At 33.3% G+C, this 140,385-nt stretch overlaps 3 protein-coding genes across 6 annotated transcripts; 1 reads left to right on the top strand and 2 right to left on the bottom strand.

The window, feature by feature from the left end:
* Positions 1–3,297: 3,297 nt before the first annotated feature.
* LOC136987557 (uncharacterized) lies at positions 3,298–4,071 on the top strand. Its single transcript, XM_067285301.1, has one exon. It carries the CDS (start codon positions 3,298–3,300, stop codon positions 4,069–4,071), a length of 774 nt encoding a protein of 257 aa, XP_067141402.1.
* Positions 4,072–27,656: 23,585 nt separating this feature from the next.
* LOC136987556 (uncharacterized) lies at positions 27,657–33,950 on the bottom strand. The gene is made up of 3 exons (XM_067285300.1): positions 33,702–33,950; positions 30,302–30,496; positions 27,657–29,046 (listed from the first exon to the last, which is right to left on the bottom strand). The coding sequence occupies exons 1-3, from the start codon at positions 33,881–33,883 to the stop codon at positions 27,657–27,659; spliced, it is 1,767 nt and encodes a 588-aa protein (XP_067141401.1). The 5' UTR covers positions 33,884–33,950.
* Positions 33,951–39,655: 5,705 nt separating this feature from the next.
* Positions 39,656–137,401, bottom strand: LOC136987560 (palmitoyltransferase ZDHHC15B-like). 4 transcript variants are annotated; one of them, XM_067285306.1, is made up of 13 exons: positions 137,152–137,401; positions 114,408–114,434; positions 110,533–110,627; positions 105,503–105,623; positions 98,135–98,204; positions 88,364–88,396; positions 86,539–86,659; positions 86,314–86,443; positions 82,154–82,280; positions 56,583–56,663; positions 52,635–52,768; positions 48,460–48,546; positions 39,656–41,993 (listed from the first exon to the last, which is right to left on the bottom strand). In XM_067285306.1, exons 1-12 carry the CDS (start codon positions 137,282–137,284, stop codon positions 48,500–48,502), a joined length of 1,119 nt encoding a protein of 372 aa, XP_067141407.1. In that variant the 5' UTR covers positions 137,285–137,401; the 3' UTR covers positions 39,656–41,993; positions 48,460–48,499. The 4 variants fall into 4 exon arrangements, with proteins under 4 accessions (XP_067141407.1, XP_067141408.1, XP_067141409.1 ...); XM_067285307.1 differs by having other exon boundaries at positions 39,656–39,945; XM_067285308.1 differs by lacking the exon at positions 48,460–48,546.
* Between the last annotated feature and the right edge of the window lie 2,984 nt (positions 137,402–140,385).

Here is a 140,385-nt window from a genome sequence, read left to right as displayed (position 1 = left end):
GTAGGGGTAACCCGGTAGGCCTGTACCTAAAAAAAAAGTCAACGGCTCGCCTCCCATGACAGTTTCTTCGCTATGAGGAGACGCCACGAGAGCTCGCACCAGCTGAAAATCTTACTGTGATTTATTCTATAAATCTAAACTCATACGTCGCGACATCGCATATTCGATATAGCGTTCAAGTTGCTCGAGTGCGAAGATATTACAATTCAACAGTGTTTTATAAAAGAGTTAAAAAGGGTGACACTACGATATCTGCACCGGGTATCACCCATGCTAGCTACGCCACTGGTTTTAGGGTAGGACAACAGAAGCTAAGGCCGCGACTCCACTAGCCGTAAAAGGGCCGTAAAACCCCTCGCCGTAAAAACTTTTAATCACGTGACCATGATATTTTACGCCCGAGCAGGTCGTAAAACCAACGTAAAAGCGAGTCGAGCAGTGTTCAACTTTCGAAGCGAATACGACCTTAAACCGGTACCATCCACCAATCAGAAGTCAGTTAAATCTAGGTCATCGTGACACGGTGCAAAAATGGCGGAAAACGAGCTTTTGTGTACGTTCTCTGGTGGCTACTCTAGAAGATCTGGAAAGATTTATCGAAAACATCCGAAAGTATTCGTGTATCTACGACGAGAGGTATCCCGATTATAATAATGGATGCCTAAAACACGCGATATGAACGGCCAGAGGAAAATCCTTCAATTTAGAGGAGTATATAATAAAAAAGCTAAGCTTATAAATGCTGTATATTATCTTAATAATATAATAATAAAAGTCAATATATGAAAGTAAAGATATTACTTTTACTATATTTGTAATTATAGTACAGAGAAAACTCGTAGAATATAATTGTCGTCTTTATATCGATATATCGCGTATACACCGTAATAGTACCGTCGCCGTAAAAAGCTTCGCTAGCCGGACCTCCACCGCAATCCGAGCGCAAAGGCAAATAAGTCACGTAATTAAAAGCTTTTACGGCGAGGGGTTTTACGGCCGTTTTACGGCTAGTGGAGTCGCGGCCTAAGAAATAATGCAGATTGATGCTAGGTACAGTACATGGGTGTACACTGTACAGTGATACCTCGGTTTTCGTCGATAGTCCGTTCGAAAACAATCGGCGAAAATAACTCCGCAACATTCTCGATTCTCATAAAAATGACTGATTTATTAATAAAAGTTCCGGACAAAGTACAGTAATTATTTTCAGTAAATTAGTTGTTAGAAAACGTTGACATATCGAGCACCGCAAAAGATTTTCCCGAATGATTAAATCTTGTAAAGTAATCGAGTTAAATTTCTGTGTATGGTAAATAATTTTGTTACCTGCGTATATAAGATGATCGAAGATAAATAAATCATAATAAAAAAGAAAGTTTTATTTTCTTATCATCACCTGGTTATTAGTTAACATCCGGAACATGTAGTGGCTTTTGACCTTAATAAATCCGTCGCAAAATGGTTTTTAACTTTAGCAGCTGATATTTATTTCATCGTGTATAGTATATCAAGCACCTACAAGTAGTTAGACCTTTAGCGCTGTTTTAGCAAAACGAAACAAACAAATGTGTATTTTTCTCCATACATTTTTCCTTGAAATTTTTTTAAGTATAAAAATTAAATTTCTAGGAAAACTTGTAGAACTAATGTTGTTCGGCATTAAAGATTGTAAATAAAAATGATTCGAGTCTAGAATCCATATTTTAAAGTTACAAACCACTGTGTGTCCTATGATTCTCTATCGTGGTTGCATCGGCAAGGCTTTTCTTAATCACCACAACACGTAGTGGTCAAATATCGAATTTCGCTTTGTGATCGTTTTGAGTTAGCCACAACGCGTTGTGGCTGTTTATTTATTTTTTTTTTTTGTTCCATGAGCGATTTCGATCTTTGAGCCTAACATATACACGTCGAGAGTTTGGCACGGCCTGCCATTAAAAGAGGAGCTTATATTTCAGTGGCGTGCCGTGACATTTGATGATAGGGAAGCCGTGTTTCTGTAAGAAGCCGACTTACAGGGGCAATTGCGCGTCAGGGCCCGTTCGTATTCGTTTGTTCGATAAGCCAGTGAAAACCGTATACATCTTTAAATGTATTTTTAATAGATTATCCGACGTACTTAATAAATAAGAAAGTTCAATATAATTACCTCCGTTATTAGATTCAATAAATTCCCTACGCCCTCTAAATGCCAATTCTCGCTTTGAGAAAAAACATATAACGTCTATTAATTTAGATATACCTATTAATCGTAATTATCTCGCTATAATTTTCAATATTTATTTTACATCGTCTACCAATGTTAAATTCTATTCTATTTTGATTTCCAAATTGCTTCAATTTTACGAAAGAATCGTCGTTCGTCATAAATTTTATCGTCAAAATGTCGAAATTTTTTTGTCCACGTATTTATATTTAATTTAGGCATCGGTCTTTCTCTTTTAATAACGTTTTCTTTTTCATTACATGGTCTCGAGCCAAAACCTTTTTAAAATAAATTTTTGAATCACTAGCCACGATATAAGGGCTAAAATTAAAATTATAAAAAAAAAACACTTGGTAAAACAAAATGTGTGATGAATATACATGCCTGGTACAAAAAATTCTTCAATTGTATGAATATACTTATAAAGAAACTTATAATCTATATATATAATCGAGACGTGTTAATAATAATAATAATAATAATAATAATAACTCTCCCGTGGTCACCACCTGGTCGTGGTGGGAGAGCCCAGTAATTTTACTGATCCATAGGGCAATGCAGGCTGGAGCACAAGCTCCTGGTAGGGACACCCATGCCAGTAAGGTCTATGGGGAGAAATGAAGCTAAGAGTGACCACACCCACATTCTGTGGAGATATTTATTATGGTGATAACTAGATCAAAGTGTGATACCGGCTCGGACGTCGCCCGGGTTAACGAGGTCCGCGTTCGTGGGTTAGGCAGAGGCTCATGTTCGAAAAATAGGCCGCAGTCTCTCCTGGTTACCGGTGGCGAAAGCAGCACCGGCCCAAGCGTGGCTACTGCAATGCCCAACAGATGTGAGGAACTGTGGCCAACCTGGCAACACTTACTGTTACCCTAGATTTTGCCCTTTGTCTCCCGGTCAGCCTTTCTGACCACGTGCATGGTACTGCTGACACTCTCTGTACTAGAGCTCCAAATAAATTTGTTTTATCCGTTAAGTTCTGTAGTTATTTCATCAAGAACCCCAAAGTGGTGACCCGAACGTGATCACAAGAACTTATTTACCCAATTCTGTGAGTAGTTAATTAGTTATATATTTCCGTCACGATGAAAAGCGAAGACCCCGTTGAGGTAGCACGTGTATCGGTGAAAATTCCACCATTTTGGAGAAAGAACGCTAGAGTATGGTTCACACAGGTGGAATCACAATTTGCTGTCTCTAATATCACAACAGAGGTTACGAAATACCATCATGTACTAGGATCGCTCGACTGTGAAATAGCCGAATTGGTCGCCGATCTTATATCCCAACCGTTGACGAGCACGCCCTACACGGACCTAAAGTCGCGATTAATCGACGAGTTCGAAGAATCTGAAAGTAGGAAGGCAAAAAAATTACTTTTAGAAATCGAGCTAGGAGACAAAAAGCCCTCTGCACTACTAAGAAAAATGCGAGCACTGGCCGGTACGCAAGTAACGGACAAATTTCTTAGAACGCTCTTTCTACAGAGGTTGCCTAACAACGTGCGTTCAGTTTTAGTGACCAAACAAGACAGTCTCCATACCTTGGCCGCTATGGCTGATAAAATTATGGAGATAACCAGTCCCAATTCAGACATATGTTCCACCAGTGATGCAACCGCACACCAGACAGATCGGCTCTCTCGCTTGGAGAAAGCTGTGTCAGAACTTGCCATGTCGATCCACGAATTACGAGCACGTTCCCCCTCACGCTCAGAGAGACGACGACGTTCTCCCAGTCCGAATCTACCGGGTTATAATGTTTGTTGGTATCACTTAAAATTCAAAGCTAATGCCAAGAAGTGCACACCACCTTGTTCTTTTAGACGTGTCATCAAGGAAGCTTCGGGAAACGACTAAGCCCCGCTCTCTTTGCGACCCAGAAGAGCGGGGAGAAAACATCCAATCGCTTATTTATTTTTGATACTACCACTGGTCGCAGATTCCTGGTAGACTCGGGGGCAGACATCTCTGTCTTACCTCCCACAACTCTAGAAAAACGACATATCAGTAATCGCCAACTGTACGCAGCTAATGGCTCCGTGATACCTACATATGGGGAGCGCCTCCTTAAACTTGATATTGGACTCCGACGAACGTTTTGCTGGCCATTTACATTAGCAGATGTACAGCACCCTATTATAGGAGCAGACTTTCTAAGCCACTTCGGCATTCTTGTGGATTTAAAGAATAGGTGCTTAAGAGATAATCTCACTCACCTGGCAACCCCAGGAACTACCACCACCACAAATCAGCAGACAGTGCTAATGGTATCACCTCAACAGAAGTATTCCAAGCTTCTCTTAGAGTTTCCTAACCTCCTGAAGGAACAACCCACATATCAGCAAGTTAGTGACCATAATGTCTACCATACAATCGTCACGACAGGAGCTCCAGTCACCGCTAAGCCAAGACGACTTTCTCCTGATAAGCTCGCACAGGCAAAGCTGGAATTCCAACAGATGATAGACATGGGAATATGCAGGCCCTCCAAAAGTTGCTGGTCCAGCCCTTTACATTTTGTTCCAAAGAAGGACGGTTCATGGCGTCCTTGTGGGGACTATCGGGCCTTGAACGCTATCACTATACCAGACAGGTACCCGATACTCCACCTTCAAAATTTCAATTGCCAACTCAGAGGCAAATCCATCTTTTCTAAAATAGACCTGGTGCGGGCATTTCACCACATACCTGTGGCACCAGAGGACGTTCCAAAAACGGCTGTGATCACAACCTTTGGCTTATTTGAATTTCTAAAATTGCCATTTGGACTACGCAACGCTGCCCAGTCATTTCAAAGATATATCCACAATATTTTACGTGAATTAGACTTTGTCTACTCGTACCTTGATGACCTCCTCGTCGCATCTCGTTCAGAGGAGGAGCACGTATCCCATTTAAGAACACTGTTCACTAGACTCCACAGGCATGACATCAACATCAACCTGTCGAAGTGTGTTTTTGGTGTGCAGGAGGTTTCTTTCCTGGGCTACAATGTCTCCCAAGCAGGAATTGTTCCCCTGCCCGAACGAGTTCAAACCATCCGAAACTTTCCACGCCCGGATACTATAGAACAGCTCCGAAAATTATTAGGACTGGTCAACTTTTATAGACGCTCACTTCCCAACACGGCACGCACGCAACAAGCTCTTTTTGATTTGTGCAAAGACACCAGGAAAAGAGATAAACGAAAAGTGCAATGGACCCCAGAGTCAATCGCAGCCTATGAACGACTTAAAGAGGAATTAGCAGGTGCTTGCCTCTTGGCCCATCCCTCCACTGATCTTCCAATGATGTTGATGGTGGATGCATCAGATTTCGCAATAGGCGCAGCTCTTCAACAAAAGAACAGGTCCATTGTCGAACCTCTAGGCTTCTTTTCTAAAGCGCTAACCAAACCACAAGTCAACTATAGCACATATGACCGTGAACTTTTAGCGGCATATTCAGCAGTGAGATACTTCCGCCACATTTTAGAAGGCAGAAATTTCACGATATATACTGATCATAAGCCCCTAACCTACGCATTCCAGCAACGTTCAGATAAGGCCCCTCGCCAACTCCGTCATTTAGACTACATTGGCCAATTTACCACAGATATCAGGTACATACCAGGGAAGGATAACGTAGCTGCAGATGTCTGCTCAAGAATTAGCTCCATTTTTCTCCCAACAGGAAGACCCCTGGAAGATATTGCCACTGCACAAGCTGTGGACCAAGAGCTGGCTCAACTTCAACAATCACAAACATGTTCGCTGAAATTTCAAAAGGTTTGCCTCGATAACGGCATTGAAGTGACATGCGATATCTCAACAGGCAAATACAGGCCTTATGTACCTGAACAGTACCGCCGGCTAGTTTTCGACTCCCTACATGGGTTAGCACATCCGGGAATGAGAGGTTCAGTGGACCTGGTCAGCAAACGCTTTATTTGGCCATCAATAAGGAAAGATGTCAGATTGTGGGCTAAAACCTGCATTCCTTGTCAGAGAGTCAAAGTAGGAAGACATACTAACAGTGCAGTGGGGACCTACAGCCAAGTCGATCGCCGTTTTTTCACATCAATGTGGATATAGTGGGTCCCTTGCCATTTTGCCAAGGCTTTACCTATCTAGTCACAATCATAGACAGATTTTCACGTTGGCCAGAAGCCATACCGGTGGCAGACATCTCAGCTGAGACTATAGCCAATGTAATCCTTTCTACATGGATCGCACGGTTTGGCATACCACGCATTATAACCACTGACAGGGGTCGCCAGTTTGAATGCCAACTTTTTGCTGATCTCACCAAAGCCCTGGGAATTAGCCACATTAAAACAACGGCATACCACCCAGCTGCAAATGGGAAAATTGAACGGTGGCATCGTCAGCTAAAGTCCTCGCTGAGAGCTCAACTGACTGATAACTGGGTTGCTAAACTCCCAACCATCCTCTTGGGGCTAAGATCCTATGTCATCCCCAACTACAACACTACAGCAGCAGAGATCACATATGGCGAACCCATTGCACTGCCTTCGGACCTCCTCGTCCACCATGAGACTACTTCCACCGACAACTTTCCTACCTTGATCCGCAGGTTAAAGGATCATATGAGGTCAATCCGCCCGGTCAGAGATGTCCACCACTCATCTAAGAATATATTTTTACACCCCGAGTTGATGAATGCCTCGCACGTCTTCGTGCGCCATGATGCATCACGAAAACCACTACAACCAATCTACGACGGCCCTTTCCATGTCCTACGACACTCAGAAAAACACTTCGACTTAGACACACCTCGTGGGAAACAAACTGTTTCAATCGACCGTCTCAAACCCGCCTTCTTTCTTAAAGATACAACCACTTCTCCGCCATCCTCCAACAATGACAATGGACCTGTGAATAGAAATGACCACCCGCCAAATGAGACCACACAAATCAAGGCACCTTGCCCACGGACAACTCGTTCTGGACGAACTGTACGTTTTCCTTCAAAGTTCCTGAGCGTTGTCACTGGGGAGGGAGTATGTGGCCAACCTGGCAACACTTACTGTTACCCTAGATTTTGCCCTTTGTCTCCCGGTTAGCCTTTCTGACCACGTGCATGGTACTGCTGACACTCTCTGTACTAGAGCTCCAAATAAATTTGTTTTATCCGTTAAGTTCTGTGGTAATTTCATCAAGAACCCTAAAGAACCAACCCAGCCTTGGTGTTTCTGTGGCAATGCATCCACAGACCACAAAGGCTGGAAAACCACGCCAACGGATGAAATGGACAGTAGAAATGAACGAGTTTATCATTCGTACTTATTACACAATCACAAAACTTGAAACAAACATGACAGCATACAGACAACAACTACACCATAAATTCACACAACAATATCCTCACCTCACTGTCACCGAACAAAGGGTTGTTGATCAAAAAACAACAATTATACACAACAACCTTATTCCACAAACAACACTTGAAATTATCAAACAACAGGTTGCTGATCAAATACATCAACAGACAGAAACATCTAACATTAATGAAGATCATGTAACCTGTTAGGATAATCCAGCAACAAGCATTGATAATAACACACATACAACAATTACCACTAATGATACTACAGACACTTCCTCGTCCATCACTGATAACGTAGACATGAATTTAGTTAATACGCTCTTACTTTTATTTCAGGAAACACTCACTAAATATACAGGCACAGATCCCACACAACGACCACGAATACCAAAAATCAACACGTCAAAGGAAGTAGGAAAAACACTAAATTATGTAAACACTCACTTAATACCACACTACATTCATTCAATTTCTACACTCGCAGACATTCATACATTAGTTTATGCTGGGGCAGTCACAGTAGTGACACACCATGGACTGAAAGTACAGTAACAGACAAATACACAGAAAACACAATACTATCATAAGCCTGCCTGGCAGAGAAGAATAGAAATACAAATAAATGACATTAGACAGCAATTAGGCAGGCTGACACAATACACTAAAAGCAACATAACACTCAAATTAAGGAAACAGCTCAAAAACATTTTCAAGAAAATAAAAACACATAAAAAACACAAACATCACAACACACACATTACAGAATACATTGATACACTAAAACAAAAACTTGCTGCCAAAGCACGAAGACTCAAACGTTACAAAACATGTACACTACGAAAACAACAAAATAAATTATTTACAAACAATGAAAAACTCTTTTAAAGACAAATTAATAACAAAGCAAACACTGATACACAGCACAGTGGCACACCAACAGAAGAAGAACTCACAACATATTGGTCTTCTCTTTGGTCCAGTGCTGTCACGCACAATGCCGATGCAGGCTGGATCGAGGAAGAGAACAGAAACTTGCACAACAAACTATGCCCTGTGCTGAAATAAACGTACACGACATCCGCTACTCTGTTAACAGAACGCACAACACCTGGAAGACACCTGGTGTAGACAACATTCACAATTTCTGGTACAAAAAGTTTACATCACTGCACCAGGAACTAGCTGAACACCTAACACACATCATCATCAATCCACAAGACATGCCAAATTTTCTTACTCAGGGCATCACCTACATGAAACCTAAAAACAACAATATCACAGACCCCACACAATACAGACCAATTACATGTCTTCCAACACTCTACAAATTATTGACATCATGTATCGCAAACAAAATATACAAACATGTTGAAGAATACGACATTCTAACGGAACAACAAAAAGGTTGCCGTAGAAATCACAAGGGATTCAAAGAACAGTTACTCATAGATTCAGTCATTCTACGGCAAGCACACAAACAACACAGAAACATACACATGGCATATATAGACTACAGAAAAGCATTCGACCGTGTTCCACACAGTTGGCTGCTACATATTCTACACATGTACAAAATACATCCATCACTCATTACATTCTTCCAAAACACTATGCAGCACTGGAGAACAACACTACATATCAGGGTTCATAACACTTCCATACAAACAAACCAAATCTTTATTAGGCGAGGAAATTTTCAAGGAGATTCCTTGAGTCCTCTCTGGTTCTGCCTAGCCTTGAATCCATTATCCAACATGTTAAACAACACACAATATGGCTACAATATCAGGCATGAAAAAACAACACAGTATACACTGTCACATCTCATGTACATGGATGACATAAAACTTTATGCATCCACACAAAAACAACTTCATCAACTCCTACAAATCACACATTCATACACCAAGGACATACAAATGGAATTTGGCCTAGATAAATGCAAAACAGTTCACATAGAAAAAGGAATCCTGAAGAAAGAAGATTTTGCACTTGGAAATGGAGACGTTATCGAATCCATGGAAGAGGGCGAGTTCTACAAGTATTTAGGATTCCAACAAGCCAAACTAACAGAACATGCACAAATAAAGCAAAGATTAATTAAAGAATACCAAAGTAGGTTAAATGCTATTCTCAGAACACAGTTAAAGCAATAAACACATATGTCATCCCAGTACTCACATATTCTTTTGGAGTTATACATTGGACTCACACAGATCTCGAGCAACTCCAAAGGAAAACAAGAACAACACTTACTAAGCATAAACAACATCATCCTAAATCCGCCACAGAAAGATTAACCCTTCCACGTAAAGATGGCGGACGTGGCCTGATTGACATAGTTAATCTTCACTACAAACAAATACAGTCACTGCGAGAGTTTTTCTACAAAAAACAAGAAACATCACAATTACATAAAGCAGTAACTCTAGCAGACTCGAATAACACACCATTAAACTTACACTCACATCATATGGACACAACACAACATATAAAAAGCATAGACACCATTAAGCAATCGTGGGCTCGAAAGGCACTCCATGGCAGGCATCCGTATGATCTGGCCCAGGATTTTGTTGACAAAACTGCGTCAAACAGCCGGTTAGCTCGGGAATGCCTCTTTGGGGAGACGGAAGGATTCATGATCGCCATACAGGATCAGGTCATAAATACTAAAAACTACAGAAAACACATACTCAAAGATGCAACACTCACAAATGACACATGCAGAAAATGTCATGTCATGCCAGAAACTATACAACACATCACATCTGGTTGCAAGCTCCTGGCACAGACAGATTATCTACACAGACATAATCAAGTAACAAATATAATACACCAAGAGCTTGTAAAGAAACACAAATTAGTAGACATCCACGAACCATACTACAAATATCGTAAAACAAATATTGACAGTATTGGAAAACAACACGCACAAAATGTACTACGACAGAGCCATAATCACAAATAAAGCAATTTACCACAACAGACCAGACATCACACTCATTGACAAACACAATAAAATCACATACATTATAGACATATCCATTCCAAACACTCACAATATACAAAATGCATGTGCTGAAAAAATTAGCAAGTACACAGAACTCGCCCAAGAAATAAGACATCTGTGGAGGATGGATAGGGTGCTTATTGTACCTGTCGTTCTCTACTCTACAGGTGTCATACCACACACACTGCACAAAAGCCTGGGCACATTACTATTGAATAGAAACACATACATCACACTACAGAAGGCCACTGTATTGAATATATGTCATATTGTGAGACACACACACTGATACACTTCTTTAATTTCTGTTTTGGTTACTATGCCTTGACTTTGGTCCGGCATAGTACACAGCCACCGGTGTTAACCGAGTATATCTCACTTAACCCAACACAATAATAATAATCAGCGCAGAGCCCAAACGGTTAGGAGTTGAAAGTTGAAATTTGGTACACAGAATACCAAATTTAAGTACCAAAGTGTTAATAACAATGGAAGTGTTAAATAACAATGGAGAACAAGAGAAAGCGACGTGCAAGATTTACGGGCGCTGGAGGAAAAAAAAAGAAAAAGAGTACTATGTTAGAACATATTCGATTTTCAAATTTAAACAGATTAGTTCGGTTCTTCTCGACTTTTCTTCTTTAGAACATTCGATTTTCAAATTCGACATTTCTTTAGAAATACTTAGTTCGTTGATGAAATTACTCTTTTTCTTTTGTGACTATAACGTAATAAACTCAATCTCAACGCTATCGTTACTTTTGCCCGAGCAACGCCGGGCCTACCTGCTAGTTAAATATAACTTTGTGAAGAAACGTACATAAAAATAACGAAATATTCTTTACTTTTTAAATCTTAAAACAATCCACTTAGTGAAATAGCTCCCTACCAGTGGCTAATGAATGGAATCGGAGATGGTCCAGGTAGGTGTGCCGTGTGTGCGTGCCAAATCCCGAGGGTGCTGATACCGGTCAATGTCAAATGCTTCTTTTGTCGCATCACTAGTATACCTCAAAGAACGCGACAGGGTTGTTGTAAATTTTACACGTTTCTCACCATATTTAGATTTTTACAGCTATGTTAAACTTAACAGATTGTCCGTCGTTCGTTTTCTAACTAATTCGATTTAGGACCAAGTGTCCACGGAAATTTCCAAAATTTACAACTTTTCGGTCACTCTCATCAGTGGCGTAGCGTAGTGGGGGCGGCAAGGGCGGCGCGCCCCGGGCGGCACTTTTAGGGGCGGCAAAATTTCACAATAAATCATAATAATATCTTGTAAAAATTTGAACCATTTTATTTTATATTTTTGTCGCACCTTCGATTCGGACCGATTGAAATGAGCACGGAATTTTTCATTACTTATACCTAAATAAGGGGGGCGGCAAAATTTTTCTCCGCCCCAGGCGGCTGACACCCACGCTACGCCACCGACTCTCATTGAACTGGAAAAATTTCTGTCTTTATTACATCTAATATTATGAAGAGATCAGTCTCCACTGAACTCGGCAAGAGATTCGTTCGGTTAAGCTTCTGTTTAAGTAACATTTCGGCTCTATCATTTACGTCCCTAATTCCCTAATCGCTTAATTATTTAACTACTTCTTAAGTAGAAATAAGTCGAAACCGGTTACTTTGTACTCGAATATTTGTAGTCTTGGGAAAAAAGCGGAAAGACAAATTTCTGTGACAACCGATACATAAATCGTAAATTTAAGGAAAATAAATTCTAGAGCTTTTTTGTATCTTGTACGTCTTATTCATTAAATTTTGGTTGTAAATGATGCTCCCAAAGTAACGGTTAATTTTTTTAACATTATACAAGAATTGCACACGTTTTTTCTGCATCCCCTTGCAGATGGGACGTACTAAATCGTAATATCACCGGTTTAACATTGAAATCCGTAAGTAATGTAAGATGGGAGAGCGGAATAAAAATATCAAATATTTTAACGGATTTTTTTTAACTCCTGTCAACTATGCAGAACTATCATAAAAACATGCCAGTAAACTCCTATCGGTTGGTGAAGTTATAAATCTAGTCTACTCGTGATTCACATAATGGGGTGAGGGCGGCCGAATATCTAGCAGGCAGGCAGCTAACAGCCCGGAACCGGTCCTGGATAGAAACATTCGAAGCGTTATACGTGTGTAGCATCCAGTGACGTGCGTGTGAGGTTGGTGCTCTGTAAAGCGCATGCGCCAATGCCTATAATCTGCTGCTTGGAAGCTGACCCAGTTTCTAGCAGGCAGGTGGCTAACAGCCCTGAACCTGTCTGTTGGAAACGTTATACGTGTGTAGCGTCCACCAGCTAAACCGTGTGAGATTGATGCTCTGTAAAGCGCATGCGATAATCTGGCTGCTTGGAAGCTGACCTGTTTCGACATTCCAGCGCTTTCATTACGCCACTGATATTCAAATATACAATAGCAATCTTATCGTTTTTTTCACATATAGTATAGAATTTTTTAATAAGATACATAATGCAGTTATAATAAAATATTAATTTTAATTAATTCAAAGTACGTTAAAATATAAAAATTTATATTTTAGAAAATACAAGTTAAGCGGCGCTTCCACTGCTTCTAATGACGGCACGCCACTGTTATATTTAAAATACCCTTTAGCTCCGCAATATCACTATAGAATATATTACAGCCTAACATAAAATGTTGGAGGGTGTTGATGGCACAGCGCTCACAATGGTCATCCTCGACCAGGTGGAATGACCTCGGTTTACTTTTGAGGTCACCATGTCCACTTACAATTTATGTGGAATACTAATTTGGCTCAAACCATTTAGCCTTTAATCTTTTATTAATACTAGGGAAGGACCCGTAGGTAACTCTCCCTTTATCTGATCTGTTCCACCGGTCTTGCCACATACCATTTAAGACCTTTAACACCTCATTTTTCTTTATTACTAATGCTAGTTGCAGTGCCGTCATACACCACACCACCAAAATTAAAAGCCATGCATTTATTAATAAGGGTACTATAATACCTACAATCTATTTCTAAATCGATAGGTAAAAGCCCTGCAATCATCTGAAGGGTACAGTAGAAACCGTGTTATAACCCTTTGTTAAAATCAATAAGACATTCCTTTGGCCCCTTTCTAATTTAACTTTGGGAAGTCATGCCATCTAATTTAACCCTTAAGGAGGTCATGCCATGCTAAAATACCATAAAGTAGGCTATTTAAAAATAAACCTTTATATAAAACACACAGAGTTGTGAAACTGGAGCGCCATTCCTTCCTAATGCTTTGCTTCAACATACCAAACACCTTAAGGACTATCTGTCACGTAGAGAGGTGGTGTACGAGGAAGCCAACCTAAAGGTGATAAAGAAGGTGAATAGGGGTTGTCCTCAGGAGTCGGTTCTCAAATCTGTCCTCTGGAACTTAGTATTTGATGGTGTCCTAAGGATTTTTAATGAGCATCGCGTTGAGTATATTGCTTACGCGGATGATTTGGTTTTAATTATATCCGGTAAATCGAGGAGTGAGCTGAAGTCCCATAGTCAAAATTGGGTTGAGATGCTTCAAAAATGGCTTGTGGTAAATAAGTTAGAGCTGTTGGTTGATAAGACGGTGGCGATTTTGCTGAAAGGCAAAATGAGCAAGAAACGGCCGCCAAGGGTCAGGCTTAATAACAAGGTTATAAAGGTTGCCGACTCTGTTAAGTATTTAGATATTTATATTGGGGTATGAGCATTATGCCACATGTCACGTCTATCTCCGAACGGTGTATTAAGTAACTTTTATAAATCATTAGGACACTACATATACCTCAATTCGCTCATTATCGAGGGCCACCATAGGTGGTCAAAAGCACCTTTAATATCAAAAAATATACCAAGTACGTATTTGCTACAAGGCTTTTCAACCAGGTCGCGGAGACGCGTCAACGCATCCTCTGTCGAACAACCTTTCTTAAAACCATATTGATACTTATTATCATATACCTTAATTACAGACTCTGGTCTGTTTTTAATTATACGCTCAAATATTTTGCCCAGTAAAGGAATTAAACATATGGGCCTATATGACCTCGGATTAGTCTTATCTTTGTCACCACCTTTATAAATAATTACCACCTTCCCCTGTTTCCAACAATTAGGGAAGACACCATACACTAGGCATGCCTGATACAGGCACCTCATACGAGCCTTTAAAATATCATAACCCTCTTTTATAGCCTCGTACGTAATACCATCGGCACCGGAGGCCTTGCGCCCCTGCGAAGCCTTGGTAGCTAAGTCAACATCGTTATCACTGATATCGTCGACATGCCCAGCACCATTATAATCATGCACCATTAACCTTTGTACACTATGTGTACTATCATCCTCCTGCTCGTTATCGTTTGGAAACAGGGAGCCCAACAAGAACTCGATTACCTCGGTCCAATTGAGTAACTCCCTATCACCATACCCCATATTAATCAATACCTGATTAGTCTTGAGCTTTTCGTTAATATCTTATATGGGGTGCCCTAGGGGTCACCTTTAGTCTTAGTGTTAACATACCTTGTCCAGCTCCTCTCTCTTATGGCTTTCAACCTATCTGTATAGATCTTTCTCGTTGCCATATACACACCATTTAGGCCATTCCGTCTCTCAAGATCAGAACACCTTTGAAATGCCCTCCTACTTTTATTCACTTGCCTTTTTAGGCTATCAAGCTCATCACATCACCACTTAGGAGTTTTGTGCTTCCTATCTACCTTTGGGATAGCACATACCATAGCATCTTTGATACTACACTGTATATGGGTGCAGTACCTTATCACCTCATACTTGTCATCTATAATTTCGAAATTTTTTGATAATAAATTTTGCCTCAGCTTTTGCCGAAACTTGTGCCAATTCGCACAACCAAAGCCAAACGTGCCTAAAGAAGAACACTGAGGTCTAAGAACTTTACCTATATTGTACTCATAAATAATTAAGCCATGCTCACTAGTGGTTTAATGCACCATAGACCAGTTTTCGATAACTACACCATGTGTAGTGAGGGTCAAATCAATATAAGAATTACCCCTACTGGACATAAAAGTCGGACCTGCCTCTGTATCATTAACACAGACCAAGTCCCATTTTAGGATTGTCTCCAATAGGAGATTACCCCTATCATCGGTAGTCTCACCGCCCCAGAGAGTAGCTTTCGCATCCATACTTATAATAATGTTCTCACCGTGCAGCTTCCCCAGGATACCTTCTAACTCTCTTATACTATTGTTAATTTCAACACTTGGTGGACAATACTGATTCACCACATACACCTTCAAACCATCTCCCATGACCTGTGCCACAGCCAGGGTTGGCATGATTTAAAAATTTGTTTTAAAACATTTAAAACATGGTTTTTTGGGGGGAATAAAACACTGGGATCTATGAGTAGTAAAATATAAAAATAAATCAGAAAAACTTCAGTGTAAGACTCAAAAATGTACAGAATGTTTTATTTAATATAAAATACAGCATTTTTAAATGTTTCTTTACGAAATGGCATTTTTAAGATTTGCATGTACAGTACAAAACCAAAACAGGATTGACAACAACGGCTTCTTCAGCTTGAAGAATTTCTTATTTTCAGAAATGTGTAACGCTCAGTAGTGTTGTTTAGGTGAATGAAAACTTTAACTTCTTTAATGTTGATATCTTGAGCCAGTAAGTTTAAAATATGAGCGGAGCATCCATAAGTGACAATATCTAAATTTTCTGTCATTGCTAATGTTTCTCTCATTTTTTTCATATTGCTCGCATCGTCACTTACCAGGCTTCTTACAGCCATACTTTTGATTGCATTTTTTTATTGCCGCAGTTGCAATAATTTCTAAGTGGTTTGATGCGTGCCTTTCTGCGCCTGTATCAACCGAGTCAATCAAATGAACTGTTCTATTAGGATCAGTCATACAGACACGAAACACTGGTTCATTATGGATATTACTCCACCCATCAATAGCCATACAGACTGTAATATCCTTTAACTCATCAGCCGATTCATTCTCAATGGAATTGTGTACAGTGTCCAGCAAGGGTCCCCCAATTTCCTTTCTGTGTGGAGGGTCATATCCAGGTAGCAACATCTGACAAAATTTTATAAATTTGAGGTGTTCTACACGAGTAAAGGCCGAATTGGTGGCATATATAAATTTTGCGCATTGGAGATCCAATTGCATTTTTTGATTAGTTGACGTTTTCACAATAAGTGAATCAATGCGTTCCAATTTTACTTTGCTTTGGGATGCAGTGCCAGTGCCACTAGTGGAGCCAGAAGTGGTGGCAGAGTGCTTCCCACTAGTCTCAGACTCGGGCTCCCGACTTTCTGACTCCTGCTAATCTAATTAATAAATATAGAAACAATAAATTAATTACTAATTAGGTGTATGTTTTTAAAATTACTACTGCATACAGACGTATGAAAATTATTAGACTCGAGTCCGACAAGTGCAATATAAAATGATACATTTTAGGATAAGAACCAAAAATAATACACTTTATCACGAGTCTAATAATTTACACACTTCTGTATGTTCGGTTCACAATGACTACGATATGTAATTGTATACTATTGACTTTAGTTTCCGAGGCCTAATTAATTTCTGCTCGGAAAATTTTTAATCTATTGACTTTTTAAATTAAATAATTATTTCCACGTAAAAGCGAATCTGACAGCCGAAATAATTGCCGGGGAATCCTCAAAAAACGAGTTTTTATAGAAAAACTATATGAAAAATTTAAAATAACCAAAAAAATGCTTCTATTTGATAAATATAGCTGCAGGGATTGTTATTTTTTTCATTTGACAGGCGTGAAAATTCACACGTGCAGTCTACATTGTTTACAAACCAGTGGACAGTATAACACAAAATTTCTGATTTTTATGCTATTAAAATAGGGAAGAAACTGAAAAAATATATATATATATATATATATATAAAATTCTACTAAATAAAAAACAAAAAACACCTGCTGATGTCATAAAAATCATCCAATGGTATTTTTAAAAAATTTTTATCCAAGTCGAAATGGTCCTGTAAAAGTTTAGAACGATTTAATTAATTTGATTTAAAAAAAACTCTCATAAAAACAATGAGGCAATTAATATGCTAATTAAGAAAACGTTATAAAAAACTTTCGCGGCAAAAGTAATTAATAAAATTTTCATAGGTCATAGATAACGATGTATATGTACTAGCCCATACATTTTTGGAAAAGGACCGTTTTTTTCGTAACGCTATGTAAACTGCCCGAGAGGGCAGAACTATGTAACTCGGGCGAAGAACTTAAGAATATCTATATAGGTACGAATTGAATTATGACCCAGATAAAACTATAGCAAGCTATAGAAAAAATTAAAATTTATAATGGTTCAAAATACTCACCCAGCTGTTGCAATTCCTGTATATCATCCTGTAGGTGGTTATCTTCAATATGTTTTCTCATACGAGCGACTAATCCAGCCATTTCTTTCCTACATATTTTTCATTGCACCCTATATGCCGGTTTTCCACAAACTAGTCTGTACTTCTTTTTTAACTCTTTCCGTCCTGTGGGCACTAAGAGGGCCTCCTTTAGAAGGCCCATTATGGGTTCGGCCAGGCCCACAATGGAGCGACCGGGTGGTGAGGGACAGGGCCCGGCATATCCGAACGGACCACCCCCCGAAAAATTCCTGGGGATTATTCGACCCGTTCGGATTCGATCCCGGGTCCCCCAGAGCGGTAGGCTGTCACCTTGATCGCTCGGCCATCCGGCCGTAATTAGTTTGTACTGGTTCCAGATATTATCGAGCCTTCTTCCTGCACTCATTTTTTCTTAACAAGTAACAACAACAATAATAATGTCTTTTACCATCCAAGTAATATTACAATACATTTATTGTTAACAGTCCTGGCATGTGGTCAGGAAATCTTAGTGATAAAAGTCGGCGTGTCACGTGCATTTATGACCCATGACAGTGAAAAAATTTCACATCCCCACGTTCATATTTAGCTCATAAGTCAGAAAAAGTTTATTTACTAAAGTTATGTAATAAAACATTTTTTTAAAAATTTAAAACATTGTTTTAAAACAGTATTTTATAACGTAATATAAAACTGTTTTAAAACAAAAGAAAACAAAGGTTTCTAAATAAAACGTGTATTATTGTTTTATTTAAAAAAAAACATAAATTTGCCAACCCTGGCCACAGCACAGGTTGGGGATGAGAGGCTTTGAATATCCAAAACCGCCCACTTTTTGTTATATAAAATAACAGCCACCCAAGGCTGCGTCTGGGCGCACTGGAAGTGGACGGCCCTCACCTTAGTATCAAACCCAAGTACACGTCTTGGAGCTGCATACGATTCTTGAACAAGGGCAATATCAACCCCCTTGCATGCTACCACCTTGCTTAGCTCTCCTGGGACAGATCGACACCGATCCATATAAATTTGAGCCATTTTTATTATATTAGTTTTTGGACTACTGTCCATAATCAATTTTAGAAAGATACCTTTCCAAGGCCATCTTTCCCTTAATTTATGTTTTTGGGGTTTACCCATTTGCTTGCATATTATACACGCTTTCTCAGACACCTCTGCTTTACAGTCAGGGCCTTTATGGCCAGACTTACCACACACACTACACATTATATCAGTAGCATTGCAATACTTAGCTACGTGACCAAACTTTTGGCATTTATAACATAAGATTACCTCATAGTAATCCCTTACCACACAGCTTCTATAACTCTACCGGATTGCAATAGCTTTGATCTGAGACTGGGTGCAACTTCAGCTACCCAATCTGTAAGGCCGCCCCTCTTACGACCTGTTCTATATACTAACCTGAAGTCTTTTTCAAAGTCCTCCAAAGGAGTATCTTCCCCGTACAAATTTTCACAGTTCAATTCACTTATGTGAACCATTACCTCATCAGTAGACATACTGTTAGGTACATCTTTTATCACCATCCTGGGCCGTCTCGGCTGTTCAATTTTAAGATTGGAGTCCTGCAATTTAGTATTATTTAAGACCTTATCAAGGTCTATCTTAGAAGCCATAGTAACAACAATACCCGAACTTCTCATTTTACGAATACTGTTTATTCTTACCTTATCTTTCCTTGGATCTATATTTTTTAATAAGTTATCCTTTATTACATCACTGTTCATTTCGTTTTTATTATCTTTGACGAGCAACACAGCTTCGTCTTTTTTACTACCACCTCTGATATGTCCCAGAACCTTAAACTGTACTTGGGACATGAGCACTAGCAACCTGACAGAAACTAGGCTTAGACTTATATACCTTATCCACTCATTCTTTACCTCGTCAACCGTTCTTATTTGCACCTTAAGTGCTTCTTTTTCTATTACCTACCTTAAATCATTTTTTGTGCTTCAGTCATGAATTTCATTATCTTGTTAGCCATAATAAAGACATAATAGCCATTATACAACTACTCTTATCATAGCAAAGTTTACTACATTCCAGCATCATTTGATGCATTTTATCTAACTCATTAGTCACTTTACCGGATACACTTAAATTACCACCACTATTTTCCAACTCTTCAATGACCGAGTCCGAAGACCTACGGCCAGTTAACTTTCCTCCGTCTATTCCTGTCACCACCTTACCTTTAATTTTAGTTTTGTTTAAATCCATGCTTTAAGATGTACTGGGGAAGAAACGGTCGACCATGGCGTAGCCCCCTGCGCCGTGGCAAGGCAAATTACAACGGGGATTCGCCAGGTCACCCGAGGGGAATCGTTAACCACACCAAGATTTGTTAGTCGCTTAAGTGCCATCCAGCATTGCACGACATGATTTAAGTTGGAAGTATTTGAACGTAACTACTGAGTTTCGTAGCAATTGGTCGAATGGCCTAGGCGTGTATAGCGAACAAACAAGCATCCTCATTTACATATACAGTAGACCCCCTATGTGAGGACTCGAACGGGGGTCGACTGGGAGGTCCGAATGGAGGTGTTAACAAGATCTTAAAAATCTCCCTTTACAACGCAAAGGGACGAAATTAAAGATCTAAATTACACAATGGAAGTTTTTTTTGAAATATTTAAAACAATGGAAAGGAATAAAGTCGAGGAACACGCGACGAGAGAGCAATCATATTCAGTCGCGACGTTGACCTCTCCCGCGCCCTCCGTCGGGTTTCGAATTGGCACCAGGTGACAATGAGAAACCAACGGAGAGGCGACTCGGGGGAAACACATTATAAAACCATCGTTTTCAAGGACATTTTTGGTTCTTGGATGCGTGAGTTTCCTCTCTTGGTCGTGTGTGCTCCCGAAACATTGGAAAAAGGGAACCCTTTCGGACCCGGAGGAAGCATCGTCAATTGCTGTCTTCTAGCTATCTCCAGAACGTCGGTTCGCCCGGAGAGAAGCAGCCGAAGGACGTGCTATACGCCCCGGGGCCCACGGATATTTCGCCGTCCACGTCGAACTACAAGTCACGTAGACACGAACTTTTGTCGAACTCTTTTTTTGGACAATTATTCTCGCGCTTTGTGTGGTTCTACCTCATCAAACAAGAGCAAATTGTAAGGAAATTTCTATGTTTATTAAACGGTTTTTGATGGTAACCTGTCTCAGTGAGTCCGTCCACTCCCACAAGACCGTTTGACCGCTCGACCGCCGTAACATTCTTTCACTCCAATCGGCTAACCTCACATCTATAACACAGTAGATACGTTCCGTGTTATATGAATTCCGTGTTGTACGAGTCACTTAGATTTTACAAGTATATGAGCCGTTCACAGCCCAGCACTTGTGCAGTTTAGGGGGTACGGCTGTTTGAAAGGTTTTCTTCCATAAAATTAATCGATTCCAGACTAATTTGACTCGAACATTTCCAAAACACGTATAATTTTTTCGGGAATAATCCATAAAACTATGCTATAAACAAAAAATTGTAGGAATACTTACCGAGTGCGGTGCGTTCGAAGACGCCATTGCTTAAGCTTGTTTTCGTCGCGGAGCGGCTCATCGAACGGCGGACGCGTTTCCCGATAAGTTATTCTTTCTGCGAAAAATTCGCTGAACTTTGGAGACATCATTAACAGAAATATAACTTTTATAGCCGTTGAATAATAAATGTTTTTAGTAGGTCCGCTGCTCGTTTAAACCCGACGGTTTGTGGAATGTCCACTATTGGTCCAGATTCGACCAATCCTGTCGAGACACGAGTCGGCCGTGACAATCTGTCTCATTCTTTTACCGTGTTATACGAACACGATGGCAATTTTCCCGCCGTGTTATAGGGGGGTCTACTGTATATAATTTTATTATACGTAGATAATTAGCCTTATATAACAGAAGAATTTCATAATGCCGGAATGCTATGTATGCACCGAACGCAAATAGTTTGATTTTCTGTAACTAACCCCTAACTCTCTTGATCCTTAATCGTCCAATAGCCACAACGTTAAAACTTCAGCTGTGCTCTGAGGATTTCGGTTAAAGTCCATTTGGGAAATCTCGTTTGCGATCGCTTCGGGACACGTCGCGACTTGTCCATCATTCGGTTACCTTAATATTGATTTTAATGTGGTCTGCACCAATTTGGTGGCCACCAAGAATACTTATAATTGTGCGTATAAGGTTTTAAAGGGTATGCTTAGCAAGCGTATGGTTTTTAGGGTTAGTGTTTGACCTATGTTTTTATTTATATTGATTTTATGGTTTTAATGGTGCATTTATATTTTTGTGTTATTTGATTATAGGGTTGTATTGTACTGTACTTTATATTGATGTACAGTACGGTCCCTAGGTTTTTAATACTAACTGGGGCGTCTACTATACCTTATTGTATAGTTTTTACTGGGGCGGTATATATTTTTTATTGTATGGCACATATGGTTTTTTATATTTTTACACGGTTTTTTATATTATATTAGTAGTTTATATTATATAGTTATATATGGTTTTAATGGGGTTATATACATGGTTTTCAAGGTATTTTATTATTTAGTGTTTTATTTTTGGTATTTGGTTTGTGTGCACGCACTGGTTTCGGTGTTAGGTTTTATATATTGTTATATATAAGGTTTTATTATATATATTTTTATTTATATTGTTTTTATGGTTTTAATTATATTTCTTATTGCAAGTTTATTTGTTCCCCTCCTGCTCGGGGAAGACACGGTGTGTCACCGGTTGCAGTGGTGACCATAAACGTCCCGCTGCGTTTTTATTATACGGTGCATAGGTCTAGTAGATAGCAGATGTGGTACTAAGTCTAAGGGGCTTGCTGGTACGCTCACGCAGGTACAGCAAGGGGTGGTGGTGGAACCTTTGGGACGCGATGTATATATAAATCAGGATGTTTGTTTGTTCGCTGTACATACCTGGGCCATTCGACCAATTGCTACGATACTCGGTAGTTACATCGAAATACTTCCAACTTAAATCATGTTGCGCAATCCACTCCAAAATATCGATCGCATTTCTAAAAATCAATTAATTTTTATTTACAACCGATTTTCAGTTACGCGTAGCGCCATCTATTGGCAAAAAGTTAACAAAATAATTAACTAAATATAATTCTTACGAAAATAGGATATAATTTTTGAAAATATATATTATATTTACCGAATTACTTCGACAATGATACAGCGCGAAATAGATATGCCATCACGCCGTTGCTGCGACAGGTAGCAGATAGCCCTTGCCTGCGTGGAGTGTAGTAGCGTATTGCCCCCGTACATCATACTTTCCCAGTTAGCGATAGAGTTGTACCGGTTATGCGTCTCTGTTCCGGGAAAATTTTTTTTATTAAGTGACTCGCGATACAAATCGGAAGTTCGTATACAGTCAAACCTGTTTTTGTGCGGTCTTTTTCTGTGCGATTTTTTTTGTGCGGTATATGAAAATTTCAATCAAATTGGAACATAATTGAGTCCTGTAAAATTTTTAAAAACTCTATTGGTTGTTTTCTATGACATCAGCAGGTTTTTTCATTTTTTATTCAGTAAAATTTTTTTCTCATACGTTTATTTCGGTCCCCTCTTATTTTAATAGCATAAAAACCATAAATATTATGTTATATTTGAACAGATGCGGTAAGTTAGCTCCCCTCCAGCTTTAGACTGGGGGTGTAAAATTTCACGCCTCGTTAAATGAAATAACACTTCCTGCAGCTATATTTATCAAATAAAATCATTATTTAATGATTATTTTTAACTTTTTAATGTTAGATTCGTATTTAAGTGGAAATAATTGATTAATATAAAAATTAAAATTCTTAGAGGATTTTTTCCCCATTAGGTGTTGCAGAAAAAGGCCCAAGTAGTTAAAAAAGCAATTCCTAGTTATTTCGTACGGTTTCGAGTTATTTTCTACGTGAAACTTTTTTTTATGCGGTCCCTATTCACCGCATAAAAAAATATTTTTTAAATTGTGTTGCGAAAACTATTTTTTATAGCCACTCGTAAAGTTTCGCGCGATTTTTTTTAATGCATTTTCTTTTATGCAGTCCCTATCCCCCGCATAAAAACAGGTTTGACTGTATAGGTAATCTGGTACTTTTCTCTTACGATTTCCACGTGTGGTCTCGACTTTCACCTAAATCCGTTCTCGAGATTAAGGAAGGACAGACAGATAAGGGAAGGCAGTGGGAATTTATAGCTCTACAGTTTTTTTTAAATTACAGCCCAATAATTTTTCCATAAACGCAATATTTACCAGAACAACACTTCCCGCATAGTTTATACAATCTGTTGCCAACATTTTAAAAAAATTATCAGATAAAAGCAATTATTATATTGATAGCATTTTTACAGTTTTTTAAAATTTAAACCAGTCATATACGAAGTCTTTCGGACGTTAAGGTTAGCAACTTCGATCACGTGCGGGGCATCATAACCCATCCAACACGTCCAGTTTTCAAATATTAATAGTAGACCAGTATTATTAGTGGTTAACCATCCTCTCTTCCACATCAACGACTACTTTTGCTCGAATTACTCCAAACCCCTTTCGCAACAGAATCTTTTTTCTATCGGGCTGAATTCGAATAGGAAAATGACGTAACACGAAGTTACCAGCCTGCACAAAATATGTTTTAAGCGGTTCTCGAGGGTGCCGAATTTAAATATTTGGTCCGTTTTTCGCCAATTTGATCGGTCGACAGATTAGCGTTTGATATTCGGCCGCGAATGGCACAATTTCTTAGAGTTAACATTAGGAAAAAGTATGATATTTAAAAAAATTTAAAATAACATATTTTCAATCGGTGTCTACTCGACCGACGAAATCGTACCATCCGAGTATCGCAATAAACGTGACGATGGTAGACTGAGGTAACCAAACTCTTTATATGGTTTTCATTTTAATGTTTGTTATATTGTAGTATTTGATTTATATAACTACAAAGGTTACGTTACGTAAGGTTTATCCGAGTGACCAATCTAACCCATTTTAAAATTCTTTATTCCTCTAGCGTACACAATTTAAAAATTTTTTAGATTGGTCACTAAGTGTGATAAACTCTTACGTAAGATAACCTTCGTAATTATAAATCAAATACTATAATATAATAGAAGGGTTAGAATACGAAATAATCCAATAATTTTAATCTTTCCTGTTATTTTTTGTCCGGGCAACGCCGGCTCATCCGTTAGTATTATAATAATTAATAATATAAGAAGTTTTTAAATAAAATCTCGTAACATTTGGCGCCGCAAGCAATTTTAAATATTTTTGCCAAGAAATTTACTCAACTCGTTGCTGTATTTTTTAAAACTAGAAATGCAATTTTTACACGTTTGAAACAAAAATATTTGAGGTAGACTCCGTTAATGTTTTAATCGTTCCCGTAGTTACGAAAGATGTATAAGCGGACGAAAAACTTTTATCTTCAATTATAATACTTTTTATACGTAATATTTAAAACAATAAAATGAAAATTTATAATATTAGATATAAATTCAATGTTTCTTCAACGAATTTTATTGATCGTATAACAAAAAGTGACAATTATATATAGAAATATTGTTTTATACGTCACAAGTAGAATTTTTTAAAATTATTTTTTAAAACGTTTATATTTTTCATAAATATTTTTGAAAAGTTCATATAGAAAGAGTAGATACCTTTGAAGACGTATCGTTTTAGTTCCCGGTTAGGTATCGAACAATTCACATAATAATCCTTGTCCGTAAAATTTTGATTTCTGAAATTATATAAAATTTCATTTAAAATGCAATTTCTAACAAATAAAAATATTTGTTAGAAATATATATTTAATATATATATATTTTTTAAACAAATAATACGGAAAATACTATTAATGTAGAGATATTTTTCATTAATAAATGCTCGTACGATACAGTTAGACGCATTAAATTTTAGTGAAAAGATCTGTGTACGTTCCATCTGTTTTATAGAGAAATAGGCATACGGGGTACTCAAAAACAAGAGCAACTCCCAGCTTCTACTATTTGAAAACTTTTCCTAAAGTTTAAATTAAATTTAAATCGCTTACACGCGACACGATATTACTATACGCGCCCCGTAATTAATGTTATAGCAATTCCTTCACCCGGCTTTTGCCTAAGCAGTTTCTTCCCTACAAAACGTACGGAATATATCCGCAAAAAATCATTAAACATCGTTCGTGTATAAACGAAATAAATAAATTTGATATTTTCTACCTGATTTTCGTCGTAACTGTCTACCAGATTAAGAGGATCTTCGTCGTCGGAAGAGAGGGAAAATGCATCGTCTAGAGAAAAATCCAATTGAAATTTTATATTTAGAGGCTCGAGTTTTGCGCCAGTCGAAGTAAAAATGGAATTTCCTCGGTGCAAATTTGGCTTAGCTTTAGAATCGCTTTCTTCTTTTTCGAAATCAAAATTCTTAGATAATGCTTTGTCGTCGTCCAAATTTTTTGTAATTTTAGGTTTCAATAAACCTTTCGATCTATCGGATTGCTTATTAGAATGCTTTTTAAAATCGGGTCGAATTTTAATTTTATTTTTTAATAACAGATTCGAATTTGGTAATTTAGATTTTAGGTTTTTTGGTGTTTCGTTTTCAAAACTATTTTTCGACGAATTCCGATTTTCTTTGTTTTCTGACTCCAGAATTAATTCGTTTTCTTCGACTTCTTTCGAATATACATCTTCTTCGTAATTTAACTAAAAAAATTATATCGAAAATAAAAAAGTATTCTGTTTATTAAATAAAATATACAGTAAAACATACGTAAACCGAACCGGTACGGTGCCGGATACTTTTTCCGGTTTGGCAGATTTTTTTTAACACAGAAAATCTCTGTTCCTAAATATTTTACCCGTTTTGGACAGTTTTAACTTATATAAAGTGTAATAGAATTCGGTGTCGACATTAGTACGATCGTATCTAGAAAGACGAAGACGTAACTCGACCAACGCTAGCCCCGTATTAAGGCGTACGTAAATAATTCGTAAAAAAGTAAGTTCTTACAGATGTCAATTTTTACTTCCCGAGTCAAAATAATAAGATTGTTACCGTTTACGCGTTATTTATCAAAAAAAGCTGGTTTGGTCACGAAATATATTAACTAACCAAGTATTATCGGCGTACGACCAGTCGTTAAAGTATCGATAATATTTATGAAAAATATATTACTTATTACCGCTCGGAATTTCCCCGAGCGTTAAGCCAGGAAAGGCCGTATCGGTTGTCTGGCCCGAAATACGAACCGAGAGACAGTAAATAAAATTTTAAACTTAATCCAAATTAATATTCGACATTAAGTTAGAATCTTTTAAAGATTATGTAAGAAATATATATTTTTTCTTAATTTTAAAGATTATATTGGTTTCTCGAATGTAGAGAAAGTATTAAAGGTGGAAAAAACATTAGACCTACGAATCAAATTACGATAATTTCGGAGCAATATCCAAAGATTTAAATATATACATCGTTATTGGTCGCGACGTGTATCCTTACAGCGAATACACTCAATTTTTAAAAGATTCTATCTTCGTGTAGAATGTTTCGATCGAAATAATATGTATTTGAAATTAATCCGTGTTCCAAATGTGTCGCCGCTTTCTCGTACATTCTAATACTATGTTAAATTTTTAATAAAGATATTACAAACCTCGTCTTCGGATATGTTCGAAAGAGAACCGGATCCTAAAAACAGACCCAATTTCTTTCATCGATTCGACGAAACGATCGACGACGTCTTCCGAATGTTCTCGCTTACTGTTTGAACGAGGAAATAAAGTTTTAAGAGAAGAAATATTTGATCCAAATTCGGTTTCGGGAACAAATGGCTGCTTCGTTTTAACATTTAACTCGTCGACGGTAAACAGATTTCGACTAAAATCGTAAATCTCGTCGATTTTCTGCTTTTCTGGCTCTTTCTCATTTACTAACCAACGATTTACTTTAGTTTCTGGATTATTATTAAATTCTTTTTCTTCCGTTATTACGTCGACATTCTCAACAGTTTCTAAAAATAGTTTATCGTCGAAGAGAGATTTTGATTTCGATTTTTCTTTACTTTTACTTTTTAATACTTTTGAATTTTTATCGTTTTCCGCGGGAAAAAACGAAAGATCGCTTCTCGGAGTACGAGTTTTGCGTATTTTTTCGTCAGATTTCGTATTCGAACAAGAATGATCTTCTTTCACAAATTTCTTTTTTTGACTCGAATTAATTTTCGGTTTCCCGGGAATTTTTCCCGTTTCGACAATATTAAAAGTCCGAGACTTAAAACTTGTTTCCGGTTTATCTTCCAAACTATGTTCGTCATCGTTGCCGAATTTTTCCCAAGTATTTATTACGTTATCGATCCCGGAATCTACAACATCGCACTTTACATTTTCGTATTTAATCTGTGGATCGTCTTCGAATGGTTTCTTATTTTTTATCTCTCGCGTTTTCAATTCTTCCAATTCGCTATTTTCGGCAGAACTTAAAAATAATTCGCTATCCGATATATTTATTATAGCGGTATTAAGTTTATCGCTGTTGCGGGACAAGATTTCGTCGGCAAAAAGTGAAATATTCTTTGTTGGAGATTGAAAATCCGTTTTTAAATTAGATTTTATACGCTTTTCGCTTTCGTTTCTTCCGTTAATATTTTTTTCGTCGGTATTTCCGATGGTCGGAAAAGCGGGATTTAACATTTCGAACTGTTTATCGTTGTTTTTGTACTTAAATCTTTCTAGAGAAAACATTGTCTGAAGAACATCGTAATCGGATTCCGATTCGAGCGATTTTTGATTTTCGGGTGAGCTTTCACAATTTGTATCGAATTCGTTGTCGTTTGCAAAATTCGAATTTAAACGAGTATTATCACCTGCAAAATTATCTTTCGTGTCGTCGATTCCTATGTCGTTGGTGGCAAATTTTGTTAAAAAGTCCAAATTTGCCGAAGGAAACGGTTCGAATCGATTTTCATTTCGAAGATTACTTTTACATTCTCGGACAAATGTAACTCTGAATTCCTTGGACGTTTTATTTTCTCCTTTTCTGAAAATATATTATATAAAAATTAATTATCGAGGTACAAAATATCAAAGACAGTTTTACGCTATCACCGATACCCATTAAATTAATTTAATTTCAAATATTAAATTTTATAGAATAATTTGTGAAAAGTTATAAAAAATAAGACAAGTTCGGCATTTTAAATTAGATTTAATAATTGTTATATAGTAACTGATTTACTTGTAATATTATATTTTGTAAAACAAATTTTAAAAATTTAATATATTGATATCAATTTCGCGGAGAAATTTTCCCTTTCTACCATAGTGTAATCCTTTATAAGTGTCAAATTATTATTTCGGCAACCCAAATAATGCTGTTTTTCCAAACTTATCGCAACGAATGATAAGTGGGAAAAACAGTATTACTATTATAAGTGTATTGTTCGTCGTCACTGAATTTACACTAATAACGTTTCGTTTGATTCCGGCACCTTAGGGTGTAATGTTGTCTGGCGGTGTTTTAAACGTCACTATCTCTCGAACGTTTTTATGTTGGAAACTGCTTTAAAAGTTATTAAAAATACAATAATTCGTTAGAAAATATGAAAATTCGTTTAGAAAATTATTCTAGCATATTCGAGCGTAATAGATTATTTTAATATATAACGAATCTGAAATTTAACTGCCCGTTCTAAAAAAATAAATAAAAATCGACGTACCTAAATGTTTACATACGCGAGCAATTATTTACTGCGACATCGTCACAATGTCCGGACTGCAATTTTTAATTATATTTTTAAAAATTTGTTTAATTTAAAATATATGCTCTCCGTCTCAAATTAGTAGCGTCTTTCCCTTGTACAGTACTGTACATCGTACTTTTCCTATTAGCGACAGTGATGCCGTCGTCTATTAACTGCTTTTGGGAGAAACGTTTTAAATCGAAATAATGTGACTTCCGGTTTACATCGAAAGTTCGTATACAGTTAATGGAATCTCCCGTCCCTAAGGTTTCCATATCCGGTCTCGCCTTTCGTCTATCTCACTCCATTCTCGAGATTAAGGAAAGAAACGGACGGACGACAGTGGGAATTTATAGGTGTACAATTGTTTCAAATTGCAGCCCAAAACAGGAAGAAAATTAATATTTTCTATATTTTTCGAAAAATGTTTTATATAATTGTACCATTATAATCTAAATCGTCAATCTTAACCCGAAAATCGTGTGTATTTCTTGTGGAAGGCGAGTCTACATTATATTGTAAAATTCATTTTAAGTTATAAGACAAACTTACTTTCTTAATATTCCAAACATTTTCTTTTGAATATTTTCGGCAGTCGAAAGTTTCTCTTTGCCAAGATATTTCGTAGAATTTTGTGTAGAATATGTAATCATAGATTCCTTCTTATAAGAATTAGTTAGGTTAGGCAAAACTTTTTGATTTTTTTTACACGAATTTCTGCTTGATTTAGAATTAATAGTTTCTCGCCTAAACAAAACAAAATAAATAAATAAATAAATGATATTGATAATTTAACCGATGTGTTAAAAGTAATCCGGAATGATTCGGTATCGCTTTACAACTTCGAAAGCGTATAGAATTTTAATCGAAAGACTTACAAGATCGATTTAGACTCGAATTAATTTGCGGCGACCAGTTAATTTATCTCAAACGCACGAGATGGCGCCACTCCTCTAGAGGCCCCGTAGCCTCGTACACGAGAACTCAATTATTCCCGTGGTATTCTGGGATACCAGTTTTTGTCGGAGGTTAGCAGCTAGAACACGTGTAGCTCTAACGTGTACTGTACAGTACTTGTACCGAATATTCGTGAATAAACATTGTTAGTGTTTAAAAGGTAGATGTGGATTTCACGAGAATCTTTTTACCGCACCCCGAAAAACACAAGTTTTAGTAATGATCGAAATGGATGGGTGATGGACTAGCCATTTCTTCTGATTCCACGTGCGGCCCTCCATTACCCTCAAATTAAAAAAACACCAGATTTATATACACTATTAATTTTTGAAAATCCTTTGTTTCTTGAAAACTGATGGACATCAGTATTTATAATGATATGATTTCGATTATCAGTATTTATAGATGTGATATATGATTCGGGTAGTTCAAACGGGGATTCGATGTAATATAGAGATTTTATAGAAATCTTGGTGAAGACAAGCAAATTTTTGTAAATATTTGTGTCATATTAGATTTACTTTTTATTTCTAAATTTCCAGCTTAGCATTGCCTAGCAATTTATTAAAGTGATGAAATGGGTTTAATTTATTTGGCGAAAATATTCTTATAAATTTTGTTGGCTATAAAGTAAGTTTTCGTCTATACAAAGATATCTTCAAAAATATCTACAATATATCTGAAGATATCGTAGGAAAATTCGGTTTATATATTATTATTACAATATACAATACGTTAATTTACATTTTAAAGATATAACAAATTATTTTAGCGAGGTTGAGGCCGAAGTTTTAAACGCGAAAACGTGTACGTCGAACGTTCGGCGCCGCTTTCCTACAAGCCTAGAAGTTTGACAATGCCGTTTGGAATGTCGAGCGCGATTCCTCTGACTTTCCAAATACCATTGTCAAACTTCTAGGCTTATAGGAAAGCGGCGCCGAACGTTCGACGTACACGTTTTCGCGTTTAAAACTTCGGCCTCAACTTCGCTTTTATTAACTGAGCTTATTCGTGAAATATCAAATTTGATAAAAAATAATACCATTTCGAATATTTTTCGATTTAAAATTCACGCACTTAACAAAACTTTCAGAATTTTCCATTAATTTTAAATCCAATATTAAAGCGTAACTCGGAGATGGGTCATTGTGGTATGCAAATTTTTCTTACAAGTTCAAATTTCGAACTTGAAACGTCTCAGAATTTTTAAGTCAAGCTTTTTACCATAATTCGAAATACCTATACACGTGTTTAAAAAAAAAGAGTAACCAATGACAGAGTTCGTTTTATTTGAAAGAATCTCTGTCATTAATTTGCTCGCTTCGTCCTTTCGTCTTCAAACATCGCTTCCGGCATTAGCCGGAACCGGAAGTGACGTTTCGAAAAATATTTGATAACAAAGTCTATAAACACAATGATACGATCAATATATACCAGACTGAATGTCGATGTCGACGTGTCCCGCGCTCCGAAAAGTTTCTAATTGTTGCCCAAAGACGAGGGAAGACCAATCGGTATTCATTATTTTACGTCGCTTCTTGTGTTTGTTCTGTGAGGTGTTCGTTGTCAGAACATAAAAATCTTTCACGAAAGTGTTCGTTATCCAATTTGTTCGTTAACCTTAGATCGTGCACTGTACTGTCATTCGGTGTAAACGTGTTGCATTTTCTGAAGTAACAGTTTTAATGAAACTGGAAAATACACTATTGGGTTACTAATTGAGATTTCTTTTAAATATTTTAATTTGTTAGATGAAAACAAAAATCCAATATAAAAACTGCTTTAATATTTAACACGTGAAAAGTTTGAAGTATGCATCATTAAAGTGTTTAAATTACATTAAAACACGGCTCTCACGTCGGTACTAGTCTATAGACTGTGGTAAAGTTTTAGTTTTCTGACAAGTTGTATAACATTATGTAACTTATTAAACAGAATCAATGTTATAATATGTTGTTTGTGGACAGAAACCACACTTTAAAATTTAAAATAGAATATAGTAATTGAAATGAAAACTTTCAGTCATTTAAATTAATATTTCATAATTGAGAGTAACGTAACATAGTACTGTACAAACTGCACATTCTGATAACTAATTATGTTGTTTAATAATCATTTTATTATAAAATAATAAAGTTGAAGTAGATATTTCTATTTTTTGTTATTATCTACTGTTTAATAAATTTTTATAAATATATTTATTTAATTCTCTATAAAATAAATTAAATTTAGTTTATATGCAAAAAATGTCTCTAAATAAAAGAAGTTATTATCTCTTGCAAATACTTTTGAAGGTTTACTTTATATGATATATAAAGTTTGTGAGAATGGTTTTCTTTTCTCGGTATAATTTTAATTTATAAAAACGTTTGCTCTAAGCTCCTGTTTGAAGTTTCTGTAATGTAAAAGTGCGTGTGAATATAGAAAACTAAATATATTTTTATTTTAACAAGTATCTCCAAACTTCTCTAATTTTGCATTTCAAAACTAAATAATTTTATTCTCGTACTTTATTATGCGAACCATTAGCGAGGTTGTGGCCGAAGTTTTCGTGAACGTCGATCACGTTTTAGAGATGAAAACTTCGGTCGCAGCCTTTTATTGCTTTTTATTTTGAAACCTACTTAGCTAAAGCATTTAATTATGTCAGTGTAACCTCTAAATGAAAAGATACTCTATTTAAAATTATAAACGGAATTCCGTGGTTCGAACTCGAAGGAACGTGCAGTTTACAGCACGTAGACAACACGAAATCTATACCGTGACCTTGGAACTACCGACCTAATCTGGCGGCTCCATAATGAACATTGGTGTCCCGACCTTGTGTTTATAGACCTTATTTGAAAACATCTATACCAATGCCATCTGCTGACAAATTTTTACAAATGTACAATTTTATCTTGTTTTTTACAATAAATCATTTAAAATATTATTAAATAAACATATAAAATAAAAATTTAATTCGAATTTAAAATAATTCGAAATTTTGACCTACTCCAAACAATTTTTATGCCATAGTTCTTTGGCCTTCTCTTTAATTTGTCTCCTTGTAAGAAACGGATATTTACACGACAAAATCTTACTCTGTTGATCCAAAAACTGTGAAAATGGCAACCGCCTTTTCTTTCTCGGTGCAATTTCCGGATAATCTGACGAATTAAATTCGAAAACGTCCATTTTATCAAACCGAATGGAAGGGCAAATGTTCGTTCGAAATGATGACGTCACGTATCAAAACACGTGATCGACACGATTATCGTCTGCTTTTATTTATTTTTAAATTTAGAATATCTTTCTTTTTATAAATTTAAAGAAATTTCCAATTATTATTATTACTGATTTTGAATTTATATAATTAATTTAATTATTAAAGCGCAAAAAATTTATAATTGAAAAAACTAAAACACGTGACCGCCATCATGTCGTCAGCTTTTCTTATAAATTTAAAATAAATTCCGAATTATTATTATTATTATTATTATTATTAATTTTTAATTTATATTATTATTAATTTCTCTTTAATTATAAAAGCGTAAAATATTTATAATTGGCTGCAATTTTCAAACATTGCAAACCTATAAATTTTGGTGGTTAAAGGTGGAGGGGTTGAAGAGTTAAATGGGTGTCACATATCATATCTCGAGAGGGACAGGACTTAAAAAAAGATTTTTTCATTATTAACATTTAAATTTTCTTATAAAACCCATTCCTACCCTCAAAACTAAGCTTTTTGCTATTTTATAGTAATTAAAAATATAAAAAGATTTTATAACAAAATCTCATAACAGATGGCGCCACACGCAATTTTATTTATTTCTATAAATAATATAAAAGTTATTTTTTAAAATAAAATAGCTTTTTTATTATTAACTCATTACAGCCGGGAAAGTTATGCAACTCTCGTTGCTGGATGTTTTCACTCCCGTTTTATTTCAATTTATGCACAGTGAGACTGCTAATTTATATTTAATTATCGAGCGGAAAATTGAAGGATAAAAAGAGGTTTTTTTTCTTGGTTAAAGTTTAATATTCGTTTCTTAGTAAAAAGTATTTTTTTTTTTCATCATGACAGCCACACAACCGGTTTGCCATTTTGATTTACAGAATGAGGCGCTAAGCATTCGATCATATTTCATCCGATAAACTTGATGAATAAGTGTAATTTTGGTAAAAGTAAATCGATCACACTTATTTACTATAATTACAGTAGTCTCTCTCTAGTCTGTCACTCGCCAGTCTGGCAGTTCGGTAATCCGACACTCTACCATAGGGCGGCGAAAATGAAATTTTCGTGTTACCACTTGATGTATGCGACAGAAGGAGAGACTGGTGTACTGTACGGTACACGTATACTGTCATTCGCTAATTGTTGCACGTGCTGTCAACAAAAAGGACTTAACTCTCTAAATAGCGCTACCTGCTGGCGAAATCGTAATTAAAGACATTCCTAAACAATTTAACTACAGTAGAGCATCGATTATCCGACTTAATTGGGAACTGGGGTTGGTCGGATAACTGAAAAGTCGGATAACCGAAAAGTATGAAAAAATACATTATTAGTATAGTGTATTAGGCCTGGTTTAAATACTAGCCTCCCTTTCATGGTCGAGCCAGTGCTGCCAGCTAAAACATGCAAAAATTTAACAAAAATAATATTAAAGTAGCCAAGACATAACCAAATATCGTAGCGCCACATCACTAGCGGTCATTTGAATTTGCCGACTAGAATGCGGTCGGTTAACCGATAAATCGGTTAATCGGGGGTCGGATAATCGATGCTCTACTGTATTTGATTCACTAATTCAATGTTTATAAAAGAATTTTCGCGAGGATAATTCGAAAAAGCCAGTTTCACAAGTAATGCCACTAGTGTGGCTGTTGTGGGAATCCCGATTAAGGGTCGATTTACACACAACATACGTGATCTGTATTCTGTCAATCATACAAGTGTCGTAGATGAAACTCTGATTGGCTGTGTGTGATATTTATCGATGCTTACTGCACCAAACGGTCACTGTGCCAGCACGTCACTGTTGTGTGTAAATCGACCCTAAAGATGATTCAGGACCATGTACTCGTGTCTATTGTTAACGATGTTATGCCACATTTTAATTTAGCCCAATTCAATAATATGAATATAATTATTCGGATGAAATTCGTGTGCAAAATGAACTTTATTCTAGAGGCTCCCAAACTCGATCACTGCGCCCATCTGTAGTCGAGTGTATAACAAGGCCGTAATACTAGCTGTGTGACATCAGTTTAGTTTAAAACGTACTCCATTTACAATTATAATAATACACCATATTTTGCTGTAAATCTGAGTTTATTTAATGTTATATTGTTCAATCCGATAATTTTCTATTTTATAAATTATAATTATTTGTAAATGTCGGATGGAAGGACACACGTGAGAGTTGACATCAGTAGCGTAGCGTAGTGGGGGCGGCGGGAGCGGCATTTTTTCACAATAAATAATAATATCTCGTAAAAATTTGAACCATTTCATTTCATATTTTTATCGCACCTACGATTCGGACCGATTGAAATGAGCACGGAATTTTTCATTACTTATTCTGTGACGAAACTGGGGAATCCCCTTTCTTTAAATGAATGTATAATAATAACATCTTGCTCATTGTAGCGACTGACAACACAGACCGTCTGTACTGACTTGTAGGGATTCCCCGTATTTTATTTAAAAGGGGGGCGAAATTTTCCTCCGCCCCGGGCGGCTGACACCCACGCTACGCCACTGGTTGACACACGGATCCGATCTCTTGAAGCTGCTTTGTTTTGTTTTTTTTTTAATTTTAACACATTTTTATAATATTTTTATTACAAATAATTTTAATATTTTACTTTTTATTACAAATTTGATTACTGTGATCCACGTGTCAACCAACTCCAAAGTATCCTTCCCTCTCTCTCGTCTGAAATAGATCCTTCCAGATCAGACTGGCTTGTGTCTACTCTTTCGCAGCACGGACTATAATCAGTATTAAGTTTACTTTTTAACTTCATAATAGAATAGTTTTCATGATTTTATGTTTTATGTTCTATAGTTGGCCACATGGTTAAATCGTTGGATGAAAAATCCATTTGTTTCATTTCGTATGGATCTCATCCAATAAAATAAGTTCTCTCTTTACATTTTATCAAATCATTACCTTTCAATCGTCTGCAGCCTGGTAAAATTCTTTTCTTTCACGTTGACAATAGTGATGGTTAATGTTACCTATGGCTCCAAGATGGCGGCTCGTCTGATTCCAGCAAGGAAACAGTGGGGACACACGTTCCAACCTAACCTAACCTATTCTAATGATTTTGTTGGTAATAATTACGGTAATTTATTAGAATAGGTTAGGTTAGAACGTGTGTCCCTACTGTTTCCCTTCTATTTGCTGGAATCAGAGACGAGCCGCCATCTTGGAAACTATAGGTAACATTAACAATAGTGATCAAGCAAGGTAACGTGAAATCAGCAACCAATATGGCGCGCGCGCTTCTTTGCGCAGTCTGTTTATGTGAGCGGAGTCATGTGACGTCACGTGCACCCCTACCGTGTGACCTTAGATGGAAACTTGGCCGATTTTCTAACATATTCGGATTTAAATTCCTCACTTTTTAGGCGATGAGTACGCACTCCTTTATCATCAAAGGTTACACAAAAAGCACTTTCGTTACAAAAGTCTTCGGCCACGCGATTATAGTACACATTCTTGCCACGTTACGAGACTATTTCAGAGCTAAACTCGATGCCGAGATGAATATATTGCTATGCAAAATTCATTTAAGTAAAACAATATCACGAGCAGCACTAATTTTGGCCCGGCCGGAACGTTTTCTTGGAATTCTAATGGCTCTCCTCTAATTCGCTTTAAACATTTACTTATTACAGATTCCTTTCGTGTTTTCTTTCCAGTGTGTCAATTTGAATTTTTTCTGCACCAGTTGATTGCCTTCCAGATCCCATTTTCACACAAACGATAACAAATACTTAGTCAAATGCCAGTGTTCTAGAACGTTCTATCAATTCAATCGTATCGCGTTGCCTGGAATTATACAAATTCCAAATTTTCGAAATGAATTCTGCAAGTTTCCAAACACTTGAAAGAAGTTAAAATAATTGATATTTATTCAATTGTATGTTGAATGATTAATATATTGTTTAATATTGCTCTTTCATATTTTAAAATGACGTCGATTTGACGCCATTTTGCTGCAAGCTAGACGCTACGCGCAGGAACTTAAACCCAGCTTTACGCATATTTGCGGATCTTAATCGTTCGGGAATCGCCCGACTGTGCTTGCGCGTAACCATGTTTAATATAAATATACGGATTAACATGCGAAGTTTTATAAATGAATCAATTATAAAAATGGGATAGGAATATACATTTGTCTATTCGAATCAATCTTTTTTTGCCGGTTGGCCGAGCGGTCGAGATTCAGCCTATGGCATAGGGGTTAGATCTGCATGATGTATTAATGATATTGCAATTTTATTACCATACCGGAAATGATCATGCAATTTAGTTCCACGTGCAAAAGCATATACTTTTCAGAACAAGAGAGTTCTCTATCTGCAACAGCCAATAGCATGCTTTAAATTATGTGAAGGCCTTTCATGTGTGCAAGCGAAAACTGAAGGGAAGTTTCCCGCACTGCAGAGTTACTTAGTGTATCTGATCTGACTATCACGTAAACAGGAAGACCAAATTTTAGGGGATTTTTCCAGAATTACTTTACAAAATCAGAAGTCCAATTAAGAAATCTAAGTCACAGATTGTGACGAAACTTTGTCAGACGACAGGATACTACCAATATCTAGATTTAACCTGTGGCGGCATGCAATCCTAATAGAATTATTTTGATTTCGTGTAAGAGTTTTGATAGGTACTAGTTTTGATAAAATTAGTTTTAACTTAAAATTAATAGAAACAATTTGGACACCCTCCTGTGACAGCACCCCGTATTAGACACTATGAGCAGCCACTGCGTTACCTCGTCCATAGCCTTTTATATGATGAAGTAGCGTCTACACTGAGCATGTGTGTCTCATGCATACTTTTGTTTTGAATTCTATCTATCTTGTAGAGGTAGGTGACTAAGCCATTATTGCATCATAGATTTAATAACTAGAAATAAATTTTTGTTTTACTTTTTCAACCCAATAAAGCCTATTATAGGTATCTTCAGCCCACAATGTAACCGGTTACTGGGTGTTGAGGGAGGGGCCTAACATATCTGAGACAGACCATCTCTGAAAAATTCCTAAGGTTTTTCAAACCTGTACATGTTCGTTCTGTACAATATCACTTGTGGGAATACATTTGTGATACATGCATGCACATAACATACCTAGGTTAATATTTCATCACAAGTGAAAGGAAAGTTAACTTATGCATTCAGTAATTCACACATCATTCTGTGTAGTATGAATGCATAAGATAAACTACTTTATGTATGGAAACTGTTGAATGCCATATATACACTATTTCATATGTACTGCACACAATGTTCCCTCTATTTTTTTTCGTAGATGAGCGGAACATATACTTCTCTGAGCAAAAAATATTTTTGCTGAGCATATAAAATCTTATTTTTTCCTATAAAAATTAAAATTAATTAATTATAAAGTAGAGATTAAAATTCATTTTAAAAACATACTTCCATACAAAATATTATCTTTTGTCAATGATTTAATGTATTTAATCGAAATATACGTAGCAATAATCATGTTGCAGACAGTGAGAAATAAGTAAACAACAATTCAAATCAGTGTGCATGCTCGCCTGCGCGGCAACAATTTGAGCAGTGCGCAGCCTACAGGGAACATTGACTGTACAGTATCTCTACCATTATGTGTGAATATGCATGTGTATAATTAAAAATAATAATTGTTTATAAAATTCTGTATTTATCAATGACAGCAGCACAGATCACTAAGAGATTTAAATAAATTTATTGATATTTACAACATTCACATTGTGCCCAGACAAATTACATAATTTTACGAAAAGTTATGTAATTTGTATACAGTGATTACAATTGCATCGACTATGACTAAGCTTACGGATGTCGTTTTCAACGGAATCATTTAAAATTATCGATAAAAGGTAATTCATCATTAAGCAATAATGAGGTAAGTCGTTAAGTTTCCAGTGACGTTAAGTTGTTTTGCAGACGTAACAGCCTGGTGAGCATTCGACAAGCACGAGTCATCGTGACGTTTTCTTCCCCCAAAAGAAAAACAAAAAAGCAAATCACACACAAAAAATGCTACTGCGCTACATACCAAAAACTATTTTGATTCACAAATCGAATTATATACATGGACAGAAAATAATTTTGCATACGACGAATCGATCTTTCTCTAGTGTCGTTGCAATTTACGGCAAAATAAAAAATACTTCTCGTAATACAAAATGAGACGCTTTGTATTTTAAGTCACAACACAAAATTATATACTTAACAAATGGAATTTCATTAAACAATTAAAAAATGTATAATATATAACTTTTAAAAAATCTAGATAGACTTACACATACTTTTAGATTTAATATAATAAACCTTCTTCAAACAAATAGATTTCAAAAGGTAATGTTTTGAATTAAATGTACTGTACAATTTCATCTTTAATTTTATGAACAAAAGATAAAATTATTCACTTCAAAATCTTTGTATTTTTGTTTTTTACTATTTAGAAGGCTACTTTAATTGCAAAAATTTAATTTTTATATTAGAGACAGATGGAGTAAAGTAAAAACTGAACCTTTATATTTAGAAACATAGCAAAGATTATGCCAATTAGAGACTATTGGGAAACATTATCAGGGTCACACAGAGGCATGGGCAAATGGGGACACTGGCCTGGAGCCCCGTGCCATCAGGGGCCTTGCAATTAAAAAACCAAAGGAAAAAAAACGAAATGAAAAATACAATATATATTTTCCAAATTACAAAATGTCTTTTAAAAAATGAATTTTTTTCTATTTATGCACGACAAAAAATATTTTAGGGGGCATCTGCCAAAGAATTTTGCCCGTGGCCCCGCACAACTTAAGTTCGGCCCCCAATATTATCATATACTTTCATTCGGAAAGTCTTCAAACTACAGAAAACTGATCAGAAAAGTAGACGTACTGTGAACAGAGTAAAATCATCTTTTAATAGAAAATTTCATTTTTAATACACAAATGTAATATTTACACAAGAGGAACTAATTAATTTTTGAATTTTCAAACAAATATGGTGCAATAATTCAAAATGTGGTAGGAATAACCTAAGAATTATTTTTATTTTTATCTCCAGCAAATTTGCCGAAGTGATAACACCACAGTGTCATTTTTCAGTTTAAAACATTAAACTGAAGATAAATAATTTTTTAAAAACAGCATAATTAGGATTCATCTTTTTATACAATTTAAAATAAACATTTTGATTCGTCGCTAAAACAAATTATAGTAAAAATATTTTTTCAGATACTCTTCATTTATCAATAGCACCATTAAATTTCACGACAGCCCATCTTTTTGAATTGTATTTAAGTGAAGAAGGTTTGACACTGGAAATAAAAGCATTTTCGGATTTTTGATTAAATATTTTAGTTTCATATATTACCAAAAACATTATCTGACGAGTCGAACTTAGTTCCGAAGGATGCCATGCTCAGAGTATCGTGGTGTGGATAACAAAAAAAACCTTAAATCTAAGAGTATTTAATAGCATTTATTCTAATAATAAATTCGACTGCTTAGAAAGAATATTCGGTCGTAGATATTCCTTTGCAGATATTGATAAAATTGCAACGTTGTGGTCCCGTGTAGCCCTTCGAACCCACGTATGCACTTTTTCAGGCTGCACAAAATGTTTTGCGATTTGTACATATCGTTACACTATTTTTTTAATATCGAATTTTATTTTTCATATCACAGTATAGTAGAATCAGAATATAGTTTATTTTATATTTTTAATAGTTAAAACTATATTTTGGCTTTCGCTAAAAATTTGACTCTCCGTCGATGCAATATAATCCGGCAGAATTAAAGTATGCCGAATAAAATCGTTTTACATCGTTACAAATATGTTAACGGCATAAATATTTATCATCGTTGGCAGATTATCGAATAAAAAATGATTAGAAACTAAAATTTAAAAAATATAATTTAAGGATGTGACAAAATTATTACTTCTTCTCAATTACATTTGAATATTATTAGGCTTTAATCGAAGTACTTTTATGAATTTGTTTATATTACATGTCCTTGATGTTTGCTTACATCTGAAAGAAAAACTCCAAATTAATTTGCAATTGGTAAATTTAAGCAACATGCTGAAGGGTGGTACAGTCAAAATGAAATCTAACAGCTCGAGAGGGAGCCTCGGTTAAGACTGGCAGTAAAGCTCTGGATCAAAATGATAGGAATAAGGAATTTATAAATTGAAGACAAACATTCGTGAAATTAAAATAAAACCTTTTCTATAATTTAATTCTTCCGTGTCTGTGGCACTAAGAGGGCACCTTTTTTATACCCATCACGAGTTTGGTCGTACCACAAATGGAAACAGACGGAGACTTTAGAAACCTCTGAGACTTTGATCCAGGCTCCAACCCCAATCGCCATCTTTATTACCATTGATTTCTGGTTGTCGCAGATTTTTAAATTACTGTTACTACCTAATTACACTGATGAACGATTTTCCAAAATAATAATACTATTATTTGTATATTTTGTTAAAACTAAAAACCCGAATCTGCCTCTACTGAGCTATGAGATTCGATTTCAAACACCACCCTAAGCAGCCAAAACACCATTTTTTTTATAATTATTTAACAACTATAACATTTGTATAAACAAAATAAATAATAATTAATTTAGTAGATTAATTTATTCAATTTAAAAAAGCCTGGAAAATTAATTAATTGTAAAGGAATGTGAATGCTATTTGTAAATGATCTTTACTACATTTTCACACAAGTATGGCTGCAAATTGTTTTCCATAGTCTCATACACATGTGCAGCCAATATTTTCACGTAGTCCTCATGCAGTATATTTTCTGTGGATGCCAATGTAAAACTAACCCTGTTCAGATTCTTTTACCAGATTTCTCTAAATTTGATTAATTAATCTATTATTATTATTATTATTATTAAAATTATCAATAAGAAGAGAAAATTATTCTAATTATCATAAACTTAGAAACTGATTGCACCAAGATGCACATTTAATGTTCATATACCATGCAATTACATGTTATCAGAGTTTAATAATTCTAATTTAACTTAAAGATATGGTGACACCATCTGACTAAATGCCAAAAATTTCCTGGTCCTGTATTTTAATAATAAATTTATAAATACATTATTATTATTATTATTATTATTATTATTTAGCTAATTGCTGCAAACAGCAATTAGGTAAATAATAACACTAGATCTAATGCAGTAAGTGATGGTCTTGTTTGCTAATAAGTTTACTTTTACTCTACTGAACTAACAAATCCGAGCTATTAATCATACACACCACCTCATAAAATCAAATAATTCAAGCATAAAATTGGAAACAGACCAAATAGATGGAAGAAGAAAACAATATATTTGTTTAAAAACTTGCATTTGAATAGTAGAAATATCAAAATGATAAAATATCTATGCAATGAATACGCAGATAACGAAGAACAGAAGTTTCCCACAGAAGAAGAAGCCACAAGTTTCGTGACGATTTCTAACTCCATTTGTGGGTGCGTGGTTGCTGTCTGGCAGGACTTCAATGCTGCTAAAGCAGCTGGCACTAAATGGTTAAGGTCGGTGTTTTTTTTTGGGGGGGATGTACTTGGGTCCCCTTTGTAGGACGTCGTGCACTTCGACAGGCACATCCTCTTCTGCATAATTGTAATATGGAGTGGTTGCTAGCACCCTTTCTTGTGTGCATGATGAGCACATTAACCACTGTAGTTTTTTCTCAACTTCTTTCTTATCACCTGCGTAGAATTAGATGCTATACTCTGTATTTTTCCTAGTTGAACATATAGCGTAGAAGAGTCACATGTTTTAAAGAATTGTAGATGCGTCCTGCCAGACAGCAACCACGCACCCACAAATGGAGTTAGAAATCGTCACGAAACTTGTGGCGATGAAGCAAATATCTGGTGCGCCTAAGCGTTACGTGAACCAAAAAGTAGTAACGCATTCCTAGCTAGGAACGACTTGAGGCTATTAATTTCTGACAAGGACAAACGATTCGTTCTGTGCAGGGAGGATGATTTTATTACTAGAGCCGATGAGTTCCTATCGCAATCACACTCGCAGGTAATAAGTGACGACCCGACGCCAACAGTACTGCGAAGAGCAAGAAAAATAATAGCATTACCAGGAGTAGCCTCGACCATAACTGGGTGCCTCGATCCTCCCGCAAACGTAGCATGCCCTAGACTATTTTTCCAACCAAAAACGCACAAAACAAACTGGCCGTTACTTCCACTGGTAAATAAGAGATCGCATCCTACATATTACCTAGAAAAGGCACTCGCAAAGTTCTTGCGTGAACTTCTTCCGGATTCACCGTACGTTACCCCATCATCTGTGGCAGCCAAGTCCGCCATTGTTTCCAGCATAAGTAGAACGCACCAATGCTCCTTATACTTTCTACAAATTGGATGTGGTGTCATTATACCCATCTGTGCCTGTTTTCGAGGCCGTAATGCTTGCCAACGCCTTGATCATCAGAAAAGGTTTTAACATACAACAGGTGCTAGACATACGTGACGCCCTAACTTTCATCACCGAGCACAACTATTTCCTTTTCAACAAGAACATCTACTTGCAAAAGCGAGGAGTTCCTATGGGCTCCCTGCTATCTGCAGTCTTAGCTGAGCTCATTATGAGAGAAATCGAGCGTAGAGTCTTCCACTCCCCTCTTGCCATCGGTTATCCGTCACTGTATCTGCGCTATGTCGACGATATCTTAATAATATGGGAGAATACAGAGGAGGAATTTTTCAAATTTGTGCAGCAACTAGCAAGCATATACCCCACGATCAGTTTCACTTGGGAGAAAGAGCAGGATGAATCAATAACATTCTTGGATTTGTGCATAAAAAAGTCGGTTGAGGGGCCGCAGTTTGCAGTTCATCACAAATCTAACGAGTTACCGTCTATTATCCCAGCAGATGCTTTCCAACCGTCGAGATATATCAATGCCGCCATTGCTGCACTTGTTAGAAGGGCGCTATTACTTCCGTCGACGCAGATAGCAATAAAAAGTGAATTAGACATCGTCAGAGTGGCGGTATTTCGTGCAGGATTCACGCGTGGCAAATATGAGCATGTACTCCGCAGGGTAAAGGAGTCCCTATTCCCACGTACCAAGCTGCACAAAAAAGAAAAAACATCCACGTTCCAGATTCCGTTGCCGTATCTTGGACCACCCTCTATACGCATCAGTCGTATCTTTCGGCGGTACAACTACAATCTACCTATAACCCCTCTACCAAACCTACGTAGGTGCATCTGTAATGATCGTGACAAGCTAACCACTTTAGAAAAATCAGGAGTCTATGCAATACACCTAGAAAATCCGGAAACAGGAGCTAGCACAAGATATATAGGAGCAACAACAAGAATGCTCGCCTCCCATCTAGCAGAGCATCAGGATGATGTAGCCAAGGGAAAATATACTACAGAGCTCGCTAAAAAAGTTCTCGAGCAAGGCTACAACCCCCTGTGGTCCAGAACGGAAATAATAAAATGTTGCAACAATCGAAGGCTTGTACTCATCTGGGAAGCGCTACTCACAGCTACTACGGAAGCATGCAATGTCCCCACTCTAGATCTACCCGGAGCGTGGGTAGCATTATATCGGCGCTTAAACAATGAAACGCGCCTAACATCGTATTGCCATCGCTGTGTCAATTCCACGCATGCGCCGCCCGCACCGTAGATTAAAGAATTTGAACATGCCAACATCTTTTTGCACGTTTGTAACGGAATTACCGGATGCCTGTTTTTGAATTCAAAAATTCTGTTCTCTTAGAACATTCTGCACGTTCGTTTTTAAAATAATTCGTTTCACCTGAAGACGACGATTATAAACTCGTCGAAAGTGCTAGTGATAATAAAAAAGAAATAGTTTAACACCGAAATCAGTGAAGTTTCTCTACCGGAACCCGGTCTTACTGAATACTTTATTATTTAAATTTAGTAAAGCAGATCCAAACTACAGAAACTAGATTCATAAAGTATTACATTTTAAAAATGTGGAAACTTGAGAAATAAATTTTTATATAAAATAAATGCAGAAAAATATTAATAATATCCAAATCTAATTGTGATAAATGTTATTAATTGTTGAGAAGCACACTCCTTAGTTATGCCTCAGAAATAACACACAAATAGTTTTTGTATAAAGTTCACAATATATCAGTTTTATTTTACTGTTTATTTAAATTCAGTTTATTTTAAATGTATTTATTCATTTGATGTTCCATTATTAGCACGAAAGCATTTTTATTTTTACTGCCGGACACAATAATCCTTGTGATGACAAAGTTCTTTTCAAGGGCACCCATGATGATAAGCATTATTATAAGCAATTTGTACATTTTTTTGAGTTTTATCTCCATTAAAATAGATTATTATTTTGAAATGATTCTTATACAAAAAATAATTAATTATACACTTTCAATTGATTTCATGCTTCTTTCAATCAAACTACCATCTGTTTTTAATACATAGAAATTTTCTCCCATCATTTCAATTTCATGTAATAATTTTTTTGACACTTGCACAATGCCTTTTTGCATCCCTTCTGGTGCCAAATCGGATGCTAGTGCATAATAAATCACACATAAGTCAACATGCACATTACTTTGAAATCCAAGAAATAGTTCAATAAAAATTTACAGCAATGTTACTTAATAGCTGAAATGGTATTTATTTATTTTCTAGTAGTACTAAAAAATATAAATTCTATTAATAGAATACACTCTAAGATAAAATAAATACTATTACTTGAATAATATTAGGATAACATTTAATAATTATCCTAAATAATCATAAACATGTATCATTACTTTAAAAAAAATTAATACAGGTAAGTATTTACATTACTATTAATCTATTTGTAATTTTACTAAAATGTGTTTTGTAATTATTACTGTAGCTTTTTTCTATTTCTTAAATTTTAACCCTTAAGTTGGCATAGCAGCAATGTAATGAAAAATATATTACATTCATTTATTTTTACTCCAAAGTATCCTTAATTTGTAAATAAATAAATTACCGCTAGAATGTTTTGTTATATTATTCTATACTATTAGAATATAAACATTGATTAACCCAATTTTAAGATTAATGCCAAACAATTGTTGGATTATATTGGGCTATATTAATGCTACTATTAATAATTAAATGTCAAGTAATTTGGCCTAGTGTTAGGCATTGGTGCCATCTCTTGATAAATTTAATAATTAATTTAAAAGGTTCTGGGAAAAAAGAATTGGCCCAAAGCAGGATTTAATCTTAAAATCCTGCTTTGGGACTTGAACCTGCAACTCCCACACGAAGCATGGGAGTTTGTGGATTTGAGTCTCGCTTTGGGCCAATTCTTTTCTTCGAACAGTCTAAATTAATTAATAGCAAAATTAATATTGTCCAATGTAATCTGGCAATCGCTTAGCAATAAACTTAAATGCAAGATGTTTAGAATAAAAAATGTTTTACAAAATTTGGCTTTGTGAAATTAGCAGCAATTTATTTACTTAAAATGATGATGCCAAGTTTTCTTACCTTTCGTGATATCTTTAATTTACATAACTTTTATAGGAATTCATTATTTATCATCACACTTTGTATTTACACTAAAGAGTGATGATAAATAATGAATTCCTATAAAAGTTATATAAAAAATAAAAATTAAAATTCTTCTCATTGTTTTGTATTGTAAATTTCTTTTAGAGTAATAATATCTAAAAGGCTGATTTATAGTCCTGTAGAACTGAGCTAAGATACTGTAATTCACAGTTTTTCTTTTCTTTCTTAAATTGAAGTTCCACTGTTGTTAAATGCCAAACTATACAAAATTTGACACTTCCACAATCTCGGTTCTATTAGTTTTCATTGTAACATATTTGATATCTAATTTGGACATTTCATGAAAGATGAAGAAGTCTCAATTAAACTGCAATTTAATTTCATTACTTTCATCTACTTCCCAGTAAGTTCTAGTCTAGTATATGACTCAATGTTAAACAATATTCAACTTTGAAGTTTAATGCCAAAGAGATGTCATATTGAGTTAGAAGCTGCACCGATTTTGATTTTAAAATCTTAGCAGCATCTAGTGATCTTCAAGTTTTACACTGGAGTTGGACTATAAACCAGTCTTTACTTTCAATTTGTTTACAACAATATTTGGAATTTATACATAGTGTTATTTGACAAACTACAGTCTAAAATTTTATTTTACAATGATAACATTGTAATTTTTATCTTTAATAAAAATTTTTGAAATGAAAAAAAATATATAATTATGTATTTTCATGACTAGTAAAATTGGTAATGCTAATAACAAAGTAAACCCAGTTTGTTACACACTAGTTAGTTTCAAAGTAATGTTGGCCTTCTTAAGGGTTAATAGAAAATATAGAAAATTTCTAACGTTAAAATTTTACGTATTTTCTAAGAAACTCTTGTTTAAGATAGAACGAGTAGAAAATTTAATAATTTAAAAGTAAAATTGTCACATACATGAATTAAGAGAAGAAAGAAACTTGTAAATTAATGATGTTTATTGACTGACAAGTTTGACATCTGATGCAATACTTGATCTTGAAACTGAAAGGAAATGCAAAAGTAAGAAAAAAAGAAAAAAGGAAAGGAAAGAATAAATTATTAAAAAGTATAGCTCGTAAATTTTTCTATGTGCAATTAAAAAAGGATTTATTTTGAACTAAAAATTATAAATATTTGAATGACTATCAACGTCATTAACGGTCTTTTAACTTCGTTTCAACACGTCGAATCACTAGTTCTTCTGATAATGATTTCGGAATTACCTGAGTGTTTTGGGTTTTAATATGTATCTTTAGAATTAAATTCTTCACAGATAAACTTTGAACATAATTTGTTTCAAAGTATAAAATTTATAGCAAATAGTAAAATATTTGAATTTTGCATTCAAAATCAATCCGTAAGTCTGTGTTATGTCTTTACACATTTTGTGTGGCCGTGTTTTTAACAACTAACAATTTTAAATAATTTATGTAAATGTTTGAAATAAAATGATGTGACATCAATTACCAGCATAATGCACTTCCTCCCTTTTATGTTCTTGATTAAGCACAATGAATTCTGTTTAATTCAAATTCCAAGGGATCCAGGAAATATTAAATAAATTTTTCAAAGTCCGAATTATCAAAAATGTCTAAAAAAGTAACAATTCAAAAAACAATGCAACTTTACACAAACAAGAATGATATACAGTAGAGAGTCGTTAATCCGAATCAATTGGGAACTGGGGTTGTTCGGATTAGTGATTTGTTCGGATAACCGATTACGTACGAAAAAATATATTAACCTGTCCGACGTTCAAATTTTTCTCCAGTGCGTGTCACTTCGTGTTGAATTTTCGTCGATTTTAAGCCTAATGAAAATTTTTATAATAATAATCGAGGTTATTGTATCGTTGAAAATTATTTTTTTATTTTGTACAAACAAAATAAATGTATTGAAGAATACATTTATTTTATTGAAGAATACATTTATTTATTTAACATGAAAAGTATACTTTAGAAGTAAATCTAGTATCAAAAACGTTCGATTCGGCACGACACAGTCCGACTGAAAATCGTTCGGATAACCGGCGATTCGAATTACCGGGGTTCGGATTAACGACTCTCTACTGTATTGTACTTTTTCGAATCATCACAGTTAAACAAAAATGCCATAAAATTTCAAATCACAACCTATGTTACAAAATTTATTGAAGCAGGATGAGAATGTTGATTTCTAGGACAACAATGTTCCAGAAAAATTTCATTACAACAAAAAAAAAACTGCAATATTCAATAAAATTTGACTAACAAAGTCAAGTTACCTTTCTCATGGTTATGTAATAAAACATCATTTGTAATGAATAGTAAAAGCAACTGTTAGTTGGACTCAAAGTTCAAATCAAACAACGATTCTTAATTCGTATGTTTAAGAAAAAGAAATTTTATGAAAAAAAATTTAGTACAATAGTAAATATTTTTAATAAATATTTACTATTGTACTGTGAACTATGTGAATTAATATACAGTAGAGCATTGTTTATCCGACTCAATTGGGGACCGAGGTTGGTCGGATAACTGAAAAAATGGATAACCGAAAAGTATGAAAAAATACATTATTAGTATAGTGTATTAGTATATTAGTATATCCCATGTAATAAGCACATTAGTATATCTCTATTAACCTACTTCGCATTGAATTTTCATCGACGTTACGCTAACAATTTTTTTTAAAAATAATAATCGTTGTTAAATTATTTCTTTTTGCACAGAATAAATACAGAAATGAAGAAAAAATAGAAAATTAAGCCCGGTTTAAATACTGGTCTCCCTTTCATGGTCGAGCCAGTGTTTCCTAGAATATATTCTGGGAGCTTGAGTGTTTCCAGCTAAAACACACAAAAATTTAACAAAAATAATATTAAAGTAGCCAAGACATAGCCAAATACTGTAGCACCACATCACCAGAGGACATTTGAATTTGCCGACTAGAACGCGGTCGGTTAACCGACGTGACGGTTGCTTGGGAGTCGGATAAACGATGCTCTACCGTATTGTGTTGCACCGATTCTCCACAAGGAAAAGAAAGATATATAATTCAATATTTATAAACTGTATTCTTGTTTGACTAATCCAAGTTTTAAGATTTTAGATTAATGCAAATAATGTAATGTCAATATCTGTTGAGAATTGCAGTACAATCTACTAAATTCAAATTAACCAAATGAAATTATCCAATTTCACACCAATGAAAGTGTATTGCAATAAACAGTAATGTAGATTTGTTATACATTTACTAGAACTTTATAAACACACAACTTTTGTAGTAGCAATGAATCTTTAATTCATTTCTAAATATAATTAGTTTCTTTCAGATCTTTTAAGTTTCAAAGCAGTTACGATACCAAACGAAAGCTAAAGATATATATATATATATTATAAAAACTGACAACGATATATTTTAGATTAAATTAAACAAACAATTAAAAGCTGTATCTTTTGATACTTCAAATGAATTGTAATTCGTGTTTTAATCCGTTCCCCGATATACTCTCATCTTTTCTACAAAATCAAACATTTCTATAAATAGGAGTTGTTTATCTGTGAAACTTTTGTCAAGACATTTAATTTATTAAAATTAAATATAAATTTTAATAAATTGATAATGTTTTTATTAATTTAAGCCTTTCTACAGATTTAAAGTTTATAAATATGATAAAACTGAATTAGCTACTACAGTTAATTTAATGAAGCAAGCAATGATAGTGGATAAGATTGGAGAAGCACAAATATTTTGACCAGATTAATGGGCCATCTTTGAACTGCTGCATCCAAAGATGGCTAATCAATTGGTTTGAGAACATTAGCATTTCTCTGAACTTGCTTGCTGATAAAAGCACATCACTTACTCAATTACAAGTCAAAACATCAATTTTTGTCTTTTTAAATGCGAGGAGGAGGAAATACAAAAATTTTTCTAGAGTTATAAAAATTTATGAGCAATTCTGTTTTATAATACATTCTTTAATTATTAATTTATTATAGACAGACATACAGCTATCTATTGGTAACTTTAAAAAATTTATTATTATTTAATAATTAAAGTTTTATGGCAGAAATGACTTTGCATGTAATTTAATTATCTAATCATACGGTAGTATTTCAGTTTATACTAAGTTATGTAAACGGTTTTTTTTTTTTTTTTGGATTTTTTAAATTAACCAATACATTATATATATATTAAAATCACCAATGTAATATTTAACAAATTTTAAAAAATTATAATAATAAATTAGAAACTTTCATGGAATATTCATTTATATTTTTTCCCCAACACAGATTTCTATTATTACTATTATAATTAGTAAGTTTATAAAATAAAGTTAAACTTTCTTAATAAAGAAAAAATACACTTCAAATGGAGTATAAAATATGCAAAAGACAGCAAAATTAAACATTTTAATATAATGATTCTCAACCTTCTGAGACCGCAAACACAAAATAAAAAGTATACAAATATTGTATACTTTTTATTATACAGAGCATTACCATCAATACATTTCAAAATCAATAAGCAATTCTATGTTTATTTGGTTTTATTTGATTATGGCAACATGACACGTGGGTGATCTGCAGACGGGAAATGCCTCCCAGAGAATATTTATGGTAAACCGGACGCTATTTAGGTGTTACTAACGTGAAAAAACCCGGAAAACTCCGAGCGGCTAGTCTGCCGGCCGGGCTAGAACCCACGACTAACTACTGGTGTTCGGTGGTTTTACTATGTTTTTTATTCTCGTAAAATAACGAAGCAATAAATTAATAAACTTTATTGTACTGGTTGAGAAGTGCTATATAGCACTTTTGTTACTGCTTAACTCTCCATTTCTAGAAATATTTAAGAACAATTCTTTTGTTAAAGGAGCACAGGGATAAAAACAATGCTACCTTAAAAATTTATTGTTTTATTTTTATTCTTATATTCCCTTAGCAATAGAAATGTTCTTAAGTATTCCCGAACACGAAAGATTAATCTCAAAAGCACCAAGCATTTAGTTTTGTTAATTTCAGTATATTTTATACTCTGTTCAAGTTTGGATATTTTTAAATTCTCTTAAAATTAATGCAAGAAAATAAGTTTTAATTACTTACTCGACAAGTTTTCATTTAATGCCGTGTCTTCTTCCGATGCGGATGCGCCTTCGCTCCAATGATTTTGAGAATTGAGTAGACCGTTGGTATCCTCTTCCCTTTTACACTGAGGATAAATTATTCCTTCTCCCCTACTAAATATGAAAATTTTTTAAAATTAGTGAAAATATAACCTCCTTTATTCACATAATTTATGTATTTTAAAATTTTATATATATTTAATTGTAAATGAAGCATTATAACACTTTTTATGAAATGTAATATGCAGTGTGTTAAGGTCATTAACAAAATTTTTCAAACTCTCATTTAACAATTCAGTTCATTTTAATGTTATAAATCAAACTGCATATCAAAAAGCAAGATATTTAATATTTTCTAGCATAATCTTATGCTTATAAAATTTTTTTAAAGACAGTATTTATCAATCTACTGTTTGGAATCAAAATTATTCTTTAATCAATGTTTCCTACCATTCTATGGCATCCTCCTCCACTTGCAACAATTAAAAACAAATGAGAAATGAAATATACTTCTAAATTACAATGTGGTGTCAAGTTCATGCATTTTTATTATACTATTTATCATTTTACAGCTGTAGATTTAGACTTACTCCCATCAAATTTCTATTTTTTTTTTTTTTCATGAAAATGTCTAAAATTAATGTTACAGTTTGCTCCTTTCTTTTATATCTATTTGCTTTATGATATTTCTTTCTCTCTATTATTCTATCATTTATAAGTACACAAACAGAAAATCTTGATAAACACATAAATAAGTGTTACCTGGTGGTCTTTTACTTGTAATACATTTCTATTAAAGTGAGGTTCATAACTCTACTTTTACAGAAAATATGTAAGTTACAAAATGATTGTAAATGCTTCTACTCACTTTACTTCCACCTCTCTCTCAAGGATTTAACATATGAAAAATTTTAATAAAGAAGAATAAAATTTAAAAAGATAGAGGACACAGAGTCTTCTATTTTCTTTTATTCTTTCTTCAATACATCAAAAAGTACTTCCTACATAATACTATGAAATATTTTGCATTGTTAAAACAGAGAAATTTTATAAACTTACTTATTGTCACTGTAAATACAAAACCTATATAAATGACTTATGAAATCTTTATTATTTATATATTTACCCAGATTTTCTGATTTATATACTTAAATTACCAATATTAAAGTAACGGTTCCTTGGTTTAAATTTAAAATTAAGGAGGAGATCTTCCAGAATTCTTATTCAAAAATGTGATCCGAAAACAAGATGTTAGAAATCTCAAGGAATTTAAGTTCTGTTTGACTTCTTAAATACCAAACAGGTTTATAATTAATTGTTAATTGTATAGAATCAAATACAACAGAATAATAATATGCGTAATAATCTGTTATCTCTAGTCTTTCAAAATTACTACTATTTATTGGAGATGTTCCAATTGTTTGCCGTAAGTCCCGAGCTTCCAAAAGTTTTTTGATATATAAAGAGGTATTTGATGGAAGATTTGGCTTTAAAAGTAAACAATATTCTATCCAATGGACAATGAAGTTTATTCTAAAGTTTATACTCCCCAATAATGAGCCAAAAAGTTTGAAAGTAGTAGGATATATGGCAAACAACTAGAAAGATCTCCAATAAATTATCAAGACTGGAGAAGTGAAGTTTTCTTATACAAGTTACTTCTATAAAAACATAGAATACAACATCAAAACTTTAATACTATTGCATCATACATTTTTAATTATCATTGATATATATCCCCAATCTAAATATAATTTGTTTTTTCTGGTACTAATTTACTTGTTAAGAAATATTAGCATAACAGAATAATTGTGAGAAAGCATGCTGACAACAACAACAGCACAAAAAAGAACACTGAACAGAAAGATTTTGCAAATTTAAAAAATAAATCCATTGAAAATATTTTTTTAAATATTTATATATATGACATTAAGTATTTAAATAATGCTAACTAGAGCCAAAACTTGATCAACTGTGGAAGAAATTTTGTATTTTCATTGTAACTTGTTAAGATATAAAACTTAGATTTCTTCACTGCACAAATTTATAATTTAGGAAGAAATAGTGTAGAATTGATACATTCTGCTTTATTGAAATACATCATTTCAATCATTTAAACTAAAATTTTTTTGGATATTCTGACATCTCGTGACTCCTTAAAAATAAACAAGTGAAACAAGACAACCCATTTTTAATTTTTCATATTTCTGTCCTGTGGGTATTAAAGGCCCTTTTTATTAAATCAAACCCATTGTTGATTTAGCCAGATCCAAAATGGGGGTCGTCAGGTAGCGAGGACAAAGCTTGGCACATCCGGAATACACAACCAATAAAAAATTTCCAGAATTCTCTGTCCAGATTTTATTCCAAAATCCCCAGAGTGGCAGACCGACGATTCTACCGCTTCGGTCATTTGACCGTAATGTAACTTATTAAGAGTCTAATTTATTTGACGTTAAGATGATTTGGAATCTGATTGGTTGCTGTAACATTGTACAATGTAAATTATGATAAAAATTAAATTATTATTATTATACAAACATACATCAAACAAAACCCGATATCATAAGCAAATACACCAACAACTGCTGTAAATGATCGGGCTAAATTTTGGATAAATGATTATAGATTAGAAATAAATTTGGCACTAGAGTTAGGCTTTAGGCACCATCTCTTATTAAAATTAATAATTATAATATTTAATTAATTAATTTAGATTAAACCGAAAGAAAAGAATTGGCCCGAAGCGGGGCTCGAACCCGCAACTCCACGGACGCGTTGCCAGTTATGCTACCCGGACCTTCCGTCCGATCTCCTCTTCCGGCATATATAAGACTAAATTAATTATAATTATTAATTTTAATAAGAGATGGCACCTAACGCTTAACTCTAGTGCCCAATTTATTTCTAATCTATAATCATTTATCCAAAATTTAGCCCGATCATTTACGGCAGTTGTTGGTGTATTTAATATTATTATTATAATGAAAGTTTAAGACTTATCTTTCATCTGAGCAAGTAGTCATTCATCCAACATGGATGTTGTATTTCACTCAGATTTTATGAGTTAAGATGCTTTATCTTTAAATTTACAAACTATTAAATGCCATATAGATAAGTCCTGTTAATATTTAATTTGTATTTGAATATTCTTATTCTTATCTACAGAATACTTTTGAATCATCAATAAAGCAAAATGCACCACAATTAAACAAAAGTTTATTCAAAAAGAGTAGACTTGCAATGCCAAGAGGAATTTCAAATTAATGCAAAAAGTGCTTTAAAAAATATAAGAAACAATGAACTGCTTTACCGAAGTTTGTTTAATAATAAATTTCTCAAGTACTTTAAGGCAATCAAGCCTACTGTTGGGAGATGTGCCAACAATGGGCTTGATTGTCCAAAAGTACCAGAGAAATTTCTCATTAAAGCAAATGCTAGTAAAAGCAGTTTATTGTTTGGAGTTTCAAATATAATACTCCATAATAACTAAATGCTCCAGATTTAAGTGTTATTGGCTCGTTAGCAGAAAGTAAAAAACACGGCCAACTCGCATCGCAGTCTGCTTCTCGCAAATAAACTTTTCATTCGATCACCCAGTTTACCGATGCAGCGTAGCAATACCTTTTAATCATATATATAATTATTTGATTTTGACAATAACCAGATACAGGAACAAGTCAAAGACAAACAGTCCACTACAAACATTTAATCTTATGCAAATAGCAAACATGCTAATTGCTATTCATAATCCCCGTGGCCATCAGAAATAAATATTAAAAAACATTTTTAAAAATTTATTCTATAAGAGAACACTTTAAATACAAAATAAGAAATAAAAAACTTTTTAAAAATAAAATATTGAAATGAAATTAAATATTATATTAATTGAATAACTTTTTAAAATGAAAAAAAAACTAGTGCTAACCTTGGAGGATCAGTGCTGCCCATGGAGTTGTATGTGCTGCCTGGTTGTGCGCGTGTAGGATAAACGATCCCATCACCCACACTGGTATCGAGAAGGAAAAAGCCATGTCAGAAAGCATTTCTGATGGCCAAGAAATTTAAGCTTTCTTTAAAGCAGTAGACTTAATAAATGAAGAAAATAAGCAGAGAACACACAACATGTAGAGTAAGATAATTTGGTGACTGTCAAATTTCATTATGTGAGTAAGACAATGTGACATTTCTAATTTAGACAATTTAAATGTTTATTCACAAATTTATTAAGAATTAGATAGAAAACTGACTTCAGTAACTTAAACATTTATTTAAAATTGAGATATTGTTCAGGAAACAGGTTTATCTTCCAAATAAATGAAGAGAGATGAATGTTAACTATTTTAAAACTAGTGTCAGATTACAATTTACATATATATTTTAATAAAAACATGTACACTGGTGATTCAACATGGTCTTTTGGGCCAAAAAATTTCACCAAATTGAATATTTTGCCACATGTCCTGTACAAATATACAAACAATCTGCATCACACGGTAGCCACTGTATATCGACTTACATAAGCTGCATTCAGACACCATACCATTCATTTTGTGGCTTTTTCTGTAATGAAACACTGAAAAGTTAAGCTATGTTTATGCAGTGGTGAGTATAAGCGTAACTGACAAAATATTGCAAACTGAGTGAACTGATTTTGAACTGCATGTTAACTGCCAATTTAATTTAGTATTCTACAGAAAGGTGAAATAAAAATGGCAGAATCCAAAGAGGCCGGATAACTCGGGATCTATCCGCATTTGAAGCATGCTATATCGAGTCACCAGTGTACAAAATTTAATAAATTTTTGTTTAAACTTCTAAATAAATTGATGTTATCACATTAACAAGGAAATAACATTCAATATTAATATTCTTTAACTGATATTTTATTCTAATAAAAATTAAAATTAAAATTATATTCATCCGACGGAAACGAAAAGATAATTTTATTATTTCTATTTATTTAACTCACAAAAGGTAATGCTTCAAAGAATAAGATGACATCTCCCCAAATAAGAACTCCATTATAAACTTACTCATAGAAAAGTATGCTTAAAATCCAATTTAAAGTTCTTTCCATGAAATAAAATATTCTAACTAAACTAGCATATTTGGGATATAGCCTACTCGGAGAGTTGACGACGGAAACACGGCCCAAAAGCATCAGAAAAGTGTGCAAATAGAATAAATAAACTCTACGATATTTCCTATCAGATATTTTTTTAAAAAAGTATTCACTCTTAAAGCTTTTGCTACTGAAAAAGCAATTTAAATTAATTTGTTTGAGAAGCTTTCATAACAAATATGTACAGTACAATATGTTTCACAAATCTTGGATGGATTCTACGATGCACAGTAACAAAGAGTCCATACTAGACGTAAATGATGTTTAAAAGAGTAACAGAATATGAAACATGTCTTGAATCATGGACTTATATTCTCTTTAAATGTTCCAGAGACCTCTTCGGGTAATGCGCAACTCCCAGCCAAGATCTGTGAAGTGGCCTACACGTACCGTAGAGGTAACTCTCGGTATTTGCAAGTTAGATTCCTCAAAAATCTCGCAAACACCAAACGGGAAGGCCCGTGGGAAATCGAGTTAGGTTTCCGTGGGACGGGCAATGTTGTCAAGCTAAAGCAGGCCACCATCTTAGGAATATTTAAACTTTTGCAGGTGATCCAATAAGCAAGTAATAACAACTAATGTTTATTTCATTTACTGTATATGTATAATTATATTAAAACATTAATCTTACTTTTTATGATGATTGTGGAGGAGTTTTATAAACATTTTGAAAAACTGAGTTAATGTTACTTGACAGACTTTTTTGTATGTGTTCTTTGAGACTTCAGTATAGGGGAGCCAGGCTATTTTCAAAGCTTGCTTGTTTAAGATAAGAGTGCACTCAAGAATGGGATCTGGTTCTTGCAACTCTCTGCACAAGCTATCAATAGATACTATATTTTTTTTAATGCAAGAAATAGTCACTGGCAGCTTTGGCATTTTCTTCTTGATCATCATCACCCAAAGTCAGAACTTATCTTAAAGTTTCTTCCTAACAAAGTAAGATCTAAGGAAGACTCCCTGCGAAATTTCTATAGCCATCATTCAGTTGCTTATTTGTGGATTCTGCAAGTGAGGAACTGTCCTCAAAATCCTCACTGACTTTATCATCTTTTATATTATCATTGTATATACTCTATTCACATATATGGCAAAGCTTATCTCACAATTATGATTTGGCACAATACACTGTTGACTTCAGTTTGGTAATACAAAGTTACTGTACTACTGTACTTTGCTCAGTTATGTCAAAATAATGTGAAAATTGAAGATAAAGTATATTTTTTACAAGTAGTGTACTATAATGAAAAGGCAAAAGGTTTTCACAAGATTTTCTGCATTTAATGCCAGGGTTCATTTACTTAAAGAGAAAAGTAGCAAGTCTTTCAAAAATTGCACCTTATCTAAAAGACAGTGGCAAAACTATTGGATACCAAAAAATAATAACTATTGCAGTACCAATTTGTGAAAATGCAAATAGTCGTGCGATTGGTCACAACATTTCAATCACAAATAAGAAAACGTACAAATACCAAGAGTCACCCGTACAACTTTTCTTAACTGTTTGGTTAATTTTTAGCAAGCTATTTCTCGAATAACTAACTTAAGAATTAATTAATTTTGCTTGTATCAACTGCAAGATTAGGTAAGTGTATTATATATTAACTTACAGGAACTTAAATAATCTATTTATTTCTCATTTTTTAAAAATTTTATTTGCAACTAGTATTTTGTTGTTTAATTCAATTAGTCATAATATTACTTACTATTTTCATTGTTAAAATTTAACTTTCTTTTTAAAGTATATTAAAATAACAGTAATAAATTTTAAATTTTATAAGTTAAAAAACATTAATGTAATATTCATAGCATACCAATTTAACTGGAGTGGCAAAGTCAAAAGAATTACACAAGCAAAGTATTTAAAAGGTTAGAATGCAGCTACCAGAACGTAAATAGTATTTAATAAAAATAAAAAGTACGCAAAGTTGCAAACATCTCCACTATCCAAATTTAACAATTAAAAAAAAGGTGTTTAATGTTAGATTATTATAATCTTGTTGAAATACAGTACGCCCTCCATACCTACAGGTTTTGCATCTCCAGATTCAACAAAAAACAAAAAAAAAATAAAAAAAATAAATAAATAAAAATAAAAACAATAACAATAACTCTCCAGTGGTCACAACCAGGTTGTGGCGAAAGAGCCCAGTAATTATACTGATCCATAGGGCAATGCAGGCTGGAGTACCTCCTGGTAGAGACACCCATGCCAGAAAGATCTATGGCGAGAAATGAAGCTAACAGTGACCACACCCACATTCTGTGAAGATATTTATTATAATAATAACCAGATCAAAGTGTGACACCGGCTCAAACGTCGCCCGGGTTAACAAGGTCCGCGTTCGTGGGTTAGGCAGAGGCTCACGTTCGAAAAATAGGCCACAGTCTCCCTTGGTTACCGGTGGCGAAAGCAGCACCGGCCCAAGCATGGCTACTGCAATGCCCTCAACAGATGTGAGGAACCAACCCAGCCTTGGTGTTTCTGTGGCAATGCATCCACAGACCACAAAGGCTGGAAAACCACGCCAACGGATGAAATGGACAACGGAAATGAACGAGTTTATCATCCGTACTTATTACACCATCACAAAACTCGAAACAAACATCACAGCATACAGACAACAACTACACCATAGATTCACACAACAGTATCCTCATCTCACTGTCACCGAACAAAGGGTTGTTGATCAAAAAAGAACAATTACACACAACAACCTTATTCCACAAACAACACTTGAACTTATCAAACAACAGGTTGCTGATCAAATACATCGACAGACAGAAACATCTAACATTAATGAAGATCACGTAACCTGTCAGGATAATCCAGCAACAAGCACTGATTACAGCACACACACAACAACTACCACTATTGATACTACAAACACTTCCTCATTCATCACTGATAACGTAGACATAAATTTAGTTAATACGCTCTCACTTTTATTTCAGGAAACACTCACTAAATATGCAGGCACAGATCCCACACAACGACCACGAATACCAAAAATCAACACGTCAAAGGAAGTAGGAAAAACACTAAATTATGTAAACACTCACTCACTACCACACTACATTCATTCAATTTCTACACTCGCAGACATTCATACATTAGTTTATGCTGGGGCAGTCACAGTAGTGACACACCATGGACTGAAAGTACAGTCACAGACAAATACACAGAAAACTCAATTCTATCACAAGCCTGCCTGGCAGAGAAGAATAGAAACACAAATAAATGACATTAGACAGCAATTAGGCAGGCTGACACAATACACTAAAAACAACATAACACCCAAATTAAGGAAACAGCTCAAAAACATTTTCAAGAAAATAAAAACACACACAAAACACGAACATCACAACACACACATTACAAAATACATTGATACGCTAAAACAAAAACTTGCTGCCAAAGCATGTAGACTCAAACGATACAAAACATGTACACTACGAAAACAACAAAATAAATTATTTAAAAACAATGAAAAACTCTTTTACAGACAAATTAATAACAAAGCAAACACTGATACACAGCACAGTGGCACACCAACAAAAGAAGAACTCACAATATATTGGTCTTCTCTTTGGTCCAGTGCTGTCACGCACAATGCCGATGCAGGCTGGATCGAGGAAGAGAACAGAAACTTGCACAACAAACTATGCCCTGTGCTGAAATAAACGTACACGACATCCGCTACTCTGTTAACAGAACGCACAACACCTGGAAGACACCTGGTGTAGACAACATTCACAATTTCTGGTACAAAAAGTTTACATCACTGCACCAGGAACTAGCTAAACACCTAACACACATCATCATCAATCCACAAGACATGCCAAATTTTCTTACTCAGGGCATCACCTACATGAAACCTAAAAACAACAATACCACAGACCCCACACAATACAGACCAATTACATGTCTTCCAACACTCTGCGATACAGGATGTCAATAATTTGTAAACAAAATATACAAACATGTTGAAGAACACGACATTCTAACGGAACAACAAAAAGGTTGCCATAGAAACCACAGGGGATGCAAAGAACAGTTACTCATAGATTCAGTCATTCTACGGCAAGCACACAAACAACACAGAAACATACACATGGCATATATAGACTACAGAAAAGCATTCGACAGTGTTCCACACAGTAGGCTGCTACATATTCTACACATGTACAAAATACATCCATCACTCATTACATTCTTCCAAAACACTATGCAGCACTGGAGAACAACACTACATATCAGGGTTAGTAACACTTCCATACAAACAAATCAAATCTTTATTAGGCAAGGAATTTTTCAAGGAGATTCCTTGAGTCCTCTCTTGTTCTCCCTAGCCCTGAACCCATTATCCAACATGTTAAACAACACACAATATAGCTACAATATCAGGCATGAAAAAACAACACAGTATACACTGTCACATCTCATGTACATGGATGACATAAAACGTTATGCGTCCACACAAAAACAACTTCATCAACTCCTACAAATCACACATTCATACACCAAGGACATACAAATGGAATTTGGCCTAGATAAATGCAAAACAATTCACATAGAAAAAGAATCCTGAAGAAAGAAGGTTTTGCACTTGGAAATGGAGACATTATCGAATCCATGGAAGAGGGCGAGTTCTACAAGTATTTAGGATTCCAACAGGCCAAACTAACAGAACATGCACAAATAAAGCAAAGATTAATTAAAGAATACCAAAGTAGGTTAAATGCTATTCTCAGAACACAGTTAAATGCAAAACACACAGTTAAAGCAATAAACACGTATGTCATCCCAGTACTCACATATTCTTTTGGAGTTATACATTGGACTCACACAGATCTCGAGCAACTCCAAAGGAAAACAAGAACAACACTTACTAAGCATAAACAACATCATCCTAAATCCGCCACAGAAAGATTAACCCTTCCACGTAAAGATGGCGGACGTGGCCTGATTGACATAGTTAATCTTCACTACAAACAAATACAGTCACTGCGAGAGTTTTTCTACAAGAAACAAGAAACATCACAATTACATAAAGCAGTAACTCTAGCAGACTCAAATAACACACCATTAAACTTACACTCACATCATATGGACACAACACAACATATAAAAAGCATAGACATTATTAAGCAATCGTGGGCTCGAAAGGCACTCCATGGCAGGCATCCTTATGATCTGGCCCAGGATTTTGTAGACAAAACTGCATCAAACAGCTGGTTAGCTCGACGATGCCTCTTTGGGGAGACGAAAGGATTCACGATTGCCATACAGGATCAGTTCATAAATACTAAAAACTATAGAAAACACATACTCAAAGATGCAACACTCACAAATGACACATGCAGAAAATGTCACATCATGCCAGAAACTATACAACACATCACCTCTGGTTGCAAGCTCTTGGCACAGACAGATTATTTACACAGACATAATCAAGTAGCAAATATAATACACCAAGAGCTTGCAAGGAAACACAAATTAGTAGACATCCACGAACCATACTACAAATACATTCCACAGACAGTATTGGAAAACAACACGCACAAAATGTACTATGACAGAGCCATAATCACAGATAAAGCAATTTACCACAACAGACCAGACATCACACTCATTGACAAACACAATAAAATCACATACATTATAGACATATCCATTCCAAATACTCACAATATACAAAACGCATGCACTGAAAAAATTAGCAAGTACACAGAACTCACCCAGGAAATAAGGCATCTGTGGAGAATGGATAGGGTGCTTATGTACTGTACCTGTTGTTCTTTCCTCTACAGGTGTCATACCACACACACTACACAAAAGCCTGGGCACATTACAATTGAATAGAAACACATACATCACACTACAGAAGGCCACTATATTGAATACATGTCATATTGTGAGAAAATTCCTGAATACAGACACACACACTGATACACTTCTTTAATTTCTGTTTTGGTTACTATGCCTTGACTTTGGTCTGGCATAGTACACAGCCACCGGTGTTAACCGAGTATATCTCACTTAACCCAACATAATAATAATAGTCAAGTCTTTAAAACATAAGTGTTTTTCACTTCATATATTGTTGATATTCTTCTTCTAGTTGTCAATATCTAATTATTTTACTATTGCGTGCTTTGTCTTTATATTCTGCGTTGGCCGTATTGGATTTGTCATCATAAAACATACTTATTATTATTAAACAGGATTAAATACAAAAAGTAATGAAAAACACAAACAATTAAATGAAGCTGTTTACTGGACAGCTTCATTCAGATTTAATAGTCCGAATAAAATTTTGGTTGATTATGATAATGCTAATTTCAATTCCCATGTAAGAACTACTATTTCTTGTTAATTGGTTATGTGATATTGTTGCTTAACACTGACATCCATCAATATTACTACAAAATTTGATTTGTGACAGTTTAAAGAGTCGAGCAGTAATCTTACGTTGATAGAAAATGATTTGCTCTATGACCTGCGGAGATACAAAACAAGACATTTTGTATTTGAATTGAGTTTGCGTTAACATTCCTCATATTTGGACAAGAAGAAATTCAAAATATCATAAGAAATGAATGCAAATTTTATTATTTACATTACAATAAAATTTATTATTAAAGAATTCTAAATGTAAAATTATTGATAATGTCCAATTTTCAATGCTTGCATTATCTTTGATTTACGCAAAAATATTTTGATTTAGCATATGAAACTATACTAATTTGATTATTTCGTTGTTGTTTAAATCATTTTACAATGTTTTGATATCACAGATTCAAAGAAAATATATTAAATGCATTATATTATCTGCTTTATTAAATAAATCTTATTGTAGGATTAAAAATTCCATAATTATATACTGCTATTCTTGAGTATCTGCTGCAGATTGGTTCAAGGACCCTCAGATGCCAAAATCTGCAGAATCTGTTCAAATTCCTTACTTCTTTATATGAAATTGCATATTTGCATATATTGTATGGAAAGTAAAAATAATAATAATAATAAATATTACACCTTCTTTAGATCTTCGAGCAATACTTTGTTAGGAAGAAACTTTAAGATAAGTTCTGACTTGAGTGAGTCATTGTAACAACAATAATCAAATTGCCTTTAAAATCTGGAAACTTTTAAGTTGCTAGATGTTTTGGTTATTGTATTTGTATATATATTTTATATGCAATCCTTCTGTATACTTTAAGTAAAGAATCTCAAACTCAAATGTTACAAAGGGCCGGTCAAATACACATATATTGGACGCGGGCCGTATTCTTTACTATTCCGTTAACCAAAATGTATCGTAAACTAAAAAGAGGCTCTAACAAAGACCCTTTTGTTGCCAGGCCTTTACAAATTACATAAACAGTTAGAAGTTTGAATTTTTTCTTTCTTAGTCTCTGCAAGATGTTAGAAATATTGATTTTAAGAAAATAAATCATTAAGGCCACAGACCACAATTTGCGACCACTGCTTTAAATTGTCATTAGATTACTTTACAATATGTAATACAATGTAAATAGTGTTATACTGTATTGTTTAGGGAGTAATGACAAGGAAAAAGTTTCTACACATTAAGTACAGATGCAACCATCGTACACTTAACTGCAAAGCATAGCATCGGCAACAACGTAACATTTTCTATCTTTCAACACTTACAGATTTTGTTTTTGTTTAATGACCAGAAAGAGAAATGCATAGAATAACACACGGAGTATTTAAAATATAAACAAATTCAAGTCTTGCTTTTTGGTATGTTCTGAAATTATTATTATGTTGGGTTAAGTTAGATATACTCGGTTAACACCGGTGGCTGTGTACTATGCCGAACCAAAGTCAAGGCATAGTAACCAAAACAGAAATTAAAAAAGTGTATCAGTGTGTGTGTCTGTATTCAGGAATTTTCTCACAATATCACATGTATTCAATATAGTGGCCTTCTGTAGAGTGATGTATGTGTTTCTATTCAATTCTAATGTGCCCAGGCTTTTGTGTAGTGTGTGTGGTATGACACCTGTAGAGGAGAGAACAACAGGTACAATAAGCACCCTATCCATCCTCCACAGATGCCTTATTTCCTGGGCGAGTTCTGTGTACTTGCTAATTTTTTCAGTGCATGCGTTTTGTATATTGTGAGTGTTTGGAATGGATATGTCTATAATGTATGTGATTTTATTGTGTTTGTCAATGAATGTGATGTCTGGTCTGTTGTGGTAAATTGTTTTATCTGTGATTATGGCTCTGTCGTAGTACATTTTGTGCGTGTTGTTTTCCAATACTGTCTGTGGAATGTATTTGTAGTATGGTTCGTGGATGTCTACTAATTTGTGTTTCCTTGCAAGCTCTTGGTGTATTATATTTGCTACTTGGTTATGTCTGTGTAAATAATCTGTCTGTGCCAAGAGCTTGCAACCAGAGGTGATGTGTTGTATAGTTTCTGACATGATGTGACATTTTCTGCATGTGTCATTTGTGAGTGTTGCATCTTTGAGTATGTGTTTTCTGTAGTTTTTAGTATTTATGACCTGATCCTGTATGGCAATCGTGAATCCTTCCGTCTCCCCAAAGAGGCATCCCCGAGCTAACCAGCTGTTTGACGCAGTTTTGTCAACAAAATCCTGGGCCAGATCATAAGGATGCCTGCCATGGAGTGCCTTTCGAGCCCACGATTGCTTAATAATGTCTATGCTTTTTATATGTTGCATTGTGTCCATATGATGCAAGTGTAAGTTTAATGGTGTGTTATTCGAGTCTGCTAGAGTTACTGCTTTATGTAATTGTGATGTTTCTTGTTTCTTGTAGAAAAACTCTCGCAGTGACTGTATTTGTTTGTAGTGAAGATTAACTATGTCAATCAGGCCACGTCCGCCATCTTTACGTGGAAGGGTTAATCTTTCTGTGGCGGATTTAGGATGATGTTGTTTATGCTTAGTAAGTGTTGTTCTTGTTTTCCTTTGGAGTTGCTCGAGATCTGTGTGAGTCCAATGTATAACTCCAAAAGAATATGTGAGTACTGGGATGACATATGTGTTTATTGCTTTAACTGTGTGTTTTGCATTTAACTGTGTTCTGAGAATAGCATTTAACCTACTTTGGTATTCTTTAATTAATCTTTGCTTTATTTGTGCATGTTCTGTTAGTTTGGCCTGTTGGAATCCTAAATACTTGTAGAACTCGCCCTCTTCCATGGATTCAATAATGTCTCCATTTCCAAGTGCAAAATCTTCTTTCTTCAGGATTCCTTTTTCTATGTGAATTGTTTTGCATTTATCTAGGCCAAATTCCATTTGTATGTCCTTGGTGTATGAATGTGTGATTTGTAGGAGTTGATGAAGTTGTTTTTGTGTGGACGCATAACGTTTTATGTCATCCATGTACATGAGATGTGACAGTGTATACTGTGTTGTTTTTTCGTGTCTGATATTGTAGCTATATTGTGTGTTGTTTAACATGTTGGATAATGGGTTCAGGGCTAGGGAGAACAAGAGAGGACTCAAGGAATCTCCTTGAAAAATTCCTTGCCTAATAAAAATTTGATTTGTTTGTATGGAAGTGTTACTAACCCTGATATGTAGTGTTGTTCTCCAGTGCTGCATAGTGTTTTGAAAGAATGTAATGAGTGATGGATGTATTTTGTACATGTGTAGAATATGTAGCAGCCAACTGTGTGGAACACTGTCGAATGCTTTTCTGTAGTCTATATATGCCATGTGTATGTTTCTGTGTTGTTTGTGTGCTTGCCGTAGAATGACTGAATCTATGAGTAACTGTTCTTTGCATCCCCTGTGGTTTCTATGGCAACCTTTTTGTTGTTCCGTTAGAATGTCGTGTTCTTCAACATGTTTGTATATTTTGTTTACAATACATTGACATCCTGTTGCAGAGTGTTGGAAGACATGTAATTGGTCTGTATTGTGTGGGGTCTGTGGTATTGTTGTTTTTAGGTTTCATGTAGGTGATGCCCTGAGTAAGAAAATTTGGCATGTCTTGTGGATTGATGATGATGTGTGTTAGGTGTTTAGCTAGTTCCTGGTGCAGTGATGTAAACTTTTTGTACCAGAAATTGTGAATGTTGTCTACACCAGGTGTCTTCCAGGTGTTGTGCGTTCTGTTAACAGAGTAGCGGATGTCGTGTACGTTTATTTCAGCACAGGGCATAGTTTGTTGTGCAAGTTTCTGTTCTCTTCCTCGATCCAGCCTGCATCGGCATTGTGCGTGACAGCACTGGACCAAAGAGAAGACCAATATGTTGTGAGTTCTTCTTCTGTTGGTGTGCCACTGTGCTGTGTATCAGTGTTTGCTTTGTTATTAATTTGTCTGTAAAAGAGTTTTTCATTGTTTGTAAATAATTTATTTTGTTGTTTTCGTAGTGTACATGTTTTGTATCGTTTGAGTCTACATGCTTTGGCAGCAAGTTTTTGTTTTAGCGTATCAATGTATTTTGTAATGTGTGTGTTGTGATGTTCGTGTTTTGTGTGTGTTTTTATTTTCTTGAAAATGTTTTTGAGCTGTTTCCTTAATTTGGGTGTTATGTTGTTTTTAGTGTATTGTGTCAGCCTGCCTAATTGCTGTCTAATGTCATTTATTTGTGTTTCTATTCTTCTCTGCCAGGCAGGCTTGTGATAGAATTGAGTTTTCTGTGTATTTGTCTGTGACTGTACTTTCAGTCCATGGTGTGTCACTACTGTGACTGCCCCAGCATAAACTAATGTATGAATGTCTGCGAGTGTAGAAATTGAATGAATGTAGTGTGGTAGTGAGTGAGTGTTTACATAATTTAGTGTTTTTCCTACTTCCTTTGACGTGTTGATTTTTGGTATTCGTGGTCGTTGTGTGGGATCTGTGCCTGCATATTTAGTGAGTGTTTCCTGAAATAAAAGTGAGAGCGTATTAACTAAATTTATGTCTACGTTATCAGTGATGAATGAGGAAGTGTTTGTAGTATCAATAGTGGTAGTTGTTGTGTGTGTGCTGTAATCAGTGCTTGTTGCTGGATTATCCTGACAGGTTACGTGATCTTCATTAATGTTAGATGTTTCTGTCTGTCGATGTATTTGATCAGCAACCTGTTGTTTGATAAGTTCAAGTGTTGTTTGTGGAATAAGGTTGTTGTGTGTAATTGTTCTTTTTTGATCAACAACCCTTTGTTCGGTGACAGTGAGATGAGGATACTGTTGTGTGAATCTATGGTGTAGTTGTTGTCTGTATGCTGTGATGTTTGTTTCGAGTTTTGTGATGGTGTAATAAGTACGGATGATAAACTCGTTCATTTCCGTGTCCATTTCATCCGTTGGCGTGGTTTTCCAGCCTTTGTGGTCTGTGGATGCATTGCCACAGAAACACCAAGGCTGGGTTGGTTCCTCACATCTGTTGAGGGCATTGCAGTAGCCATGCTTGGGCCGGTGCTGCTTTCGCCACCGGTAACCAAGGGAGACTGTGGCCTATTTTTCGAACGTGAGCCTCTGCCTAACCCACGAACGCGGACCTTGTTAACCCAGGCGACGTCCGAGCCGGTATCACATTTAGATCTGGTTACTACCATGATACATATCTCCACAGAATGTGGGTGTGTGGTCACTCTTAGCTTCATTTCTCCCCATAGACCTTACTGGCATGGGTGTCCCTACCAGGAGCTTGTGCTCCAGCCTGCATTGCCCTATGGATCAGTAAAATTACTGGGCTCTTCCACCACGACTAGGTGATGACCACGGGAGAGTTATTATTATTATTATTATTATTATTATTATATTCTCTTGTATTATTATTTTACTTTCCATTGCAATTAAAAATTGATTGAAACCAAAATAAAATATTTTCTAAAATGTCTTACTAAATTAAAAATTCATCTTTAAGATTAATACTTTGTAGAATATAATTAATGTTGTTTTTATACAAAATAAAATATATGAGAAGAAGCTTATTTTTGCCAGGACCAATAATTTTTCGGAGATAGACAGGTTTTGTATTATTGACATTGTAAACAAAACAAGTTGAACTTACAGTTAATGTTAACAGAATGTTTTAATATGGAAAATAAACTTCTTAAACAACAGTTTTGCTTTAATAATTAAATAATGGGTGTCAATAATAATTAACAAATTCTTTAATTCATTAATCAGCTGTTTATACTTACATTTTACTTACACATTGGACCGAATAATAAATTTTGTTCAATATCCAACTAGTCACTAGTTTAGTGTACCTTTAAGCATGCGATCCTTAATATGATTTTAATACTGTAACGAATTTTAGCTTTTTGTATGCATTTTTATCAAACATTTTTTTGTTTATGTTTCTAAATATAACTTTACTTTGTTAAAAAAATATTTTTTGACAAATTTTAAACATATCCAGTAAGAATTCATATATATATACTCAATGTTTCCAAGTTGGCAATTACTATAAACAAATGTCTCGTAGGTTGCCCGAGACGTTCGAGGTTATTAATCCTTAATGGCGAGAGTAAACAGTAAGACAGACGACTAAAACTCCCGCAAGACAAAGACGACAAAACGCTATGCGTCGGACAATCGACAGAAAATTCATACGTGCAACTTTACAAGAAAGGTATAAACTGTTGGACAGAGGGCTGTAATGTTAATTTCTATGAATTTCAATTAAATCTACACATCAGTGTACTCGTGCTTGTCTACAACAGTCATCAAAAATACATATAACCTCCTTAAGCCAGTATTTATTTTTTAATGAATATTCAAAGTGCTCGGCGGACGTGGACTAGTTAGCCGTTAACTCCAAGCAATCCGTTTGAAAAGCAAAGTATTGTGTAAAATTCAATTCCGGATGCGCTATACACAATATTATATCTATGTTATATATTGTTTGATCAGAAAAATGTATCATATACTTTATTAAATGTTATCATCATTAAATATTCTCAAAGTTATTCTTTAATTTTGAAACGACAAATATCAAAAAATATGTTACTTTCAACAATCTTGAAATAAAATATCATTTTAATCATCCCAATGATTAAAAATTACAAGTTTTATTTATTTCATTGCATGATTTGTTATCTTGCAATGTTATTTTAGTCAAACAGAATAAGAGAAAAGCTTCAGACTAGACTATCTCCACTCTATTAATGGCAATATTTATGCATGGTAACTGACCATTTCATTAAGATTCACAGATTTTTCTACAAATTTCATTTATGCTTTATTTTTATAAACTTTTACAAATTAAATTTTTAAAAACTTTATATTTAAGGCATGGATATTTTAAATGTCTCAGTCTAAAAAGCATAAACCAAGTCACAAACTAAAACTTCTAAATTTTCACATTATTTTTTACTAATGTTTAATTAAGTAACAAGGTTCAATGTTAAAGGTACACAAAGTCATTGTTAGCTTGTAAAAATTTTAATGATTGGAACACTATTTTCAATTAGCAGTTATGAAATACACTAAAGAAAAGATTGACTTTAAGTTTAAAGCTAAAGTTCTACGTTACTAACTTTTAAGTTAAAAAAGGGATTTGAATCGATAATTCATAAGCCAGTTTCTCAAATGTGTAAATATTTATAATTAAAATGACTGGTTGATTTGATTTACATTGCAAAATGAATATTTCCTAAAAGTTTTTCTGCAATAAAAGAGAGATTAACTTAAAGAAATTTCATATCATTAACTTATAAATTGTTTAAGAATATTCGATAAGTATTTGTTAGTGAAAATAAAAGCAGCTCCCCCTAAACATCCTTCCAAAATTACAATAAAAAGTCAGTAGTCAAATATTTCAGATTTTTATTTAACTGTTCTTTAAACTTGGTTTAATATTAGGTTCAGACAAGACTAATAAAAACAGATAGAGTAAAAACTGTCCAAAATGGAAAACCTGCCTAAAAGGAACAATTCTTAGGAATGCAGTGATTTTGTGTTGAAAATACCCATTCGAAACAGAAACCTGCCAAACTGGAAAAAATATTTGGAACTGTATGAGTCTGGTTTACACAGGTTTCACTGTACTTAAAAAATAATTTTCTGTTACATTTAATTTTTAAACCCTTACCACTTAAATTTTACATCAAGTACTCTTCTCCAACATATGCTTTTCAAGCAAGAATAAACTGGAACAAATATGTTAACAAAACTTTGTACATTATCATTTATGTGGTATGTTCAAAAAGTTCACAGAAAATATTTTTATCTCCTTTTCTATTAACTCTATATATATTTAGACAACATTACCCTCAAATGTCCCGGAATGCCTCATTTGTGACCATCTGCAGTACCAAAGACCTCATCCTCACTGATGAATTTTTAGCCTTTTGTGTGTGCTTTTATGCAGGGAAACAGGTGGATTTCCTAAGGGGCAGATAGTATTTCCAGAATTTGTTGAGGTGTCTTCAAAAGCACAAAATTTGTTCTTTGTTCAATACTGAACATTTTCACATCAAACCTTATTCCAAAATCTCACTTTTGCCATGTTGTGAAATACATACTTGGACACGTTGCAAACTGATCGTGACATCGTCACCTCGTGAACCACGAACTGGTACATAGTTGCCGAGTATTAAAAACAAATGTGAAACGTTCTCTCTACACAAATTACAGATATTTTCTAAGAACTTTTTAAACAGACTTTGTGTAACAAAAATCAACGTAAATTTTGGAGTGAGAAAAATGCTTCTTTAAATTAGTTATCATTTTACTACAGTTGTCAATTTTTAAAGAGGGTGACATGCTACAAATTTCTTAAATGAGTGGAAAACAGACAAAAATGTTGGCAAGTCTGTTGTCATTCTGATATACCAAGTATTTTTCTATGCTTGGTATATCAGAAAATAAAACTTGAAAAATAAAGGGTTTGAGCAACTAAACGTAAAAGGACGTAAGCATACAAGATATACAAAACCATAAATGAGAAATTAAAACATTATTTGCACAGTAATAACAGAGAAAATAGGTTAAAGAAATGCCAACAAGAAACTAAAAACAAACTTTCTAATAATAACAATATAAATAAAATATAATATATACACAGTCAGAGTATAGAAGTAAAGGTCGATTTTCACTGCAACAGAACCCTCGACAGTTTATCGACACAAAAGTGACTTGTTCCCGTAATCGTGGCATGTCACCGAATGTTGTCACCATACGGCATACGTTGAGAATAAAAGACTTGCTAGTTTATCTACGAGACCTATCTGTAGATTTCATTGTTGATGCAATAATTGTTCATTTCTATTCTTTTAGATTTATATCATTACACATGGGTGTTCTTTTTACAAACAACAAATTATCATCCCTTATTAATTTCATTAGAATTTTATAACTGAAAGACTGGAATAACAATGGTCTAACCATCTATGTTGGAACTAAGTTAACAGTGCCATACTTTCATGTATTAAATATACTGTCTAAATATGATGAAAAATTACTAGGGTTCTCTAAGTATTAATAGAAAAAACTGTTATGGTCACGTTTCAATTGAAAAAAGTTTCTTGTATGTAGTCATACCAAGAGTTGTCAGTTTTGAATAAGAATAGAGAAGTTGCGGCCGACGTTTTCGGCCCTAAACGTGAATGTCTGATGTCAAGCACAGCCATCTGGCAATTCTAGAAGGTTGATAATGGCATTTGCAATGTCTAGCACAGCAAGTAAAAGTTTGGCCCAAACTTATTCATTTTTTTGTGTTTGGGGTTAAAATTATGACATATTTTATTAAAATAATGATTATTTAAGCACTCACGAATAATATTGTAAAGAAACAGACAATTTTAATCCAGAAATTATTTAATTATTGACTTTTTTCGAAAGTGATGTGAAGTGCCTATAGAATTCACATATATTTCTGTTCATAATAGCTTATCATAGTCCTGTAGGTGTAGGTTTGTTCTTTCACAGCATCAACAGCATAATATGTTTGTAAATTTTCTAAAAATAACTTCCCAAGCTGCTTTCGGATTTACATATTTCCCTCAACAAAAGAACAAGGTAGTCCTATCATCCTATCGTACAGTAGGAGACACGACGCTAATTAAAAATAATTATTCGGTGTTATATTAAAGATCCTATAATACTTTAGCTCAGTGTAAACTAAATGTAAACTATTAAAGATCCTATATCCTATAAATACTTTAAAATAGTTTAATTTGTTTATTTACCTTTGCTAGTAACATTCGTCATTGTTAAACGTGTTTTGCCATTTTTCAACAATATTCCACGAGTCGGTGTGCGACACAAACACGTATGCTTCCGTTTGCTTTACGAGTTTAACGTTTGAACTTCGGCCGCAACTTCTCTAATGTTTGATATAACATTATATACACGTTGATTGCATATTTGTAAGTATTGATCAATACAAAAGCAACATGAATGTTTTGTACTGATGAATACTTGATTCTTCCATTTACCATCACAAAAGCCAAAAACATTCCCTTTTCCATTTGCTGCAACAAAATTGCCGTTGTAGCAACAATGGCAATTTTCTTGCTGCTTTGCAGCTTTCTGCAGATTCTGTCGTAGTGACAACCAGCCTTGAAACTTAAGATTGAAAATATATTATTTAGATGAATTTAATAAGAATAAAATTTAAAACACAATAGTGATATCTTTATCCAGAAAAACAATTTACTAGAGAATTAACATTTTCAACCTGTTTGATATGCCAACACCAGTTCACCCAAATTTATATATATATAATAAAATGCAAATGTATAGATAAATAAAGAGGATATATTCTTTTAATGTAAAATTACCTTTTCTAAAGTTTTCTAATGGCTATACATAAAATTTAAAAAACTAAATTTCAGATATGAATTTTAATCTTGAAATTTGACATTTATTAAAATAAATTTTCATTTTTATGATCTAGAATCAGAAGTGATAAAATAATCATAAAATTATTATAATAAAATTTAACTATTCTCTGCAATAATTTTCTTCATTTCAATTATCTACAATCATACTTTAAATAATAATATTAATTGTAAATATTTATTTTACTATACTAAATATAAGCATTATCTTATTTAAAATATATATATGCACACACACGCACACATAATTATTTAATGTTAAACACATTTAAAAGTCAAGTAAAAAACAAAAATTAAATTATTAATTAAATTTATATATATACAGGATATACAGAAAATAATTTCCATTGTTTAGAAGGAAAAAAGGATTATAAACAATGGCTATGGAGATTTAAAAATTTGTAATTTCATTCTTCAACAGACATACAAAGCTGATTTTGCATGCATATGACTTCTGTATTCACTTAGTTTACACTGAGCTCTTAATGTCCTGTAATTCATAATTGGTTCTGAATTTATGTATTACATTTGGTCCACAAATTACAAAAGAATTATACAGTGACAAAACAAAATCTTTTTGTAAATTTGGCATTAATAATCACAAATATGATTATATTAAAAATTTTGTTTATGTACTACTTGCAAGCATAAAATATTTAAACGTGGCGATTCAGATACATTAGGCTGCACGAAGCATTCCGTCTAAGACTCTAATTTTTTGTAAGCTTAATTATTAAAAACATGTAATTAGGAAATAAGATATGGTAATTATATAATGCAATATTTTAACTTTTTAGGTTGACGTATCAATTTCGAGGTCGTTTGCCCGGATTCGATGCCGGGTTCTTTATAGTAGTAGGCCGATCGCCCGAACCTCCGACAAAAACAGTTCGAGATATTTGTCGATAAATCTCGAAATATTATTTTCTAAACATCCTGTATTAACAGTTAATAAAACATTTTACATCTTATTATAGTTAGAGGGGGAAAAAAACATAAAACAATAAACGGATTAGCAAACAATTAGTAAAACAATGAAAGAAGTTACTGCATACTTTATCAAAAAAATGCATTTTGTGATTTATCAAGAAAAAGAAAAAAATGTTTTTTTAGTTTAATTTACCAAAAGATCCTATTACTAAATTTAATATTGTCAAAGTTTTGAAGAAAAAAAAAATTATTTCACTAAAATAATCTAATGTTTAGAATCAATAATAATGATTCAATTCATGTACAATTTTTTCCAATGAATCTGAGACAATGTTTTCAAACTTTAAATACTGTTAATAAATTATTCTTTAGAAATTTATTTTATGATAAATGTATTTTTTCGATAATTTGAATTTAGTAGCTTATACTGTCCTCGGATATTAATTAATATTACGTATGTATTAATTAAATGATTTTTAAACACTTTTCGGTCAGAAATTTACAGAAAACAATAATTGCACCATGCATTACAGATGTTTTTTATGTAAATATGAAAGATGAGTTGATCAAATAATCTAGTAGACAATTCCAGTCACGCCTTACAGTTTATTTTCCCCTTTTAATCTTATACAGATAAAAGAATTCTTTGTGAAATTTTAACTACCATTTTACTAGAGATAAAATTAAATTAATTTTTAAAAATAATTTATCTGTAATGCTTTTATATTTAATTTTCTATAAATCAATAAATACACAATAATATTCTTAAGATATATCACGTAAATGGGATTTAAAAAAAAAAGTATCACCGTGAAAAATTTCCAATTGTAGTAAAAAAAAAGCTATTAAAACCAATTGGAAATTTTTTGGCAGAGATGTACTTCTATATCACTGCCAAAAAATTCTGATTCACTTGATACATTCTCAAAATATTATCATACAATTTAGCTTATCCTCCAGTGAACAGACAAATATATTGTGGTTTTCTTCTTCCTACTTGTAAAATGTTAATAATGTTTCTTCAATTTTTACTGCTTAGTCAGACATTTTTGAAAATTTAAGTATTGAATAATTTGGAATTATTTCCGTATCCCCGAGTTTAAATTAACGACAGTATATTGCGTATTCAAATTTAATAAGCAAAACATAACCTCCGACAGAAATATTAAAGTTTTTAAAATTAAGTTAAATGAACATTTACTTAAAACAGTTTTATAGATGCATAACTCGTTTAAAGTGGGAAAAAAAATGTTTAATTATAACTTAAACTGAACACTAAATTGAAGTGTGATAAATGACAATGTTTATGTATGACAAAAATTATTATAAAATAATAATAATCATGTAGAAAAAATGCAAACATGAATAACATGAACAATTTTCAAAAGAATTTTAAAAAGTAAATAAAATCTTTTTGAAATAGAATAGTGAAATTTAAATAATGAAATTTAGGACACCAAAAAGCTATATACCTTCATTTTGGCATAATAAAATTAAACAACACTATATGTAAATCAACAAATTGGCAAAATTTATTATGTTTTTCCAAGAACATGAATTTAAATTTATTTTGATAGGTGTATAATTCATAACATCACAATCCTTCTTTCTTGCTTTATCACTAATGAGAAATTTTACTCCTTACAACAATTTTTATACAATGTAAACGATAATATATGTTGTACGCTATATTTTAAGTTTCGTATTTATTAAGAAATTTCGATCTCTGTTAATTTTTGTAACTTCTTGAATGTAAAAATTTAATTTTTTAAAAATGCAAATTAAATTAGTTACGAAAATTGATCTGTTTTCAATGCACACTATATGGATGTATAATGTACGTTGAAAAATTTAATTGAAAGAGGAAAAAAAATTTTAATGAAATATCTATAATAGTATCATATTATTATGATTCACTTACCTAACTCAACAATTAACCAAAAAATAGAAAATATATGATGAAAAATTACTGTATTACCAATTATAACAATCCGTTTAAATTACAGAGTCAGTGTCATCAAAATAATTTAAACTGGAGCAAATTATACTGATAATTTAAACTCAAAATGCATACATGTTGTTAATTATTTCTGCTAATACAAAAAAATAATTCTTTAATATAAATGTTGCTGTAGAGTAGATAATATTACGAATTTAGTCTCTGTAATCCAAGAAACTTTTGGTAGACTAATCTCACAGCAATATGGTTGGCAAATTGATTTTATTTAAAACTACATCATATGCATTTTGGGTTGGTCTAATTTGTTCTGTGAAAATTATATATTTGTAAATATTTGTAAATATATTAATAAAAGTAGTAATAATAAGTTAGATTGTTTAAAAAAAGCTGGTGTTGTATATAAACTTGAATGTAATTGTCAAAATTCGTGCGTGTATATTGGTGAAACCGGGCGTGTGTTAGAAGTAAGAGTTAAGCCCTGGTCACACTATGCGATTTCCAGCCACACGGGTGACTGCAACCGCAACGGCTGTTCCCGTTAACTAGTAATCCCCCTCGAAAACTGGCGCGACTGCAACCGCAACTAGAAACAAAAAGTTTGTTCTACTCGCGACGGTTGCAAACGCGCATCCAATCAGAAAACATCGTTGTGCCACATCATACTTTGTGTTCTTTATTTGTCAACATATCTTGATTATAACATTTGTATTAACTCAGATTCAGTACATTTAAATGCTATATTTGATAGAAATCAAATCTGAATTTATAAAAGTTATTCTTAGATTCATTTTAAAAAGTTTGATTACTTTTAATAATATACAATTGAATAAAATAAATGCTTATATAAAAGAGAAAATATATCATTCATAAATGAATTAAATCATTCAAGCTTTCTTCTAAACAACACTTAACCTCCAATATTCACTTTTATATTGATAAATAGCATCCAAAACTTCTGGGATAATGACTAATATCGAATTATGGGCCACTCTAAATTGGTATATCAAACTACGAAACGTTTCACCTATTAATATAAGATTTATTCATACGGATATATCCCCTATAACCTTCGGCATCCGAAAGCCTTAATTCATTCATCAGCTGGTGAAAGCACGATTGTTTAGCCCGTTGATTTTTATTTCGCCAAGTTTTAATCCAGCATGAACGTTTTTTCTTATTTTCTCTTCGTATATTCTCGCCAGCTCTAACAAAATTAGCGCCTTTTTCCTTTTATTCATTCCGGAAAAGGAACTGCTCGCTATTTTAATAAGGAAAGTAGCTAAAATTCCGTAAATACTCTTAAGTAGAATGTAAAATGTCGGTAAACTCAGGAAAGTAGACAAAAACAAGCTACTGTAGTTTTATTGGTTTATTATAGGGTCACGTGTTTCAGAGTTGCAACGTCAACGAACAATGTGTGACCACGAGAAGACACGCGCGACTCGCGCTTGTTGCAGTTGCGGTCGCCTGCGCGGCTGAAAATCGCATAGTGTGACCAGGACTTTAAGGAACACGAAGCTGCCATCCGACTCGAGTACAGTAATTCCCCGTGGTTTAACCACACTAATAATAATAACTCTAATATTAACCAAAATAATATCAAAATTTTGCATGTTGAAAAAGATATGTATAAAAGAGAATTCAAAGAACATATAGAAGTAAGAAATCAAAAAAATAATAATTTAATTAATAACTCGAAAGGTATGGAAATTGATTACCACCAGTACAATTTAATAGATGGTGCTAAAATAAGTTAATAAGTAATAAGTGATCGTCACGTGATTATTATTATAATAAAATTCAACCCGGTATAAGTGAACTAATTGAACTATTAGTTCACTTATACTGGGTTAAATTTTTTTATTTTTTATTTTAACAATTTTGTGAGGTTTGTTAAAATATTTTATGCATCGTGAATGCATTCTACCTATACATTTGTTTGTCAGCTTTAACCATTTGCTGTTTTTAGAGTGTTTATTATACATCTGTGGAGAAAATATTTTTTACTTTGATACCAAGGTGAGGGTTTGCTCTGCCACCCATCTAAATATAATGTTGTAATTTACACCAACGTATATTCACCGAAGAGGAGTTGGAACAAATTAGACCAACCCGAAATGCATATGATGTAGTTCTAAATAAAATCAATTTGCCAACCATATTGCTGCGAGATTAGTCTACCAAAAGTTTTTTGGATTACAGAGACTAAATTCATAATATTATACAAAAAATAATATTAAAAACCCTATAATGTCCATAGAAGAAAAAAAAAATATCAATTTGTAGCTTACTACAATTTAACAATCTTTCTTATTGTACAATAAATCACAGTAAATAAAGTACAGTGAAATTCTGTTAACCCAGCGTTGTCAGGACTGATGCAATGCCGGTTTATTGAATGTATTGCCTTATTGGTTAAATGAAGAGTTTTTGGTTTTTTTCAATTCCCTGGACACTATTTTACATATCTTCGCATGTGAAACTGTAAAAATCTGCTGTTTGTGATTGATTAACAAGCTATTTCAATTTTTCCAGGCTATTCTTACTCTTGGTTGGATTGAAACAAGAACATTATTCTTACTTTGTGCTTTGTACATTTTTATTGCATGTAAATACAGATGCACTCTAAATTATCAAAGTACACTAATGGTATTCTACAGTAGTGGTTTCCATGTTAATTACCGATTCCAAGTATCCTACATATTTCTCTTCTCATATCAAACTCGTGCACTAGTGTCTTTGGAAAAATCTTTAGAAAACTCATGTGCAATCTAACTGATTTTTATCTAGTGTCGTCATGTCTCCCGGTCTTCCTGTTTCCACAATGTTTATATTGGAAGTTGTCGACGACAACGGTGAAGAAAAATGTGCCAATAACCCCCAATGACATGCTGGATGTGCTGGCTTACCAGGTTTGCCAGCAGACTGGATGCTGGGTTAAAGGAATTTCACTGTGCAAATGAAATTCCATATTTCAACTCTGAATAAACTTTCACAAAACTTTCATTTAAGCAAAAAATTATCAATTTAAATTTTATTTTATTTTATACTACTAAAATGAAATAATTAGATTTATAATGCACTTTATTATTTTAAATGCAAAATGTTTGTTGTACTAAAAGACACACTAACAACAAAAATTCAAATGTGTGTTGTGAACTGATGACTACAAACTTAAAGAATTTGAAAATTAAAATTTTGACTACCTCAATCATGAAATACATTTTTTCAATAATCTACAGAATTGCCTATCAATATAGTATTTCAAATAAGTATTAAATGCATAATTCAAATAATTCTATGATAAAAAAAATATGTGAATTTGAAAAAGTAATACTATTCTTATGTAATAATAATTTGCAAAGAATCCTTACTAATTTATTTTTTGATAACATTTGCATAATTATTGTATCTGATAAAAAAATATAATTTTGATAAATAATACACATGCAGACACAATTTACAACGTATTTTCTATACTAGTTCTACTAAAGAGAAAATAAAAAAGATCACTGGAGGATAAGCTGATAAGAAAAAAAAACAATCCTAACAAAATACAAAATAATTAATACAAATGAATACTCCAACATAATGCATTATGCATGTACAGTATAATAAAGTCATTGGTAATGTATTATTTTGTAATTATATTTCAATTTTCAAATGTGTCAAAATTGAATAATATGCATTTAATTTTTTATCATTTAACAACATTGTAAAATTGAATTTATTACACTCCAATTTTCCATCATGCTCTTTTGATCAAATATTTATGAGAGATTCATAAAAGTCTATGCAGTTTAATTATATTTTGTATAGTTTACTGATGTTTAAAACATAATATAGAGTGAAACCTGCTAATGTGACCACTGAAGAAACCAGCTCAAAGTGGTCAACTTACACAGGTAATCATATTAGCAGGTTTCACTGTTATGAAATTAAACACACATTTTATTTTTTCTTTTATTTGTTTTAGAGCTGTCAAAATATCAATAAGAAACTATGTTACATGAGGTGAAACCATAATAGAAACTGTATATAGCTTAGATTAAGTTACTCTCTTTTAATAACTCCTTGTAATCTACTTTTGATCATATTTAACATTTGCAATTCCGAAAATTAAACAATTTTTGAATTAAGGAGAATGTTACAGAAGAAATACAACTATTTCCAATCATATAGGAAAGCTGAATCTCTGTTTGCACTCTGTATGATATAAAGAAAACTTTGCTAAAGTTTTTTTTTCTATCCGTGGATTGTTAAATGGATGTTCATTATAACTAAAAAAATGTTTTTAAAATAAAAATTTACAAAAATAATGCTTTTAAACTAATAATATTTAAATTAAAATGGCTAACTTTGTGTGTGTAAAAATTTGTGTACTTCTACATACATATTCAAAGGTATCCATCCAATGTAAACATTTATTATAATTTGTATTATACATATTAATTTTACACAAAATGAAACACAGTATTTTGACAGTTCTGCTAATAATTTTTTTGTTTTAAATATAATAATTAATATCAATCAAAATGATGACAGCTAAATATTTAATTTGCTAAGATCTTTTGGCAAATAGAGATTTTTGTTAAAATTTACAATTTTAAACCAAAAACATGTTATATAATAGAAAAGAAAAGAATTATTATATTCATAAAATAAATCCATGCAACACTTACCTTGTAGCAAAAGGAAGAAACCATTTTTGTTTGTCTTCTCCAAAAACTTCAATAAAATTAGCATATTTACCCAAACTAAACCCATTTTTATCAGGACCGTATCTGAATATAGGAGGTCGAAAGGATTCTGTTGAAAAGAAATTAAAAATCTGCTATTACAGAATAACAAAATAATTTAAATTATTAATGATTCAATTGACAAAGATTTGCCACTGATAAGGTTAATACTAAACAAAATGTAACATTTAATTAATGTATATAATATACAATAACAAAATATCATTTCTACAAGTGGCCAATAAAATGCAAAAAAATTCTTTTTTTTTCCTTTCATTCTTTGCTTTTTATTTATTTATTAATTATTGCTTTCATTTCTGAACTTTCAAATTTTTCACGTCATTTCTTCATAAAATTGTCAATGATCATCTTTTTGCGAAAGTTAACCCTTTGCCTCCAAAGGTACCGATCGATCGTTACCCCGGCTTGTTAAGCGAAACTTCGAGGGTACCGATTCGTCGTTACTTTGGTAAATGTTGATAAATTTTACAAAAATCGATAACGGATGTCGGCACTTCACGGCATTGTCTTGTTTATCGTCTGTTTTACATATTTTTGTCCGGGTGGTGTTTTGTTGACTTAAAAAATTTTAATTAATGCTTTTTTTTTCTTAATTTATTGCTTTCTGGTAATTTTTTTTTCATTTTTAGCAAATTCTTGCAATAATATTACTATCATAAGTTCATTTATGCTATAATAAGTTTATTTAGTTATAATAAGTCAACGTGTTATAAATATTCAAGTTGTGGTCTTCAGTTCCGATATTTTGTATATTTTTTTATTTTTATTGAAAATATCTGCAAATGTTACATGTATTGTTACTAGTAATCATATGTTTATTACAAAAATATATAATTTTGTTCGACATGAAGTGAATAAAGTATATTAGTTCATTATATTAGTTGATAGCAGAATAAAATTTTGATTTCAAACACATGTTTGATATAATAGTGCGATAATTTCACAACGAATAAACGTACATGCATAAGTTTTATATGGAATTATACAAAATGATATTCTGTCTTCCTGGCTCCGTGCCAGCAAACAACTGTGTAACCAGACAATGTTAATTTTCACAAAATGTTAAAAATTATAAAGTTTGTGTGTCAGTTCTGATATATATTATTATTTTTCTTATAAATTTTTCTAATAAAATGTATTAAAAAATATCGTATTTAAAACTAAAGATATTAATAAATATACGTGACTTTTTTTCATATAGATATAATGATAATTTGATTTTTGGTAAATTTTTAAAATAATATCGCCCGACCGACCTATATTGCCTTAGGAGGGATCACAAAATAAACATAAACAAGATGTCGGGGGTAAAGGGTTAAAATATGCAGAGAAACGTTTTCAATTAGAAGTTATCATATTTACACAAAAAAAACATGCAATTTTCAAATGCAGTGTGATCCTAAAGATTGATGCAGTTTTCTACTTAAGTAACTGAAGATATACAAATTTTAAAAACATGTAGTAAATAATATCCAATAGTCTAAATTTTGAAGTTTTTTATGTAATAATTTTTTTTATCAATGTAAGACTATTTTATTTTATTTTATAGATTCCATTAGTGAATGTGTGATAGTAAAAAACAAAGAAGAAAGTAAACTATATTAATGCTTTTTAGCAATCAGAAACTACACCAGTATAACAAGTCCTATTAATAAACAAGGTCCAAGTAGACAATATAGAAACAAAAAGTAAACTACATGTTTTGACTTGTAGAATTAAAGACAATAGTAGCTGTTAGAAGGAACTCATTATGGTAAATTTGACATAATGAATAGTGGCAATTTGAAAGATCATTTTTCATGGGGCCAAACACATGGAAATTACAAGGCACGAGGGGACCTATTCTGAGCTCTTCCGATAACTGAACGAGAGCGATACACGGGACGTTCGATAAGTCCCCTTAGCGAAAGGCAGTTAACGAACCTTAGACAAATCGCTATTCTGTGCTCCACGTTAAGTGAGTTTCGCTATGGGTAGTCGGTCGAGATGCGTCCGGGTTCCGTGCTATCGATAGCTATTACGCTTTAACCAATCGCAGTTTAGTTAACATTGTATTTTGTCACGTGACTGCAACCCGCCATTTTCTAAGCGAAGCACGTGCTTTTAGCATTGTCGTGTACTAGCGCTAGTGATATAGTTTTGCTTTGTTTTAAAATGTCTGGGTCTATTACTGGATCTATTTTGTCAGTCCATCCGTTAAGCAAACATTTGTTTTTAAAAATTATAATTTATGTGATAGATAGTCATGTATAGTGTATAGTTTACTGTTAAGTTACGTATATGGAATGTATTTTTTTTATACTAAAACTAATGAATTAAAGCCGACATTAAACTTAGATAAAATCTACAAAATAAAGATTTCTATTATTACACAATGCTAACATTTTACAATTATACAAAGTATGTCTAAGTTTCTTGGTATATTTCTATATAACTTCGTGTAATTAATGTATTTTTAATTCATTCATTAAGAATAAAATGACAAACTTAATTTTGCCACAAGTTCTACTTCTATAAACCTTATAACCAAATTAGAATTAGTATTATGATTAAATGTCAAATGCAATACATCTTATTAAATGTAAATATTATTTGCATAGACATGGAGAGACTGGAAAGCAAACATTAAAAGCATTAAAAGTAAAGCCTCACAACAAAAAAAAAAAAAAAAAGAAAGAAATCAACGTTTCAAACAGGAGGTGGGCCTTCAGTTAATCAAAAATTAACTGAAGTTGAAGAAAGAGTACTAAATTTAATCGGTGTTACTGCTGTCCCCTTTCTCCAATTGCTCGTGAAGTAAAATCATTCTTACCCGAGAAGACGCCATGTTGTTTTCACTTTCGTTACATTCCTAAAGGCAGCTTGAGAGTGACCGATAACAAAAGCTTAGTTATTGCACGTGGCTATCGACACCGAAAACGAAACGTACGGCTCGGAATAGCATTTTCACAGTAGATTAAACGCGAATCATGTGGTTCCGATAAAAACTGGTTTTTATCATATTCGTTAGCTTAACGATACTACTCAGAATAGGTCCCAAGGTCTGGACTGTAGGGAGAATGTTCCCATACAATCTGAATTTTTCCAGTAGAATCTGTATGACGCCTGTTGAATGGTATGTGGTATTGTCATGCAAAAGCTTTTTCATCATACACTTCCCTCAGCTGGCATTGAATTTCAGTGGAATTACATCTTTTTGCCTATAAGAAAAGTTTCTACATAAATTTCCATTTGGACACTACATCTTTCATGACTGAAAACAGATTAACCTCTGCAGCCACATAAACAAATCTGCTATGCCTTGTAGCCTGAAGTACCATCAATCTTGCCACCAGATTTCATCTAATCATCATTTATCAACAAAAAGTTCTTACCAATTGCAACTTATTTTTTGACTCTCCCATGTATTTTCCATTATAAGTTTACAAATAGTCTAATGTTGATTTGATACTAATACCTATGATCACTATAAGTAGCATTTGCACTATAGTTGTTTATATTCAATCATTGACAACCACTCTTTGGTGCTTTAAGATTATCAAGCAAATAATCTTAAGTTATAAAATTTGAATCTAAAAATACAAATAGATATCAGGTTCTATCAATTTAGCTTAGTTTGTGCTTTGTATTTCAGTATATCTTGAAATAATACAGAATTCACAATCCTCCTTAATTCATTTTCATCATTTGAAGTATACCCACAAACATTGAACTGTTCATGAATCGTTGTCTTTCACAGTATTAGAAAATCAAAACCTCTTTCTTAGTTACCATATTTGGTAAAGTAGAATTGTTTTGCTACATCTCATTGCCTGTTATAAACAAATGACCATTTCCAATGGGCTATTGTTACAACCTTATTTTACAGCATAAGCTGACTGTTCACAAGGTGGTACAAAGCATTTTACAACAGAAAATACAATGCAAAAATTCACTGTTATTAGAGAGATTAATTGAAAGATATTATTCCTGAGATTAACTAAAAATATATAATGCAGTTTCAATTTATAAATAATCTTTAATATATTTTAACTGTATCAATCAAAAAACTTTAGGGCAATAAATTCAAAAAAAAGACATACCAAGAGTTGATCTGTTCACAGATACTAAGTAACAGTGATAACCAAACAGCGATACTAAACTGATAGCAAACATCACAGAAACGAAGAAAAGAAATAATATGTGAAATTTTCCCCAACCTTCCAAGTCATTCTGTAAAAGAAAAAAAGATTTTTATAATATGATAAATAAGGTCCTTTAGTGAATTACAAAAGTTATTCATGTAATATAAAAGTAATTATACTCACTGTCCAAAATTTTATAAAATATTGAAGTGTTGTTGCAGCAATGAAGACACAATATATTAATGCATAGCCCAGAAATAATATAAAGAATTTGTAATTTGTAAATGATACACAGTTATTAACCCTATAACAAAAAATTAATCTTTATTCATCACTCAATTTGTTTCTTTATATAATCTTATACATTAATGTATTAAAATAAATGAACTAGACTGGGTTAAAAATAACAAAAAAAATAACAACAAAACTCGGTAAAATTAAATAATTTCTAATTGTTAGACCGGCGATTCCCAAACTTTTTCGAGCCACCGCCTCTTTGTTCCATGAACTTATACCCAATATTCCCTAGCCCATTTTTCTGTGTGAAAAAGGTTTGGAAATATTCTTAGAAAAAGTTTTGTATGAACCTCACATTGTGTGTCCTTACTGTATATTGTTCTCAATATCCGAAAACCATTAAACGCAATGTTTCTTCTTACCCGTTTTAATGGAAGAAAAGGGAAAGTCGTCGGTGATCCCTAACACTTGTCTATGGTCACTGTTTGGTCATTACAATGCCTCCAGCACCCCACTGCTACTTCTTGCCCTACTAGATTATTCACCACCTACAGGGAGTAGTAGCACCCACTTTGGAAACCACTGTGTTAGACTATTTAACCAAAAAATTAAATAAAAAGAGAATTGATTTAAGAATTTTTACTTTTTCTCTATCTCTTTATTTTATTTAATTATTGATGAAAATTACATGAAGAATTTAAATTACTTGTCAGTATATGGATGAGATTAATATGATGAGTAGAAAAGACAGAATATTTCCAATCGTTATTCCTCTTTTTTTGAGATTTAATTCTTTAAGAGGTAGATGTTTTTATGCATATTTATTTTTAAAAAAGCATTACATATAATTTAATTTATTACAGAATTTATTTAATAGCAGCTATTCAGTGTTTTAGAATTTTAAATTTAATTATTGACATACATCACCAAATAGTGTTCTAGCTTATCTTGCAAATGTCAATTATAATGTGCAACTGTACAGTGCTGGTTTAAAATTTATAGTACACTGTTTATATTAAAACAAATTATTATTTATCTGCATCATTTTAATTGTACTTAATTTGTATTTAAGCTGAAGAGGGGTTTCAAAATGAAACTGTAAAAAATATAAATTAAAATTAATACAGGTTCAAGTTTGTACATCTGTCATAGTGAGCAATTTGGAATAATAGGAAGTACTCTAGCCTCTCTACTCAATAAAATAAAAATTATTATTATTTACAAATATGTGTCTTTATTATAATGTCAATTTTAAGTATAGAATTTCTGAAAATATTCAATATTCTTTAATTAATTAAGCTGACATATTCACAATTATCAGATCACAATGGCTACTACAAAAGCTTTTATGTAGCAAAAGTATTTAGAGCTTGCATTTGAAAGTAATATTCTATAAATATGGACTATTCATTGGTCTTTGCAGACCATATTTTCAAAAATACATGTATAGGTGATACTAATCTTATCAAAAATATCATAAGAAAAAAATCTTGAATAAATGTCAAAATTAGAAATGTGAAATAGCACCACAATATTTTACTAAATACTCCTAAATAGTATGAATTTAGCAGTAGTAACAGTCAAATGGAATATTTCATTATAAAATCTTTAAGTATATCAAACGTCAAAAAGCCCGATACGGATATAGAAACATAACCAAAAACGATTACCTTAAGTAATCGGGCCATAACCACTAATTTAATTATTAATACAAAGTAATTTGTTACTAGAGGTGCCATTATTATAAATTAATTAATTTTTATATACATACCAAGGGCAGTGATGATCCATTTTTAGAATACACCTATTTGAAGAAAGTAACAATAATAATTAGTCAGGTACAACATTACTCAATATCACATACTTTATATAAAATTATATATTTATTATATTACAACAAATTAACCACAAGTCATGTCTCAAACACACTTATGTCTGAGTACATAATGTTATATTGTGGTAATAGTGGTGCTGTAAGTGGCTGTATTTTGAAGTTGAATTTATGTGAAGCCACAATGTTTAAAGCATCAACATGCAAGTCATATGACTTCTGGCACTTAAAACATTACAGCTTATATTTACACGATTTTTATATTCCAGAGAATATGTAACCTAATGAGTTTTTTTACCATTTTATTGTAAAATTGAAATGAATTCATTCACTAGAAAAAGTGTTTTTTATCTCTCCTGAAAAGTTTGTTTTTTGACATTTACAACATTATGGCATTGCACATTTCATATAATTTGCATATTATATTAAATAGAAATTATTTTTTTTATTTTCAATAAATGAATTAATTAATAGATGCTTACAAAAAATACACTTACGTAAAAACCAGATAACTGGAGTGGTTAGTATTCGGGTCGCAAACGTTTTCGTAGCCTCTTCTAGGCACTTCTTCAGGCTTTGTAGTAATAAATCTACGCCGATCGTCGAATTTCAAATATATTCCTTTTGGAAAGAACCGTGTTTCGAATTCCGCCACGTGAAAACGTTCCAACATATTTTTAAACGAAACGATCGCCGGTCCGTGCAGCGCGCACGCGCTTCGAAGCGGTGATGATGTTAATGTTTAAAAATTATCTTCCGGCAGGATCTGCCACGCTGCTGAAAGAGCCAACTCGTCTTTAAAATTGATGCACGTGGTGTTACATCCTGCTCTGTATATTTCCATAGCTTCCAATAATTTGAGATGTTCCGGGTAGTTAGTAGTGAGGATAATGCGGGCTGCGCTAAAGTCCGCCGTGACTTCTTGATCGGTGGCATACGTTGAGAGAGCTGTTGTGAGCCTTTTGTGTAGTATGTCCGCCTTATGTTCTTTAATTCTTATCCCCATTGTACGTTTGGTGGAGCCAATGTAAACCATATCTCTGTCAAATCTGTGGTCTCATGGTGTATATTCCCGGTAGTCTGATTGGGTTCGGAGGATCTTTTCCGTTACGGAGTATTTGGAAAATGGTCTGGCATCTTCTGTAGACTATGCGGACTTGACGTTTTTTGGATATCGTAGCATATAACGATTTTAATCGTGGGTTAAAAGTGATAGGGATCCTTTCAGTATTGTCTTCTTGAATATTTAAGGGCCTTTCCGTCGGATTGTTACACGGTTTCTGGCTATTTCCGTACTTTCTACATAATCCCCTTACCAGGTTGGTGTATCCGTGTTCTACCGCTATTTCGTTTATACGTTCGATCTCCTGATTCAGTGCCTGGTGAGAGGAGGAGTGCGTAAAGGCCCTCCTAACCAAGGCTCTAAAAGCCGCTATTTTATACTGAAATGGGTCACAGGATCCTATCGGAATATACATGGAGGCAGTATCCGTTTTGCGATACACCGAAGTGTGCCTGTTTGGCCCTTCAAAAGCGATATCTATATCCAAGAAATGGATTTTAGAGTTACTATGCTGCTCCACCTCAATTACCAGACCGTAGGGATTTTTGTTCATCGCTTTAATAAATTGATCTATATCTGGTTCCGTCCTCCACAGGATGATGACGTCATCAATGTATCGTTTATAGAGCAGCATGTTGGGTAGGAAGGTAGGAAGAGTGATGTTTTCCAATCTTCTGACCACCATTTCGCAAAGATCCCCCGACACCGGGCTTCCCATAGGAACACCCTTACTTTGCATGTAAATAATCCCATTGAATTGGAATACCGAGCTAAAACAAATCAAGTGTGCCAGCTCCAGAATCTCTTGGTGTACTGATGTATCGTTGACTTTAGAGAACAGGTAGTCTCTTAGTGCGCAGAAGTACGGAGGCAGCTCAATGGAGGGATATAATGATCTGAAGTCCAATACTGTAGCGTAGACTGGGGAGGAGAGTTTTTTAAGCTGTTGTATTAGTTCATTGGAGTTGGATATGGTAAACTCGTAATCCTCTAGGTGCGTGGTGAGCAAGTTGTGTGTGGCTTTCTCTAATATTCGAGTTGGGGCCCTGGCTTTGTCTACTACCGGTCTTAGCTTCTGCTCCTGTTTGTGTGTCTTGGCAAAGGCGAACAATTTAGGAGCGTCGGGGGCATCCACGATAATATTCTTTAAATTTAGCTTGCTGGCGAGCTTCGAGTTGGCTAAACGTTTCACCCTGGATTGTAGCTTATCAATATAATCCTCTTGGACCTCTGTACATTGGGTCTCTCTGATGTATTCATTCAAGTGCCGCTCATAGGTATCACGTTTCATCAATACTAATCTTTTGTCCTTGTCTGCTCTGACCAATGTGATACGATTGTGACGTAACCATCTAGACGTTCTCCGTAATTTATCGCGGAGGGAATAAACTTCGGCTGATTCTTTGGTCTGTCTTAACTTAAAGGTTGCCATCCATCTGTAATATTCTCTTTGTTTCTCCGGAAGTCCTTTTAAGATGGTCTCCATATCCGGAATGTAAGATCTTGTAGCCGTTTTTACCGAAGGCGGCGGAGCGTATGATGGTCCAAAAGTTAGGATTTCCTTGACAAACGATGGTACTTGAATGTCGTCCCATATCACGAAAGGATAGTGGTTTTGTTTAGACCTTTTGGGAATTTGGCTATCAGAAGTACCAAGAAATCTCTATACTCCGCCGTGACGAAACTTATATCCACGGAGAATGAGTTGATCCAACAGCATCCAAATGTGTTGTCCATTGAAAACGCTAAACTCGTCAACATCCAACATAGATTGAGCTGCAACTTGAGAGAAAGATATAACAAAAAAGTGCAGTGGATTTTGCGCTTCCAAATTCCCAAAAGGTCTAAACAAAACCACTATCCTTTCGTGATATGGGACGACATTCAAGTACCATCGTTTGTCAAGGAAATCCTAACTTTTGGACCATCATACGCTCCGCCGCCTTCGGTAAAAACGGCTACAAGATCTTACATTCCGGATATGGAGACCATCTTAAAAGGACTTCCGGAGAAACAAAGAGAATATTACAGATGGATGGCAACCTTTAAGTTAAGACAGACCAAAGAATCAGCCGAAGTTTATTCCCTCCGCGATAAATTACGGAGAACGTCTAGATGGTTACGTCACAATCGTATCACATTGGTCAGAGCAGACAAGGACAAAAGATTAGTATTGATGAAACGTGATACCTATGAGCGGCACTTGAATGAATACATCAGAGAGACCCAATGTACAGAGGTCCAAGAGGATTATATTGATAAGCTACAATCCAGGGTGAAACGTTTAGCCAACTCGAAGCTCGCCAGCAAGCTAAATTTAAAGAATATTATCGTGGATGCCCCCGACGCTCCTAAATTGTTCGCCTTTGCCAAGACACACAAACAGGAGCAGAAGCTAAGACCGGTAGTAGACAAAGCCAGGGCTCCAACTCGAATATTAGAGAAAGCCACACACAACTTGCTCACCACGCACCTAGAGGATTACGAGTTTACCATATCCAACTCCAATGAACTAATACAACAGCTTAAAAAACTCTCCTCCCCAGTCTACGCTACAGTATTGGACTTCAGATCATTATATCCCTCCATTGAGCTGCCTCCGTACTTCTGCGCACTAAGAGACTACCTGTTCTCTAAAGTCAACGATACATCAGTACACCAAGAGATTCTGGAGCTGGCACACTTGATTTGTTTTAGCTCGGTATTCCAATTCAATGGGATTATTTACATGCAAAGTAAGGGTGTTCCTATGGGAAGCCCGGTGTCGGGGGATCTTTGCGAAATGGTGGTCAGAAGATTGGAAAACATCACTCTTCCTACCTTCCTACCCAACATGCTGCTCTATAAACGATACATTGATGACGTCATCATCCTGTGGAGGACGGAACCAGATATAGATCAATTTATTAAAGCGATGAACAAAAATCCCTACGGTCTGGTAATTGAGGTGGAGCAGCATAGTAACTCTAAAATCCATTTCTTGGATATAGATATCGCTTTTGAAGGGCCAAACAGGCACACTTCGGTGTATCGCAAAACGGATACTGCCTCCATGTATATTCCGATAGGATCCTGTGACCCATTTCAGTATAAAATAGCGGCTTTTAGAGCCTTGGTTAGGAGGGCCTTTACGCACTCCTCCTCTCACCAGGCACTGAATCAGGAGATCGAACGTATAAACGAAATAGCGGTAGAACACGGATACACCAACCTGGTAAGGGGATTATGTAGAAAGTACGGAAATAGCCAGAAACCGTGTAACAATCCGACGGAAAGGCCCTTAAATATTCAAGAAGACAATACTGAAAGGATCCCTATCACTTTTAACCCACGATTAAAATCGTTATATGCTACGATATCCAAAAAACGTCAAGTCCGCATAGTCTACAGAAGATGCCAGACCATTTTCCAAATACTCCGTAACGGAAAAGATCCTCCGAACCCAATCAGACTACCGGGAATATACACCATGAGACCACAGATTTGACAGAGATATGGTTTACATTGGCTCCACCAAACGTACAATGGGGATAAGAATTAAAGAACATAAGGCGGACATACTACACAAAAGGCTCACAACAGCTCTCTCAACGTATGCCACCGATCAAGAAGTCACGGCGGACTTTAGCGCAGCCCGCATTATCCTCACTACTAACTACCCGGAACATCTCAAATTATTGGAAGCTATGGAAATATACAGAGCAGGATGTAACACCACGTGCATCAATTTTAAAGACGAGTTGGCTCTTTCAGCAGCGTGGCAGATCCTGCCGGAAGATAATTTTTAAACATTAACATCATCACCGCTTCGAAGCGCGTGCGCGCTGCACGGACCGGCGATCGTTTCGTTTAAAAATATGTTGGAACGTTTTCACGTGGCGGAATTCGAAACACGGTTCTTTCCACAAGGAATATATTTGAAATTCGACGATCGGCGTAGATTTATTACTACAAAGCCTGAAGAAGTGCCTAGAAGAGGCTACGAAAACGTTTTCGACCCGAATACTAACCACTCCAGTTATCTGGTTTTTACGTAAGTGTATTTTTTGTATGAATTTCCGGTGTGTGAAGAAGATTGAGTAATAGATGCTTAATATTGTCTTAGTTTTAACAATACTATGCTACTTCTTACATAGAATAACCCCAATTTATAAGCATGCCTTCTTTCTGAAAACCTCTCAATCAAACTCTTGTAGATAGAGACAAATTTATCCATTATTTTTAATGGTAGAAATCTCTAACTTATACTGGCATAATCCAGTCACCTTATCAAAATTGCATAAACATTAACCATAGACTGGAGATGATGATGTTCAAAACAGATGGTTGTAATGCTTGAGTGAGGCAGATCAATGTGTCCCTAGTTGGTCATGACTGTTCCTCATTCTTCTAATATACTGAGATGAAAAGATAAGATGGGGCACAATGCATGGGTTTTCAAAATGGCAGACTGTCATAGGTGGACACACATCTGTTGTCATCATCCTTTTTGATGGAAATACATATCACCATTGGTGAAAAATGACTTTTGGTAAACACTGGGTACTAGAAGTTTGTGAACTACAAATTATTATTGAGGTTCTGAAAACATTCTTTTCAGATAATATACTTTTTGATTAATCTGGACAATGAAAAATTATACAGTGGGTGATCGGTTAACAAACAGTTCGGATAGCGAACAAATCAGATAACGAACACTTCCACAAAAGATTTTTATGTTCGAATAACAAACATTTCACAGAACAAACATAAAAAGAAGCAATATAAAATAGTGAATACTGATTTGTCTTCCCTTGTCTCCAGGTAACAATTTGAAACCTTTCAGAGCATGGGAGACGTCAGCATCAACACTCAACCCGATACCAATCGGATAGTATTCCTCCGAATTTTGAAACTCTCCCTTGTAATTTCAGCCTTCTGACAAATAATTTTTTATAGTCTTTGTGAGACTGTCGGGCAGGTACTCGTTACGTTTTGCGTCGGTTTTTATTTTTGAAAGGTAAGAGTATAATAGCAAAGGTATGGGCAGAAGATGTCTGATGTTGCTAGGCAGTATGGCTTGAACAGGTCTATAGTAGGCACAATCTTAGCTAAGAAAGATATATCAAGAAGACTCAAGCATCTAAAGGAGTAATGAAAATCACATCTGAAAAATAAAGAGCATTGAACAGCTCATAATGGAACCTGAAACTGATCTGATGACAGAACTCTAAGAACTCTTAAATGAAGAACACCGAGAAACTCGGCAAGATGTGTTTTCTTCTGAAAAAGAGGAAGATGAAAGAAGATTAATGCCGACATCTGCTATTAAAAATCCTTTGAGGAAGTGGGAGGATTTCAGAACAACAGTCTTAGAATGGCATCCAAACAAAAATGAGGTTAATAGGCTTGGGGATCTCTACAATGACAATGCTATTGATTACTTCCGAAAAATCCTAAAGAAGAGAGAAAAGCAATTGACATTGAACAGATTCTTTAACTCCCACAAATGGAAAAAACATGACTAATAAAAATTCAAGACTGTGTATATAGGTATTTTTATTATTACATATAAATTAACATAGTAGGAAATTATATATTTTTTTATTTTTTGGGGTCTCTAGTCTCTAGAGCGAATTAATAAAATTCCCATAAAAACCTATGGTAAATCGATAATCTGTTAACAAAGTCTTGGAACGAATTATGTTCGTTAACTGATCACCCACTGTATTTTACAGATACAGCATGCTCTACATTAATAAAACATTATTTAATAGCAACTTTTTTAACAAACAGCATTCAAAATGAGCAGAATTAGCCTGTATTACCACTGCTAGGTCCTACTGGCAGCATCTTCATTCACCCAGATCATCAATAAAGTGCTACAAACACTTATTTATCTATTAACTAATAATCCTAAATGAAGTAAATTAAATTAGAGTCAGGTTATTCACCAGTAACCTAACAACAATGATATCTTGATGTTTGTTTTTCTCAGACATTTATTTATTTGATAAAAAGAAAATGAAAGATATGATGATAAGCAAGCAGAAAACAAAGTAATGTAGAACAAAATAAAATTGTATTCATCAACAGAATTGTTGGAGGTTTACCAAAGTCTACTGAATTGTAAAAGTGTGTTAGAATGGATGTACCATCTCTAATAAACATATACACAGTGTAAATGAAACAAAGGAAACCGTACTATGATTGTTTACTACAGGAATTAATTAGACACACAAATGGGGAGCACACAGTGCCCAACATTGATAGAGAGAGCAGAATTATTATGTTACATCTTTCTTTAAATTTGAAGGAAAGCTGTAGGTTCAAAACAGAGGTTGCCCTACGTACAGTCCCATGGCAGGCATACTGTGTGAACTCATACTGAGGAAATTAGAAAATACTCTCATTCCCAAAATATAGAATAATATTTTACACCATAAGTGGTACATAGATGACATATTAATTATATGGAACACAAATGTAATCAACACTAATCAATACAAATTAAAAATAGCTCTGGACTAGTTCAATAACATTAGGGCACACTTCCTGCAAAAATAACCATATACAAACATTTGAAGAATTTACGCATCAACCATGAAGATACTGCTTGCCTGTTTGCAGCTTAGAAATATGTTTTAAACCAATAGGGCCAGGATGACAAACCTTTTTTGAGCCTGCATGCCATGTTGTAAGCATACTTAGCTTTAAAGATGTTTGTGTGTGCCAAAGTTTTAGACTTCAAATAACAATATTTAAAGAAATTAAACAAATATCCTTTAATTAGAATAAATGTAAAAAAGCTTATTGAAAAAAAGGATGACTGGGTGATAAACCAAAAGAATGACTGAAAAAGACAAATGATAAATTTAAATCATATGATACATTGTGTGCCAGATGATTTCTCCTTATGCGCCACTTTGGGCAAACATGCCATAGGTACGCCACCAGTGATAGGGAGTTACTGACATCATCTAAACATTATTGTACATATTAACTTGTTTTTTCTTTAACCTGTCTTGTGTTGTTCCCAAGTATTTTCGTGCCGACCTCATTTGACCTGACCCGTCGGGCCCGAATATACTCGTTTCTTTATCAGAATGTTTTTGATACTAGATGTTGCTATGCATCATAATTTTTATATTAAAACAAACTTTCGAAATATAATTTTTTTTTTGTTTTTATACTTTGCTATATATTTATTTTGTTTGTGCAAAATAAAAAAAAAATTTTTAATGATACAGTAGCCATGATTATTATTTTTATAAAAATTTTTGCTCAGCTTATATATTTGTAATTTTAAAAAATTGTTTAAATTCTATTTTTATGTTTCAGTATGTTAAGAGTTTGATTCTAAAAATGGCTGCTTAGCATAAAACTGTGAAGACCCAAATACAAGAATAACAAGATTCGATTTAAATTTTTTATTTTATTTGCCAACCGATTTTCGAAAGTTAGGGTTAAATCAAACGCAGAAACAAAAAACAGAAAAACACCCGACAAATTTTCTCGTAAAAATTAATCATAAACCTTCGTTCCCACGGTAATACTTCCTTGTAGAAGATGAGTTAACTGTTGAAAAACAATTATATCATGTAATTCACTATTGGTCAAAAAGGACTTCCACCCTTGACGTGCATCGTGAAATCTCGAACCCGAGATCCCAAAATAAAAGGAAAACGAACGATGACGCAACGGGAGAGAGAAAAAGTTTAGACAACTGTCAAGTGATTGCGTGTGTGCCGTGGATTATCATCTCCCCCCATCGAAGCCGTCCGTCCCATCCATCAGAATCCTTCGATTTGAACTTCGATCAATTTGACTCTGATATTTAAACGAACTATCGTTCTTCGGACTTTGTTAAAATCTCGGGATTACCAAGGTATTTATCCTACTCGCAATGTTTTGTAAACTCTCTCTCTCCAGTCAATCGAGACGTGGTTTAATAATTCGATTCGATAATATAAATAATACTTCCAATTATGTTAATTGATGTATTTCATATCAATTCCAAAATAAACGGGTATTTTTATTTAACATTAGAAGAGTGTGCGTTTCTTCCTTCATTGTCATCATTCGGCATCCCACGATTCCGAAAATAACATGTATCTATCCGCGAGAAATTTGATAGATTGGTGTCAGTTCCCGACGTGAACAGGATCCTACGATCCTCATCCGTAAATAAACATTGACCGCTCGATCCCTAGTCATCCTTTCGACAACGAGGTCGGACCTCAAGGTCTTGTGCCATTAAGAAATAGAGAAGGTAAGAATCATCTTCTATCTCCTACCCTCGGTTAACCTCACAAAACATTGACAATGAAAAAGACTAACACTGTTCACATTTATACTATATTTCACTTTGAGAAAAAAAATTTACTGTATGAACATGCACTTAGATCATAATCATATCAAATTAACAATTACACAACATTAAAACAGTAATACTAGAATTCTACTAGAAGTTTGGGAAGTATATTTAATCAACTTTATATTGCATAGTTGATTAAATATATTTACTATCAATTTACTGACAGATTTAGCTTATTTCCATAAAAAAAAAATTACATAAAAGATAAGCTTAACATTAATCGTGTTTTAATAATATTTGATAATGCAAAAACAGATATTTACAGATATAATTTTTATATTTTTCTACTTACATTCCACAAATTGAACAATGGTGTGCTCTGTCTGGCTTTACATGATGACATTTCTCACAATATCTAATTGCTATATCAAATAAAAAAAATTATGAATTCATGTCATGTACCTGAAAATAATGTCAGAAAACAATCAGTGCAACAATTTAATAAAACCATTAAAATTTCTAAAATAAACACAGTCAAATTTCAACTTTGCCATGTTTGCCTCTGAAACTGCTACTAAATTAAGAATGGGGTGAACTTGCTAAACTGAAATATCATAAATATGAATTATATTTAGTAATGAGGTCTACATATGTTTGAGTTTCAGAGTTTGAAAAAATCACATGATATAATGATGCTATTTGCTTCACAAATTGTACAGATTCTATTAATACTTGCACAGATACACAGATACTAATTTGCAGATTCTGAAAAAATATTTATGAGGAAGATCAATTGATAAGTATTTGTTGACAGCATACAATAGTAGTACTATTTAGGAGGATGACCATATATAATCTTTAAATTATTAGCCACTGATCTAATGGCTGAAAAATCAGAATTTCTAAATCTGTTTAAAATAATAATGATATGCTTGATTTTGATATTTTACTTTGAATTTATCATGCTATATTATCTCATTCCAGCCAATAATGCTAATTTTGAGTATTTAAAAATTTTAAATCACCACGTTATTTGCATTTATATCATTATAAAGTTAAAACAGCACTACAATTATTGAAAAATATATCAAATGTAACTTGTAAAGTTCAATATCAATTAATCAATCTTCTTTACACACTGGGATTCAATACAAAAACACACTTACGTAAGAACCAGATAACCGGAGTGGTCGATATTAGGGTCGCTAACGTTTTCGTAGCCCCGTCTGGGCTCTTACTTCGGGCTTTGTAGTAATAAATATAAGCCGAACGTTCGGCTTATATTTATTACTACAAAGCCCGAAGTAAGAGCCCAGACGGGGCTACGAAAACGTTAGCGACCCTAATATCGACCACTCCGGTTATCTGGTTCTTACGTAAGTGTGTTTTTGTATCAATATCAATTCTTTATTTAAAATTAATTTTCCTTTTTACACAAAAACTTGAGCTGTTGTTTTTAAAGTTTTTATGTTCCTTTGATAAAGAAGACATTTTGCATTAAAATAATTGATAAAATTTCTGACACTTTCTATAGATTTCGGGAAAATGCCGTTAGACTGTTTTGCAAGCATTTTCAAAATTAAAAAAACCAGGTTCCTTTCATACTAAATTATCATCATCTTAGATCTTAGAATCATTTCCTTCATTTAAAATACTGAGTTCAGCGTTAACGTAGAATCTTCTTTTTATTGCAAGCACTTTCGACGCTGAACTCAGTGCTAATTATCAGAAATATATGCAACTTTGGCGTGAGTTAACTTTTATTAAAATACTGATTACAATTGATAATATCATAATACATATAAAAAAGGCAACAAAGTATTTAGAAGTTTGAAATATTTTCCAAATAAAGTTTCATAAGATGATTGAAATACACTCATTTATATTTTATATAAAATTTATAAAAAATTTATAAAAAAATCATATGCAATTGGTGATTAATGAAATAAAGATGTGGCCAATTATCTAAATGCCAGAGTCTTCAGGCTGTACTTAGGCTAATAATTTAATAAATCAAAGTGATGTAGCTTAAAGGCAACAGTTGGGACAAAATTACCCATATAATTTTATCAATGTAATGCAGTGGCATGCCGTGACATTTGATGACAGGGAAGCTATGTTTCTGTAAGAAGCCGACTTCCAGGGGCAATCGGTTAATTGCGCGTCGGTGATGGTCTAGGGCAGCGCCGTCCAACTTATCATAGCCCGCGGGCCATATTTTCTTCACCAAACATTTCGGGGGCCAAGAAGGTTGATAAATGAAAAGTCAGTTTATGTTAATTAAAAAAATATTTTATTTATACTAAAAAGAAAGCTTTAAAATATTCGTAATATATTAATGAGAACATTATGGCTGTAATTGTTTAGCAACAATATCTTTTATGTCCACATCAATATTTGTTGTGGCAAGTCTAATTATATCTTCAAGAGTGGAATCTTTCGAACTGTTTCTATATTTTGACTTTATATATTTCATATCGGAGTATGCACGCTCGCAGATATATGTACTTCCAAACATTGATACAATTTGAAGTCCAAAATCTCTCAATTTTGGATATTTCTCTTTATCTAAAAATTTGAATATTTCTATTCCAGTTACTCCACGAGATGTAAAAAATGGGTCAGCCTGCAGGTCGCATAATTCTATTTGATATTTAAGATCAACGGAGTTGATATCAATATTAATTGGATCACAAAATAAATCAATAGACGGTTTAAGATCATCAAATTGAGAAAATCTTTCATTGAAATCTGTAATTAGCATATCCAATTTTGGTAGAAATATTTTAAAATTCGCTTCTATATTACATTCTTTCATTTCTTCATAGATCTCTTTGCAAGATTCAAAATGAAATAAATTATTTTGCTCCAAATTAAACCTTAACAATTTTAATTTGTTTCTAAATCCAGTAACATATTTATAAGGGCAACACACATTTTGATCTTGTCCTTGCAAGGATTTATTCAAAGTATTTAAATAATTTGTAATGTCCGGTAGGAAAGCGAGTGAATACATAAAATTTTTATCAACTAAATTTGCTGTCAAATTTTCATCGACGGCAATTTCTGTGAGAAAAAGATGAACTTCTTTTCAAAGTGTAAAGAATCTCCTCGAGCACTTTCCAGCACTTAACCAACAAACGTTACTATGTAAAAGCAGATCTCCATACTCAGTTTCCAATTCATCCAAAAATGTTTTAAATTTTCGGTGTGTAAGAGAACGATTTCCACCACGAATTAAATTAGTAATTTTGCAAAGCTTGTCCATTACGTCTTTTAGTTGTAGGGATAAACCACATAATGCCTCCCGATGGATAATACAGTGTAACATACGATGTGTTATTCCTTCTTTTTGCAAAAGTCCCGCGAGCCCAATATTTTTGCCCGTCATAGCTCTAGCACCGTCGGTTACAATAGCAGTGCACTTGTCAAATCCGCCATACTGCTCTACTGCACATTTTAATTGTTTGTAAATATCTTCATCTTTTGTTGTTCCGTGTAATGATTGTAATTTTAAAAGTTCTTCTGAATAATTATAGTTTTCATTTACAGTTCTTATAAAGATAAGCATTTGACTTGTATCGGAAATGTCTGCGCTTTCATCCAATGCTACCGAAAAATAGCAGCAACTATTGATTAGGTTTTCTAATTTATTAGTGACACGCATGCTAATCTCGTTTGCACGTCGGCTTACAGTCTGGTGAGAAAGCGATACTGTTTGAAATTTTCTTACCATTTCGTTGTCATTAAATGCTTGAGCCATTTTTATGGCACATTTTTTAATTAATTCTCCATCCAAAAATGGCTTCTTTGCCTTTACTATTTCTAAACAAACTTCAAACGATGCAGCTACAGATGCTTCTCGAAATTTTGGTTCTTGATTAAAATAATTCGTTTGATGATCCAGCTGCTTTTTCATTTTTTTCACTAGTGGTATTTTCATGTCTCGCGTGTATGAATGATACTTTTTTTCATGCATGGAAAGATAATGGCGCTTCAAGTTATATTCTTTACACACAGCTATGATTTGTAAACATTCCAAACACTGTGGTTTACCATTCTTGTTCAGAATAAATAAATAATCTATCTCCCAGTGATCTTGAAATTCTTTATTTTCGAGGTCTATTTTTCTTTTATTAGTAGCACTCATATTCAATAATTATTTTAATTAATAAATAAATATGAAATTAAGTTAATAATATTATAACACAGTCACCCCTCAACAAATTCTAGACAAGACTGCACTCGCACGATTGCATGAATCAACCAAATAGTGCAGGGTAGTGTGCGCATCACGTGCGCCAACCATAGATAAACAACAACCAATCACAAATATAATATGTGGCGCCAACGTTGAGCCAACCATCATCAGACGTTAAACGGATTGTTGCTGTATTCAGCCAGATTAAGTGAAGTTAGGCAAACTAAATAGTACCTACTTTAAATTCAAATTAGATTTAAATTTTCACATAGTAAAATAATTTTAATATTAATAATAATAATTTAGTAACAAATTTATTCATAGTAAAATGTACTCGCGGGCCGTAAAAATAATTTGGCGGGCCGCCAGTTGGACAGCCCTGGTCTAAGGCAACGGTGGGCAATCCCCAGCCCGCAGGCCAGCTACGGTCCGCAAAAAGTTTCTATCTGGCCCACAAGATCTTTAATAGATTATTAAATAATTAATAGTTATTTTTCCAATTTTTTGTAATTTTCGAAAACGATAACAGAAATAAATGTAGTAATTAACATTTTATTTATTTCATATTTGCAGACTAAAAAAATTACAGGTCACAAGAAGGCATCAATTAACTACTACGGCCCGCGAAAAGAACGTAAAATTTATTCTGGTCCACGTTATAAAAAAGGTTGCCCACCCTAGACTCTAGGGTCCATTCGTATTCGTTTGTTCAATAAGCCAGTAAAAACCGTACACTTCTTTAAATGCATTTTTAATTGATTATCTGACATACTTAATAAATAAACAAGTTCAATATAATTACCTCTGTTATTAGATTCAATACATTCCCTATGCCCTCTAAATGCCAATTCTTGCTTTGATAAAAAACATATATTGTATCTAAATTAATAGATATTACATCTATTAGCCGTAACTATCTCGTTATAATTTTCAATATTAATTTTATATAGTTTACTAATGTTAAATTTTATTCTATTTTGATTTCCAAACTGCTTCAATTTTACGAAAAAAATCGATGTGACATTTACGATTTTTGTGTCTTTTTCTAGCTTTACTCAAATTGTTTAAATCATCAAAGCCATTCTTATTCCACACACTAATTTCATTTGAAAATAATAGGCAAGGCGAACAAAACAATTTTTGCATTTTTATGCATCCACAAAGCCATTATGTCTTCATAAATTTCATTGTGAAAATGTCGAACAAATTTTCTTGTCGACGTATTTATATTTAATTTAGGCATTGGTCTTTCTCTTTTAATAATGTTTTCTTTTTCATTATATGGTCTTGAACCAAAACTTTTTTAAAGTAAATTTTCAATATCACAATTACAGTCTAAATCACTAGCCATGATATAAGGGCTAGAATTAAAAATAAAATTATTAAAACTTACTTAGTAAAATAAAATTAGTGATGGATATACAATTATACATACCTGGTACAAAATATTCAATTGTATGAATATACTTTTAAAGAAAATTATAATTAAATATAGTTTTGCGAAAAAGCGTATATAAAAATAACATAAAATATTCTTTACTTTTTAAATATTAAAACAATCCACTTAGTTAAAATTGCTCCCTACGAGTGGCTCGTGAATGGAATTGGACGATTTTGGTAGGCGTGCAGTGCGTGCATGCACGACAAATCCCGACGGTGCCGATACTGGTCAATGTCAAATGCCTCTTTTGTTGCATCACAAGTATATCTCAAAGTACACCACAGGGCTGTTGTAAATTTTAAACGTTTCTCACCATAGCTGTAAAAATCTAAATATGTTAAACTTAATAGTCATTTGTTTTCTAACTACTGTAATTTGTTTTAGTGCCAGATGTACACGGAAATCAGTTCCCCACTGTACCGAGCTAGTGATTGGTTCGGTTAAGCTTTTGTTTAAATAAAATTCTGGTTCTTTCGGCGGGGTTTTATTTATGTCCCCATTCCCTAATCTCTTAATTATTTAACTACTTCTTAGTAGAAATAAGTCAAAACCGGTTACTTTGTACCTGAATATCTGTAGTCTTGGGAAAACAGTAGAAAGACAAATTTTTGACAACAGATATATAAATCGTAAATTTAAGGAAAATAAATTCTAGAGCTTTTTTTGTACCTTGTACGTCTCATTCATTAAATTTGGTTGTAAATGATGCTGCCAAAGTAACAGTTAATTTTTTAACATTATACAAGAATTGTACACGTTTTTTCTGCATCCCCTTACAGACGGGACATACTAAATCGTAATATCACCGGTTTAACATTGAAATCCGTAAGTAATATAAGATGGGAGAGCAGAATAAACGCAGAATAAATATATCAAATATTTTAATGGATTTTTTTAAACTCCTGTCAACTATACAAAACTATCATAAAAACATGCCAGTAAACTCCTATCGGTTGGGATGTTATAAATCTAGTCTAGAGTGGGCAACCTTTTTTATAACGTGGGCCAGAATAAATTTTACGTTTTTTCCACAGGCCGTAGTAGTTAATCGACGCCTTCTTGTGACTCGTAATTTTTTAGTCTGCAAATACGAAATAAATAAACAAAAAGTTAATTACTACATTTATTTCTCTTATTGTTTTCGAAAATTACAAATAATTGGGAAAATAACTATTAATTAGTTATTTTTCCAATTTAATAATCTATTAAAGATCTCGTGGGTCAGATAGAAACTTTTCGCGGGCCGAGGGTTGCCCGCCGTTGATCTAGTCTACTCACGATTCACATAATCGGGTGAGGGCGGCCGAATATCTAGCAGGCAGGCGGCTAACAGCCCAGAACTGGTCCTGGATATAAAATTGGATGCTTTATGCGTGTGTTGTTTCCACCAGCTAGACCGTGACATTGGTGCTCTGTAAAGTGCATGCACCAATGCCTATAATCTGGCTGATTGGAAACTGACCCGGTTTCGACATTCCTTCCGCCACCGAATTATTCGAATACACGATAGCAATCTTATCGTTTTTTTTCACATGTAGTATAGAAATTTGTAAAAGATACATAATGCAGTTATAATAAAATATTAATTTTAATTAATGCAAAGTACGTTAAAATATGAAAATTTATATTTTATAAAATACAAGGGAAGGTCATTGGAAGCGATGGAAGCGGCGCTTCCATCGCTTCCAATGACGGAATGCCACTGATGTAATGTTTAATTAATTAATCTTTACATTCACATCTAGTGTAAATGTGAAGGCAAACATTGGACAAAGTCTGGATAGCTTTATTACTTACCCATTTACTGTTATGTGTATTAGATTATTAACCTAAATATAGTCCAAAGAATCTGGTGTTTAAGTAATTAGTTACTAAAAAACTGGGCATGATTATTGAGTGTAAAGATGTGGATCAGATTGTCACAAAATTAGATCTTATTGTATATTTATTTTTATTATTAAACAAAGCATAAATATATACTGTATATATTGTCTGTAAATTTTGCTGTATAAATATTACTTATTTTACATTTATATTTTAATTATTATTATAAAATGAATACCGAAATTACAATATACCTCCGTTTAGGGCACGGCAAGATACAGGAAGGTCTTTAGCAAATTTCTCTAAAATTTTTCGCTGATTTTCTTCGCTTGTCTCTTTTTCAAATTTTTCTACTTCTGAAGGGGGCAACTTAAACTAATAAAATAATTATATTAAATATAATGAAATACTGTAATTAGATCCATAATATAGTAATACAATATTTGTAAACTAGAGAAAAAGTTTTAAAAAATATTATCATTTTATTTTCAATAAACCACCTTTATTTTATAAAGCAGGACTGGCCAACAAGTCAATTGTAGAATCATATTTGATTAGTCACAGATATGTTTTATTAAAATGTAGAAAAAGTTTGTAATTTTAATAGTAATATTAAATCCATATTATTCACAGAAAAATCCTTAAACTTTACTCTTTGGGTTGGTAATATTGTGCTCTTTAAGTTAACTCATGGCAGATACAAAATGGTCAAAGGTCATCACTAGGTTAAGTTTTTATTTTAGAAACTGTTTTTCTGGCACTAAACAATTTTAGTTTAGTGCAAAATGAGTGCACATTAGAGAAGCAAAAGTCATAATTTATGTGAGAAAAAAACGTAAAATTTTTGTTGTTGTTGTGGTGAAAATAAATTGTGCCATGTCATTTATTCTTTAGTGTCTTCATTAAAAAAACATAACCTGAAACATTAATTACTGAGCAATAAATAAATATAACTATGTTTTATAACTACATTTATAATCACCCATAGGTTTATTAGAATAGATTATTAAGTTTTTATTAAAAAAAAAAAAGTGGAGTAGATCATTAATACTTTGACTCAAGAAAGTTGATCACACTCCACTGTAAGTTGGCCAGGCTTGTTGTAGCAACTTTTAATTCTAATTATCTGAAGATGCTCGAAATTAAAAATCTTTGCAATAATTTATAAAAAATTGTATTTGACAATTAAAATTCTTAGAATTTTTATCATTTAAAAAAATTACTTATAAGAGTAACTTAATTCAGCATAATACTATGCTAAGTCTATAAATAACCATAATTGATTGCTGTAATATATCAGGCTACTGTTCCACTACTATTAATAATTAAATTTTAAGTAATTTGGTATTAGAGATAGGCATTAAGTGCCATCTTTTATTAAATGTAATAATTATAATAAATAAATATTTATTAAATAATTTAGAATATTCTAGAAGGAAATAATCTGCTCGAAGCAGAACTTAAACCTGCAACTCCCGCTTACCGTGCGGTTACATTGCCAGTTATGCTACCCAGACCCCGAGGAATTCTCTGCTTCCGTATTTAATTCTCGACGTGGCTATTCGCGACACCGACTCGGAACGACCCCTATGCCGACGGCATTTATAACCGCCCACTACGGCATTCGGCCAGCTATCGCTTTACTCCGGCCCGGTGTATATAGCCCGATATGTTACGACAATTGTTTGGATCTGATTAACAACATCGAGTTTTGAGATGTTTATATACATAATATATAACTGATATTATATAAAAACTTTCATTTAAGCAAAAATTTATATTTACTCATGAATCGCACACCGCGTTAAATAAACAGTAACTTCTCACCAAAAAACCAACAACGGTGCGTTATCAGATGTAATTACAATTTTTCACAAACGTTTTCGAACATAAAAGTTCTTCATCAGGTGAAAAAACGGACAACTTATACAAAAAAACGTTCGATGGAACAGATTTTCGAAAGAGCCGTGCGCAAGATTCGAAATATTACTCGTGCGGTTGTCGTCACCGCTGCGCATGGGCGGAAGTGGAAACTTTCCTGTAATGTCATCCGTCATAAATGAGCATTTGCCATGCGACGGATAACGATAACTCCTCTTTGCCGTTGATACATTTTTTATCTCGGGCGGTTTTATGTATGTGTACCGCCTCCATCCATCTCAAACGGTGTATAAGGGGTGTGTGGATAACCTGGCCTCGTCAAACCTTTGACGATGCCAGGAATCTACACCCCTTATACACCGTTTGAGAACCTTCAGAAAACGAGATAAAAAATGTATCAACGGCAAAGAGGAGTTATCGTTATCCGTCGCATGGCAAATGCTCATTTATGACGGATGACATTACAGGAAAGTTTCCACTTCCGCCCATGCGCAGCGGTGACGACAACCGCACGAGTAATATTTCGAATCTTGCGCACGGCTCTTTCGAAAATCTGTTCCATCGAACGTTTTTTTGTATAAGTTGTCCGTTTTTTCACCTGATGAAGAACTTTTATGTTCGAAAAACATTTGTGAAAAATTGTAATTACATCTGATAACACACCGTTGTTGGTTTTTTGGTGAGAAGTTAGTTTAAAAATTTATATAAAATAAATTTTATACAAATTTGTTAAACTTTTACAAAAATTAACAAATTTGTCAACTAAACTTCAAAACATAATACAGAGATATAAAAAGTGATTTCAGGAATAAAAATTTTGATGTGATTGAATAGACACACAAAAATTATTTTAGTAAATAAATAAACAACAATAGTAACTAGTGCTTTTGTAAAAACACATCATAAATGTCATTTAATTAAATAAATAAATAATTAATTAAATGATTTAAAGTAGCAACTAATCCAAAATTACAACCAAATACAACATAACATCAAAAAATCTTTCAGCAGATAAAGTCTTTCTTGAATGGAAATCTACTTATAATTGCATTGATCAACTTATCTTTTTGTAGGCAATATAGCCATCCATCAGTGATAAGTAATACTTTTTCTATACTCTTTAAAACAAACAATATTTATCTAACTAGTTTTATAAAACAATTATTATGGCAATACCAGTATATAATAATTATATGAAAGTATTAAACTACTTTAAGATCTTTAAAAAATTATAAAGACATTGCTAGTATCTTTGCTTTCTTTCCATCATTCATACCAGCAACAGCCCAAAACATAATTCTTACATACAACCTTTCCTTCGAGGCTATACCCCCGCAACATCGTGTAAATAGAAACAGCATCCTCTGGTAAATTAGCCAATTTCACAATAAAATACACGAAGTAAATATTTAAAACCTTGGACAATGGTATTTAATTTCTTTAAAAAATATAAAAACATTGACAAAAATTAAATACCATTGGCCAAGGTTTCAAATATTTACTTTATGTATTTTAAGATGTTTTTATTCAAGTTTTGTTGGGTACATATGATGATAATGCATTAATTATTAAAAGAACATATCATATTACTTAAATGCAAGAAGCACTTTTTCCCAGATTCTAGTGTCTCCGAAAACAGAATGCATCTTAGATTTGATGTAATACATTATAATTAGCAACCTCTAATACCATGCATCTTATTTCTCTGTCTCTAATTTCACTATGTCCTTTTAATGATTTGATTAGACCAATAATCGTAACAATAAATATTTAAGAGATTGACTTAGCTCGGTCTTATTAATCTATTACAGTAATGTTGAAAGTTTCTTGGATGAAAACACTAGAAAAAACTGTGCAGCTCTCTTTTGAGAAATGTCACATTTTCAATGCTTCAAACGGAGCAAGGACGATTGCATGTGGGATAACGAAAGCATCAAAACCAATGCCGATTCAGAAGAGCCTAAAAAGGAAAGTGAAGAGGTTTCTGACTTTGATACCATGGAAGCCAGTAATATATAACTTTCTTTGGAGTAAATATTGAACAAATTTGTGTGAATAGAATTTGTTCTTCTATAAGTATTAGACGTTTATGGTGCGGTTTTTTGTATATATTGCTTAAGTATCAATTTCCCTTGAAAATTTTCTTTTTCTCAATAGATTAATTGATTTAACTTCACAGTTGGTTTAACTGTAGTTATTTCGTCTGTACCGCATTTCATCAGAGACAAAGACTATTGGGTTTTATTCACATTATTCTTTATTTCACGTGAAATAAAGAATAATGTGAATAAAACCCAATAGTCTTTGTCTCTGATGAAATGCGGTACAGACGAAATAACTACGGTTAAACCAACTGTGAAGTTAAATCAATTAATCTATTGAGAAAAAGAAAATTTTCAAGGGAAATTGATACTTAAGAATTTGTTCTGTTGAAATTTTTTCACAAAAAAGGGGGACAAACATGTATAAATTATGGTGTGTCTTAGATTCAATAGTCTCTTATATTTGAGTAAATATGGTATGTTTGGACTGTTGAATTTAAGAGAGTCACAATTTACTCAAAAATTGTGACTTTTTTTTAACTTCAAGACAGTTTAATATTTTTATATAATGGTTTTACAATATCCAGTTACATATCTTAAACTGGATGTTTTCTTTTTATATATCTTTCATTTTGAATATTGTAGATAATCTTCATTTATAATTTAATTTAATTCATGCATACATATTTCTAAAACAATTCAAAATTTTCTGCCTTCTCTGTTGCAGAGTTGCAATTTTTGTTTATACCTCTTCCTGAGATAGTAAATGACAAGATGTTTCAATGAAGATGAGAGATGAAATAATTGATGTACTGTACATTGCCTACTTCTCGGATAATTAACATAGTAATTTAAAATGGTCACATTTATTTTGGAAGATGATTTATTTGTATTTGTTTGTTAATTTTGTGTGTAGTCTTTACTTCAACAAGCAATTATTTATTGTGACATCATCACAATACTGCACTGCAATTTTTAATCATATTTTAAATTAATTTCATTTAAAATACATGCTCTCCACCTCAAATTAGTACTGTAGTGTCTTGCCCCTGTACATCATACTTTTCCTGCTAACAATAGAGTTAGGCCAGTCAACTATATAACTCCTTTTGAGGGAAAATTTTTGAATTGAAATAACGTGACTTCCGGTGAAAACTAGAAGTTCGTACATAGTTAATTGGGGCCTCCTACCCCTAAGCTTTCCATGTCTGGTCTCGACCTTCATCTATCTAACTTTGTTGTCGAGATTAAGAAAGGACAGACGGAGGGAATTTACGTCTACAGTTTATTCAAATTGCAGTTTAATAAAACCATTTGAACATATAAATTAATGTAATGGATATTTCATTAGAAAAACTTACCATTTTTGGGACTACACCAACATCTGTGAATATAGTTTGCCAGTAGGACCACATAAACATGATGAATAATATATGATATACAAAGAGGTAGCAAACTATAATTAAAAAGAAAACAAAATACATTTTCAATGTGCAACATTTTTTTTTAAATTAAGATTTAATTTATAAAGTATTTACAGAAATGTAAGTAAATTATTAAATATGACAATATTTTTATGAAGAAATTAATGATATACCAGGCTATTGAATGAAAAAATTTTGTGAGGTGTAATCGACTTGGTAACAGTGCAAGTTGGTGGTGTCTTACTCACTTGTCACATTAAAAATGATAATTACGAGTACTATTTATTTATTTATTGTTTCAAATGTTATTCCTCAATTTCATATTATATAAATCTTAAAAGATTTAAGCATTTCTCACAAGTATATGTTGCAAGAAATTTAACAGGACAGTAATAAGTATGTCTGGTTCATGCATTGTCAAGTCTATTCCTTGTAAGTGTTTTAGTCAATTACTCTCATACAGATTTAAACTATTAAAAGAAAATTATTATTACAACAGTAAAATATTTGATTGCTTATTCGCTATGCATTGGGTTTTGGTTGATGTTTATATTTGTATACTTATTTATCAAAATAAATTGAAACAATATTTTAATTAGTGTTAAAAATTTTATAATTTCTACTTCTAAGTCAGTGAAAAAAAACATGCAATTGGAGTGATACCTTGGTACTCGAACTTAATTCATTCCGGGCTGTTTGAGTACCAAACAAATTTTTCCCCGTAAGGAATAATGTAAATTAGATTAATTCATTCCAGATCCCAAAAATACACTTATAAAAAAAATTTTAACTATAATTTAACACAAATTTAATAAATAGTTTACAGGCCTAACATGAATAAATCATTAAAAAAGCCAAAAATACCCATATGCAATACAGAATAACAAAATATGCCTATTAATTTTATTGGGTTTGAATGAAAAGTTTCTGTGTACTTTATAGGGCTGTTACTACTTAACACAGATGTGTGATTTGATTATAACAGTTGTAAAATTTTACGCATTATTGCTAACACGAGATTGCATTCTTTGTTTAGAAGCTTATTTTGAACATTTTACTCCGTGTTTTGTTTGGGTAAAATCAAGTCGAAATATCTGCAGATAAAAGTTCATATCTGGCATATTATGCTTTTTTTTGAGTTTTGGAAAAAGTACAATCCTGTACAAACCAAAAAATATTTGTACTGCGTACAGGGAGACACATCTAAACTTCCAATGTATCAAATGCAATTTAAAAGGTTCCATTCGAGAAATTTTTCACTAAAGTGTACGCAATGAAAGGGTGCTCAAAAGCTGTCGACAAAGAAAAATTGCAGAAAGAAATTGTAAAAATCAATAAAAAAACTCGTGAACTTCAATAAATCTTAATGTGTCACAGACATGTATTGTCAAAACACTTCCATCAATATGGAGTGGTTGCAAAACATGAGCAACTCAGACCCTCTACCTTCCTGTTATAGACAATGACAAAACTTCACTCCTTTAAATTATGTATACAATGTAGCTCACGGACTTCTCTGATACCAAAGAAATGATTTAAAGTCCTGCAAATAATTGATAGTTTATTTACATGATTAGTATGTAGATTTATAACAATATATGCCATTTACACCACCAAAAACATTCCACAACTTTATCACCTCCTCAAACTGTACATATATCTAATGGATGGCCTCTGTCACTTGTTTCCAAATCAATTTTAGCTATTCTTAAAATAATCTTAATACAATGAATTCCAGTTAATTGGGACTTACTGTCCCAAACATCCAAAACAAAGTCTGATTATTTTCTTTGCAACTATGTATGATGTACTGATAGTACATGGTTGTCTTGAAGCCAAATTATTGTCAAACTAGATCTGATTACATTACTGCTACTATTAGTAATTAAATGCTAAGTAATTTAACCTAGAGGTAGGCATTAGGTGCCATTTCTTATTAAATTTTAACAATTATAATTAAATTAATATTTGTTAATCATAATTATTAAATTTAATAAGAAATGGCACCTAACACCTACCACTAGGCCAAATTACTTAGCATTTAATTAATATTAGCAGTAATATATCCCAATCTAGTCCAGCAATTATTTGGCTTTAATATAACTATTGAACTTACAGATGTCTATATTTGTATAGTTGCCTAGTAAAATAAACTCCCCTGACTTGTTATATTCCATCCTAATTCCTTTCCTTTTTACTTATACAACTATACTAACTGAATTTGTGTAATCTTCAAATTCTCAAATCATAGTTACTATGGTAGACCCTACAATCTTCAAAGCTAATTTTCTATGTAACTTATAGGCTAAGGTTGGTGTTGCCATTGAAATTTGGACCAGAAACACTCAGCAGAGAGATTACAAACCTACTACAACACCTGAGCATTTTCTGAGAGAATTTTTTATTAACAAACATTTTCAACCTATTGCCAAAGGCCATCATCAGGTTTTTAAATCAGTTTTAGAAGATTTTCCACAAATAGAATATTCCATTTAATTTTAACTATTGAAGTACAGTAGAGCATTGATTATCCAAAACAATTCGGGACTGGGGTTGTTCGGATAACTGATTTTTCGAGTAACAGATCATGTACGAAAACATATTAACCTATCCCGTGTTGAAATTCTTTGCTTCACATTGAATTTTTGTCGATGTTAAGCCTAACAAAAATTTTTTTAAAATAATACTCGTGGTTACTGTATCTTTAAAAATTATTTCTTTATCTTGCACAAAGAAAATAAATATAAAAACAAAAAAAATTATATTTCGGAAGTTAATCTAGTATCAAAACTGTTCCGATTCAGCACAACACACATCCCGACACACAGTCCTCAGAAAAACACCACACAAAACAAACAAAGCTCACTACTCACAATGGGAAAAAAAAGCCTCGTTCGAATACTGGCACGTCCTCTCGAAGTACCCTCTCGTGGTTGCACCAGTGCTGCCAGCTAAAACACACACCAATAAAAGTAATATTGGCGTAGCCCAAGACACAGTCAAATATTGCAGTGCCGCAGCACTAGCAGAAATTTGAATTTGCCGACCGGAATGCTTTCGGTTAACCGACGTTTCGGTCGATCGATATTCGGATAATCGATGCTCTGTCGTATTCCGAAGTTAAAATTACTTTAATAAAATTAAAGTTACTATGGTAAGATTCTAGCTCTGAATGAGACAGTTCAGACCTTATCAGAGCTCTATTTTATGCCCATACGAGTGAAAAAGTCAAAAAGAACCAATAGTCTATATCTTGCAAAGGGCCAAATGTAGTCTCTTGAATTTTACTCTTGTTAAACCTGTGATAGGCTTAATGGAATGTGCAACACGACTACGATCGTGCCCCGGAAGGAGTTGGTGCAACGACATTTCTCACGTTTTACGAGCTCTTAGCAATCTCTAGTAAAGTGAAAAACAGTTGATTGTTAGCATTGTTTTCAGAAATGTAGTTCTGGATTTTTTCAGTTTTAAATTTTTCCCCATTTTTGAATGTCTACGAAATTCCAGATAAGCTGATTCTGGGAAACTATATTTTGCAAAAGCTCACAAGTAGACCACTGCTAAACTCCTTTGCCTTTTTTACTTCAACAGGCATAGTCTACAGCTATGATGAAGTTTTGACTGCCTCATTCATAGCTAGAATCTTGCCATTACTACTGTTAAATAAGACAGTTCTAATTTAGAACAATTAAAACTTGTTAATAATTTTCTTTTATAAAAGTGTATGAGAAACAAGCTTCTAACAGTAATTACAATGCACTTTAATAAAATTATTTAATTTTGATGTAAATAAAGTATAAAATAAAACTTACCAGTTTCAATTACAGTATTAACTGTACCTAAAATTAAAAAAAAAACACACATTTAATTAGAACGAAAAATATATTATAATTAAGTCATTAAAAACTAAATTTTATAAATATAAACAGCTGTAGCAGTTGCAACAGAAAGACATTAAGTCTGTTTATGAATGAAGTCAATTTTTATATTCTTTTGTAATGTATTTTTTAAGTGCTATAAATATTATTAATATGAAAAAAAATTTAATCTAAAAATAAAAATTAAATAAAACTTTCATCAAACTAAATTAAATTTTATATGAATTTTAATGTAATTTTTATATAAAAAAATTTCATTACATTCCATAAAAGTCTGCAAGTTTTTTTACGCTCGTATATTGTTAACAAAATAATCAATGCTTATTTTAAACTGTTAAAAACATTAATTAAAAATAATGTTTTTTAATTAATATTTTTATCTATTAATTACTTAATCTACTTTTATTGTATTACACTTAACTCTTGATTTACACAATTTAACACAGTATTTTAAAATTAAGCATTTTCTTTCATAAAATTAATATCTAACCTACACTATAATGATGTTGCAATCACACTGTCACTACTTTCAACTTGCACACGAGTTTATTGTTTTGCAATGTCGTGCAACCTAACACCATATGCATTAAACTAAGCTCGACATCTAGGTATTCATAAAAAATTAAATAAAAGCAAGCTCGGATAACGGATTTCGCCGAGATAAAGACCGTCGACGCCTTTAGTAGACTAATTAGAAAAGAAAACGGAAGTGATGTAACACAGTAGACTCTTTTATTTTGAACTTGTATAATTTGAATTTCCTCTTAATTCAAACTGGATGCTAACCCCCATCTGATTTCTATTTAAATCAATATAAAATTCTCTTGGCAATTGGACGTTCAGTGTGCATCTCGCATTTATTCAGAACAAGAGCTCACATTAGTAGATTATCATCTTCAGATTTTTGAAATTTGAAGAGTGAATTTAAAATAAATTAATTAATTTAATTAATTAAAATTTAAAAACATTTCAAATCTGTCGGTGCACGATTAGGGTGGTTTACGGTCGCCCGGTGGCAGTCACTAGTCGTGGCTTCTCAAGGACAATATAGCTTTAGACTTGGAAACTAAAGTGGCCATCATCAAGAAGGATCTGGAGAATTAAAATCCAAGATCCTGCTTACTATGTGGTGCTAATATGTTGTTAAAATCATTTTTTTTTTTTTTATTGTACTGTAGAATCTAGAAATTCAATTTAATTCAACCTGTTTGAATTAACGAGAGTCCATAATATTTTTAACTACAGAGGAGGGAAAAAAGTTCTTTATTAAAAAGTGAAAATGAGAGAAAAAAAATTTTTATTTTCATTCATTTTATAATGGTTAATAAGGAAAAAAAATCTTAAAATCTATCCTTCCATTTCCTGTATAAATATTAATCTTGATTTACATGATTCTGATTTCAAACAGAATCAATCTACTGCATGAATTGAATGTTAGGTATATTTAAGTAACTAAATATCTCCAATCATGAATTGGGAGTCAAAAGTATTTATGACTCAATGTAGCAATTTTTAGCCAAGTTCTCTAATAGTGTTTTTTATAAATTAACAAGCATTTATTTATCGTGGCACCATCGCAATGCCGGGCTGCAATTTTTAATCATATTTTAATTTATTTAATTTAAAATACAAGCTCACCACCTCAAATTAGTAATGTAGCGTCGTTCTCCCGTGCATCGTACTTTTCCTTTAACAATAGAGTCGTGCCGGTCATCTATTAACTGCTTTTAGGGGAAACTTGAAATAACTCGAGTTCCACTTTGCATTCGAAGTTCATACGTAGTTAACTGGGGCCTCCCGTCCCTAAACTTTCTATATCTGGTCTTGACTTTCATGTATCTAACTCAATTCTCAAAATTAAGGAAAGACAGAAAGACACAGATAACAGTGGAAATTTATAGGTCTACAATTTTTTCAAATTGCAGCCCAAAAAAAACAATTTAAACTATTATATAATAAAAATAAAATTTTAAGACATCTAACTTGAAAATGACATATATAAATCTTTGTCGTAAATAATTCCTTTTTTAATTTGTAAATTTTTCCCCACATACGTCAACTTACATAATACATGAATTATGAATCTAAAATATATTAATGAAATTATTACAAAAATAATAAAATTTCATAATTTACTACAATTAAATTCACTTTTTACAAATATAATATTAATTCTGATAACAATAGCCATTATTATAGCGAGTAAAATATACTTTTTGTTTTTATAGTACAGTAGGTTTTCAATTTAACAAACAAAACAATTTTTTGCAAAAGAAAACTTTAGATCTGGTTTTTTTTTATTTGCAAACAGAGCATGCTAAAAGGTTGGGTCAATGAATCAATAAGTAAAAAATATTTATTCTTATACACTGTAACAACATTTTAATACATTATATAAATTGTAAGTTGGTTGTTAATATATGTTTTTAAAATACATTCGTTTTAACAAACTTTTGACAATAGCAAACACCCCTACCTCCAATTGGTCTGTAATATTCAGGACCTATTACATCTCTATTTCTTTTGTATTTCCCCAGTTAATTATTATATCTTATTAAATATTAAAATGACTTGTGCATTTATGTTAAAAATTTTTGGTTTAGTTTGAATAAAATTTATATATTTTATATATTAAAAAAAATAAAACTTTTATATAAGTAATAACTGTTATATATATATATATATATTTGCTATTTTGTGAAAAGTAAATCTTCAGTTTTAATCTATTGAATATTAAAGATACATCAAAGTGCAAATATATACAAAGTTAATATAAAAAATTTTGATTACAAATAAAATTTGTACAAAATTATTTATAAAAATACCATATAAAAAAAATCTTGCATATAAAATGGTGTTTTAACAATAATTTAAAATATATAGCTGCATTTAATGTGTATGCACACACACGCACACACCATTCTTATATAATACATCTATTATTGTAAAGATTTAAGTTATCATCTTGTTTCACTATATTAAAAATTTGTTCCATTTCTTTCCATTATATCACTGGTTTTTCAACCTAGATTTTGCAACACCTGAAGATACCAACTTTCTACAGGTTTTGTAAGATTTCTTAATATCCAATAATTTCTTTAAAATTAAAGTAAGTAAAACAACAAGACCGTATTTGAGACAAGACTATGTCTCGGAGACTCACTACCGAGCAGGATCACTTCGACACTCGCGGCGGGTCTCGTTCTCGTTCTCCAATCGTCTTTGCTATTGCTGGTTTTGAACGCGATCGTTCAAACTTCACCGGCCACGGCCACGACCGCAAGGCTTCCGTGATGCATTTTCGTTGAAATCGAATGTTTAAATTTCTCTCCGTTGCGTGACACCCCGGATTGAATTTTTGTCTATGCGAAAATTTCCCATTTTTTAAAAAAATAATGGCGGCTATTGTACTTCTGATAAGTAGCACTGAGTTCAGCGTTAACGTAGATTCTTCTTTTTATTGCAAGTACTTTCGACGAAAAATTACGATCGTCGTCTTCAGGCGAATGTGTGTGCTTTTCAGCGTATGCACCGTCAATCGTGCCGATTTAAAATCTCCTTCGAACCGGCGAAGTTACCGAACGCTAAAAGAATACATTATTTTTAAAAATTCGCCAACGAAAATCTTCCGTTATCGGTTTGGAACGTTCAGCACGTGCCTCATTCAAATTTGTTATTTCCACATTCGCCTGAAGACGACGATCGTAATTTTTGGCAGCTATTGTATCGTTCGCAATTATTTTTTTATTTTGCACAAATGAAATATATATATTAATGAATGTAAGAAGAAAAAATAATTCTATTTTGGAAGTTAGTTTTAATATAAAATTATAACGACGCGCCGTCTAGTTTCAAAAAGTTCCGACGAAGAAATGATATATCTCCGGTCGATCGGCCGAGGTTAGCACGTGGCGACCAGAAATATGTGGGGAATAACACGGGACAGGTAAATGGGTTATTTCAAAGATTTGTTTGTCAAAATTCGACTTAGCAACATTTGCTTTTCGAACTTACCAACGCACGTGTTTGTCAAAATTTGATTTCACAATATTTGTATTTTCCAACTGTTTTTAGAGTGTGTTGCCATTTTGTATTTGTGTTTTGGTTTTCGGTCCCCTGACTACTATAAGTCTGGTTTTTTTTTATGTGCGCATGATTTGGGCACCTAATACTCTGTGCCAAATTTCAACTCCTGACAGGTATTCCTTCATACCACTAAGCTGATAAGACAGCAGGACGTACGATTTTATAAGCAAGACATAGTCTTGTCAATAAATTATTGTAAATCAAGTAAGTCAAACATTTCAGAGTAAGTTAATAGAAATATTTTCAATGTTTTTTTGAACCTTTGAAACATATTTCTGAGATATGAATGCAATTTAAGAAAATATAAACATTACTCAAGTCCTCATATTAAAAATCATTATAATTACAGTAGAGAACCAAAAATCGGAATCAATTAGGGACTGGGGTTGTTCAGATTAGTGATTTGTTCCGATTACCGATTATGTACGAATAAATATATTAACCTGTCCGACGTTCAAATTTTTTTCCGTCGCGTGTCGCTTCGTGTCGAATTTTCGTCGATTTTAAGCCTAACGAAAATTTTTATAATAATAATCGAGGCTATCGTATCGTTAAAAATTATTTCTGCATTTTGTACAAACAAAATAAATATATTGAAAAATATAAAAACATGAAAATTATACTTTAGAAGTAAATTTAGTATCAAAAACGTTCGATTCGGCACGACACAGTCCGACTGAAAATCATTCCGATTACAGAGGTTCCGATTAATGAGTCTATACTGTAGTTTAGAAAATAAATATAAACTTTATTGATTTAGACCGTGCCTGTACACAGAGAAAAATCAGCAACATAAATTACATAAATACACAAAAAATACTGTACGGGTACATTCTAACAGTGTATCGACAAATTACAATATACTAAAATGTGTTCCAATATTCACCAACAAGTTCATTGGTGTAGTGCTGCTTTACTAGTGGCATTGGTTGTGGCTAAGGCATGCGTACTGGAATTTACCCTACATCTTATACATAAACATAATGAATACATACATAAAACAATTATTTATGAAGAATATTGATATAAAATTAATAGATAGCAAATTTATTGTAATAGAGCTAGAAAGTCTTAAAAAAACTTGCATATTTTGTATAATATGAGGGAACTTATTTTATCATCAAGCAAAGAAAAGTTGGTGTCCTGTAGATATTCAAGCAATTCAGATGAGATAAACAGATGCTTCTTAATATTTTCAACAACTAAACTGCAAAAAGAACATTTGGTATTTTCCATAATACCTATTCTTTTATCTTTCAAAAAATATATTACATCTATTTAGCCATAAGTTGTATCACTAAACACTTCATCTTATAATTTAAATCAGAAAGTAAGTTATAATGCATAATCCATGGAAAAAAAAAGTGTCCAATCAATTGACCAATATTTTTGACCAATTTGCATTCTATCTTATAAGCAATATGTTATTTAACTACTAATAATTTAATTAAAAAAACCTCATTATCTGATAGTTGAGATTGGTATGTATATGAAAACCCAAAGTCATTTACAACCAATTTCTACTTTTTTTTTTCATGAATACCTGAAACTACCACAAGAGGGCCGGAAACAGTTATATATTAAGGCTAAAAGACACGATAGTTATCGATACAAATTTTTATCGTTGTTTTAATGTAAAAAGTGCCGAATCCTCAAATAAAAGGTCAGTGTTTGATCAATTTTAACCTTGTGTGAATTTTTTAATAATCTATTATTGGTCATTTAATAAAGTTTTTATCTTCAAGCCAAAAGACTGTCTGTTACTTCTGTGATATTGTGAAAAAGGGTAAGAAAAGACTCAAAAAATTAATTTTTTGTAAATACTCTTAAACTCCAAATAAAGAGGACCGTGGTATATCATAATTATGCAAATAATGTTTGATTCTATGCAGTTTCTAATTCACAAGTAGCCATCTCTCTATAAAGAATGATTGTCATATTATAATTAATTTATTATAAACTAGTTTTCTAAAACCACATTCTGGTAAATTAAAAATTTTGAACCAAAAACAAAAAAACACTCATAAGAAGGCAAATTACCAGAGGTGTTCTACCCAATTTGGATCTTATCAAGGATCCAGAAACTGAACAATTTAAATGAAAAATCCACTTTAAAAAGCATGATTGAACCTTTCCTAATTTAGGAAAGATTGAATTGTGGTTCATTCCAAATTGGGAATACAAAGCTTATACTCAACTTAACTACAGAGTGAAAAAATCTGAAATAATTCTTAACAGAAAATGTTTCCATTTTTGTTAATTTCATTATATTTGACAATTTCAGTTTATAATCTAGTAATATCTTTTCAAAATGAGTTTTGAGAAGAAAAATAAATGTTCAAATATTTAAAGTTTGACAATATTTCTGATTTTTTGCTCAACAAATAGAGATTATCAGCTTTTTCATGCTTTCCTCCACTATAGAAAAAAATAAAATCAATATTTTTGACTTATCTTTTTTAATTGTCAACCTATTACATTTATAGAATCCAAATGTAGAGTTTTTAATTAATGCAAGTTTGCTAGACGTGAGAAACTTAGAGAGAAGAGAGGAAGGTGGCATTCAAAATAATAGGCCAGGATTTGATTAAATACCACCAATTAACAATAAAATGCAAATTAATATATATGAGCCAGTATAATTAAAATTGTTAATAAAAGAATGGCTTAATATACAACACATTTCTAATCTCATGGTCAGAAAGTATGTAGTTTGGATCACAGAAAAACATGCCAAGAAAATCACCAGTACTCCCCTAATCAGAAAATATTGCTATTGATAATAGAGAAAATATATTACTCTTTCATTACAATAGTCAATTATATCACACATTCTTTCAAAAACTGAATAAACAACTTTTTAAATTTTATCTGATCTCTCTGAAGCATTACTTTTTAATATTGAAACTTTATATACCTGAAACCATATACTGTAGATACACATCAATCCTCTTAATAAAAATTCTCATTGCTCCATAGTGGTTTCCAAATTTGAAATCATGTGTTAAACATCAGTTATAAATGACTGAATCTCACAATTGCTACCTTCTAATAATAATTAATATTTTTACTAACCTTAAGTGAGAATATCAAAAAAAATTAAACACTTTTTTTGATAACTTACACAATCAAATGCAAACTCTAAATTAAAGAAGTCCTTGGAAAAATAACATAAGCATTCGTGATTAAATTTTGTCATCAGATCAAATGACAAAGAATAAATTTTTGAAAAACAAAATCAGCATTCAAAAGAAAGCTTTAACATATTTGAAACACTGCCAAAAAATATTCCAGTATGTTGTAACATCAGGAGATAACTACATTCTAACAAAATATACTTTCATCAGAATATAAAACATTCTCTCTCCTTATTAACTTCCATAAATATGAAGTTATAAAGCACTAGAGATAATTTACAACTGAAATTGTCCTTATTCCGAACCTTCCCAATTTTCTACTGTATAATAATCCAAAATATATTAGTATTAAGTTTTATAAATCAAATAAGCTTTAGTGGGAAGTCAAATTCATTAAAGACTGTCCATATATATCCCCGAAGGATACGTCGTATAATTTTTGAAGCCAAATCGCAAACTGCCACTCTGATTACTCTACCTTTCTCTCTGAAAAATCTGTCTGGAGATAAAAATTTCACCTTTTTGTTGATCTATTTATTTTACATTCTGACTGACGGTTTCTAATAATTTGTTCCGTCGACGGCTTTAATTTGCTTAACGGGATGACGACTACCATTTTGTAATCGCCTTAAGCGATACAATGCCTCTTTAACGAGTGAATTAATATCACAGATATTATTGAACAGCTCTAGCAATCATTTGAAGCTCTGTTAGTGTATTTTCAAAGAGCCAAATCATTCACACTAATCAATGTATTCAGTACCACCTTTCTTCTATTTCGTTATTACAACTCAACTATTCAACTTTTTAATCTTTACTTTCTCTATAAAAAAGATAAGTGATTCAGTAATAAAATATTATCAAACTCACTCAACAAGTAAAATAAAAAAGCTTTAATAAAAAAAAAATCAATAAAAAAAGCAAAACACTGAGTCATCTTAGAGCTTTCAAACTCATATTCATAGATTCTAATGAAAATGCATTGGATTTGTGTGGAAATGCTACAGTTGCCATGGACACAGGCAAGCAGAATGAATCAGTTACTACAGTTACAACAATATAACGACAGCTACTGTTATGTTAATAATAGCATGAATAGTACAGACCAGGGCTGTTTAAACTTTTTTCATTTGAAAATTTTACATAACCCTCATTATATAGGTATATAGAATATGTATACAAATAAAATCACTTACTAATAATAAATCATAAAATAAATCTTTGATGTACTTATACCATTTATTTTTTATATACTTATATGTATTTTACCATTTATTAAAGACAAAAGCAAATTTGTATATAACGAGATGGATGTGCTTGTTTTTTACATAAAGAATTAAATCTAGACGAATAGCGAGGTCGAGGCCGAAGTTTTAGACACGAAAACGTGTACGTCGGACGTTCGGTGCCGCTTTCCCGTATGCCTAAAAGTTCGACGACGGCGTTTGGAATGCCGAACACGATTCCGCCGACTTTCCAAACGCCATCGTCAAACTTCTAGGCTTACGGGAAAGCGGTGCCGAACGTCCGACGTACACATTTTCGGCCTCGACCTCGCTAATATTAGATACTGTGGGACAAGACATCTTCATTTCTCAGAGTCGACTGACATTTTGATTTTATAGTTGTCAATGCTGAAAATTCTGCTTTTCATAAATATGCAGCACAAAATTTTACTGTTGTCAAATTTTTTGCAACCCCAAGTGGTCACGACCCACAGTTTAAGAAGCCACAGTATAAACTAACAGTACCTAGCCCACAAAGAAGACTCACTATACCTTACCATGTATCATGATTTCACTCTTGACTTCTGTTCCAATTTGTGACCATCTAATAATTTATATTTCATTTGTTAAAATTATATTTTCTTCTAATGTATACATGTCAAATTAAATAATTTAAGAATATATATTCCAGGAACTAAAAGCTCAAATATGCCAGAAACTATAAACATCATACAATCACGCATAATTTGATAACTTAGAGATATGTCATTGCTTATCTTAAGGCACTCCTTTATTAGTCTTGATAGATATAAAAATTACATCCACAGTGTCTTATAAACAATTGCAAATTTGCAATCTAACATTCAGACAAAATAAAAATCTAATTAAAACAGTTAAAACAATAAACTTGACAAATTGATAAACAAATTCAATACAAGTAAAATCACCTGCAAGAAAATAAATAGCAATATACTTATTTTGACAAAATTAATTATAATTAATATTTAATATTTAATTTAATTGATAGTTCAATTTTGACAATTACGGTTACGGTTTTGGTTACTTTTTCTGTTTTCAGACTTCTTTAAATCCCAGATTATACATTTTTAATTATTATATTTACTTTATTTCGGTGTATTTTACTGTCACTTTAACATTTATGTAATGAATTTTTTTAAAGTTAAACAAAGCATAGAAAGTAAAAATTCAAGTACAAAAAATAAACAAAAGTAAACAAAAGCATTAAAATTATTATTAATTACACACAACAAAAAGATATATGAAAATCAGCAGGCATCAAATGCAAGTAAAATGTTTACACATAACAAAGATAATTATGTGAATGAACTGATCTGATAGGTACAAGTATAACAAGTACTGTACATCAATTACTTGTAGTCTTCTTTTTTTAAAAACTCTTTCCTGTATGTATGTGAACTAAAAGGTCCTTTTTTTCCTGTCTATCACGAACTTGCTCAATTGTTCCCTCGACCCGACCGAGACAGAGCCAGATTTACAGTACCCGGACAGCTCGGCCACAAAAGCATCCCGAAGATTCTAACCCAGACTAAAATCCAAGTTACCATAGCAACAGGATAATGCCTTTATCACCTTGGCCATCCAAACAATGATTTATAAGACACATACAGATTTGACTCAGAGATTTAACAAGATACAACTGAATGCTTTCCCTAGACTACCTATGGTGTTTTGTTGCTTTTAATTTGTCATCATATTAATCACATAATATTATTGTATTGTATTTAAAAGAAATAAATATCAATGTATAAAATTACAAATAATGCTATGTTTATTGTGATTGTTAAATAGTTTCATTAATTTGTAGAATGAATATCGTTACAGATAATCATTAACATTTTACCGAAATTAAACGAAAATAAATTTGACGAATTTCTGTTTCAAATCTGTAAATTTAATTTTATAAAAGTCCAAGACAAGACAAGAAAGATTTTGAAATTTCTCAAAATTTGGTCCCAGGAATTCTTGGGTCAAAAACTAATATGCAGCTATGTTTAAAGCCATCTCATATACAAATATTCCATTTATGTTTGGATATATTTTTATATTTAAACTAATTGATCTCAAAAAAGTTATGCTGTGTTTTTGTCTACATAGAAAAATATATAAAACAAAACCCTTACAATCCAGAAGTTATTTACAAACAGCATGTTTTTAACCATTTCAAATACCCATCAGAATCTACAGAATAAGAACTATTTAAAATGCAAAAAGTCACAGAACATAAGGATATGGTAGTTATAAGAAGTATTTAACCATTAACAAATAATTAAAAAACACAGAGCGAAAAAAATTTACCACAGCATTGCAATCATTTGTATGTTTAAGAAAAACTATTTCATGTAATAATGCCATTATTATGGTGTGAAAAATCCAAATTTAGTTGAGATTTGAGAAACACCAAGAATTTGTTAAAGAATGACTGTATTGCCTTGACACTGACAAATTTTCCAACCAGACTGGATGGCCAGATGGCCACGTGCTTAAGGAGGCAGTCCGCAGCAGCGAGGGAGCCAGAATCAAATCTGGATGGGTCAAAAAACCCCACGAATTTTTCAGGGTGGGTAATCTGGATGCGTTGGGCCCTGTCCCTCACTGTAATTATTCTTGTGTCGTGTTAATATCAAAAACTTCAATTTTATAGGTGTTTAACTGTACATAAATAACATAATGAATATGTTTAAATGTGTCAGAAAATGAAGCAAATAAACGAATCTAACGTTGCACAGAAATATACAGTTATACGTAACACAAATAAAAGCTGGACGAGGGGAGACACCGTGCCACACAGGGAGATAGCACACCAAACAAGACGGTGACCTATGACCAAAAAAATGTGAAGCCCGCCAACATAGCGCCGTCTAACACAAAATATGTCTTAGTGACCTAGCACACAGGGATTACATTTTTACTTTCTTTCACACTCCCTCTATCGCTGTGTGCTACATACATAACAATTATCAATTATTTTAATTTAATTTTAACATTTTCACGAATCTATGAAACTTAGTTCCCGTTAGCGGTTTCGTTAGGACATCTGCGATCATTAGGTCCGTCCTCAAATAATAAATCACAATTTCCCCTTTTTCGACTAATTCTCGAGTGACGTGATAGCTTACGTCGTTATGTTTACTACGCTTGTGAAAAACCACATTTTTCGATAACTGTATCGCGCTTTGGTTATCACAGTAAACACAAATAAGTTTTTTACACATTTTTTAAAACCCATATGTACTAACAGTCTTTTTATGTAAGTTATTTCTCGCGAAGCTTCAGCTAGAGCTGAGTACTATGCTTCCATGGTCGACATTGCAACAGATGTCTGTTTCTTCGACTTCCAACTAATCAGACCTCCGGCTAATATCAGAATGTTACCTGTACACGACTTTCTGTCGTCTACGTCTCCAGCCCAATCCGAATCCGTGTAGGCTTTAAGCTCTTCGTTGTTCTTCACGTATGTTATTCCATACATCGAAGTACCTTTGAGATATCTCAAAACACGCTTCGCAATCATCCAATGTGTTTTTCCGGGATCAGCACAAAAACGACTTAATGTGCTTGCAGCAAAAGCGATGTCTGGATGTGTCGCGTTTGCTAGGTAGATAAGACTTCCGATGAGCTCTCTATAAGGTCGATTTCTCATGTCTTGTCTCTCGTTTTCTGAGATTGGACCCATTTCCTTCGAAATTTTCATATTTGACTCTGTTGGTGTAGCGACAGTTTTCGCATCCACTAAGTTGAATCTCTTCACCAGTTCATTAATATATTTTGTTTGCGTCAGACAGATGCTGCCTGTTGGTCCTTCTCTCTTTATTTCAACGCCTAGAATGTTACTTATAAGGCCTAGGTCTACTATTTTGAATGCTGACTTTAGTTTCGATTTAATGGTCTCAAGATTTTCAATCTTCCTCGATGCCAATATTAAATCGTCTACATAAACAATGAGTATCACTTGATCTTCTTCCTTCCCGAATACATAAACGCATGGATCAGCTGCTGTGCGCCCGCCTCCAATACTTGTGATAAAGCCATCTAACTTCTTGTACCATTCTCTTCCAGAATGTTTTAATCCGTATAAAGGTTTCAATAGTTTGCAAACTTTATCTTCTTGTTCGCCCACGATGAACAACTCGGGTTGTTCCATGTATATTTCATCGGATAAATCACCTTGCACGTAAGCAGAAGTTACATCCATTTGATGTACTGTACGTGCATTTCTTCATTTACGGAGGCAGCTAATAATGTTCTTATTATTTCGTATCTAGCGACTGGAGCGAAAACTTCATCATAGTCTATACCTCTTTCTTGGGTATGACCTCGAGCTACAAGTCGCGCTTTATACTTTTCTATGTCACCTTGTTGGTTGGTTTTTGTTTTAAACACCCAACGATTTGTTAACACTTTCTTGTTGTTTGGCCTCAGTACTAAAATCCATGTGTTGTTCTCACGTAGGTTCTCATATTCCTTTTTCATGGCGGTTAGTCATGCCTCTCTATCATCCCGATTTAACGCTTCAGATACATGTTCGGGGTCTGGAATTTTGCCTTTAACAACTTGATAAACTTTTCTCGGTCTTCCGCGTTCTCCCGTTCTTTGAATTTTTGGTCGACCTCGTTTTCGTTGGCCCATGCGACTCTCCTCTTGAATTTCTTGTTGTTCTTCTTCAAGATATTCGTCCATGCTAGATTCATTATCAGACTCTTCATCTAGTTTTCTGTCTTCACTGTTCATCTCTGTCGTCTGATTTAGTGGCATTATACACACGTCATTTGGTGTTTCAGCAGTAAGATCTGGCTCAGCGGAGATACTCTTCAGAAAAGTGTTACTTGTGTGGATTATTTCAAGAAATCTAACGTCACGTGCTATGATGACAGTCTTAGTGCCCGGTTTCCAGAGTCGATACGCTTTTGACTCGTTCGAGTATCCGACTAACACGTACTCGTCACCTTTCGGATGAAATTTTCCTCGTTTTCGAGTCTTGTCCAGCACTATAGCTTTACTTCCGATAATTTTAAGAAAACCAACATAAGGTTTACGTTTAAACCATAGCTCATTCGGTGCTTTTCCATCGAGGGCTTTTGTCGCACTTCTATTTCGTAGAAATGTCGCCGTATTGATTGCTTCTGCCCATAGTGACTGAGGTAGACCTGCCTGCAGCATTATGCACCTTGCCATTTCGACAAGTGTCCGATTTGCACGTTCTGCTACACCATTTTGTTGTAGGGTGTATTCAACACTTAGTTGTCGTACTCGAGGAATTTGTTAAATTCGTTCGATAAATATTCTCTACTGTTATCCGTACATAGCCTTTTGATTCGATGACCTGTTTGTTTTTCGACTCTTCGTTTATAAGCTTTGAACGCTTGGAGAATATCTGAGCGACTTTTTAGCATTATAGTTTCCATATGACGTGTACAGTCATCAACAAACGTTGCAAAGTATTTTGCACCTCCTAATGAGACGGTTTTCATCGGACCACATATATCGGAATGCACTAAACCCAAAATCTCTTTCTCTCGATGATGCGACTTCTTAAATGGTTGAACATGTATTTTGGATCTATGGCATGTTTCACAGTTTAATTCCCTTGCATTCGTTGAAAGGTCCATACCTTCAACCAGTTGTTCCATTTTCATTTTTCTTAAATCATTAATATTTATGTGCCCATATCTTTGGTGCCACTTTAATAAATTTTTGTCAGTTGTTTCTGCTGAAAACATTGTTTGGTCTTCCACTTCATTGACAACATATAGGTGGTCACGTTTCGTAGCTGTTAGCATCGTAGTACCATCTTTACATTTGATGATAGCATAATTCTCCTTAAATACAACAATGTATCCTTTGTCAGTGACACTTGCCACCGATAAAAGGTTGTGGCGCAATTCCGGTACATATAATACGTTTTGTAGTTTTACAGAACTTATTGCTTGTTGCTTTATTTTCAAATTGAGATTCACATCACCTATACCAACTGCTTGTACATAATTCTCTGTGGCAGTATATACTTTAGACTGTTCAATTTGATCCAGAGTTAGGAATTTGTATTTGTCGTTGCACATGTGTCTTGTCGCACCACTATCTAAATACCACTTTTTAGATCCATTTGTGAATTCCACGTTGCATGCAATTGTAGTAAGGGCACCGCTAGCAACTTTTACCTCTGTGCGTTTCGTTTTCGATTTACAATTTCTACTGATATGTCCATTTTTACCGCAGCTGTAGCATTTTCCGTTAAACCTTTGGTCTCTGAATCTTGTACTGTTTTCTGTCGAATTCGTTCGTGACTGCTTTACACGATCGAACTTTTCCTTTGAAAGTAATGCGTCACTTCTCTCGTTCTCAGTTAGTTTCATAACGCGCTCCCTCTGTCTTGCCTCCTCCTCTTTTAATTTCGATTTGAGGTTTCCGAGCGACGGTATGTCATCACGTGACTCTATGGCTACACTAAAATTTTCGTATTCATCCGGAAGTGATCCGAGGAGCATAATCGATAGTAATTCTTCCGGGATTTCTATTCCCGCTTCCTTCAATTGATCAGCTTTACTCGTGAACTCGTTTACGTACTGCGTAATCGTCGTATTTTGCCCCTTTTCCATTCGTAGTAACTGTTTGTACAACGTTGCCTTTCTAACGGGGCCACGTGACTGGAATATTGCCTTAAGTCCGTCCCACGCTTCTTTAGACGTTTCGGCGTTTTTCACGTGGTTTAACTGCCCAAGACTAAGGCTTAGATTTATTAGCGCCAATGCCTTTGCGTCTTGCTTGATCCATTCCTCTGGGCTTCTTTCTGGTTTAATTTCCGTGCCGTCAACGTATTTCCATAGGTCATTATATACGAGAACACTTCTCATCTGTATTTTCCAAAGTTCGTAATTGTCCTCGTTCAACTTCTCAATGTTTGAGAATCCGCTAGGACCCGCCATACCGTATTAGATAATAAATTCGTTTACTTACTTCTTATACTAGATATTTGTTCCTTGTAAGCAATCCTGGGCCCATAACCTGTCAGAAAATGAAGCAAATAAACGAATCTAACGTTGCACAGAAATATACAGTTATACGTAACACAAATAAAAGCTGGACGAGGGGAGACACCGTGCCACACAGGGAGATAGCACACCAAACAAGACGGTGACCTATGACCAAAAAAATGTGAAGCCCGCCAACACAGCGCCGTCTAACACAAAATATGTCTTAGTGACCTAGCACACAGGGATTACATTTTTACTTTCTTTCACAAAATGGAAGTTAGAAGTTAAATGTTTATTATAACCATCTTCCTAATTTTCTACTTTAAAATTAAATAATTCTTTAAAATACAAATTAAATAGACAAAAATCTTTTTCACGATTATCAATTTAGTACCAACTTCCTTAAAATTTCTAATTTGTATTTCACAGAATTATTTAATTTTAAAATTAATAATTTCATTCTCTAGTTAACATTTTACATAAATTTATATCTGTTTTCTTCTTATGCATTAACTTTTAATTTTTTATTTCAATTATAAAAGTATAAATTCTTATATTTTGTTATTCTTATCCACAGTGGCCAAACTGCAGCTCTTCTAGACCTTTATTGTGGCTCATGTACATCAGACCCTACTCCTAATATATATACCAGTGGTTCCCAACCTTTTCTAGGATGCGGAACACTTTTGTGAGCAATTTTCTTTAGCAGAACACTTACTTAAGTTAATATGAAATACATAAGCTTGTCATCAGTTATTTTATTAGAATTGAGCAGTTATAATTCAAAATCTCTACTCATATTATTAACGCCAATTCTAAGACAGGAAAAAATATATCTAAATAACTTTAATGGGAAACTTGTGCCTGATGTTTTTTACATATTTCATTCAGTTTTTATCGTTGCCTTTATCTTATTCGAAACAGTAGTACACTCCGTAAGTACAAGTCGTACATATATATTTAAGTTTATGAAAATTTTACAATTTTAATTTTTTGATATTCGGCGGCTCGAATACGATTGTACACTTTCCGATTTGCGACTAAATCTGCGGAACACTTGGGAGATGCTTACGGAACACCGGTTGGAAACCACTGATATATACACACATATACAGTATATAGGTTGTATATAAAATATCATTCCAATATAAGATGTGGCTCTCACATATTTTTGATACATATGTGGCTGCTATCATGACAAGGTTTGGCCACTCTAGTTTAAAACCTAAACATTGCTTCTCTAAAAAAATTTTCCAATTTACTTTTTAATTATGGGTTTTTATCTTTCTCTAATTCCATATTACTTAAAATAAACATACAAATGAAAAAACTTGTTCCAAAAAACTTAACAATCTCACTGAAATGTCTGTTGTATTTAATTCATTAAATTAAATTTTTCTTTTAAAAATTGACTGGTGTAATTCTATTGCATCATCTTACACTTCTAAAAATATTCAAACAAGTTTGACAAGCTGTCAACATTACTGTCAACATCAACTAAGTACCATATTATTTACAATTTAAAACAGTTTTATATATTTTATTATACTTTATAATATCACCAAAATCATCAATATTTTTTTCATAAAAGAAAACAAACACCTATTCTGTAAACTGATAAATCTATTTTTTGTAAATTCTAACATATATCCTGAAATATAATTTAAATAACTATTTTATTTTACTTTATGTTTCTGACATTACATTCTATGAGAAGAGGTTTGGAAATAAGCATTCTAGATCTGTTATTAACAGGAATTTTTATTCTATAATCTCTCTACACACTGAAATTTGTAATAATTAAATAAATTCTTCTAACCTTTTAACCGGTGTCGATCTATTTTTAGAATCGCAAACGTTTTCGCGGCCCCTCCTGAGCACTTCTTCGGGCTTCGTCGTATAGGCCGTTAACATTCGAATAAATATTCGATTTGAATTTCTTTTCGGAATATTATCACGTGCAACGGCTGGATATTTGTACTGCGCATGCTCTGTGCTCCTCCCTTTAAACACTGTTTTCTAGCAAAACCTGCCATGCACTGGATAGGATAATTTCCTCCTTATGATTAACGCACGTACTACTTAATCCCGCCTTAAATATCTCCGTGGCTTCTAGCCATTTCGATTGCTGTGGGTTATAGCTGGGTATAATGATTTTTGCCGCATGCAGGTCCGCCGTTATCTCCTCTTCCGACGCGTACGTCGCCAGGGCCGTAGTGTATCTACCGTGCTGTATGTCTGACTCGTGCTCCTTTAACCTCACTTTTAACGCACGTTTCGTGGAACCAATGTAAGTTAGTTGTCTATCGCACCTGTGGTCTTCTAGTGGTATCGTATATACTCCCGGAAGCCTTTCGGGGTTTGGTGGGTCTTCGCCATTGCTTAATATTCTGAAGAGAGTTTGACATCTTCTGTACGCGATGTTTATTCCTTGTCAGTTGACCACGGTGTTGTAAATGGATTTTGGCACTGGATTGTATGTGATAGATATCCTTTCATTTTCTTCCTGTCTGATATTCAATGGTCGTCCTGTCGGATTATTTGCCTTTTGGGAATTCTCACGTCTTCTAGACAACTTTTCAACGAGAGCTTTGCTGTATCCATGGCTTATAGCAATATTTTGGATATGAAGGAGCTCCGTTTCGAGCGCTTTTTTTGTAGAGGAATGCGTATGAGCCCTTCTCATTAATGCTAGGAAGGCAGCTATTTTGTATTGAAAAGGATCATATGAATTTCTTGGGATATATGTGTGGAACGTGCTAGGCTTTCGATATACTGATGTAAGTATATTAGCGCCTGCAAAGTTGATATCAATATCCAAGAAGTACACCCTCGATGAGTCGTGTTGCTCCACCTCTAATGTTAGCCCGTACGGATTACTGTTTATGGCTTCGAGGAAAAATTTTATGTCTGGTTCTACTTTCCAAAATATAATGAGGTCATCAATGTAACGTTTGTACAAGATGTTGGGCAAGAAGCACGGTAGAATATTGTTTTCCAATCTCCTAATTACCATTTCGCACAAATCATCCGAGAGCGGACTGCCCGTCGGGACTCCTTTGCCTTGCATGTACGTGATCCCTTTAAATTGGAAAAGAGAGCCATAGCATAACAAATGGGCTAGTTCGAGAATATGTTGGTGCATTGTGTTGTCCTCAACTATCGAAAACAGAAAGTCCCTTAGTTCGCAAAAACAAGGAGGTAGTTCTATCGACGGAAACAACGATCTGAAGTCTAAGACCGTAGCATAAGCTGGTTTTGCTATCGTCTTCAATTGTTCTATAAGTTCTGGCCTCTACTGTAGAATCACAATATATATACACCTTTATAGAGATAATCTATCAAGAATTCAAGACCTTCGTGGAACACCTGAAACTAACACACTATACCACTATCAGCCCAAGTGGCATCTAATGGACAGTTCATCTTCTGAGTCATCAATGACCCCTCCCCCATAAGGAGACTCCTTATTGCTTCTTCTCAGTGCCACCCTTTTTCTTTTCAAGGTGGCCTCATCTGTCCAACTCCTCAAAGTTTTACGCTATGAGCCTTCTCCTTCCCTGTAAATACAATTTGTTCTGCCCATGTACACCATTGTATTTGCTTGTCTTATCCAACAGAACCCCTTTGCAGCTCATGTCCTCCTTTTTCCACTTTCAAATCTCCAACCATCCCACCTTTCTAACTTTTCCTCAAATTACTCTCCTTCCTTCCTTCATCCATCTTTCTTATCTTTTAAAGCTACACTTTTGAGTACAGCCTTTTCTTTCACATGTATGTATGTAGAGTGACAAGTTTATTTTCTTGTTAGTATCTACCTGTCAGCATTTACAGTTCCACTTGCCAAGAAATCCAGTAGAACACCATGAGAAGAATCTTAACTGTTGACTAGGCTACCTTAAACTACTACTTGACTAGAACACCTAAGTGTTTCCACTGCATGAAGCTAAATTTGGTGACATGTTGAGAAACAAAATGACAGACATAATGGATGGGCATGCTCTGTACATATGGCAAAAGTTGTGACAAATGCTGATCATGCACAATAAGCATCCTTACATTATGGTTAAATGATACATCTTAAGGATGAGAATGTTGCTACAGTACATGATATTTTTTTTTATCTTGTAAGTGCACCAGCCTTTAAAATATGGATACAGAAACTTTATTTTTGCATTATTCCAAGTACACAGTAGCAACACAACTCTCCCTATGTTCACATACTGTATTTACTTTCACAATGATTTCAATATGTGTAATTCAAATGATAAAACAAGTTACAGGACTACATTCAACCTTATAAGCAGCAAAACAGTATTTAATAAGAAGCATTTTTGGTCTTATTAAAAGACTATCTTCAGATTAAGAAGAATTCTATCAAACGTTATAATGCCAAACCAATGGTGTCTAACCTATTTATTTACGTTATTTTTATGGTACTTATTTTTGATTTGATTTGAAATGTTTGACATTCTCTACACTTATATCCTTTTTCTTGAATTCTTAATTGTTGAATTTATAAAATTTGTAAGAATTTTAGTTGCATTCTATGTACTCATCTTTTTATTTTAGCAAGTTACAAGACTTAAAAATTTATTCATGTTAACAAACTCAGTTTTTAAATATTTAAGCAAATTAAGCACAAGTATAATTTTACTAAATTATTTTAATCTAATTTATTCTTATGAAAGTCTATTAACTCAAAAAGGTAGGAAGGACAAAGAAAATAACTATTTGCTAACATAGAGTTAACAGCCTTCTCAAATAACATTCTAAAGAAATATGAAGTATGATCTTATCTTGTGCATGGATTGCGTCAGCAGCTACTGCATAATATGAAATTCCTGTTTCTCCACTCAAAGTAGTCCCAGATAATTGTAAATGGTTGCATAAGTTTTTAGGCAAAGAACAGAGATCGATTAAGACGTGTTTAAATCACTTTATTTATGCTTTTACTACATATACCGAATTTTATAATAAAAATAGTCGGCATCGGCATTCGACAAAGAGTAACCGTTATTTTCGGCAAAATTTTAATATACAGAAAAATGTTTTCGGCCTAATTTATAGGCTAACATCAGGTCTAAACAATACCAAAATAAAGTTTCTACTTTCTATTTAGAATGCCTTAGTTGCACGATACATTTACCAAATTCAGAATTTTATGGAACTTTATGACATTCCAAATAGAATGTAAGAAATTTGTTTTGGTATTGTTTAGACCTGATTTTGACCTATAAATTATGCCAAAAACATTTTTCTATTTATTAAGATTTTTGATGGAAATGAAGAAAAAGTTGTTTGAACTGTTTCCAGTTCATGCTGTACATTTTTCTTTAGCATTAATAGTCAAAATCATCCTTGCACATCCAAGGGTTAACTTCATCGCATTTGCCATATTCAAAAACATCAATCTGTATATATCAATCCCACAAAACAGGACCATACTGTAGTTATAAAAATGCTGAAATTTATTACAATACAATCCGCTTACTGTAATCATTTTGGAACTTGCTTATACTAATGTTATTAATAATAATCAATCATTACTATTAACTGAAGTCAGTAATTAAGACTGCAAATAATGAATAAAACTAGAATTTTCACTAACATTTTAAAGGACATGCTTAAACAATTAAATTATGTATAATAAAGATTTATTAATAGTAATTCATCCAGCAAAAATTGCCAGCAATTTAATGTACTGGCAGCAAGTAATTAAATACAATGTTTAAAGCATTGGTTTGACTGATAATGATAACAGATAACAACTGTTCATTATCAGCCACAAAAATGAGGCAATTAGAACATAAATAAAAAAATTTTGCCTATTTATCCAAAAATAATGATACCTATAACACAAGTTGATTAAAATAAGTAAAATTTTGTAAGTGTATCTTATGTTTTGAAAAATGCTAGCTAACTCCGAAAACATTAGATGATAAACAATATCCACGATTCAATAAATACATTCTACTAAATTTTATTTTTTCAGATTAAATTTTTAAATAATTTTCATACAGATTTATTTACAAATTATAAAATGAATCAGATAATGAAAAGCATTTATACAAGGAACAGATTTATTCCTTATAATTATATTAATTATAAGGAATAATTATATTAATAATTATTTCAAAAAGATTATTTTAATAATCTTTAAATAATACTTTACATAATTGCATATAAACATTACATTATTAAAGAATTTTGACATTTTCAATTATTCTTATGCATTCCTAGGGAGTAACACTAATTTTCATATATTAGTCTTTGGTTAATGTGGTAGCATATTTATTGAAAATATAAAGATAAGTAGATTCTGCACTTTGCATCTAATAATGAACATCTTTTGGAAGGTTCCACAGAAAAAGCAGAACCTAGACTCGACTAGGCTCCCGCGATCCGAGGCAAACTAAGATCTCGGCGCCGTCGCGCTCGTTCCGGAGGTTTGGGACGCCGACAAAAGACGAGCGTCCGCACCGTCGCCGCTAGCCACCTTTCCACTTAACGCCTTACCCGGCTCTAATATCGTAATTATCCGTTACGATTTATTTTTCAAATAATTACACGCGCTCTCCTTTCGACACACCTCGGGAATCGGGCAAAGGGTATCGAGTCCGGAGCCCCGACCCCCGACGCGGTACGGAAACCGTCCGTAATCGACAAACGGCGTCGAAACGAAAACGCACCGACCAAAAGTACTCGAACGAAATAGGAGAACGTTCCCGTTCCGGCAACAAACGTGCAAATACTCCTCCGACTATAATAAAATTCGCACATTTTACACAAACTCCACTGAAATTTCATCCGAAACCCGGCTCTGCACGGGAAAAGCGAAGCACTTCCACGTCACTAAAATGCATTTATTCACAGCAAGATTACAAAAGCAGTTGCATATATTATTCAGGCAAACTTCACACTCTAAACAGACACATATATATATTAAATATATATATATATATATATAGAATATGAAATAACATATTTACGTTCTACATACAACTTTCCAAGTAATTAATAATTGAATATATGAAAATAATTAAGTAAAGAGTTAACAATTTACAGGTAAATTATTCAGTAGAAGTTTGTTGACACCTACACACAGAGAAATTACTCAGTTATTAATAATGTCAGATAAGAAGTTAGCTATTCGAGAAAATGACTCACTGCGTGGATTTTCTCGCAAATTAAACGTAAGAGGAAAGGTGATACTTACAGAAACACAGTTGTATGACATAAGCGTAGTAGGACCAAGCGACGATCGTAGTTATGAAGATGACTGGAAACCATTTGAATAATCGTACACAAAAGGAACATTTAGCTCCGGGTTTAAGTAAACCTGGAGGCATCTTTTCTATTCTATGATCTAACTACTTCCCTTAAATTATTTATAATCTATAATTTCGACCTATCTCCCGTAAATATGTCATAGCTAAACATCCAATCCTCCAATCGTTCAACTTTCTGTTTGGATGCCTACTGCGGTTCACTGTTGCCAACTGTGGTAGATCGTATTTATCAATCGAAATATTTTATTTTTACAAATCTTTATAAATACGTTTATTTATTTATTTTAAATAAATGTTTCGTCCTATGCGAATTATTATTTTATTTATTTATTTTTAAACGCGTTCTGTTTACAAGTGGGAGCGTGGGTATATTACGTGGTCGTCCGGATGGCCGAGCGGTAAGCGTGGCAGCGTGATCCGAAATCGATCGCGTCGGGATCAAAAACCTTGGGAATTTTGAGGGGATGGACGTCCGAATATGTCGGGCCCCGTACCTTACTACGCGGCTGCTCCATCGCGTGCGTGGCCGGACCCATAGTGGACTTGCTAAAAAGGCCTTCTCAGCACCTACGGGGTGTTAAGAGTTTTAAAAATGAATGGTACTTGTCCCGATTTACCCGAACCGACCACCCCCGAAAAACTCCCGAGGTTCTTCGGGGGTGGTTAGTTCGGATTTGTTCCCTTTTCTCCTACAGCTTAGCCACTCGTCCATCTGGAAAAAACTCCATTGACTCTAATGGATATATATATCCATTAATTCGCTCCTCTATACTAAACATGGTTACGCGGAAGCGCGGTCGGGACCATCTTCCAGCGTTTTCTGAACGGTCGCGATCCCCTAAAATGCGTAAAGCTGGATTTAAAGTTCCTGCGCGTAGCGTCTAGCAAAAATGACGTCATTCTACTTAAGACGACGGGACTCGACCGATCTCCACCTAACTATCCGCGAAGATTTCCGATAATCCGAGCCGGATTCGAACCCGTATTCCTCGAAGTGGCAGATTATACCCTTCGATACCTCAAACATTAATATATAATATATATATATATATATATATTATCGTAATTAATACTTCGTATGATGATTTCAATTTGTCCATGGCTAACACATCGAGTGAAACTAACTTCTCCGTTAATTAATTACTGTTTTCTAATTTTCCGCGTAAAATTTCAAAAATACAGTAGAACCTCTATTATCCGGACTAATTGGGGATGAAGGTAGTCCGGATAATCGAAAAAATAATAATTGACAGTGCATATAGTATGAATAATTTTTATTCGTCTAGATTTACATATAGCTTCAGTATTAAATTATTTTTTATTAAGGAATTCAATTAACGACTTTTGTTTAAAGCTAGCTGTTCTTTTCGAAGCTGCTAAATCGCGAATACTTTTAAGACATAAGTTGTCCCGAGTTACACCTTCTTAGCTCTCAAACCACTTCATGGCGACATCTAAGCATTGAAAAGCTTCAGAATGTGTAGGACCAATATCTCTTACTTCGCAAATCTCTTCTTCGTCTTCTCGATCTCGTTCATCAGAGGCAGATATTTCTTTATTTCCTCGTCATTCAAAATTTGGAATCCAGGATCGTTCGCATCGCAATTTAACCACTCGGTTACATCATCTTCGTTACATTTGGCATATATTGAAATTTGTGCTATTGCTTCCGCAATGTCTCCTATACCACTTTCTACAGTTACCGGAATTTACTAATTGTCTTTTCAAAATTTTGTTCCGTGCATTCCATCACGTACGTACTGTACAGCACATAAACAGTGTCGCAATTCGCCAAGTGCAAATCGGCAAATTCGTACGATTTTTGTTTATTTTGAACAATCCGGATAATCGATGTTCTACTGTATATCATGCTTAATTATCGAATAATTGTATTTAATATTTTAATAAATAAATATTATAAAATATAATTTATATTTTATAGTAAATATTAAATTATTCTCCATTGTTCGACAATGAAAGAGCTTTTCGTTCCATGCGATTTCAAATGTTTTTGCTCTCGTTTTTCCTTTTAGCAAAGATTTCTACATTTCCCATATATAACGATGATCGGGCGACTTCCACGAATTCGTATCCAAGCAATATTCGTATTACTTTCTGGACTGTTATGAATACACAACGAGGGAAAGTATTGGAATCGTGGAAACGAAATTTGGCAGTGAAAGGTCAAAAGGGTGGGATGACAGAGGGAGTCTTGTATTTCCAGACGGATAGGACTTAATAACGAATATAATCAACGTTTACACTCTTTGAAAAACTCACCCCTATCCTCAAAATTAAGCTTTTTGCCATTTTATAGTAATTAAAAATATAAAAAGTTTTTATAACAAAACGTGATAAGAGATGGCGCCACACACAATTTTACTTATTTTGCTTAATAATATAAAATTTTTAAAAATAAAAACTCATAACAGCCGGGAAAGCTACGCAACTCCCTTAGGCCTTTTTTTGTTAAGGCCGCCACACACGTTCAGGAAATCCTTTGAGGAATTCCTGAACGTGTGTGGGGGAAAACTGTACAGTCCACCGGAGTAGAAACGAAAAACCATTTGATTTTCCTGCACAGTTTTGGACTGCGCAGGCTAACTGAACGTGTGTGCAGTAGTGTGGTTCAGTTGCGAGGCCGCTGAGTAGTGAGAACAATGTCTGGTGAATGTTTGGAAGAATTATTTTTTATAACCTTTTTAACCTGTATTATCTATAACCTGAAAAATTAATTTGGTTAAAAAGTTAAAAGTTAAAATTATTTTCAGATCAAAAATTTCTCGAGTAAATTAAAATTATAAATAATTTTAATATTTAGACGACTTCTCAATTCATTTCCTCAGTTTTTATATTCAGAAAACTTTTCAGTTCACTTCTTTAGTTTTCATAAAACATCTCGATACGCTTTAATATCATTTTCTTTTACATTTAAAAAAAATTATTGTTTTAATACCTGTTTTAATGTTGTATTAAAACATAACAACTTAAAATAATATTTTAACAATAAGATAAAGTTTCATAAATTATTTTTAATTATTAAATTATTAAATTAATTTGCGATAATAATTTTTAAAATTTGTACTAATATCGGAATAAATTACAACACGACAATTTGAAATAATATTTGACAATAAGACAAAGTAAAATAGGGAAATATT

This window comes from Centruroides vittatus, unplaced genomic scaffold (genome assembly GCF_030686945.1).
Source record: "Centruroides vittatus isolate TY-2023 unplaced genomic scaffold, ASM3068694v2 scaffold_2520, whole genome shotgun sequence".
In the NCBI taxonomy this organism is placed as follows: domain Eukaryota; kingdom Metazoa; phylum Arthropoda; class Arachnida; order Scorpiones; family Buthidae; genus Centruroides; species Centruroides vittatus.
Note: the sequence above shows the minus strand (reverse complement) of the source record. Positions and strands in the feature narration are given on the sequence as shown.

Coding starts and splice junctions, on each gene's coding strand:
- LOC136987557 (XM_067285301.1), top strand. CDS start 3,298: ATGAAAAGCGAAGACCCCGTTGAGGTAGCACGTGTATCGGTGAAAATT.
- LOC136987556 (XM_067285300.1), bottom strand. CDS start 33,883: ATGGACGTTTTCGAATTTAATTCGTCAGATTATCCGGAAATTGCACCG. Junction 30,497..33,701: donor TGGCATAAAAATTGTTTGGA/GTAGGTCAAAAT, acceptor TGTTTTGTTTAG/GCGAGAAACTATTAATTCTA. Junction 29,047..30,301: donor ATGTTTGGAATATTAAGAAA/GTAAGTTTGTCT, acceptor ATATATTTTCAG/AAAAGGAGAAAATAAAACGT.
- LOC136987560 (XM_067285306.1), bottom strand. CDS start 137,284: ATGCCTCCAGGTTTACTTAAACCCGGAGCTAAATGTTCCTTTTGTGTA. Junction 114,435..137,151: donor TGTCATACAACTGTGTTTCT/GTAAGTATCACC, acceptor TTTTAATTTTAG/GTACAGTTAATACTGTAATT. Junction 86,660..88,363: donor ATGGATCATCACTGCCCTTG/GTATGTATATAA, acceptor TTTTTGTTATAG/GGTTAATAACTGTGTATCAT.